The sequence below is a fragment of the Notechis scutatus genome, chromosome 1 (genome assembly GCF_049901735.1).
Source record: "Notechis scutatus isolate UNSWTSFEM ecotype Mainland chromosome 1, rNotScu1.2, whole genome shotgun sequence".
In the NCBI taxonomy this organism is placed as follows: Eukaryota; Metazoa; Chordata; class Lepidosauria; order Squamata; family Elapidae; genus Notechis; species Notechis scutatus.
This window is the reverse complement of record NC_142009.1, coordinates 324,480,518-324,624,696: the sequence shown is the minus strand read 5'-3', so window position 1 is coordinate 324,624,696 and position 144,179 is coordinate 324,480,518. Positions and strand designations below refer to the sequence as shown.

At 42.2% G+C, this 144,179-nt stretch overlaps 4 protein-coding genes across 7 annotated transcripts in view; 2 read left to right on the top strand and 2 right to left on the bottom strand.

Annotated features, from left to right (window-relative positions):
• PLVAP (plasmalemma vesicle associated protein) overlaps positions 1-1,737 on the top strand; it is a 17,799-nt gene extending 16,062 nt beyond the window's left edge. The window contains exon 6 of the mRNA XM_026670979.2: positions 677-1,737. Within this exon, the coding sequence (XP_026526764.2) occupies positions 677-683 (7 nt within the window). The 3' untranslated portion in view covers positions 684-1,737. The remainder of the gene's footprint in view (positions 1-676) is intronic.
• Positions 1,738-17,161: 15,424 nt separating this feature from the next.
• On the bottom strand, positions 17,162-40,636 carry GTPBP3 (GTP binding protein 3, mitochondrial). Its single transcript, XM_026670978.2, has 9 exons — positions 40,418-40,636; positions 37,535-37,761; positions 32,444-32,530; positions 31,699-31,901; positions 30,317-30,389; positions 29,481-29,624; positions 23,735-23,900; positions 19,538-19,828; positions 17,162-17,919 (listed from the first exon to the last, which is right to left on the bottom strand). The coding sequence occupies exons 1-9, from the start codon at positions 40,606-40,608 to the stop codon at positions 17,688-17,690; spliced, it is 1,614 nt and encodes a 537-aa protein (XP_026526763.2). The 5' UTR covers positions 40,609-40,636; the 3' UTR covers positions 17,162-17,687.
• Positions 40,637-48,765: 8,129 nt separating this feature from the next.
• On the top strand, positions 48,766-120,195 carry ANO8 (anoctamin 8). Of its 4 annotated transcripts, XM_087952572.1 has the most exons (19): positions 48,780-49,203; positions 61,527-61,637; positions 73,278-73,410; positions 77,070-77,208; positions 78,909-79,005; positions 83,182-83,298; positions 85,366-85,493; positions 92,912-93,073; positions 93,749-93,901; positions 95,766-95,892; positions 97,872-97,927; positions 99,102-99,176; positions 99,493-99,636; positions 103,740-104,501; positions 105,230-105,421; positions 106,303-106,434; positions 113,156-113,266; positions 115,703-115,988; positions 118,827-120,195. In XM_087952572.1, the coding sequence occupies exons 1-19, from the start codon at positions 49,095-49,097 to the stop codon at positions 118,865-118,867; spliced, it is 3,075 nt and encodes a 1,024-aa protein (XP_087808698.1). In that variant the 5' UTR covers positions 48,780-49,094; the 3' UTR covers positions 118,868-120,195. The 4 variants fall into 4 exon arrangements, with proteins under 4 accessions (XP_026526762.2, XP_026526760.2, XP_087808698.1 ...); XM_026670977.2 differs by lacking the exon at positions 99,493-99,636 and having other exon boundaries at positions 48,766-49,203; XM_087952571.1 differs by lacking the exon at positions 118,827-120,195 and having other exon boundaries at positions 115,703-117,473.
• Positions 120,196-123,943: 3,748 nt separating this feature from the next.
• Positions 123,944-139,817, bottom strand: DDA1 (DET1 and DDB1 associated 1). The gene is made up of 5 exons (XM_087952574.1): positions 139,751-139,817; positions 138,041-138,121; positions 134,416-134,467; positions 125,381-125,442; positions 123,944-125,048 (listed from the first exon to the last, which is right to left on the bottom strand). The coding sequence occupies exons 1-5, from the start codon at positions 139,751-139,753 to the stop codon at positions 124,938-124,940; spliced, it is 309 nt and encodes a 102-aa protein (XP_087808700.1). The 5' UTR covers positions 139,754-139,817; the 3' UTR covers positions 123,944-124,937.
• Positions 139,818-144,179: the final 4,362 nt, after the last annotated feature.

The following is a 144,179-nucleotide window of genomic DNA, read 5'->3' as shown; positions in this document are numbered from 1 at the left end:
TCAGTTAATTTAAGTGGGCTGGAGAGCAGAGTTTGTGCAAATGCAGATTGATTTTGTACCAGAGCGAGTTGCATAAACACTTAGCTCCATTTCTCGGTTGAAATATTTGGTCCCCAACAGCAAAATTTCTGAAACTGACTCTAAGGTTAAAAACCAAACCAAGAACAGGTAGAATAGAATATAATTCTTTATTGGCCAAGTGTGATGGACACACAAGGAATTTGTCTTTGGTGCATATGCTCTCAGTGTACATAAAAGAAAAAATAAAATATATTCAATCAAGAACACGTAGCCAATAAGATTTCAAAGAATTAGCTCATGAGAATTAAAGCCATGTAATGGGATGATACTATAATCTCAGAGGCTTTCAAAAGATTGTTGGAAAAGAGGAAGACATAGAAGGTGGGATCCATTCAAAGTTATTCACCAGGACGGCTGAGCAGGCTGTAAATCACAAGCAGACCATCCCCTCGAGGTATTGAGAAAGGAGAAGCTGTGGAGTGCACTGTGCACACAATGTTTTTGTGTGCTTCCCAAGAACATCCAGTTAGTCACTGTGAAGAACAGGATGTGGGGTTAATATCAACCTTGACATGCGTCCAAATTCTAATGACTGGTCAAGTTATTTTGATAATCCACTTAATTCTTTCCTTGTATTTTGCTTTTCTTATCCCAGGAGCTAAAGGAAACATTGACAAAGACAACTAAGAATTCAAAACAGCTTCTAAGACTGAAGTGTTGAATGGGGACAGGAAAACATTTACCTCTGTGGAAAAGACTTCAAGCAGTAATTGAAGAGAGAAGAAGGCCTGGGAAAGCTTTGGAGTGGATCTCAAGTTAGGATCCTGCCCTCTTCTCTAACATAACTGACATTTAATTCTAGCTCAGTCTTGCACCCTGATGTCTTTTACTGATCCAACATTGATTTCTTTCAGTATCTTTGGGTTCATACAAAAATCTTACTCCTTCATCAGGTTGAGGGTCTATTGATGAAAATTCCACATCACTCCTTCTGTCTCAGGTTTCTTTATTTGTTGAGTTATGGCAAGGATAGAATGTAATCCCTGTGACATCAGCCAGGTGAGATAAGAACGCAATCAGACAATATTTTCAGGGATTTCATGCCGCTCCTACATTCATTCAAAATGAAAGCAAACAGGGTGGAAATTGTAAGTGCACTCTTCACATAAATGAGGAGTTATTGTTCCTGCAGTTTTGTAAGATACTGTGGCATATTTATGTATATAGCTTTATGTAGGCATGCACACATATATTGGAGAAGTTGTGTTTCTCTTGATTATTAGCTGGGATGAAGGTCCCCTATTCATCACTGGCATCTGATTATCCAGTCCACTCTTGTAAGTTGATTACAATTACTGTGTGTCTGATAGCAAAGGTGAAAAGCTCTCCCTCTACATTAAAACTCTGAAGATTTTTTTAAAAAAAACTAAAAGTACCAAGCAAAACAGATTTGTGGTCTATCAGTGATGACAACTCTCTTTCTCAATATGACTTTGTTCTGGGATTTCGGGAGGCACCGTGCTAGCCTGTTTAGAAACAATACCATGGTCTATAGATCTTGGTTTGGTCAGTAAACCCATCTTGCATTTGTTCTACTACAATAACAAATCATTCTGTGGGGATAAAACTGCTATTTATGAAATATATTCCATTCAATGATTTAAGAGGAGTGGCCTATGGAAGGTACACAACTAATAAACATCATATGAAAATCTAGCAGGAGTGGTGCTTGATTTGGATGAGAGCTGCTGTTTTTACTTCTTTTAACACTCCTGGGAAAGTTTAACACTTCTGGGAAAGTTTAATAAAGTTTATTTATGAGAAGGAAAAAGGGTGATTTAACCTTACATTGCTTTGGTCAACTTCCTCATCTCCCACCCACAAAAATCTTTGTGGTGCAGGACAGAGTTTTAGTTTTATGCTGGCAAGCAAAATTTCTCAGAGAGAAAGTCAAAATAGGGCAAGAGTAAGTTACGAAAAATGCAGACTTCCTTTCTAGGCAATTGAGATGCATGGATGGCCTTAGCTCTGATTATGTTGGGAAGCAGAGATGATGAACGCTGCCCTGTGTTGTATTTCTTGAAATAATACAGATGACTATAAACTTGACTTACAACCTTTCATTTAGCAACTGTTTGAAGTTTCAGCAGCACTGAAAAAGTGGTTTACAATGGACCCTCACTCAACTATTGCAGTCACATGATCAAAAGTTGGGTTCTTGACAACTGGCATGTATTTACAGTGGTTGTGTTGCAACATCCTTGGGTTGTGTGATCACCATTTGTGACTTTCCCAGCCATCATCCAACAAGTCAAGTCAAGGGAGGAAACCGGGGGTTGGATTCTACCGGTTCTGTCTGGCTATACAGAACCAGTAGCTCTGAAGAGCAGCAGACACAGAACCGGTTCTGTGTCTGCTGCTGTTTTGGGCCACCCACCCGCACGGGATCTTACCTGTCCTTTATTTCCTGCTTTTTCCACTGCAGCTGCTTTGCGCGGCACAGCTGTGGTTGAAAAAGTAGGAAAAAAGGGCTTTTCCAACCGCTGCGCACCTACACGCAGCGCTGCTCAGCTGTCCGGGCAGTTCAGCAGGTGGTAAATTGCACTTGTGCGACTCGCACACGAAGCAGAGCGACAGAACCGGTAGTTATACCGGTTGGATCCCATCCCTGGAGGAAACCTGATTTGCTTAATCACCATATGATTCATTTAACAGCTGCATTGTTTTGCTTAACAACCATGGCAAAAAAAAAATTTGTAAAATCAGGTGTGACTCACTTAAACAATCGCCTTACTTACTAATACAAATTCTGGTCCCAATTTTGCTCCTCTACTACTTTCTCCACACTCTCTTTCCCTTGCCCCACTCCTGATATTAGGAAGCAAAGTTTTGTTGACTGATGTTAAGACAACATCAAGAGAATGTCTACTGTGGGCGAAGAGGATTAAGTTTGCTTCTGATAAAAATTTGAATCTACGTGCACAGATGAAAGCAGTAGGAGGGAAGGAATAGCAGAATAACAGAGCTGGAAGTAGGAGTACCTAATACCATTCAAGACAAGTGGCTCTTCTTAAAGGCCTCTAGTGAGGGAGCATCCATAACTTCTGAAGGCAAGTCGTTCTCCTATTTTATTATTCTCATTGTTAGGAAATTTCTCTTTAGTTCTGGATTGCTTTTCTCCTTGATTTAATCCATTGTTTCTTGTCTTGCCTTCTGGTACTTTGAAAAATAGGTTGGGCCCCCTCTTCTTTGCGGCAGCCCCTCAAATATTGGAACATTGCTACAAGGTCACCCCTACTCCTTTTTTTCAGTAAACTGTGTCAGGAGAAAAAAAAAGTCTGAATCAGGAGCATAGCTGCACTTAATAGAAATTGAACAGGCAGCACACCACAAAAGTCTCACAACAGGAATCAGAGGTTTATTACAATTTAAAACATAGCAAGCATTAAAGCACTTACATTAGCAATAGCACTTAGACTTATATACCACTTTATAGTGCTTTAACAGCCCTCTCTAAGTGGCTTACAGAGTCAGCCTATTGCCCCCAACAATCTGGGTCCTCCTTTTACCCACCTCGGAAGGACAGGAGGTTGAGTCAACCTTGAGCCTGGTGGGATTTGAACTGCCAAATTGCAGGCAGCTGGCTGCAGCAGAAGTAGCTTGCAGTACTGCACTCTTAACCACTGCGCCACCAAGGTATTAATCACATTGCAATGAGGGTCAATTAAGCAAGCAGTCACAAGAGACAGCTTGGGAACCAATTGGCCCCGATTCATACTTTAGCGTTACCTTATATACCTTCAAACGACATAACTCATAACTTTCCGGACTTTCTGCATTATCTTAGCAACCTATCCTTCAGCTCATCGTCACATTTCAATATTTCTGTTTTCATTCATACCGTTACTACCTAGTTCCCCATTTCCCACAGCCATAGCTCCTCTCATCCTGAATTATAAGGAACTACTATGGGGGCAAAAAGGAACCATGCACCAAAATGCTCATCTCAGCCATCATCATTAATATACTCGTGATGATTACAAATTTTCCCTTTATATTAGCAATAGGCAACTGGTACCAATAATGAACCCAACTCAGCCTTCCAATCCTTATAGTGTTTAAGGGTCTGCGACGTGGGGCACAACAGCAACACTACAGAACTGTGGAATCCCAATATATTTTTCTCACAACTGGACAAACCCAATTCCTGCCACTGTTCTTCATATATTTTAGCCAGGGGTGGGATTCAAATTTCTTAACAACTGGTTCTGTGGGTGTGGCCTAATTTGTGGGTGTGGCTTGGTGGTCATATGGCTGACTGGGCATGGCTTGCTGATTGGGCATGGCTTGGTGGTCATGTGACTGGCTGGGCATGGCTTGTATGTAAATATTGTAAAATATTTATGTAAATATTTAATTTTTTATTAAAAAAAAGAACAACTTTTACCCAAAATCAGGCAAAACAGGCAGGCAGATTGAGTTGCTCACAGAATCACAGACTCACTCAGAGATCTATCTTTCTATAATCTGATACCTGAGTCTGCACTGAAAAATAGAAGCTTCAGTCCTAAGGAAGGTTCAGCTCTGCTTTTAGATTAGCTAGAAAACAAGAAATCCAATGATTTCCTGCTTTCTAGCTAATCTAAATCTCCCGGCACAGCTGATACGTGGAACAGCTGATGATCAGGGTGGAAAAAAAGGAAAAATAGGAACTTAACCAAAAATTAGGCAAAGGCACAAGGCAGGCAAGTTGGATGGTGCGCATGCCAGGTAAGGAGCGAGTGGGTGGGGCGGGGCCAGCCAGCCAGTGCCGCAATTTGCCGGTTCTCTGAACTGTGCAGAATCGTAACAACAGGTTCTATAGAACCGGTCCAACCAGGTAGAATCCCACCCCTGATTTTAGCCTCCAGCCTCCTAATCATCTTTTCTGCACTCTTTCCAGAGTCAAAATGGAAAAGTTGGAGTTAGGATTTTGGAAATAATTTTTCCTAAAGCTTGAGCCTAAGAATTTTGTTTTTTTTTATTCTTTTACCATGAGCCTGAAAGCACAGAACAAGCTAGTGGAACAGGAAGAGGTTAACCGAGGATGGAGGAATGTGAGATGACAATGCCTAGCTGAAGCTAAGCAGAGTCTCTTCATACCTGGCCGGAGAATCATTGGAAACACCATGGTGGTTAGCTAAATAGGGAAGGGGGGGAAATATAGAAGAACGAATTGAAAAGGATGCTGGTTTTGTTTTTGCTACATGACTGCATGCACAAACTGATCAGGAATTGAACTTAATTTGAGTTTTCCTTTTTCAGAGAGACATGCCACCAAGGTCCAGCATTTATAACTCCTGAATCCCCAACAGACTCCCCACCCTTAGCCCTTTTTTTCCTGAATTTCACATCTATGTCTACCTCTCAGCCTGGAGCAGGTGAGGGGGAAAAATCATGGCTGCAATGTGCGGACTCTCAATTTATGTACTCTCATCATTTGGCAGGTGGTGCAGACATAATAGCGGCAATTGTATGATGACCTTAAGCACACATTGTCATTATGACCACAATGTGTTTGTCTGACGGCTATAATGTGGCTTCCTTGGCTTTGATATGATCTCCACTCATTGATTTGACCTCATTCATCGTTGTAGTTTGTCAGCTATGATTTATAGTTAAAACATTATATGCACCTAGTTTGGGTTTAGTTGTTGAATAAACCATGGATAATTAAATCAAAGCTTAGAGTGTTCTGTGAACATAATTAGAGCATTTGTCTGTCAAAATGTGATTTATTTATTGGGTTGAATTTATTTCTTGAATTTATATAGCCACCCATCTGGTGCATATGGCTCTGGGAGGTGTACACAATGAAAACAGAAGGCTAAACCAGTGTTTCTCAACCTTGATAGCTTGAAGACAGATGGACTTCAACTCCCAGTATTCGCCAGTCATGGCATCAATGTTTTTCAGAGTAGTTATATAGTTATATTTTATCTCTCTCTCTCTAAGGCTACATCATATTTTTTTTGTTTCCCTAGTTTATTCTTTTTAATCTCAAAATCCATAAATCACAAATTCATTTTTCTCCCTTCAGTAAAAATCCATCAATGATTTCCAATCACTGATAAATGTAGCTGTGTCTTTCTCTAATTAAACAACTTAATTTTGCATAGTTCTGTCATCTTTACCAACCAATCATTCCACGTGGGTATTTCAGAGTCTTTCTATTTTTGCACATAAAATAGTCTCACAGAAGTAACCATTTGTAAACCTTCCTGGATCTTTTCTAGTTGACTCTCTAATAATCCCAGCAAAAAAGGTTCTGGTTTTGGATGAAAGTTGATCTTTGAAATTTTTTTGTATTTGAACCCAGAAATTTATATCTTTTTACAAGTCCACCAGACATAATAAAATGGCCCTTCATGTTAGCCACATTTCCAGCATAAATTTTAAGTACTTTTATATATTTTAACAATTTTCTTACAATCAAGTTGTTCCACTGATTAATTGTTCTAACAGTCAGGAAATGTCTCCTTAGTTCTAGGTTGCTTCTCTCCCTGATCAGTTTCCACCCATTGCTTCTCGTCCTGCCCTCAGGTGCTTTGGAGAATAGCTTGACTCCCTCTTCTTTGTGGCAGCCCCTGAGATATTGGAACAGTGCTATCATGTCACCTCTAGTCCTCCTTTTCATTAAACTAGACATACCCAAAATCAGCAACTGTTCTTTATATGTTTTAGCCTCCACTCCCGTAATCATCTTTGTTGCTCTTCTCTGCACTCTTTCTAGATGGAACAGTGGGCAAATGATGTTGAGACTCTTTCTATGCTGCGCCCAAAGTTCTTAGCCCATTTTATCATACAGCCTTTCACTTCTCCTTTTTCTGTTTCAAATTTCATTTTAGCAATTAATGTGCTTGTCATTTGTATTGTATAGTTCAACTTCAGCTTCTGTCTTCTGTTGAATTCCAAATGTCCTGTTATTTACTTTAAATTTCCCCCTTAATTGAGGAGATGGAATATTTTAAGGAACATTTAATAAACCACAGACATAAAAATAATACTCCAAATGACGTGCTTGCTACGCGAATCCTTGCAAATTATTGGCGTCTTCTTCCCTCCTCATAGAAAATTCTACTTATAAGGTTTTCCTCTCCTTCCAGGTTTCAGAGAACTGTAAGGTCAGGCTCCTTAGTAATGTTCATTCTGAATAGTCAGACAGGAAAGAAGTTGATGACCTCCATTGTTCTCGCTTTTGGCAGAAATCTGGTGTGGCCACCAGATAAAGAATGCAGTGTCCGTCCCGGTTTCTTCTAGAAGGAAAGGTGCAATTCACAATGATTGATGCCTCCTTTTCAGAGGCCATCAAGTCCGAACAAAGACTAAATACTGGGAAACCTACCGTAGGGCAAAGCCAGAAGCAAGAAAGTTCTGAGTTTAAATTTTCTGTTTCCCACAATGGATGAACGGATGCAAAAGTTGACGGAGTTAGCAGAGACAGCTAAATTGATTGCTTTGGTGAAAGAAAGAAAGAAAAAAACCCACAATTACTTTTGTTACTTGGAAACCACTTCTGGACTTTGTGCTTGAGATGGGGAAAAAATGAAACTTTAATTTTGGGTTTGACTGATTAGATACGTTTGTGGTTATAGAAATGGCTACTTTATACCATTATGTAAAAATAAAAAAAGTTGAGGTTTGATATTATTATCTTATTCTACCACACCAAAGGGAGTCGGAAGTCAATGCCTTTTCCTCCTTCCCCCCCCCCCCCTTTTCCCTACACTTCTCCCATCCTTTCTCCCTCCCATATTTTTCCTATTATTTTCTTTTGTATTATTTTATATCATATTATAAACTAATAAAAAATAAAGTTTCTGTTTCTAGGAGCTTCAGAAACAGAAAACCACACATCCCTGGTTTATCTTATTGGTGCACAGTCTCACTTTGTTACATGCACAATCTTTCAGAAGTCCAATATTAATGGGAAAAGTACTGCAGACACATTACTGAAGTGCAATTGATTCCTTGTCTCTAGGCTCATTTATAGTTCCCCCCGACCCCACTACCGTGCAAACAATGTGCAAACATTTATATTTTGGTACCAAGATTCTTTTTGTTTAGTGTTTCACTGATGCACATGTGACATAAATCAAGGCTGCTTTTGAAAAATGGACAGTGCTGATACAATAATGTACAATAAACATCTGCATTGTGGTTATGTTTGGGTGATATTTTCCTGACCAACCCAGGCATTTCTGCTCCCATAAAACATCACATATGTTTTTTGAACACCTTTGTTCAAAGTTTACCTTTTTTTAACCAAGTTCATTAATGTGTGTGGCTACCAATAGCCTTGTTAGAATCATAGGGGTGGAAGGGACCTTGGAGGTCTTCTAGTCCAATCCCCCCACCCAAACCAGGAGTCCTTATATCATCCTGCACAAATTGTTTTCCTAATCTTCTCTTGAAAGCCTTCAGTGACCCACAACTTCAAGAGGCAAGCTGTTCCATTGCTTAATTGCTCTCACTGTCAAAAAATTCCTCCTTAGTTCCACACTGGATCTCTGACAACTTTCCACCCCTGCCATCTCAGTCAACTCAAAGTGGAGGCTGCCCCGAGAAGAGGGAGAAAATTTCACCCCTCCTCTGGCAGCAGTCATACAATAATTAAAACCAGATCACTACCAGCCACCCAATAACCCATTCCTTGAAGTGGCCCCACATCAAAGGTGGTCTTATGTCATCCTTACAAATTTCTTTCAATCCCTCTTCCTGTTTGGGTGGCTATTGCTACATTTATTGGAAGTTTCACTTTACAGGTTAAAGATATTATGAAAAACAACATAACAGAATAACGGAGTTAGAAAGAGCCATGGAAGTCTTCTAGTCCAGACGTCTCCAACCTTAGCGACTTTAAGACTTGTAGACTTCAACTCCCAGAATTCTAAGAGTTGAAGTCCACAAGTCTTAAAGTTGCCAAGATTGGAGATCCTTGTTCTAGTCCAATCCCTACTCAAGCAGAAGACCCTATACCTGTGATGGCGAACCTATGGCACACGTGCCACAGATGGCACATAGAGCTATTTGTGCCAGCATGCGAGCTGCAAGCAAACTTACCTCACTGGGCATGTGCGCGCCTCACAGCTGATTTTCAGCTGGCTTGAGGCCTTTTTCAGCCTCTGAAAGGGTTGAGGAAGGCTTCTGCAGGCTTTGCAGGCCAAAAACTAGCCCCGTTTCATCACTTCCTGTTTTTCTGAAAATACCGGAAGTGATGAAACGAGGCTATTTTTTGGCCTGCAGAAGCCTGCAGAAGCCTTCCTCAAGCCTTTGGGAGGCCAAAAAAGGCCTCAAACTGGCCAAAAATCAGCTGTGAGGCACAGTGCAGGTAAGGGGGGGCGCTGGATGGGGATTATGCACACATGCGTAGGGGGCGCAAACATTGCCTTCTGGGTGCTGGCACGCGAGTGCAAGCATGCAAGCGCGCACACAAATTTTGGCACAGGAGCCCAAAAAGTTTAGCCACCACTGTCCTATACCTTCCCACACAAGTGGCTGTCCAGTCTCTTCCTAAAAGCCTCCAGTGATGAAGCACCCATAACTTCTGAAGGCAAGCTGTTCCACTGGTTAATTGTTCCCATTGTTAGGAAATTTCTCCTTAGTTCTAGGTTGCTTCTCCCCTTGATTAATTTCCATCTATTGTTTCTAGTCTTGCTTTCTGGTGCTTTGGGAAATAGCTTGACCCCCTCTTCTTTGTGACAGCCACTCAGATGTTGGAACACTGATATCATTGTCACCCCTAGTCCTTCTTTTCATTAAACCAGACATACCCAATTGCTGAAACTGCTCTTCATATGTTTTAGCCTCCAGCTGCCTAATTATCTTTGTTGCTTTTTTCTGTACTCTTTACAGAATCTCAGCATATGTTTTATAATACGGTAACCAAAACTGGATGCAGTATTCTAGGTATGGTCTTATTAAGACTTCATAAAGCGGTACTAATACTTCACATGATCTTGATTCTAACCGTTAACTCAACCTAGGATTGCATTGGCTTTTAACCTTTTCTTTAAACTGTGCTGAATTTCTCCACCATTGTCCTTTGCTGGATGACACCAGCGTTGGGTTCACGTATGGATAGTCTTACAAGAAAAAAAAAAAGAAAGCAGTTCTTGTGTTTTTCCATCTCTGACATCATCCTACACTTGACTTTCCCCCTTGTTTGTCTTTAGCAGCTGACAGCTGCTAAAGAAAGCATGCTGGCCAATTGTTGGCTGAACCTCCAGGACTTGTTATGTTCATAAAACCGTGAAAGAGAGAACATTCCCACCAGATTCTCTCCCCCTACCATGTTTCCTTTTGCATTGTTTGTGACCAAAGATTGTGAAACCAATTGATAGCGCAGGCATCAGTTGAGTAATTAATTAGTTTGCCATTGTGGAAACACACACACCACATTCTTAGTTGTGTCCTGGCAGAGATTTAAGTGATCCTGGAAATCCTTCATTTGTTATTCATCTAACCGCGATGAGCCTTTCCTGTTTGTTTGAACTTCTGTCATCTCTGTATATATGTGGATTCGGTTGTGATATATTGAAATGGAGGTGGTGGGTTTGCTTGGCCCTCCACCTTTTTCCTTTCCAGTGACTCATAAATTGTAGCGATATCTGACTCGCCCTGTGATGTCCCAAGATAAAAATAATGGAATGGAATGGAACAAAAACCAGGATGTATTTAACGAGGCACATGCTCACGCACTCCCCAACAAAATTAAGAAGTGGCTCAGTTATGGCAAATGTCCTTTCGTGCCACTATAAATAATACTTTACAAGTCTCCGTTTCCTCCCCAGAGTTTGCAATGATGGGAAGCGGGAAATGTCTGCTTGGTCTTCATTTCAGAATGCCATCAAATGACCCAAGACAAGGCATACCGGCCTTCATGGAAGCTGCTGCAATCCTAAGCATGGCCCAAGGGATTGTAGGATTGATTCTCAGCTCTATGTGTTCCTTCCCAGAATGGGATGACCCAAGAGTAGCAATAGTAGCATTAAACCAGCCATCAATTACTGTACTAGGGCACAACATGCAAAACTAAAGAAACAAAACAACAGCAAGATCGTTTTACAGATGGCCAAAATAATTGGATGCCGCAGGCAAATATCAGGACATCCATGTTGAATAGAGACAGAAGCCAAAGATCGTCTAATTGGGGAGTGTTGTTGCACAGAATCATTGACATGGATGTCCAATCCTTGAAGAACATTCAGAAGCTCCAACTGATGCAGCGTGTGTGCAATTTTTGGGGTCCCTAGGATTACCCATGTTACACCACTGCTCCGTGAGCTGCACTGGCTGTCAGTCTGTTTCTAGGTATAATTCAAGGTGTTCATTATTATTTTCCATCTGTCTCTAAAGGTAAAGGTTCCCCTCACACATACGTGCTAGTCATTTCGACCTCTAGGGGGCGGTGCTCATCTCCGTTTCAAAGCCGAAGAGCCAGCGCTGTCCGAAGACGTCTCCATGGTCATGTGGCTGGCATGACTAAATGCCGAAGGCCCACTGAACGTTGTTACCTTCCCACCAAAGTGGTCCCTATTTTTCTACTTGCATTTTACATGCTTTCAAACTTCTAGGTTGGCAGAAGCTGGGACAAGTAATGGGAGCTCACTCCGTTATGTGGAGCTAGGGATTCAAACTGCTGAATTGCCGGTCTTTCTGAGCAACAAGCTCAGCGTCTCATCCACTGAGCCACCGCGTCCCTCTACCCCCTCTTTTATTGTTTACTCCTTCAGCTTAACATCCTTTTTTTCCAGCAATAAGCAGATTTCCAAACAAAGCACTGGATTGCAAATGTCTTTGGCGATTCTCCATCATCCAGGTCATGGTTGTCCCAAAGATGCTTTTTCCAAAAGGCAACTGGACTTTGTTTTTCCTTGAAGACTTTTCGCTTCTCATCCAAGAAGCTTCTTCAGTTCTAAAGTCAGAACTGAAGAAGCTTGTTGGATGAGAAGTGAAACACCTTTAAGGAAAAACAAAGTCCAGTTGCCTTTTGGAAATGCACCTTTGGAACACTGGGTTGCAAGTTCCCTATTTTTAGACTTGTTTTTTCTTAATAGTCTTTTTATTAAAAGTTACAACTAAAAAGATAAAAACTAATACAAACAAAAAAAAAAAAGAAGAGAGAAGATGCAGAAATGAAAAAAATAAAAAATTGGAAAAAAAATAAGAGTAAAAAACAAAAAGAAATATATAAAGAAATGACTTCTCCCTTCATCACAGGTATACAATTTTAATAACATTATCACCTTCTCTTAAAAACACAGAAAATGATTTCTTCTCTTCATATCTCATCTTTTATAAATCCTTAAAAACTCATTTCAGTCTTGATCAGCAAAAATCCATTAAGAGTTCCTGAGATAACTGTGTATCTATTTTTATCTTGATCAAATAAACCGTTATATTCTTTTCTGTTCTTGATCTTTTATCACTACAAATAATGTCTGAGAACCTGGTTTTTCATTGCTCTTTGTCCTTTTTCACAAAATTCTTCAAAGCATGAACAAATCTATTTGTAAATCCAATATAGGAAAGTTATCCAGTTTCCTCTTTTGTTTTGCTGTGTGTATATCCCTTTTAATTATTAAGATATTAGCTAATTCCATTTTTAGTACTTGTGGGGGACCCAAGACATTCTTGGAAATAAATATGGAAGTTTTGCAATACGACAGATTCTCATTTGTTTATTTTCCTTGATTAAAACAATATAAAATAATACCAATAAATTCAAGAGAGACAAGCGCACCGAGCAGGCGCCTGAAGATACGTTGCTTCCCTCGGGTATTGTGTGTGAACTATTTCAGGGAAAGTGGAAATGACAAAAACTCCACCAAGAACAGAGGATAGCGCCGGCTCCTTTCTCCTACTGTCATGATCCAGCTGGAGAGAAAGCCAATTCCATCAAGCCATAAGCTAGGATAGAGCCAGTCTTGCTTAATCAAAACATGAAATGCTCATTTCAGAATAAGTCTGTGTCCCACTGTGAAATGTTGGTGTGAGATGGAGCCTTGACCTTTCGATAATAGGAAAAAAAAATACAGGAAAGAGGAATAGAAACCCTTTGCTTTCCTTGCCTGCTTATTCTGAGATGCTAATAATAATGTAAAAGTTCAAATCATCCAAATAGGTTTAAATCAGCATTTCTCGACCTTGGCAATTTTAAGAGGGGTGGATTTCAATTCCCAGCATGCTGGTTACAGAACTCCGGGAGATGAAATCCACTCATCTTAAAATAACCACTGTTAGGCAACACTGCTCGACACTGCAAGGGAATCCTTACAAAAATGATTGCTCTTTTAATAATTTGTTAAAACAGTCGTGTCTTTTGCAAGACTTGCACAGTTGCTCCAGCTGTTCCCAACTCTATGTGCATGCATTTGGGGAAGCTATTTTCTCTTGCCTGCCATTAATATTTTACGCATGTGGTGGTTTGCTCCATTGTTGTGGAATGTTAGAAAGACAGCCAACTTTGTTTTTATTTCTTTATGATCAAAGGATAAAGAGAAGGACTAGACTTATATTTACATTATAAATTAAGCTGCTTTTTGGAGGTTTCCTTCCTCTTCACCTTGAGAAGAAAAGACTAAAATCCTTTTTTGTGCGACAGATCACTCAACAGCCAGTTAAACTGAATGCCCCTCTCCTGCCTATAAGGAGGAGGAGGAGGAGGAGGAGGAGGAGGAGGAGGAGGAGGAGGAGGAGGAGGAGGAGGAGGAGGAGGAGGAGGAGGAGGAGGAGGAGGAGGAGGAGATGTCTTCGGAATTGAATTTTCAAATGGTATAAACTTCTGGAGAGCTGGAAGCAATCGATTCAAACCAGGATGCAAATGAAGCTACTCAGTTACTGGTACCTTCTCCTGAAGGCCACTGAAGCTACTAAAGGAAAGACAGAAGGCCAAGAGGAAAAACTGGTCAGGATCAGGCCTTCTCAAACAGATGATTTAGGCAACATGCAGGTAGTATACTACTTTGCACATTTAGGCTTGTCCTCTCTCATCCCTGGCTTTGCTTTGAATCCAGAATCCCCTCTGAAGGACTTTTCAAACTGTAATCACAAGCAATTTAAAGACTAACGGAATAACAGAACAGGAAGGGGCTTTGGAGGTCATCTAATCTAACCCCCTGCCCAAGCAGGAAAAAAGGTCTGGGTGGTCAAATGGGTTGAAAGCAGAAGTGGGTATTCAGCAGGCTCTGACCAGTTCTGGACAACCGGTAGTGGAAATTTTGAGTAGTTCGGAGAACCGGCAAATCCCACCTCTGACTGGCCCCGCCCCCATCTATTCTCTGCCTCCCGAGACACAGCTGATCGGCTGGGTCTTCTTTTGTTGCCCTGCACAGGAGAAGGGAGCTGGAAAGCAGGTTAATGGGGTGGGGAGGGAATGGGGATTTTACAGTATCCTTCCCCTGCCACACCCACCAACTCACGCCCACCAAGCCATGCTACGCCTACAGAACTGGTAGAAAATTTTTTTTGAATCCCACTACAGCACACACCCCAGCTCCGTTTTTGGGCCTTCCTGGCCTCAGAGGAGCCTCTGAGGGGGCCTTTTTGCTCTCAGAAGGCTCCTCTGGGGCTCAGGAAGGGGAAAAAAATGAAGGGAGGGCTGAGTCCCTCCCTCCATTTTTTGCCTTCTTGGGCCTCATCAAGGGGAATCCCAGCACAGCTGATCGTACTAACAGCTGATTGTCAGAAGGGGAAAAATACCTTAAGGGGCGAGCATCAGGCGGGCAGGGTGAGCGAGCATCAGGTGGGTGGAGCAAGCGAGCCAGCGGTGACCAGACAACCGGGTCGGGGGCGTGGCCAGCCAGAAGTTACTACCGGTTCGGCGACCCACACCAAATCCTTGCTACCAGTTCGCCCGATCCAGTGCCAATTGGCTGAATACCATCACTGGTCTGTAGGTTTCACCAGACTCTCAAAGGGATCTATGGCACAGCAAGGAGGATCTCAACCCTCACACAACATTTGAAAATCTCGCTTGTATCTCTTTGGAGCAAATCTCAACTACTGGAATAGAGTAACAGAGTTGGAAGGGGCCTTAGAGGTCTTCCAGTCCAACCCCCTGCTTAGGCAGGAAACCCTATACCATTTCAGACAAATGGCTGCCCAATCTCTTCTTTAAAACTTCCAGTGTTGGAGCATTCACAACTTTAGGAGGCCAGTTGTTCCACTGATTTAATTGTTCTACCCGTCAGGAAATTCCTCCTTAGTTTTAGGTTGCTTCTCTCCCTTCGTTTTACTTCTTGTCCTGCCTTCAGATGCTTTGGAGATTAGGTAGCCCTCCCCTCTTCTTTGTGGCTTAGACATTGGAATTGCTACCACTGTCAAACTTCTGGCAGCTGGCAGTCAGCAGAAGCAGCCTGCAGTACTGCATTCCAGCCACTGGGCCACCACAGCTCTTAGAATAGTTGATTTATTGACTGTTCAAAGTTACAAGGGCACTGAAAAGAATGACTTTTCACATTTACGACAATTGAAGCATCCCTGCGGTCATGTGATCAAAATTTGGACGCTTGGCAACTGGTATGTAGTTATGATGGTTCACGGTCCTAACGTTATGTGATCACATTTGTGACCTTGTGATAAGTCGAGTCAATGAAGAAGCCATTTGACAACTATAGCAAGAAAGGTCATAAAATGGGGCAAAACTCACTTAACAACTACCTTACTTAGCAATGGAAATTTGAGGCTCGGTTATCATCATAAATTGAGGGCTACCTCTAACAATTGTGACTATGAAACAGGATACCGCCTCATTCAGACTAATAAGCACCCAGCACGAAGCATCTTGTTTTAAGCTAAGACGCTGAGCTTGTCAATCAAAAAGATCGGCAGTTCGAATCCCTAGCACTGCGTAATAGAGTGAACTCCCGTTACTTGTCCCAGCTTCTGCCAACCTAGAAGTTTGAAAGTATGTAAAAATGCTAATAGAAAAATAGGGACCACTTTGGTGGGAAGGTAACAGCGTTCTGTCTGCCTTCGGTGTTTAGTCATGCCAGCCACATGACCATGGAGACGTCTTTGGACAGCGCTGGCTCTTCAGCTTTGTAATGGAGATGAGCACCACGCCCTAGAGGCGCAAACGACTAGCACATATGTGCGAGGGGAACTTTTACCTTAACTCTGGAGGCATGCAGAATTTGTGGATTCCACACAAATCCTGCAGTTCTGCTGTAGGCTCCCCAACCTGGTCAGGGGGGGGGGGGGGGGTTGCATTGAGATCAAAACTCACAAAATCCTTAGCACATCTGGAAGGCACCAGGTTAGGGAAAGCTACTGTAGCGGACACTCAAACTCCACCACTCCCAAGGCTGCCTCTGGAGGGAGATGGCGATCGCTCCCCAGGAAATATCTGCTTCCCAGTTGTCTTTATGATTACAGATGGGCCGAGAGCCGCCTGAGAAGGGAAACTCCAGTCAGCCACTTCCTGAATTGATTTTCCGCTCAGCATCCCGCAGCAGGAAATGTGGCTGTTTTCCCAGTGTGAAACCTCTATGCAGACAGGTCTGCCAGGAAGGAGAGAGAGACTGGGGAGTGTTCGGTGTCCATGCTCTTTCTTTTCCCTAGACCAATCATGCGGGATCCCCAATTTGTAGAATGAAAATAGAACAGAAGAAACAACACTCCACCCAGGCCTTGTTCAAAACCCTTTCACTCCTCTTCCCCCTCTTGGAGCTTCACTGAAGAGGATCTCTGCTAATGTCATTGAATACAACACAACTGGCTGGCTTCATTGATTGTGGTAGTAAATCTTTTTAAAGTCACAATGGCTCTGTGTGTGTGTGTGTGTGTGTGTGTTAGTGGACTATTTCAAGATATGGAAAACAATCAGTAAGGAGACCCCAAGGGTGCTTTTTTTTCAAGAGGCAATTGGACTTTCTGGTTTTTCCTTGAAGACGTTTCGCTTCTCATCCAAGAAACTTCTTCAAGAAGCTTTGGGACAACCATGACCTGGATGACTGAGAATCTCTATACTCAGTAAGGAGGGTGTTTCTAGATTATTATTATTTTTTTGGTGGTCTAGCATCCTGGTTCCTGTAATAGTCACCCAGATTCCCACTCACCCACCCAAAAGTCAAATGCAAGGTCCAAAGACAATAACTTTTCTTTCATCTCTAGCATTTAATATTCATTAGTGCAATGCTTCTGAGTGAGGTTGCTTTTTTGCTACCAAAAGAACTAATAAACTCAACTATTTCCATGAATTTGCCTGATCTCTTTTGTGACTATTTATCCTTCCTTCACATAATTGTTGAGAACTTTAATCCAAATGATATTACATTGTAAAGTTGATGGGAGCCGCTTAGTCACTTGTTTAGTGGGAGAAGCTGATTATTACATTTGGCGGGACCTCTTCAACATGTCTTCTACCCTTCTGCCAAAAATCCTCTCTTTATCACCACCAGTGCAGCTTCTAACCCTCAATCAGTGTTTTTTCAAACTTGACTGGGGAATTCTGGGAATTGAAGTCCCCACGTCTTAAATATGCCAAGTTTGAAACACAGTGCCTTAAATAATCTCCCATGGCAGCCTCTCCCTTAATCTTCCAGGAGCGTTGTAAGTGCAGAACTACCTTCAGCCTCTGGATGGCGCCATGTGCTGACTAGTTCACAGCTGGTGGGTCTCCTTCACTTGCCAATACAAAAATCCTTGAAGATGATTGCCAAGAGCTCTTCGGTGCCCACTTGGCCTGTCAGCCGCCCTAGTTGTCGCCGTGCCAGTCGCAGCTGCTCCGCAGCCAACACCAGGTCCGTAAGCTGGTACTCAGCAAAGGATCTGAGGGCCTCCAAGCACTTCTGCAAGCTGAGCTGGTGACGTGCTTGTGTTGGACTGGGGGAACCAGTACGAGGATCGCCACACCTGCAGAGTGAGAATATTAAGATTTGCAGTTCTTAAATAGATGATTTACTGGCATGTATGAATTATGCTGGGTTGTTACTTGCGTTAATAGGACATGGGCAGCATCTGAGCAACTACAGTTGAGATACACAGAAGAATGTAGGTAGATAGTCTTCAACTTATGACCATAATTGATCCAGAATCACAATCATAAGTCATGGTGGTCATTAAGTAGATCATCATACGACTATACCTGTTTTTGCAACCTTTTTTGTGGGGGTTATTAAGCAAACCTATTTTATTCAACGGGCGTCTTTTTTTCCAGAAACTGGGGATAAACACCAGAAATCAGCAAAAATATTGAAAATCACAGTCATCTAAATATGAACTGGTCGTCAAATCATCCAAAACGCAATCACGTTTCGTTGTGGGGGTGGGCGGTCAGTGAGGCCATCAGAACTTCAGAACTGGGTTGTAAATAGCTCTTTGGGGAGGTCCATCATACCTGCAAATGGTTGCTAAGTGACTGCTTGTTAAGCAAGGCCCACCTGTATGTACACCTAACGTTAAAGATTCTATCTCTAATTTCCAACAGCTTAAATTAAGATATTATCTCAGGTCACATCCACACAGCGTCTTTGGTGTGTTCCTCTCTCATTGTGGAGCTGGCAGGAAATATTGCCCTTTATTCTGTAGCCACCACACAACCCCACTTACTACTGTGTTTCCCTGAAAATAAGATCCTGTCATTCATATATATATATATATCAGATGAGATTCTGCCGAAACGTTGCTACAACTTTAAAAGCACAACTACAATGACGTGGGAAAATACCCGAACAAAGCTGAATGCCATACATGTAAGTACCCGCGAAAACTTAAGAAAACAAATATAAATGTAAATGTAAATGTAAATATAAATATAAATATATATTTGGCCATCAAAAAAGGCACAAGGTCTTATTTTCAGGGGAAGTTGTCCACTGACTCAGCTCACTTGCATGCGTCGCCCCCGGTCTCCTTTTCGCTGTAGGTGGCCTTCAGGAACTTCTTCTGTGGCCAGCAAAGCCGGTAAGGCTTTCCTGAAGGCCTCTGCAGCTGATAACAGAACTCTGGATCGATCCGGAGCTCGGTTATCAACTGCAGAGGCCTTCAGGAAAACGTTGTCAACTGCAGAAGAAGTGGGCCGGTTGGGGTATGCGAGGCCTGGCTGCAACTGTCTGAAGGTAAGTAGTATGGCAGCTCCACCCCCTGCCCCCATCCCCCACCCTAGCTTAATTTTTACCCGTCCACCCTGGAGTGGGTGGGATCTTAATTAGGGCCTATTTTGGGGGGGTAGGGCCTATATTGGGCGCACATGTAAAAATCAAGCTAGGACTTACTTTCAGGGTAGGTCATATTTTCGGGAAAACACAGTATGTACCCCCAACAAGCCTATGCTGCACTGTTCTCTGTACAGCTTTAATCCACAACATTCTAAGGAACATGGTCGGCAGTTCCCTCATCGGATAGTTCATCCACCGCCCAACATCATCCACCGTGTAAAAAGTGCAAGTCATGGAGTTTTTAAATGTATGTTACTTACAATATATACATCCACCCTCAATTCTCCCCACTGTTCCCCCCCCTCTGTTCTCACATGTGTGCCAGCTGTTTCTGCAATGCATTCAGGAAGGCCACAATCCCATCTCCAGTTTTGCAGGACAGCAAGCAGGCAGGGCCTACACCAAGCCGGTCACAGGTCCTCAAGAGATTTGCTTGGTCTTCTTCTCTGAGTAGGTCCATTTTGTTCAGAACCAGAAGGTAGGTCTGCGTCTCATTTAGCTCGTCGGGAGACAGGACATCTACCACGGACATCGTTAAGTGGTCATGCTGTTCAGCTGCAACTTTCCCATCCAGAATGATCAGAACCAGGTCAGCATCGCGGACTCTAAAAGGAAATAATTAAATAATAATAATCAAGTCTTAATTCCCTCCTAAGCTACCTCCTCCAAGAATTGTTAATTTCCTAATTATAATCTTCTCTTCCGAGAGCCATCTTAAGGTTTATTTTAAGAGACATCCCCAATGAAAAGATGCAGAAGCTTTCCCCATAATGCAGCCTTGATTACTACACGTATAAAAACAAGGTGGAAAGGAAAGGAGCTTAAGAAATTCCTCTCTGGATTCCTCCCTTTCCTCTGTTTTGTACATGATGATAGCCAGATGTTCTGTCTGGACCGCATTTATCATGGCTCCAAATTGATGTATTTTTTCTCCTACATCCTTACCCTGCACACTTTCTGCTAGGAAAGCAAACACTACTCACTAACCTTTTGTGGGTGTTTGAGGTCATGTGGTTTTCACTGTATGCTGGGAACTTCTAACTCCACACATCTTAAAGTTGCCAAAGTTGAGAAACATTGGACTAGTTTTTAAAAAAAGATGAATCCAGTGTTTCGTTCTTCTTATTTTTTTTTTAAATGTCTAGCTCAGTGGTCCCCAACCTTTTTTGTACCAGGGACCGGTTTCAAGCAGAAAATTTTTGCAAGGACCGGGAGGAGAGAGAGAAGGAGGGGGCTTTTCCTGTCGCCGCAGCTATTCCGAAGCGCCCGTTTCACCCCACCCCCACCCGCCCGCCCGCCCGCTTCAATCCACAGTGTCCCGTTCTGCCTGCCTGCCTGCCTGCCTTCGTTTCTGGTTGTTTGGGAGCAGCTTGGCTGAGAATAATAACTATTCGCCTCTTTTACTCAGCCGAAGCTGTTCCGATTCAACCATTAACGAAGCAGGCAGGCAGGCAGAACGGAGCACTGGGTTGAACCCAGCGCGGCTGGCGGGCGAACGGGCGGGCGGACGGGGTGGGGGTGGGGAGAAACGGGCACTTCGGAGGCGCTGCGGCGACAGGAAAAGCCCCCACTTCTTTGAAGCAGTTTCTTCCTGGGCTGGTGGAGGAGCGAGAGAGCGACTGAGAGAGCTGACCCAGAGAGAAGGACAGGCTTCGGTTGCTTCCTCCCTCCCCTTCTTTCATTTGTGTCCTTGATCCCGATCCCAGCAGCATTCACGAAGGTGAAGAAAGCCGCCATTTTTTAAAAAAATTCTTTGCGGCCCGGTAGAGAGTGCTCCACGGCCCGGTGCCGGTCCGCGGCCCGGTGGTTGGGGACCCCTGGTCTAGCTTTTCACTGTTAAACTTATTAAAAAAGAAAAACCACCACGGAGAGCAGCAACTAGTGACGGCAAGGAAAGGTGCATTCCTGCCACAGTACAAAGTAGTTACAGGTGGTCCTCAGCTTACGACCACAACTGAGCCCAAAATTTATCTTGTTAAGCAAGACATTTGTTAAGTGAGCTTTGCCCCATTTCACGGCCTTCCTTGCCACAATTGTTAAGTGAATCACTGCAGTTGCTAAGTTAGTAACATGGTTGTTAAATGAATCTGGCTCCCCCGTTGTTTGTCAGAAGGTTGCAAAAGAGGAGCACATGACTCCCAGATACTGTGACCGTCATAAATGTGAACCAGTTGCCAAGCATGTGAAATTTGGTCACCTGATCATAGGGGATGCTGCAAAGGTCGTTACTGTGAAAAATGACCGAAAGTCACTTTTTTCAGTGCTGTTGTAACTTTGAATGGTCACTAAATGAAGTCGAGGACTACTTGTAGTTGTACAGATGGTCCTCCACTTATCACAATTGAGCCCAAAATTTCTGGGGCTAAGCAAGGTGGCTATTAAGCGAGTTTGGCCCCCATTTTACAGCCTTTTTGGTCACAGTTGGTAAGCAAATCATTGCAGTTGTTAAGTGAATCATGTGGTCATTAAGTGGATCTGGCTCCCCCCCCGTCAGTTTGCTTGTCGGAATCCGGCTGTGAAAGTTTCAAATGCTGATCAAAGGACCCCTGGACAGTGCAATTGTCATAAATATGTCAATTTCGTTGTATTTATACTGTGTGTATATGTACAATGACAATAAATAATTCAATTCAATTCACTATATGCCCGACCAAGGAGAGAGATTCAACCTAGAAATAAGGAGAAATTTTCTGACAGTGAGAACAATCAACCGATGGAACAGAAGTTGCCCTCGGAAGTTGTGGAAGCTTCATCACTGGAAGCTTGCAAGAAGAGACTGGACGGCCATCTGTCAGAAATGGTGTAGGGTCTCCTGCTTGGGTGGGTGGGGGGGGTTGGACTAGATGACCTACAAGGTCCCTTCCAACTCTGTTATTCTGTTAAGGTGCCAAGGGCCCAAATTTTGATCCCGTGGCCATGGGGATGCTGCAACAGACATGTGACAACCAGCCATAAGTCAGTTTTTTTTCAGTGCTGTGGTAACTTCAATTGGCACTGAACAAATGGTTGTAAGTTGAGGATTACCTGTAGCAGACATGTTTGCCTGCAATGAAATTAAGTACTGCAGGCAAACTAGACATCATTGCTTTGAATGAACACAGTTAGATACGCTAGTTTTGATGTGTAGCAGGAAAAGACAGGCCGAGGTGGCCTTCCTGGGAGGAGTGGGGGCCCAGGGATGAGTAGAAGATGAAGATGCAGCCCAGCCCTCACGCTTTTTTGGATAGTTCTTCACCTCAGAAACTTGCTTTCTGGATCTAAATCTGTTTCATTGGGGTCCTAGGCCAGGTGTTTGCCTGTGCCTAACCACAGCAGAAGCACACCTGGCTACCTGTTTGTTCAGCTGTGTCCCCGTGAGATTGCCTCCACCTCATACCCAGACCATGAGACAGGAAGATTGTCCATAACGGAACTGCAGTTAAAGCAGGATTTTCCTTCTTACTCTGACGCACTCCAAACGCAGCTTCAAAATGCATTAAAATCTATCGGGCTCTGTCAGGCATTACACAGTGACTGCGGATGGAGGCAGTCGAAGCAGGAAAGGGATGGGTGAGAAGGGCAGCCAATTTCATGCCAGCACAGGTAGTGTTCAGCTTACAACCCCTTGTTTCATGAGGGTGTGATTGACTTAACAGCTGCAGTAATTCACTTAATAACCATGGCAAAAAAAAAAAAGGTTGTAAAATTGGATGCAACTCACTTATTTCTAAGCCTTGCTCAGTGACGGAAATTGTGATCCCAACTGTAGATGTAAGTTGTGGATTACTTGTAAAGTATTTTTTGCTTACTCAAGGATGGATGGATAGCACTCTTCCTCAGGAGAGGGGAAAGGCCACTAAGATAACCACAATTAACCACAATTAATTAGTGAAATATCTAGAGATAATTCAGCTTTGACTTTTCATAGCCACATAGCTGACCGCCATGGGAAACTGGGTGTTCCCACCTTACATTTCCATGTCCTGTATCAGGGGCTTCCAACCTTGGCCACTTTAAGACTTATGGACTTCAATTCCCAGAATTCCTGGCTGAGGAATTCTGGGAGTTGAAGTCCATAAGTCTTAAAGTGGCCAGGGTTGGAGACAAGGGTGGGTTTCTACCGGTTCTGTCCACCTCTGTAGAACCGGTAGCTCTGAAGAGCAGCAGACATAGAACCGGTTCTATGTCTGCTGATGTTTTTGCCCACCCGCCCACCTGGGCTCTTACCTGATCTTTTTTTCCTGATTTTTCAACTTCAGCTGCGAACGAGGCACAGCTGCAGTTAAAAAAACAAGAGGGCTGTTTCAAAGGCTGCTTCTCTGCACACAGCATGTTGATGATGATTTACAGGCCCGCGGCTCTCAGCGTGAAGGGAAGCTTGTAAATCCCAAGCAGGTAGTTAACCCTGTCGTATCCCACCCCTGGTTGGAGACCCCTATCCTATATTGTAATATTTGCTGCATGGTAGAAGGGCGGCTCCCAATGTATAAGCCCCTCCCATTCTGATCCTCCCCTTCCAGAGTTCCTTTCACCTCTGCCGAGCCCGGCTCACTCCTTCCATCTCAACCATGTCTGTGGTCTCTCTCAGGCCTGCCGTGTCGCTCAGCACCACAGGGAAGCCACCAATGTTCAAGGCAGTCTCTACCACATCTCGCGTGGTCCCTGCCACCGGAGAGACTATAGCAGTTGGCTTTTGACCTAGAGGTTGTATCAGTCAAGAAGGGGGAGAACGACAGTGGGTGAATTCACACGATATTCTTCGCTTAGCTTAGTTACAAAATTTAACTCTCTTGCTCGGTTCTTGCAATACAATGAACCATAATCTAATCCAGGGATCTCCAAACTTGACAAGTTTAAGACTTGTGGACTTCAATTCTAGAATTTCTCAGCCAGGAAATTTGGGGAGTTGAAGTCCACATGTCTTAAAGTTGCAACTTTGGAGCTCAATTGTCTGGATATGCCAACATTCTAACACAAGATTTAAAAAGATTCTCTTTAGAGATCCAGTGATGTAGCAGGGACAATGTTGAATCAGATCCAGTGAGATCCAGGTCTAATCCACCCTCATCTACCAAAGCTCATTGGGTGACTATATGCCAGTCACTCTCTCTAAGCCCAACTTCTGTCCCAAGATTGCAATGAAAAAAATTGGAGGAAGGGGCTATGGTACTCCCTTAGACAAACTCCCAAAGAATGGGTATAATTCTAAGGAACAAATACATTCACTTAAACTCAGCATTTTGTCTGAGGCTGCTAGGTCTTAGCTATCTTGGTTAAAGCTACATATACTAATCCAAGCCATAAGTGTAAACTCTTAATTCCCGAAACCCCTGAGGAGACTTTATATGTGATTGTTGGAAATAAATACTATATTATTCTGATTTGTTTTGCAGCATGCTCATTTCCTTCTAGTTAATTTTTTAAAATTTAAAATAACACTGGAGGAAAGATAAGCTGTGAGGGAATATCCACGTATTGGGAATCCCAGCCATTAAGAGTTTCCTGAACCATAAGTGGTTGCCATAACATTAAAAAGGCCAATGTAGTTAAGAGTTTCCCTTAAAGTTAATGGGCAATTTTTTTTCTGAAGGACATCTGAACTGTTATATATGGAAATTTGCCTTATACACCTAAGAATATAAAGAGCAAGATTGAAGCCATGTTTGCTCTCTATCTGACCTGTTAAGAGAGCAGAACAATTATGAAATTTGTTGTTTTGCTAATGTCCTGTCTGGTTGCGAAATAATATGTCCCTGGGGCATCTTGACATCATTGATGATCTCTTGTGTAATCTTTTAAGTAGAGAACAGGAAATCTGAAGATAAATGGTGAAGTGAAGAAAGTTGGGGAACTTCCAGGGACGCATGGGAGGAATTATAGAAAAATACCCATGTCATTCCTATGACAACCTCTATAACTTCTATGTATGGAAAACAGGAAGTGTTATGTAACCATGTAATTATGATAAACCTATATAAGCTGTATTTACTAAAAGGGAAGGTCTCCTCTCTCCCAAAATGGTTTTTGGGGTTAGGAGTCCGGTACTGCAGTATCTTATGTAATAAAGCAGCCTATGGATTATCAGATTATCATAGTCGGTAGTTTTAATTATAGTATATTCTCTCATGAACCCTCCCTAAAACAATTTAAACAAATACAAGCAAACGTTCCTTGACTATTTACAGAATAACAAAAAGCGAATTAAAACAAGTCTCCACAAAAGGGTAAGAAGGAACAACAGGGAAAGGTCTTAACGCACTTTGGGTGAAAATACATTTGCTTTGCATATTATTGGTTTGTTCGTGGTTTGGTAAATATTCTCACAGCATAGTCATGTTGACCTTTAATATTATGCCCAAATGAATCTTCCTCTGATGTGTAGCGGAAAGGATTCATTTGGGCATAATATTAAAAAATATTTTTCCTATCTGACAGCTTGCCTTTACCTGCCTATGATTTTTAATCATTCACTAGACAACCAATGATCCATTGGGTCGTCCTTTGTCAATATTTCTTTATTTAAAGAGATAAACACAGGCAAATGACTTTCAGTTGCCTTCCAGTTTCTCCAATGACATTGCTTGTGGAAAGCAGGCAGAGAGTGTCACCTGACTGTGATAGCATTGTAGTGGCCACAAGTTTGCAAATATAATTGGTCTGAGGATTCTAAAAAATTTAATTCCGTAGACGTAATGGATCTTGGATTTGTACATATTCTTTAAGTTAGCATACTTAAGAAACTCTGATTCAGAAATTGCTGCCCAATGATTCACTGTTTTGGCTAATCGAAGGTTCCAAACAGACAGTAGAGTTTGGGTAATATATACATTGTATTTACCAGTATAGCACACTCCAGGGAACAGGTTTGAGTGCTATGTCCGTTTGCCATTACCATTCCCTTGCAATGTTTACTGATTTGGGACATTTATGCAGTTGAGACATTGTTGAGGGTCCTGTAATTTCTCTTTCTAGCCCAAGATTAAAAGCAGCTCATTTTTTACCTCCATCTAAAAAATCAGTCCAGGTGACAGGCTGCAGTGTTTTTCAATTTTTATCACTGTTAAATGTTTGGATGTCAACTATAAAATTCTCTGGGCTGGAGGACCACCAAGATTTTCACCTGATATTTCTTTTTTATTTCACCAGCCTATCAGCCAGACTATTTTTTGACAGAGGTTTATCTGTCTTGCACAAGACCCTTCTCCTTGTGGCTTGGGCTTTCAGAAGACCTGTAGACCTGTGTTCAGTTGTCAAAGAAAGAGATGAGTACCAATAAAGGAGAATATTATAAAGGAGAACATTTGTAGCCCAGGGATGAAATGAGGCACCCCTGATGCTCCCTGAGCTTAGTTTTTTTTCTTATAGACTAAAAAGTCATAAAAGCCAGTGTATTAAGCAGGATGTACTGTAATGGAAGCAAGAATGGTTTGTAAAAGGAGAAAAGAATGAGAAATACTGTGAACAGTATCAGTGTAAAAATACCTTTAGATTTCCTTTTCTTTTTCTTACTTCATGCTTTAATTATTATTTTTTTGCTTACAATTTCTTATTCTTTTTAATAGTTTTGTGTAACATTGCTAAAGCTATCTTAGGATTGCTCTTTGTTACTCCAAGGACAGTAGTGTTTTTAAAATGGACTTCCTTGTTATTGTTTTATTTCCTTGAATTCTTTCAGAACAAATCGTAGTATTGTTAATAGTCTAACAATATTGTTTTCCTGGGGGAATCTTTTTACATGCTCTATTATTAAACAAAACTAACAGATCGGGAAAAGGACCCTGAACTTTTCACTAGAAGACATATAGTACATACAAAGATACAAATTTGAGTATTTAGAATTACTTGTATTATTGAGAAGGGAAAGGATATTCAAACATAATCTCAGCCTTGATACGCAATTCTGTCAGTGTTACATCAATTAAATAGTGTCATATACTATTTCTGAAAAATTGGATTTTGAATGTTTTTCAATGTCAAAAGGGTGTTATGGGATAATTGAGGCATTAAAATTGATTTTAAAAATGACAATTAGGAAGATTTAGATAGATGTTGTGATTTTTACTTTAGACCATGATACGGATTTTTTTTAAAAATTATGGTTGGTCACATAGACCAGGGCTGTCAAAATCATGTCCCGCGGGCTGGATGCATCATGTGCTGGCTATGGCAACTCATTCAGCATTGTTATAACATTGAGCAGTTGCTGAACAAGTGGTAATTAATAGAGAACTAGCCATTAGTCTAGATCAGAGGTGTTAAACTTTCTGGCCTGGTTTAGTGAAGGGGAAAAAAAGTCCCGATACATCATGTGATGCTGCTGTGATGATGTGAGTTTGATACCCTAGACATAGACAGTCAGATATTTAGACAGTATTTGGCATTTTTATCCACCTGTCAACTCTTTCTGAAGGACCTGGGATAGGCAGCTGTTGTTGTTTAATGGTGTTAAAAGTACTGTTTCAGGATGTAAATTGTTCCAAGTAAAGCTGCCCTTTGCATTGGACCAATGGGGATTTTGTCACGGCCAATGGTGTTCAAATGATGCATCAGTTCAGTGGTGGCTATCCTTTTTGGGCTCCTGTGCCCAAAATTGTGTGCATGCTTGCACGCTCGTGCTCACATGCCAGCACCCAGAAGGCAATGTGTACCCCCCCCCCCCACATGCATGTGCAATCCCCACCCACCCACTGGCCGGTTTGAGGCCTTTTTCGGCCTCCCAGAGGCTTCAGGAAGGCTTCTGCAGGCTTTTCAGGCTGAAAACTAGGCCTGTTTCGTCACTTAATGATAGTCATAGGGTTCAATCAACAATCAAATCATACTAGGAAACAGTCAAGTGGGAGGGGATGGGTGATAAGGAGTGGTGAGAAGATTAACAGTAATAGTAGTGTACACTTTGTAAATAGTTGAACAGTGTTGAGGGAATTATTTGTTTAGCAGAGTGATGGCTTTTGGGGGAAAAACTGTTCTTGTGTCTAGTTATTCTGGTGTGCAGTGCTCTATAACGTCGTTTTGAGGGAAGGAGTTGAAACAGTTTATGTCCGGGATGTGAGGTGTCTGTAAATATTTTCACAGCCCTCTTTTTGACTCGTGCAGTATACAGGTCCTCGACTGAAGGCAGGTGGGTAGTAATTGTTTTTTTTTCCTGCAGTTCTAATTATCCTCTGAAGTCTGTGTCTGTCCTGTTGGGTTGCAGAACCAAACGAAACAGTTATAGAGGTGCAGATGACAGACTCAATAATTCCTCTGTAGAACTGTATCAGCAACTCCTTGGGCAGTTTGAGCTTTCTGAGTTGGCGCAGAAAGAACATTGACAACTATCATTAAGTGTTGTACGTTATGATTCTTGATTCTTAACGAATGTACCTTTTCTTTATGTATACTGAGAGTATTTAAACCAAGACAAATTCCTTCTGTGTCCAATCACACTTGGCCAATAAAGTATTCTATTCTATTCTATTCTATTCTATTCTATTCTATTCTATTCTATTCTATTCTATTCTATTCTATTCTATTATTCGTCTGGTATTTCTGCAAAAAACAGAAAATGATGAAACGGGCCTAGTTTTCGGCCTGAAAAGCCTGCAGAAGCCTTCCTGAAGCCTCTGGGAGGCTGAAAAAGGCCTTAAACTGGCTAAAAATCAACTGTGAGGCGTGCACATGTGCAGTGAGATAAGCTTGCCTGCAGCTCGCATGCCAGTACAAATGGCTCTGCATGCCACCTGTGGCACGCATGCCATAGGTTCACCATCACAGCACTAGTTGTTTGAGAATTGCACCCCATGGTGACTATTACTATTGGTACTTGCTTTCTTTTCTCACAGTCATTCTATTTGCAGGCCTTTGTACTTTGTGATTTTTCTCCAGTTCTTTCTTTTCTCTTCTAGGCACTGCAATGCCCACTAACCAGGTCTTTTTGTCTTGCTAACTCACAACTGTTAAGTCTAGGGTGCTTTGTGGCAGGTACTTGCCTGAGATGTCTTTATTTATTTATTTATTTATTTATTTATTTGTTACTGTTTCAGTTTGTTCTGTTAATGAAATAATGCCAAAATAAAAATTAAAACATGATTGCAGCCTTCAGAGGGCTCATGTGATAACTATTCTTTGTGTTTATGGCCTCAGATTTGTTTTTCGGGGTTTTGAGAAGGTTTCTCTAAAAAGGAGATTGATGAACCTTTCGTCAAAATCCTGAAAGACTCCTGCCCTCCTCTCCCTTGACCACTCTCTGACTACCCATCCACCCATTCCACCATTTCACAAGCCCCCAGTGCTACTCACACAACTGGTTGAGAAGGCTGCTCTTCCCAGCATTAGCAGGTCCTGCAATGACTACATGGACTCCATCCCGCAGCCTCTGCCCACGGCGGCCATCTTGCAAATGCTCCGTCAGTTCCTTCTCCAAGGCCTTGACAGCGTTTTCCACTATGGAAAAAAAAGACCATCGTGGTGGATGCATTGACCGTCCCTTCCTCCATCCCTGGCTTCTTTCCCTCCTTAACACTGCCGTGGAAGACTAGGATCTTGCAAGAAATCCTTTGGTTTCTTTCCTGGAGCTCATGTCTATGGAGATTCTCAATCATCCAGGTCATGGTTGTCCCAAAGATGCTTTTCAAAAATCAACTGGACTTTCTTGCTTTTCTTTTTGTTTTCTTCCCTGAAGATGTTTTGCTGCTTTTCATTCAAGGAGCTTCTTCAGTTCTGGCTGAATGGTGGAGAATTCCATATCCTTCAGCCAGAACTGAAGAAACTTCTTGTATAAGAAGTAAAATGCCTTCAAGGAAAATAAAAAGTTGAGTTGCCTATTGAAAAGCACCTTTGGGATTTCCTGCAGTGTGTTCACCAAAAAGCAGATTGGCCTCAGTGGGTTTCTAACAGTGATTTCCTAAGAAAAAGAAAAGAATAAACACAGGGATGTACAAGTATTGTAGTACATATGTGCAAGGAGTGATTAAAAACAACTCAAGGGTGGCCACAACTGAGTTATTGATACTCTGGTTGCTTTTTATGTGTGTGAAGGTAAACAGATGCAGCTTGGATTGTGCCACTGTGGCTGACATCTTGCCTTTTTTTAACCATACCCAGAGGATTCCCCCCACCCCAGCAGGAGGACCCACCTTGATCAAGGACATCGTCCTCAATATTGTCATCTTCACTGAAGTCGATGTAGGCCTCCAGATGAGCCAAGGTCTGCAGAAGAAAAGGGCTGAGAGCTATTTTCCTTCAGGGGGAAAAGTGGGGGAGGGGGAGGAGGCTGCAGAGAAAGGATGTTTAAATATTTATGGAATATTTGATGACTTTTCCATATAAATGAGTCTATCTAATAAATGAGCCTGATAGAATTAGCCCGTCAGAAAAGGCCCTATTAAAAGGCATAAGGTTTTATGAGCTAATATGACCTCGTACATCAGCCTAGTCACTCAATGCATGAAGTGAGTAGCAGCTCATAGGGCTGGAAGGGACCTTGAAGGTCTTCTAGTCCAACCCTCTGCGCAAGGCAGGAATCATTATATCATCTTGGAAAAATAGTTATCTACTCTTCACTTGAAAACCTCTTATAATGGAGCACTCACAACTATGGGAGGCAAGCTGCTCCACTGATTAATTGTTCGCGCTGTCAGGAAATTCCTCCTTAGTTCTAGGTTGCTTCTCTCCTTGATTAATTTCCACCCATTGCTTCTTGTTCTGCCCTCAGGAGCTTTGGAGAATAGCTTGACTCCCTCTTCTTTGTGTCAGCCCCTGAGATATTGGAACACTCCTCTCATGTCTCTCCCCTAGTCCTTCTTTTCATTAAACTAGACATACCCAATTCCCAGCAACCATCTCTTTAAATGTTATAGCCTCCGGTCCCCTAATCATCTTTGTTGCTCTTCTCTGCATTTGTTTTCATGGTTAAGGCAGGACTTGAATTCAGGCCTCCACTTTCTAGCCTGCTGCTTTAACCACCTGAAGCCAAGATGGCCAAATAAAGGCTATCATACTCTGCCCATGTCATGCAAGCTGACTCACTTGAAAAGTCAATCATGCTTATGATCGTTGCAGCCATCTCTGTGGTCACGAGATCAAAATTCAGATGCTTGGCAACTGCCATGTATTTATGACAGTTGACATATCCCAGGATCCTTAGATCACAATTGAGACCTTCTGACAAGCAAAGCCAATGGAGAAGTCAGATTCATTTAACAACCCGTATTACTAATTTAACAACTGCAGTGGTTCACTTAACAACTATGGCAATGACGGTCGTAAAATGGGGCTAAACTTATTTAACTGTCTTGGTTAGCAATGGAAATTTTGGGCTCAATTGTAGTCTTAAGTCAAGAACCACCTGTATTAATAATTATTTTCATATTTCTATTTTTACTACGTTATAAGCCACCTACCGGCACTTTGAATAGCAATGTGGGGCAGCATACAAATTCAATAAACAAAATAAACTGTGCTGTTCCGGTTTCTAAGACTTCTAAACACACTCTCACACACAGAGACTGTTCCTTGCCTTGGTGAGGGTGTCAGTCCAGCGCTGATAGAGCTGACCCAACTCCCCATCCATCTGACGTAAGGCCTGCCGACGCTGGCCTTCCGTCTCAGCATGAATCAGGTCTCCTAGGCCTTCAGCTGCTGTGAGGTCTAGCTTGCCATTCTGGAAGGCCCGTTTGGTGAATTCTCCAGGTTCAGCAAAGCGCAGCTCTGGAAGTGCCCCTGAAATCAGGAAGAGATTTTCCACAGGGGATACTTTACCTCAGGGGTGTCAAACTCAAGGCCCAGGGAGTGGATCCGGCCTGCAGGGTACTTAGATCTGGCCTGCGGGACCGCCCTGCAAACAGCGAAGGACTGGCCCACGGTGCTTCTGCCAGTGAAAACGCCTGTTTTCGGCTGCCAGGGCCTCCTACAAACCCCCTGCCAGTGAAAATGGAGGCCAGGAGGGCTGCATGCAGAGGGCTGAGGTCCATTTTCACTGGCAGAGGGTTGTAGGAGGCCATGGCAACTGAAAACGGAGCTTGGGAGCCCGTTTTTGCTGGCAGAACACTCGGGTCACCATAGGTACCCCCAACAGGAGTGATGTCAAGCTGGCCATGCCTACCCCGGCCCCCTGAGGTAAAACACAACTCTGATGTGGCCCTCAATGAAATCGAGTTTGACACCCCTGCTTTACCACTTTTCCCCACTAAAGAGATAACCTTCCCTTGCACCCCTAAAAATGGCTGGGAAAGAAGGATTAGCCAAAATATTGAAAGACCCACCCAAAGCATTCAAGACGCCGCTCACCACAGCTGGGCCACCATGCACATGGAACTCAACGCTGTCCTCGCCTGTGAAACTAGCTGGTCCTAAAGAAAAATAGCAAAGTTGGAATTAACTCAATCAATTACAAGGCCCATTCAGTTCCTCGAAGAGAGGCTTCTGCTTCATCCCTTAAGAGAAACTTAGAATCATATAGCTGGAATGGACTTTGGAAGTCTTCTAATCCAACCTTCTGTCAAAGGCAAGAGTCCTTATATCATCCCAGACAAATGGATCTCCAATCTTTTCTTGAAAACCTCCAGCTACGGAGCACCCAAAACTCAGGGAGGCAAGCTGATCCATTCATTAATTGTTCTGTCAGGAAATTCTACCTCATTTCCAGGTTGGATCTCCCTCTGAAGGGCTTCCACCCATTGCTTCTTGTCTTGCTTTCACGTGATATGGAGAATACATCAATATCCTCTTCACTGAGGTATTAGAAGACGGCTATCATGTCATCCTTAAGGCTGCTCTTTGTTAGGCTAAACATACCTAGTTCCCTTAATCGTTCATTGTATGATTTAGCCTCCAGAGCCTTTTATTATCTTTGTTGCTCTTCTCTGCACTCTTTCTAGGGCCTCAGTATCTTTTTTGTATCATGATAAGCATTTCATAAAAGTGTCCATGATGGGTATTCAAAAATAGACTGTCCTCGATCTGCAGGGCTTAAAGTCTGCAACTTTAGACTATCCTGGCTTAAATCATTCAGACAAGAATGATAAATTCAGGTGGATGATGGCACTTTTTAAGCCAGGGATCAAAAACATATCCTCCGGCAATTATTTAACCACATTAGGTAAAAAGATAATTTCACACATCTTGAATTCATCTCTTTCTGATCAGAAAATACTGACTTCTGGGGGTCCCAAAGGTGCTTTTTCAAAAGGCAATTGGACTTTTTCTTTCTACAGAACTGAAGAAGCTTTTTAAATGAAAAGTGAAATGTCTTCAAGGAAAAACAAAGTCCAATTGCCTTTTGAAAAAAGATATCTTTTGGACAATCTTGACCTTGACGACTGAGAATCTCCATAGACACTGACTTCTGATATTGTAAGAGGAGAAAAATGTCTCTCTTTATATTTTCTTCAAACTGGTTTTACCAGCTTAAACTATTTTTCCATTTGTGTTTTCCTTTTCCAAAGATCTTTCCTGGAAAGAAAGAGATTTCCTTTCTTGCTTGTTTTTGGATCCTGTTTTGAGTATAAATTCAGATCAATCTCAAAAATTGCTTTCAAAGGCTTAGGCTAATCAAAGATAATGAGAGAACAGGAATTGAGCAACGGAATATGGAATATGGTACTGTTAGCTGAGGCTGAAGCTGCCATACTTAAAGATGAAGGAGGCACATAAGCAGAGTGGACAAAAAGCCAGGAATCTTGTCTAAAAGATCCCTTTGGGAGACATAAGAAAGAAACAAGTCCTTAAAGGAAACAAAGGAAAATATGTCACTTGAACCAAAGAAAGGCCTAAACACATGGGAATCCCTCCCGCCAAGTCCCATCAATTGCTACCAAATTTGCAAATCAACAAGGCAGGACTAACTGCCAGTCTACAATCTACTGGGTATAAACAGGCAGCAAACCCCACACTCACTACCACTGAGGATGTTATCTAGGCAGGTAATGAAACATCTGCAAGCAAACAACCAAGCTCAGAGAGCACCAAGGACTCTCTTACCATACAACAAAGAGTAGCATTCTTGGAATCCCTGTTTCTTGACCTTACTATTTCAAAGGGCTGACAGATGATCAATATGTTAAGTATTATTTATGTTCTTTTTATGACCTTGTAATCTCTTAATTTGGGTAGAGTCGAGGCAACTGAATGGAGCTGAGCATTTAATGGCTGGATGCCCTTCCTGATGCCTATCCAGAGTTTACAGCAGATATTTTCTTCATGCCCTGCAAGAGAAACATCTGTCACCATCTATGACTGAACTCTCAACCTTCCGAATGGGATGTGAGCATCTTCATCACTAGGCCACCATGCTGCACCAGCCAATACCTTAATTGGACTATAGCAATTAAGGTATTGGTCTACATGCAGCTGCCTTTGAAGACCCTCTGGAAGCTTGCAGTGGTTCAGCATGCCAGGCAGTGATGAACATGTTTAGTTTGATTAATACAACACCTCTACATTTGGAACTGCATTAGCTTCCAGTCAGTTTCTAGGTGCAGTTCAAGACATTAAATTTCCTACTGGCAAAGTCCTACATGGCTTACGATCTGCTTATGCTGTAAATCACCTGCTCTAAGACGAATTTCTCCATCCTGTCAGATTTGGAAGAGAAGACCTGCTATGGTCCTGTCCCCAAGGAGTTCTATCTGCAGAATTGCTTTCAACTGTAGCATTCCTTTGTGGAAAATATCCCTCTCTCTCACTCTCTCTCCCCCTCCCTCCCTCCCTCCCTTTGTGTCATTATGTTTTTTTGTTCATCTGTTATTTTAATCCTTATTTTTGCTGCACATTGCTCAGTCATTTGGAATGGAGCAGCACAGAAATATGAATAGTACAAATAAATAAACACAATAAAAGCTATGCATTCCAAAGGGCACCAATGAAAATGATCACCCAGCAGAATTTAAGTCCTAGACTGAGCTAGGACCAAAAGGAATGCTACTTATTCCTTTATTGTGGCAGGTAATTTGCTCTGTTTTGTAAATTGCTGGGTTCTTGGTGTCCTTTGAGCTTGGGTGGCCTTCTGCAGACATTTCATTACTAAGCTCAATGATATCACCACTCTTCCGTGCTCTGATAATCCAACCTAGTAATGAAATGTCTGCAGAAAAAACCAAGTTCCGAGAACACCAAAAAACTCAACAGTTCACCCCTGAACTATGTAGAGTCTGTACTACTGGAACTTCTACTATCTGTACTTGCTGTTCAGTCTGAGAAACAACCTCCTTTCAGTCTAATTAAATGTGACATCTTTCATGTGGTAGCCTCATGTAGAAGGTCTTTTCTGTGTTTCATGTTTTCCCTCAAGGGGGGATTATTGCATTAACTGGTTGCTTCAGCTGAACTTTATAATAACCATCAATTTTCTTCACAACGATTATGGAACGTGCCTTCTTCCTTCATAGGTTACAAGACCCCATCTGAATGTCTGATTGCTGTAACAATTTAGGGCAAGAATTACAAAAAATACTACCCCAGAGGAAGACAGCTGAGCATAAACAGCAAACAAAAAAGTGCTTATTAGAAATAACAAGGTCCACAAAGCTAATGAGAGCATAATACCACTGCAGAAAGGTGTGGCTCTATAAACAACTTTTCAAATATAAACAGATATGCTGCTATGAAGGATTTTTTGGGGGGAGGGATCAGAATAGAGCTGGAAGAGACCTTGGAGGTCTTCTAGTCCAGCCTCCTGCTCAAGCAGGAGATCCTATACCAAGGGTTTTCAAACTTGGCAAGTTTAAGACTTGTGGGCTTCAACTCCCAGAATTCCTGAGCTAACATGATTGGAGGAGGAATTTTGGGAGTTGAAGTCCACAAGTCTTAAAGCTGTCAAGTTTGAAGACCCCTGTCCTATACCATTTCAGACAAGTGACTGTCCAGTCTCGTCTTAAAAACCAGTGATGAAGTAGCCACAACGTCTGAAGGCAAACTGTTTCATTAGTTCATTGTCTTCACTGTAGGTAACAGTGGTAAGGGCACGTTGCTCACCGGTAGATAGTTTCTCCTCAATTCCAGGTTGCTTCTCTCCTTGATTAATTTCTATCCATTGTTTCTTGTCCTGACCTCTGGTGCTTTGGAAAATAAATTGACCCTTCCTTTGTGGCAACCTCTCAAATACTGGAATACTGCTAGCATGTCCCCCAAGCAGTTAGAACAGAATGATTTATATTTTTAGCATATCCCAGAAGTCACTTTAAAAACGACTCTATTCCATAATAATGGCACTATTCCACCTGAAGCATTTTAAGGAGATGTGAAAAGATGAATATTTAGATCTAAAAAGTCATAGATAGAAGACCTTTACCAGCTTGGAACCTGGTCTTGCCTGTAGAAGATAAGAACTTAATTGCTTATTTAAGACCAGAAAAGGCTCTAAAATTATTCAATTCCTATGTTAATTAAAAGTAATTCAACTTGATGGGCACTAATTTTGGCTTTGCTGTTTATATTTATAGATAAATATGCCTATTTACTTGTAATGATAATTCCCATCTTTACAAAAGGGAATTCAACAAATTGCAGACTCATCTCTTTGCTTAATTAACTGCAAATGTGATGCAATGTCAGACATGTGTGTGTGTTTGAGCGACTGAGAAGTGGAGAGATTGATTGGTACAGGAGAGCCTCCTGGTGGAAAAACAAGCTGGCTTCCAAGAGGATTATTTTTACTATCAACCAACATCTAATCTTCTAATACTTAATAGAAATATATTAATCATTAGTAGATAGTGGATTTTTTTAAATCAACAGAGGGGAAATAATTTCTCTTACCATAATGTAGCTGAAGTAGAATTCCCATATTTCTCATGTATTTATTTCAATACTTGATCTATCTTGAAGGGCTGTTATAGTGCTGAAAGCCTAATCACATTCACTTTTCCTCACTCTGATACCACAGAGCATCAAAGTGAGGCAATCTTGAGCTTCTTTCTCACACTCTGTTTTCTCACATTAAGCTCATGTTTTACTAATAGCTTTCATACACTGTCTTCAAGGGCAACTTTATAGTCCTCTACAATGTGATAGGTCCAGCCTACATTCACTGATTATTTTCAGTTTATAACAAGTTACAGTAACTGCATAACATACAAGTAGTTCTCGAATTATCACAGTTGAACCCAAGATTTCCCTTTGTTTGATCCCTCCAATAAGTATCCATAATCTAATGCTTCCTCATTAGAACTCTGACCCTGCCATTTGGGGGGGGGGGAGGTGCAATTATTTTACATATCCATCTATTTACATATCCATCTATTCAATTGAGAAGGACATTGCCAAGACAATAGAGAATTATGTACCAGAAACTTAAAGCTTTAATGTTGGACGAGAATCAGTACAACAGATATGCTTAGATACTTTAAAATTCTAACCTGGGAACCATAATACAAGGCCTCGGTCCAGGATTTCAGAAGAGCTGGGATCACAGATCCTACGTAAAGTAGCTGTTCTTGGAAGTGGCGGTTCCTTTGTCCCAGTCATGCAGAGCAAGGCTGAACAGCTAGCTGGGCCACTGGTTCGAATCACAGCCACTCCACATTTTCCTTGGCCAGAAGACAAAGCAAAGATGGTGTCCCTCTTTGCAGCCTGGCAATATAACCTGAAAAGCGGGAAGGAAAAAGAAGAGCCAGTTTGGTCTAGTGGTTAAGGCATCAGGCTAGAGAACAAGAGTGTACGAAAATCAGTGCATTTCTTTTGATGATGACAAACGTGTCATCCACGTAGCGGCCCAAAAAGGGGAGATAAATCATGAAGCTACTCCAATACAATGGAACCTCAGGTCGCGACCATAATCTGTTCCAGGACTATGGTCACAACCTGATTTGATCATGACCGGAAGCATGACCGACTGTGCATACACGGACAAAAGTTTGAACAGACTGTGCATGCGCAGAAGGGGAAATTGGCATGGAAAGGGAATCTGCCGCGGTGGAGTTTGTTTGCCACCCGATTTTTGAATCGTGACCCGAACCTTCTTCACATTCCAAAGATAACTATGTCCATTAAAAAATATTTCTTTGGAGGTCTGGGTTTGGTAAGTCATGGCCAGCAGAAAGAGAATCGCGGGAAAGTCCTGCTTCGCCGAAATGCTTCCGATCCAGCTGGATCGGAGGCAGCCCTGTTGGCGAGTAAGATTATTAAGGAGAGGAGATCCGATAGGGGCTTGTGGGGTATCGCAAACCCCTCCTCAGCCAGCTAATACTCCTTTTCCCAAGGGAGCTGGGCAGGTCAGCAATGGCCGACACAAAGAAATTTCTTCTGCAAGCCAGTAAGATTGCAGGAGGAAGTCGGAGAAAGTGAAAGTTTTTGGCTGAACTGGGACAACAAGGAACCTTTAAACACCCTGGAAATTTATATCATTGATCCTCATTGCTCTTATTGGGCGAGAAGTTAAGAGTGAAAGTACGCCTAGACTACATATTATGGGCACTCATCAATTTTGTACAAATAGGGTTGCCCAGTCCACTCCATGGAGCTCTTGAATCTCTTTAAGAACTAGAAAGCTGGCCAACAGAGAAAGTGAAATATGCTCCTGAAACGGTTATAACTTACAGAGGCAACTTTCTCTTCTGTTGGATTCCTGTCTTCTTTGCAATTGTTACAAAGGCCTGACTCTTTTAGAAGAGAAGGCAACGGTAAGGCAGGCAGAATTAGCCTTGATAAGACCACATTTGGAATACTGCATTCGGTTTTGGTCACCACAATGTAAAAAAGATGTTGAGTGCAGAGAAAAGCAACAAAGATGATTGGAGACCTGGAGGCCAAAATATAAGAACAGTTGTAGGAATCAGATATGTCTAGTAGTTTAATGAAAAGACAGACTAGGGGTGACATGACAACAGTGTTCCAATATTTGAGGGGCTGCCACAAAAAAAGAGAGGATCAAAGCACCAGAAGGCCGGACAACAAACAATGGATGGAAACTAATCAAGGAGAGAAGCAATCTAGAACTAAGGAGAAATTTCCAACAGAACAATTAATCAGCAGAACAACATGCCTCCAGAAGTTGTGGAAGTTTTTAAGAAGAGATTGGACAGGATGCAATCTGGTTTGGCCACCGGGACTAGAGGTTTCGTCTTCTGAGCTTTTGGCAGCTCCGGTGGTCTAGAGGTGGAGCTCTTGCCTCACAATCAGAGGCTGTGAGTTCATTCCCAGGTAGAGGCTAATATTTGGAATAGACTCTCCTGCTCTAGCACTAGATCAGTGGTCGCCAACCAGTGGGCCGGGGATCACTGGTGGTCCACGAGAAAATGTTGGTGGTCCCAAAATGCCCCCCAAAGCAATTAACCCAGGCTGCACGGGAACACAAGGCTGTGCCACCCACATGGCCCGTGGGAACACAAGGTTTGTGTCCCTTGCATTGCGAACAACACGAGGTAGTGAGGGGAGGAGGGAAAGGGTGGAGGGGGAGGACTCGCCCCACTTGCCCCACGTGCCTGGCGTGGCCACCGGGCTGCTTTCTGCTTCTTTCTTCTTCTGCTTTTGGCTGCATGCAAGGAAAGCAGCAAAAGTCTTTCTTTCTCTCCCCCAAACTCCACCAGAAATGAGTCTTTGGGACCCTGCAAGGCATCCTGCTCCAAGAGGCTGCACCAGCACGACAAGTCTCACAAAGACTCGTGGAGGTGGAGTTTGGGGGAGAGAAAGAAAGACTTCTGCTGCTTTCCTTGCATGAAGCCAAAAGTCTCTTTCTCTCTCCCCCTGAGAACAGAGCTGGAGACAGTATCCTGTGATCTCAAATAAAGAATGGTCGATCAATAGGAAAACGGGGTGAGGAATTTTCCTGAAGACATTTTTGGGGATTTAAAATTATGAGTTTGGTGGTCCATGAGGTCCAAAAGGTTGGCGACTCCTGGACTAGATGGCCTCCAAGATCCCTTCCAACTCTGTTATTCTATGAAAATTGGGTCTCATGCTGGAGCCCATCCTCAGGGAACTTCTCTCACAGGAGTCCGAAAGCTCGGAAGATGAAACCTCTGGTCCTGGTGACAGAGCCAGATTGGATCTTCCAACATTATTCCAGATACATACATTTCCTTTCATTCGTTAGAAATTGGACAGCCATTTGTCCAGAATGGTATTTGCCCAAAATTATATAGGTATTAGGCTCTCCTACTTGTGTAGGGAGACTAGGAGACCTCCAAGGGCCCTTCCACCTCTGTTATTCTAACCCTGCCCGCAGGGAATTGCACACCAAGAACATTACCTCTTTTCACGTGCCTTTTGAAAGGCGAAACTTCGTATTTAGAGTCACCCACCTGCAGAAGAGCTTGCAAACCCTTCGACTTCTTACAGGCAACAGCCTTCTCTGCAAGAAAAGCCACATCGCTCCCCAGCAGGAATTAGAGCAACATCGTTCCCTTTCCCCCTCGCCAATCGTCCTCCCCGAGTTCCCTCCTGTCCAGCCCTTCTCCCCTATGCAAAATCCCCACGCTTCCTTTGCTACCATGACCTGACGTTCACCTTTGGCTTCAACTGAGGGCAACGTGCCCTTTTGTAACGTGATTGGTCGAGGGGGAAGGAGGGCGGGGCTTCGGAAAGGGCGGGGCGCCACGTCCTCCCTTTTAATAGTATTGTGTTGCGGAGTCGGTAACTCACCGCCTTACGCGTCGTGTACCGATTTCTTTCCGTCCGTTTACATAGGCGATAAACAATACGTATGCAGAGTAATCTTGCATAATTCCATATAATCTTCAGCCTTTTGGGGGTGAGGTTCTTCTTGGGCGGAGTGTGCAGTATTTAAAAATCAATTAGGGAGGCTAGATGATGATCCAATATTAATATTAAATAATATTAAATATTAAAGGAAACCGAGAGGAAGAATTTTTAAGCGAGATCACACGAGGCCGCTGTTGGGAAGAAGGAGATTTTAACACGCACTCTTCGCGTGCTCGGGTGCGGGCTTGTCTTGCAGGGCAGGTAGATCTGAGACCAATTAAACCCCTGTCTGTAGATCGCCTCCCTAGGTGGAAGCGGCATGCACGCATCTCCAAGCTCTGAGATGACGTAGCAGCAGCCCTGGTCTGTGTGGCGGGAAGCTCTTGGAAGGACCCTGGCAGCAAGTGGGTAGCCCTAAAATAGAAGAGTAGAAGCCCAGTATAATTTTTATTGCTGATGTATTTTAAACCTGTTACTACAATACTACGTTTCTACATTTTTGGTTCGTGCAAACCACATTATAACACCCGCTTCCCCGCACTTCTAGTTGTTTGCTACAAGAAAGCGTACATAAACATCGCCCTTCCGCTAAACACCGCCGCCTAAGAAACATAAATTTTATTATCCGAGGTTTCCTCTGCTGCTTGGCGCTGCAGGAGGAGGATGCTTTGAATCTTATATTCCCCCCAGATTAAAACCGCGGAAGTGACCGCTTAGGACGTGGCCGAGAGGGAGACGGGATGACAAGGTTTAAAACTGAAAACCCAAAACGGATTTAATCTAGAATTTGCCAAGAATGTTGCTTAAGTGGGGCCCTGGTTAAAATTATACATTTGCACAAAAAAAAATCCCCACCTGATAAATGCAAAAGTCATAACATCCTGATTTGGGCATGACCTTTCTCCTAGAAACAAACTGGAGAGGCGGGAGGCTGATCATGATTGTATATTAATAGAGAAGTCAGTGTTTGGGTGCTTAAAACAGCTGTCGGCCCTGATTTAATTGTGATGCAATTCACATATGCTTTTTAGGCTAGCCAACTTTGAAATCTGGAGTCGGTATAAGTTAAAGAAAATTAGCTCATCTGACTATCATAGCTATTTTCATCTGCAGACTTATTTTGTTTTGCTTATTTGTTTTATTATGTATTTATTTATGCACTCCCAAGGAATTCAAGCCACACCCCAGCTTTTCCACCTCTCTGTGTTTTATTTTTACAACCACAGCCTCAGGTAGATTAGATCTGAGAAAAAAGTGATTTGCCCCTAATGAATATTTAGGAGCATAAAAATTTCAGCCTTTTCTACTCCAGCACATCTTTTTAAAACTTGCTGGGTCCCCCCCCCCACTTTTGGCTTTTATCCTCCTATATTGTACTATTATGATCTTACCTGTGGATGCATTATTTGTGTGAAAAGGATTGGACTAAGGTTGAGCAGAATTTTTTAGAAACTACAACATCTCTATAAGCAAAGATTCTCAGTAGGTGGCAGCACGTAGCCAACCTTCTCCAATCTTTAAAAACCTAAGCAGAATCAGATCTGTGTAGTGCTTGGATGGGGGACCACAAAGAATCCAAAGTCTACAAGGTTGTTAAGCAAATAAAGACTACAGAAGCTGAATATAAAGGCAAACTGCTTCCATATTGTTGCCAAGAAAGCAGTGTGACTGTAGCCTTAAAATCACCAGGCAACAAGCGTATTATAAGGATGATGTTACATTTTAACCCATTATTTTTTAACCTTGATAACTTTTAAGATATGTGGACATCAACTCCCAGAATTCCCCAACTAGAACCATGGATTTTAGAAGTTGAAGTCCATACATCTTAAAGTTGCCAAGGTTAATAAACCCTGTTTTAACCTAACAAAAAATCTTGTAAGATGGGCCAGTTATTTCCTTATTGCAGAAAAATGGGAGTGGGAAGTTTTATGTCTCACGAGGTTTTATGTTTGAACTGGGTATCCATCTTTAACTTTCCAAATTATTTTGAGAGCAGGGTAAAGCTTGGAATGAAGGGAAAGTCAAGGCAATGGAGATGAAACTGTGACATGAAAATTGAGATAAGAATGTATCTAATTTAGGAAAGTGTAAATCCAGTGTCAGGTACAAATAATTAGAGGCAGCTTTTCTTTATAAATCAAATAGAAACTGCAGCCAAGACCACCACGGTACTGATTATTTGTATACAGCACTGTCACAGGTTCTTTTAAACTACAGGTAGTCCTTGACTTATGTCCACAATTGAGCTCAAAATTTATGTTGCTAAGCAAGACAGTTGAATTCTTCTCCATTTTATGACCTTTCTTACCACAGTTGATAAGTGAATCACTGCAGTTAAGTTAGTAATATAGTTGTTAAATGAATCTGGCTTCCTCACTGACTTTGCTTGTCTACTAGAATAGAATAGAGAATAGAATGGAATGGAATGGAATGGAATTCTTTATTGGCCAAGTGTGATTGGACACACAAGGAATTTGTTTTAGTGCAAATGCTCTCAGTATTCATAAAAAAGAAAAAGAAAAAAAAATAAATTCATCAAGAATCATAGGTATAACACTTAATAGTAGTCAAAGGGTACTAATAAGCAATCAAATCATACTAGGAAATATAACAAGTGATCAAATCAAATCAAATTATACTAGTAAACAGTCAATTTAAAAATCATAAGGATACAAGCAACAATTTTTTTTTGAAAAGGGGGAAAAAACAAAACAACCCCCCCCCCCCCCCCCCCCCCTTTTTTTTTTTTTTTTTTTTTTTTTTTTTTTTTTTTTTAAGTTACATTCATGCAGTCAAGTGGGAGGAGATGAGTGAAAGGAAGGATGAGAAGATGAATAGTAATAGTAATGCAGACTTAGTAAATAGTTTTGACAGTGTTAAGGGAATTAATTATTTGTATAGCAGAGTGATGGCAGTCGGGGGGAAACTGTCCTTGTATCTGGTTGTTCTGGTGTGCAGTGCTCTATAGCTTCATTTTGAGCATAGGAGTTGAAACTGTTTATGTCTGGGATGTGAGGGGCCTGTAAATATTTTCACAGCCCTCTTTTTGACTCGAGCATTATACAGGTCCTCTATTGAAGGCAGGTTGAATTGTTTTTTTCTGCAGTTCTAATTATCCGTTGAAGTCTGTGTCTGTCTTGTTGGGTTGCAGAACCAAACCAGACAGTTACAGAGGTGCAGATGACAGACTCAATAATTACTACAGATAGTCCCTGATTTACAACAGTTCATTTAGTGAACAAAGTTACAATGGCACTGAAAAAAAGTGTCTTTATGACCATTTTTCACACTTAGGACTGTTGCAACAACCCCATGGTCACATGATCAAAATTCATGATTGGCAGCTGGCATGTATTTATGATGGTTGCAATGTCTCAGGGTCATGTGATCATTTTTTGCCAACCTTCTGACAAGCAAAGCCAATAGGGAAGCCAGATTCACTTGATAACCATGTGACTAAACAGTTGCAGTGATTCACTTAACAACTGTGGCAAGAAAGGTAAAAAATGGGGCAAAATCCACATAACTGTCTCACTTACCAACAGAGATGTTGGGCTCAATTGTTGTTGTAAGTCAAGGGCTACCTGTATTCCTTTTGAATCCTACTGCTAGAGAACCATCTATTTGCCTTAGGCTGCTTCAGGCTTCATTCCCATAACCAAACCACCCTCCCTCCCACTCCAAAACCACCACACCCAGCTGCTTCTGTTCAGCTTTTATAGCCATCAGTTACAATGCTGGCTAGGGAGGTCTTAAAGGGACAGGCCCACAGCTGCTCAAATGCTGGTGGTTTTGCAGACAGGTTGCCGTCTCTCAAATACCCTTTATTTTATTAATGCAATGTCATTACCAAAGAAGAAGCTAGATCTTTTACCTCACCATCTATTTTGGTAGCTTTTCTAATCACTTGTGAAGGAGCAGGACTTATGTGTTCTGCTATTGCATGGTTTGTTTAATCACGGTTATCAAATAATCTATGACTGGCCATGCAAAGCCAAAATCAAATGGCATATGTGTCACAGTTTCTGAATCAGGCCTAAATATGGTGGTTCTTGAGAGCATTACTTCAAAAAATGCCCACAATGACTCTTAACAGGAAGATTAGCCTAGTCATGCCCATTATTTAACTATAATGGTGGGTTTTAAAACTTGGCAATGTTAAGATGTTTGGATTTCAATTCCCCAAATCCCCCAGCAACATTTGGGCCATTTTATTGGTTTATGATGAATTAAATGCCCATTATGAAATCTATAATGTTTTGGGATTTCAGGTAAACGTTCTTTGCTGTTTTAAATGTATTTTTGAGAGCTGCCTGGAGATGTTAAAGACATATGTTGCATAAAGATATTTAATAAATAGTGGGGGCCTATAGAACTACCTAATGAATGTGTAACAAAAGTGATGATGGGAACCAGAATTCTCCAACTGGCATCTTTGGAGTAAAGTTTGTAACTAAAATAAGTATGGCTGAAATTTTGTTAGTTTTCCTTCTAATCCTCAAAGATTAGTAATCACTGATTATATAGGTACTCGGAATGGAACAGCTTGCCACAGCCAACTCGCCCTGGCCAACTAAGGATGCAACAAGTTTGGTAATTGTTCTGTACCAAATATCAGCCTTTCTAATGATAGCTTCTTTGTGTGCAAAAGAAAGGCATACACTGTATGTAGGCGGTGGAATTAAATACAAAATATATGTGGTTATAATACTTATTTGTTTCCTAGGGTTTATTCTGCATTTATTGCAGGTAGTACTTGACTTATGAGCACAGTTGTGCCCAAAATTTCTGTTGCTAAGTGAGACATTTGTCAATTGAAAATGGGTAAACCATTTTATGACATTTCTTGCCACAGTTGTTAAGTGAACTACTTCAGTTGTTAAGTGACACAGTTAAGTGAATCTGGCTTCCTCTTGACTTTGCTTGTCAGAAAGTCACAAAAGGTGATCATATGACCCGGGACACTGCAACCGTCATAAATATGAATCGGTTGCCAAACTGAATTTTGATGGGGATGTTGCAGTGGTAATAAGTATAAAAAATAGTCAAAAGTCACTTTTTTCAGTGCTGTTATAACTTTGAATAGTTCAACAACTTTGAACTTTTGTGAGTCGAGGGCTACCTCTACTTTTTCAGTAACTCAAGAAGGTAATCATGAATAATAACAAATATAGGTAGCCCTGCCTTGACTTATGATCACAATTGAGCCCAAAATTTATGTTGCTAAGCGAACAGAATGATACTATCGCATCATAGCAGACCAGTCTTCATTTGGCTCCCCCCTTACCTTCCCCCACGTGTTTTTAAATCACAAACAGATATGTGTTACCTTGACATTTATTAGAGAATATATAGTAGCATAACATGATGCTCTAAGCATCAATGTACTGTAACTCACAAAGTCTCATACAATATATTGTCAAAACCATTTCCATATGGTACAGATAGTCCTTAACTTACAATCATTCAGTGACCAAAGTTACAGTAGCAAGGAAAAAAATGACTTAGGACCTGACCTTGCACTTAAGACCATCATAGCTTCCCTCACGGTCACATGATCAAAATTTGGGGCTTGGTACCACCAAATATTTAGGATGACAAGATAATGTGATCACCATTGCAACCTTCCCCGCCATCTTCCGATAAGCAAAGTCAGTGGGGGAAACTGGATGCACTTAATGACTGCGTGATTCACTTAACAACTGCAGTGATTTTCTTAATAACCATTGCAAAAAAAAGGTCATAAAATCGGGTGCGATTCACTTAGCATCATTTTACTTAGTAACGGAAATTCTGGTCCTGGCATTGGTTGTAAGTCGAGGACTACCTATAAACACTTCTTTGAGTGATTGCCTGACTCCTGATTAACTGCATAGTCATGGTCATTTAGTTTTCTTGGCAGCAATGCAGGTAGTCCTCAACTTACAACAGTTAGTGACAGTTCAGCTACAATGGCACTGAAAAAAAGTGACCTATGACCTTTTTTCACACTTATGACCATTGCAGCATCCCCCTGGTCGCAAGATCAAAATTCAGACCCTTGGCAACTGACTCACATTTATGACAGTTGCAGTGTCCCAGAGTCATGTTGCCACCTCTTGCGACCTTCTGACAAGCAGTGGGGAAGCCAGATTCACTTAACAACCGTGTTACAAACTTAACAACTGCCGTGATGCACTTAACAACTGTGGGAAGAAAGATTGTAAAATGGGGCAAAACTCACTTGACAACGCCAAAAGGTGCTTTTTTTTAAGGTGCTGGACTTTCTTGTTTTTTCTTTCGAAGGCACTTCGCTTCTCATCCAAGAAGCTTCTTCAGCTCTGACAGGATAGTGCGGAATGGGGATGCAGATGACCAGCTGTCTGCAAGGAATATAAATCCCTCCATCCCCCACTATCCTGTCAGAGCTGAAGAAGCTTCTTGGATGAGAAGTGAAACGTCTTCAAAAGAAGAGAAAAAAAGTCCAGTTGCCTCCTGAAAAAGCACCTTTGGGACAACTATGGGGATGACTGAGAATCTCTACAGTTACTTAACAACTTTTGTCTAGCAACATAATTTTTTTTTTGCTCAGTTGTTATCTGTATAGAGTTAGTTTGCTATTGTTTTTCGCAATTTCCTAGACTAGAGATTTTCTGGTGGTCTTCCATCAAACTATTATCTAGGTTCAATTGTGCTTAGCTTTTTTAATATAAGTTTTAGATCAGTTGGATCTTGACACCGTCTACTCTATGAAGTCAAGTTCCATATATCTGTGGCTTTTGAAATTATCTCTACACCAGATGAATTTTCCCATTCTTTCCCAGGAATTAGTGTTGTCTAGTTTCCTATCCACCCAAAAATCAATTTCAAAGTCAGTCAGCCTTTGGTGACTTTACTTCCTTCATATTTAAGGCTATTTTAAAAAAAAAAAATCAGCAAAAGGAATGTTTATCTCTAATTACACCTGTTCTGGAAGGAGTCTAGAAATAACAACTTGACCTTTAGGATGTGAAGTTATTTGAAGTCAAGACAAGGCAGGGAAATAAGGATGGAGGACATGAAATGTAAGGGTTTAGAAGGAACCATGCTAACAGGTGTGGTACAGATTAAATAATTTCCTGAAAGAATAGACCACTCAATCCAGTTTTAATTCTAAACTGGGACTAAAAGGCTTTATACCATCCTCAACCTGTTTTTTTGTGGATCCAGCCACTTTTTCAAAATCTTTTACTGAAAAGCAACAACCCACCACAGAAATAGGAAACTCAAAAAAGCATCTAGTAGATCCCTGAAGTATGTGGAGCATCATTTTTAAAGAGAGAAACCTCCCAATTACCCCCATCATGCAAGCTTCGTGAACTGTAACATGTGGGGTTCGTTCTCACAAGATGTGACGGACACAAATAGAGGGCATTTAACTATGAAAAGTTCAGTATTGTAGCAGGCAAGAGGTCTATTATCAGCTATTTATAGGAAGTGGAACATCCTTATTCAAAGGCAGCCAATCTCTGAACTCCTCAGATATGGGAACAGATTGACAAAATATCTTCTTTGTCGTCATTTGACATTTCATCGCGTTGCTCGCCATCATGGATTTACTGTTTTCATTTTGATTGTGGGCCCTGTCCTAATTTAACCTCCTCTTCCTAAAGGCTGCTTTATTTATTACCGCCATTTGACTGTTCTTTTATTTCAACTCCTGCTAAAACCCCGAAATATCCATTACTAAATACGTTAGTCTGGGAGAAGTGTGTGGACCACGAGGGGTCAAATTCAATGTATAATTAGGAGAAATTATCTCAGATACTGTGTCCGTGTGCAGCGGAGAACACACAGGGAAAGTATTAACAGTTCTGCCAGGGGATCCCAATTCAACCCCAGGCACGCTATTGACAGATGGCGCTCGGGAGTCGCAGGCCAACCAGATTATTAAACGGCTCTTCGCCGTCTCTTCGCTTTCCCCCCCTCCTTTGTCCCTCCGTCTGCACGCTGGCTCGCTCCGAGGCGCTTTGGGGCGCTGGATGCGTTAGGAGGGGCCATCCGGGGCAGGTGCCGCTCACCTGGGCCGAGCAAGGAAGCCCCCTTTCAGGCGTCCGTCGCTCCAGCCCGGCCCTGATGGCGCGCCGGCTGCCTCTTCAGCCCAGCTCCGGTCCTTCGCTCGCCACCCTCCCGTCCTGGCGGCTGTGAGACCAGCCCCGGCTGCTTTCTTGGTTCGGATGAGCCGCCCGCATCCCGACGCCGCACTGCGATGCTGTTTTCCTGGTGCAGCCCTCAACCTTGAGCTCAGGAGCCACGATGCCAGAGACTGGGGCGGCAGGACCGGCGGCGAGCGTCCAGGAGAACAAGCGAGGCGGAGGAGCGATGGATGGGGAGGCGGCCGCGCCACCTGCCACCGGGGTCCTGGGTGAGTAAGCGCTGCCCCCGGGCGGCTGTCCCGGGCCGTGGGATGGCGATGGCGGCGCGGGCGGAGGACCGTGGATAAAGAAGGGTCGCACCGGCGGCTTTTCCGCAGCCGCCCGTAGATGTTGGCAAGCGCGGACTTTGACGAAGTTGAGGAAGACCGGAGGGCGGCTGCATCCCTTTCCCGGGTGGAAACACCGGCTGCGGGGCGCCGGCTGGGAAGGCGCGCCTGTGTGTGTGTGTGTGTGTGCGGGCGTGGAAGGGGCTGCAGTCGCGCCGCCGCCGCCGCCAGTCTATTGTCTCACAAGCGGGCGTGACTCCCCCGACCCGAGAGCCCACCGGCTTCAGTCGACGGATTGGGGTGGGGTGGGGGTGTGAGGCGTCCTCGAAAGCCTGGTCGGGAGTGGCTGGACACGACGCCCGGCCGCGCAGACACGGGCGCCTCGTGGAATTGTAAGGCGAGCGCCCGGACCTGACCCCTCGCGTCTCCTCCGGAGGTCAGCCGGTCTTCGGGGTGCAGGTGGGAGCGGCCCTCTTCCGCCCTTCCAAAATTTCCGTCCCGCCGGCAGAGGCCGAAGGAGACCGGCCCTGCAGGTCCACTGCGGCGGAGGCCATCCGCGCCTTGGCTTTGGATGACGCCGCCATCGGGGGAGGCTGCTTTTCGGCGGGGCCGTGGCGAGAGGACCCTTAAAGGTCGCGAGGCGAGGGAGTCGCAGGGCGCGCGTCGGCTTCTCCCAAACCCGGGCTTTCTAGACGCGCGGGACGTGGGCTGCGGGTGATGGGACTTGTGGTCGAGCGTACCTGGAGGGCGCCGCTGTGGAACGCCAGTGGGAAGGAGCCTGAAATATTTATTTATTGAGCTGGTGCTGAGAAAACCCAGCCACGCGGGGGGAGGAATGAGCAGGACTAGGTTGGGAAGGAGGCCTCTCCCTCCCTGTGTACCTTTTGGAAACCTCTGGGCAGAGTGAGGTTGTCTTTTTTTCCCCCTCGCTCTTTCCCTTTTGGCCCATTTCGGATAGAAAGAGACTTCAAGAGTTTAGCGTGTGTGCGTGCACACAAATGTATGTGAGAATGGGGTGATAATAGAGCACCTAGAGTTCATATACTGCTTGATATTTTAAAATTTCTCCAAAAGACACTAGGCGTTGGACCTGCAGTCCTAGTGATCGGTTATACATGCAACAGGGTTTATGTCCTTGGCCAGTTTATTTATTTATTTATTTATTTAAGCATGTTTTAGATAACAGATATAATTAGGAACATGATTATAAGTACATGAATTGGGTATGAATAAAATGGAATATTAGGACAGGGACGGTAGGCACGTTGGTGCTGTTATGTATACCCCTTACGGACATCTTAGGAATGGGGTTTTGCTTCAGTACAGTTTAGATGCAACTTACACACACACACACACACACTTATACTTGTCTCCCCCCACCCATGTTTTTATATAAGAGTTCTTCCGTGGGGATAAGCGGGATATAAAACTAAGAAATAAAGCAAAAATCATTATTTATTTCACAGGCCTAATCTTTCTTCAAGGTTAGCAGTGGAAAAACTGTGAAGGACCTGGGGCAAATCTGTGGGAAACAGTTTAGGATGTGAATTATCTGTTTGAGATAGGATTCCCAACCCCAACCCCCCAAATATGAATTGAGAATCCCTGGCTTAAAGTATTGGACTTCAGCTCCCACAAACTGCACTCAGTATTGTACTGAACTGAAATCCATAATTAAAGCTAAGCACATGGCTTGGGTTCATAAACTTAAACCATATTTTTAGCCACAATTTATTGCATAAAGCTCACTTGGCTGGTTTCATACAATACATTAAATTATTAAAGACGGTGTGCTAAACCACTAGTAGTTTTAACCTTTATTAGTTGCCTGAGCCACAGTGGATGGATCCTTACAATGTATTAAGCCCTAAGGCAGCTATGGTTGACAAACTGTAATTGTACCTTATGTCTGAAAAACCAAAACCTCACAATTGTGTTATGTTTTAGTGTAATATATATCTAGAATCTACATGTGGCCAAATTACAATAAATTGCTTAAGCATAAGTACATCTGGATATTAGAGAGAAGAAAGTATTTTATCCCTGTCCCATCAGATGAAGAAAATTCTAGTAATACTAAACAGCTGTTTCTGAGGACAGAGCCTCAACGGGAGGTGTATTAGTAGCTTTCTCTTGCCCACCTTATTTTTTTTCTGGTAGTTTTTCACCCCACCGAAGTAACAGGCATGTAGTTAGTTCTATGAGTTAATGAAGGAACTGCAAAACTATTGTCCCTGAATAAAACAGCATAGAATCAAGCAAGGTAAAAAAAAGAAGTATGATCTCTTAGGCAGAGATTTTGAACCTGAAGATGGTAGTTTGAACAAAAAAAGATAAGTTGTGCACTCTTGAAGATTAATTGAATCCTCCAAACCTTTGGATTGATTTGGCCCAGAAATACATCTTATTAATATGTAAATTAATGTCACAAGCTAACTCTATTGGTGCAAATAGGAGAGAGTTCTCATTACCTAGATTCTAGCTATTTAAAAGTAGAAAGTGCTTAATTGGTCAAAAAAAGCGGGCGGCAGTACTGACACACTATGCTGAGCTTGGTTGGTTTTAACCTTGTGTAACGTTTTAGCAGCTTAGTGTTTTGTCAGAATTCTAGCTTTTTGGTTCAGTTTAAATTCAATAAATAGTGTGAATCCTGAAAATGAGTAAACTCAGGACTCAGATTAAGCATGTTATACGAATCCAGCTATGTTCTGGAGACTTTGCATTGAAGTCTGCTGACATACGTGAGAGTACGTGCATGTGCATATATTTTCACTGTAGTGCCAACCTCAGCCCACACTACAGCTATGCCAAGAAGATTTTGGGCACCCACAATGCCCAGCCTGTGTCTTTCATTGCCTGGAGTCAGCACGCACAATCCGCAAAGACAGAACTCCTTTGTCAAATTCCCAATTCCCATTGAGTTGGCTGAGATGGGGGAATAATTTTTTCAATCTTGTATCATTTCATCCTTTTTCCAGAATTTTCCCAACAAGCGGAGGCTGCAGTTCTGAATCCGATTAATTGAAGTTGTGTAACTTCTTAGCATAGCCTAATAGAAAAACTTGAGCAAACTGTTAGTATGGGGAAGAAGGGACGGACACCCTGAAAATTAGGAAAAGATAAATAGGCGTTTCTATTTTATGCTGCAAATCTTTATAGCCTTTCTTTACTCCTTATTTTGTAGCATTATGAGGTAGACTACTCTTGCATAGGGAGGTTCCATGTGGGTTAGATATCCTGAGGAAAAGCTGTAAGGGTAAACACTTCACTTAAATGGATCAAATATGAGGTCCTGCTTTTGGTAACGATTAATTTTTTTCCTCTCCCATCAGTAGTTGGCATTCCAGAATGAAATATAGGATCCATTCTTCACAACTTTAAAAGCAATTCCCTCTAGATATATTGGACAATAATTCCAATTACATATGGGGATGTTGGATTTGTTTTCGAGCACATCTGAAGGGCACCAGATTGGGGAAAATTGGTTTAAAGGATTCCAAAAGGTCTGCCAAGTTAAAATGTATTCAACATACAAAGAACATCTACTCGATCTGTAAACAGGATGTCTTGCATCCTGTTTCCAAAATGACTTGCCAGATGCCTCCAAGAAGCCCGTTGGCAAGACATGAAATTTGCCAAACTTCCCTGTGTTATTTTCCTGCAGGGATCTATTAACTGGGAATAGATTTCCTTTGAACAGGGAGTTGCTGTTATTCTACAAGCATCAGCTTTATCTCCAGCATGTCCCAATTGTATACAGTTGATCAGAAACGAGTTTTGCAGCTTTTGCCCTTCCTTGAAATGGAGTCCATATTGGCAGTAATCAAATATGTGTGTTGGACTCTCAGAAGTGGGCACATGCAAAATGACACATCCCTTAGCATCTTAACTCTAAACTGCATAACAATTTCTGAACCGAAATTGTAAAACAAAGAAGAATTTTGTACAGCATCTGATTGCATGCCGCAAACTGAAGAGAGAGGCACCCTAGAGTTCCCAAGAAGTGTAACTATTTGAAGGAGCACATACATTATTTACAACATACTCTGCCATAAGAAGTGATGATGGTTACTGTATATAAGTAGATAAATCCACATTCATAGTCTAGTTTTCAGTCTTTCTGGACCTGGATTAGGAAGCCTTTTCATCCAATTTATGGGGGGGCTGCTCTAGTATTCATACAAACGGTTAATATCAATTATTTCAAGGTTGCTAAACAGAACCTCCATATTTAGACATTGTATACCTTTGAATAATAAACACTAGGAGTTATGCAAACAATGTGGGGATTGGGTGTAGGGGAAGATGTTGCCCAATACTTTGTTTTTGCTATCTTGGAAGCAAATACAGGTAGTCCTCGACTTACGACTACAGTTGAGTTCCAGATTTCTGTTGCTAAGCAAATCAGTTAAGTAAATTTTGCCCCGTTTTACGACCTTTCTTGCAACTGTTGTTAAGAGAATCACTGCAGTTGTTAAGTAAGTAATATGATAGTTAAATGAATCTGGCTTCCCCACTGACTTTGCTTGTCAGATATTCACAAAAGATTATCGCATGGCCAGGGACACTGCAACCATCATAAATATGCGTCAGTTACCAAGCCTCTGAATTTTGATCACGTGACCATGGGGAGGCTGTAACAGCTGTAAGTGTGAAAAACGGTCATGTCACTTCTTCCAGTGCCGTTGTAAGTTTGAACGGTCACTTAAGTGAACTTTTGTAAGTCGAGGACTACCTGTTGTAGTCAACAATGCTCTCAATAGTAGCTAGGTCAGTGATGGCTAACCTTTTTGGCACCAAGTGCTCAAAGCAGACGCACACATGCACACCCCCAAAATGCAGTGCACCCTCTCCCCGTGCATGCACCCTGCTCCCCGTGGATGCACCCCGCTCCTTGCACATGCACATCAGAGACCCAAAGACCAGCTGGCCAGCAGGAGGTGTGCACGCACATACACAGCAGAGCTGAGCTGGGGCGACGGCTCACGTGCCCAGAGAGAGGGCTCTGCGTGCCACCTCTGGCACACGTGCCATAGGTTCACCATCACAGAGTTAACAGATAACAGATAATCAGAGTTGGAAGTGACCTTGTAGGTCATCTAAGTCCAACCCCTGCCCAAGCAGGAGACCCTACACAATTTCTGACAAATGGCAGTCCAATCTCTTCTTGAAAGTCTCAAGTGATGATGCTCCCACAACTTCTGAGGGCAAGCTGTCCCATTGGTTGATTGTTCTCACTGTCAGAAAGTTTCTCCTTATTTCCAGGTTAAAATCTCTCCTTGTTTAGTTTCCATCCATTATTCCTTATCTGGCCTTTGGGTACTTTAGAAAATAGCTGGACCCCTTCCTCTCTGTGGCAGCCCTTCAAATATTGGAAGACTGCTATCCTGTCTCCCCTGGTCCTTCTCTTCACTAGACTAGCCCTGCCCAGTTCCTGTAACTGTTTTTCATACGTTTTAGTCTCCAGTCCCCTAATCATCCTGGTTGCTCTTCTCTGTACTTTTTCTAGAGTCTCAACATCTTTTTTTATAATGTGGTGATCAAAGCTGAATGCAGTACTCTAGGCCTAGTCTAGTTAGGTGGTACCGTTCCATAATTTGTGGATTCCAGTCAAATTGGGACTACAACTCCCATAATTCCAAATTCATGCTGCTATTCAGAGAATTGTAATCCAACATACTTAAAGAGCAACAGACAACATACTCTGAGAGTGGGGAGAATTGAGTTTAGATTTGTCTTTTGACTTCAGGGACTTGTTCTGATGATAGCTACTGTATAAGACACATTTATTTTAAAGCGTCCATGGACAGAGGCTGTATAACTCTGCATTTGAAATGGTCATGAATACACAGGAGGTGGCGGAAATAGGCTGATGCCTCTCTCATTTTGTTTTAATTAGAGATAGTCCTCGACTTATGACCACAATTGAACCCAACATTTGTGTTGCTAACCAAGACCTATTTTACAACCTTTCTTGTCACAGTTGCTAAGTGAATCGCCACAGTTGTTAAAACGATTGTTAAGTGGGATCTAGCTTCCCCAATGATTTTGTCTGTTCGAATGTCGCAAAAGTTGATCACACAGCCCTGAGGACACTGCTACCGTCATAAAATGCGTATCCGTTGCCAAGTGTCTGAATTTTGATCATGAGGTCACAGGGATGCAACGGTTTGTATTTGTGAAAAATGGCCCTGTCCATTTTTTCAGTGCCGTTGTAACTTTGAACGGTCATTAAACAAAAGGGGGCGTGCGTAAGCGCACCAACGTGCCTACCGTCCCTGTCCTATTGTTTCTTTTCTTTTCTTTTTATTTTTCTTATATGTATCCATGTATTCATAATGATGTTTTTCTACTTATACCTATTATCTTGTAAGCAATTGACAAAAATAAAAAAATAAATAAAATAAAAAAATAAAATAGTCCATAATATTTTTCCAACTTTAGAATGTTGTTTGGCAGACCTGGGTATAAATACAAAAAAAAAAAAAAGGCTGTTAAGTCGAGGACTACCTGTATGGACTTGCTTTGGCTTTTCAGTGTAGCCATTATGGTAACCCTGATATGGCTAATCAGGCATGAAAGGCCAGGCTGGTTGTAGTGGATCAGGTAGTGGAGTAGGAACCACAGTTTGTAGTTTTCTCTTAGTCACAGAAACCCAGGGGTGGGCTGCTGGGGGTTTGCAGGGGTTTGGGAGATCCTCTAGCTAAGATTCTGCGCGGTTTGGAGAACCCTCAAATCCCACTCCTGGCTGGCCCCGCCCACCCCTCCCCTCCCCTCCCCTCCCCAGAGTCCCCACGTGGCCCGTTTTGGATGCAGGTAAGTGCGTGCGGAGGCTCGGGGAAGGTGAAAAACAGGCCTCCCAGAAGTTTGGGAAGGCCGGAAACGGGCCCATTTCTGGCTTCCAGAGAGCCTCCCGAGCCTGGGAGGCCGTTTTCACTCTCCCAGAGACTCAAGGAAAGCCACCGGAGCCCGGGGAGGGCAAAAATGCCCCCGCCCCCGGGCCATGGTACAGGAGGCCGACTAGGCCACACCCACCATGGCCATGCCCACCCAGCAACCAGGCAGAGAACCCTCTGCTAAAAAAAATTGAAACCCACCCCTGCAGAGACCCCTGGACAATTTTTAGCCAGTTGCTCTTTTTCCACTTTACACATCCTGGAAGAAGTTAATAGCAAACCACTTTGCAATTTTGCCAAGAAAACTGCATGGATTTGTCCAAGAAGGCACCAGAAAATTAAAGGATGGGTTTTCTTCCCCCCCAGTTTTAGCCCAACAGCGAAACTTTTATTTCTCAGGAAAAGGACTAGATAAAACTATTGCAAAATAGCAGGGTGTGATTCATACTCCAGGGAACCCTTGGGCCCTTTCTCTCCATTAACTACCTGCTGAAGGAGATGAGTCCTGCTTGTCTTGACATATTTGTTTCCAGATGTGCTAATCTTTGTAGCCCATTGGCTTTGGGCCAGGTTCTGCCTTCGCATCTATTTTCTGCTGCTGCCTGTTCCAGTCTAGCTGGATTTTTTGCCACACAAGCTTCTAGTCCTCATTGCTACGTTTAGCAACAATAAGCTAACATGTCCTGGGCAGAAACATTTCTGAAGATAATGATTAAAGGAGTAATCATTATAGCCAGCTCTTCTCCAAAGGGATCCAGTGGCATGTATAGTTCTTTCTTCCCTGGAGAACTTTCTGACTGGGTTCCCTGTCACAATATGCCAGAGGTGAAATAATGGGAGAATTGGGGGCTGCAGTGCATCCCCATTTTAGGGATGTTGTGATGTTACTGGAAAACTTATTTATTTAAATCAAATTTATATGGTTACCCATCTTACAAAAAGTAACTCTGGGTAGCAAACAGCAAAACAGTAAACATACTTAGATTTTTAGATTTAAATTTTTAAAATTTTTAAGAAACATATTTGTAAAATATCTAAAAAGCTATAGTTCTTTAGAGCCTATCTTCCTTTGGTGTTACAGATACAGAATAACAACTCCCAGAGTTGAAGTCCACAAGTCTTAAAATTGCCAAGGTTGGGGACCACTGATCTAGTCCAACCCCCCCCCCCCCCGACAAGCAGGAGACCCTACACCATTTCTGATAGATGGTAGTCCAGTTTCTTCTTGAAAGCTTCCAGTGGTGAAGCTCCCACAACTTTTGAAGGCAAGCTGTTCCATTAGTTGATTGTTCTCACTGTCAGAAAAGTTCTCCTTACTTCCAGGTTGAATCTCTCCCTGATCAGTTTCCATGCATTATTCCTGGCCTTCAGGTGCTTTAGAAAATTAAATAGCATTTGTTTCAATGGTTAAATGTTTCAATGGTTAAATCAAGACTACGATATGTTCCTCTGTCTGGATTTACATGTCAAGCCCATGGGCTTAGGAAACTACACATGACATTCATGCATGCAAGAAGTTTGTCATTGGACTCTATTCTCTCTAATCTTTTAGCTTTGCAGCCTATGCAAATGTGCCACAATTGGCACGTTTTACTTGTACAGATGGGCAGTTATGGAAATCAAATAAGTAAATAAATTAAATGGTGGCTTTTTGGTTATAGCTAGCCACAAATATTTCTGCACCGGTATGCATGGATCCTGAAGCCACCGCTGCCATCACTTATAGGCCACGTTGCAAATTCTGGGAACTGAAATTTCTTCACATCTCACTAGGGAAGGTTTTGTTTCCCGCACAGTATTTCTGACGCAAGGCAAGCCAAATTCTGGTTTTTGCTCCTGTTGCAAATTTTGGACCTTTAATAGCTTATTAGTGGACAGCAGGCAGAAACTGTAGATCAGTGGACTCGATATATGCTGAGAACAACCAAAACTACTGGGAAATCCATCATTGAGTTGGTTGCCATAGAGATGTCTAGTTTCAACATTCCCACCGCCTCCCCCTCCCCATTTCTCCATCTTTTCAGCGGAGATTTCCCAATAGTAAGTATACGTAAGAAGTATGCGTTCTTGGTGACATCTGGCTGGGTCTATCTTGCAACGGATAAAAGGGATCCTTTTGTGCAAACTGGTGTGTACGTGTGTGCATGTGTGCGTGGTTTATGTGCAAATCAAGATGAACCAGAGAGAGAAAAACAAGAGTCCCTTGAAGAGGTGGGAGCTTGAATGAAGAGGTGCTGGTTTATAGGTCTGATACAACCTTTAGCAAGAATTGACTTGCACTGCAAGAAGAATGCATTAAACAAAGAATAAAGAGCACTTTATTCTTCTTGGTGGTGCAAGAGGAGGTAAATCACTGTTATGTATTATGGATTATTAAATTATTCTGGCTTTTATATGTATTTTCCTAAGAACACCTTTGTCCTTTTTTTGGGAACGGCAGAGCAATGGACTTCCAATTATGATAGACTTCTGGGCCTGCAACTGTAAATAAAGCCCAGCTTGAGGTGGAAAATACTTCCCCTGTTGAATTTTTGCCTGTGTGGCTGTTGAATGTATAGGCACAACACTTTTTTTTGGCAGAGGACAGGATTGGCAGCCCTATGAAGAAGGAGCTAAACTTAACCAGGGCACAGTTTGGGGATATGAAAGAGGAAAGGCAGACTGTGTAATCCATGGGTGTCCAACCTTTTGGCTTGCCTGAGCCACTTTCAGTGAAAAGGGATTGCCATAGGCTGCATATAAACTATATAATATAGCTAATGTATATAAATAACAAATTTTATTTGCTGTTTAATATTTTTCATTATAACATTGTGGGGGCCGCATTATTCTAGCTGTCCAGGGCCACATGTGCAGGTTAGACATGCCTGATCTAAATTGTTTTCCACCAAGGTTCCTGCCCTCTTAACGTCAGGCACTTACTTAGCCTAACTTCTGCACTGAACTGTTTCTGCTCCTATGTCACAAAAGTGCTTATAGATCCTTTCCAGCAAAGGGAGAAACTGAGATTTCCCATCGGAGTCCAACTTCTTCCCTCAAAACATGCCCTAATGCTCAGGTTTCCATGAGGTCACCAATGGCCCCAAGTCCTTGATATGCATTCAGAAAAATAAGCAATGTGATGAATAGAAATGCATTTTTACTGATATGGTTGCATAGGTTTGTCTGAACAACTTATCAGTAGATTTGGATTGTTCATTCAGAATTTAACGTTCTACTGTTTAATGTTGAAGGATTTTCTATCACAGTAAGAACAGAGATTCTGGCTTGTTCATTATCAGTTTTCAATTGTGGCTATGTGGGTATCACAGAGAAGCTGCCTTCTGCAGCCCTGTGTCTTCAGATTTTCTTGCCTGCCGTACCCATGATCCTGACCTGGGATGAGCATTCTTGCAGTAGCAGGACATAATTGTACAGGTAGTCCTTGACTTACAATCATTCGTTTAGTGACTGTTTGAAATTACAACGGCACTGAAAAAAGCGACTTACAAGCGTTTCTCGCACTTATGATCGTTGCAGCATCCTGATGGCTACTTGATCAAAATTTGGATGCTTGGCAACTGACTCATATTTATGACGGTTGCAGTGTCCCAGGGTCACATGATCACCTTTTGCAACCTTCTGACAAGCAGTCAATGGGGAAGCCAGATTCACTCAACAATTGTGTTTCTAACTTAACAATTGCAGTGATTCAGTTAAGAACTGCGGCAAGAAAGTTTGTAAAATAGGGCAAAACTCACTTAACAATTCTCTCGAATAGCAACATAAATTTTGGACCCAATTGTGATCGTAAGTGGAAGACTACCAGTAGCCTAACCTAATGAGAGGGTGGGAAAAGATATTTCATGGGGAAAGGATTTTTCATTGGAAAAAATCTTTTCGCTGTTACTTCCTTTTGCACTGGTTGTTCTGAAACACGGTCTCTGAACATGAAAAGCTCTGATGGCTTTCTAAGGTAGAGAAGGCAATAGATAGCCCTAATATGAGCTCGGCTGGATCAGAGGAGGGGCCTGCTCTTAATCCAGCATCCCACTCCAATCTCTGAATGTGACAGGACCTGCACCTGGAGGAGGAGTCGGTGGGGGAGGTTTGCAGGAGTGGGATTCAAATTTTTTTAGCAAGGGGCTCTCTGCCCTAATGACTGGCTGGATGGGTGTGGCTGGGTGGTCATGTGACTGGGTGGGTGTGGCCAACTCGACCTTGCTTCTTGGCCTTAATTACCTAAAAAAAGATATATACCAAAAAGTTGTGTATTATTTCATGCATTTAATACTTAAATACAAGACTGAGTGAAACCAGGCTTAATAGCAGTGACTGTGAGAGGGGTCTTGGAGTCTTAGTGGAGGTCCTGGTGAGTTACGTGATTCTTATTATTTGGGGATTAATCCCCTTGGAGGCTAGTGGCTATATTATCTGATTTTTTTTCAATGGCTCTCCCTCGCAAGCACTGAGTGGATTGTTTATCTAGCTTGCAACACTTTTACGAGGGGTGAAACGCCCAGAAGTTCAATTAAGCCTATTAAGAGCTTTCCCTTGCTGCTTATCTTCCTGAGGTTCTTGGGGGCCCTCCAAGCCTTGCAGAGTCTTAGCTAGGGGCTCTCGCGAGCCCCCCAGTAGCCCACCCCTGGAGGTTTGACAACCCAGAGCTTCCCCAAAGACAGGCCAGCATTCGGAGATTGTGCAGCCCTAAACTGGATGGGGGAAAGGGGAAGAGGTTCAGGGTAGATGCATCTGAGAATCTCTAATGATATATATCTAGTACAGGAGTGTCAAACTCTATTTCATTGAGAGCCGCAATCAGGGTTGTGTTTGACCTCGGGGGGGGGACAACTGGCGGGCGTGGCCACATCAATGTCACTTGTGTCGGGGGAATCTGTGGTGGCCTGGGCGGGGCGGAATCCATTGTCCTCCCAGGCTCTGTTTTTGTCTGTGATGACCTCCTCCAGCCAGCGAAAACGGACCTGGGAGGACCACATGCGCCGCTCCCAAGCTCCATTTTCACTGGCGGGCACCATGGGCCAGTCCTTTACTGTTTCCAGCATGGCCTCATGGGCCAGATCTAAGCACCTTGTAGGCCAGATCTGGCCTGCGGGCCTTGAGTTTGACAACCCTAAAGTTATAGCTTTAGCTTGGCAAGATTCTGTTCACTAGGTATCAGCAAGTCAAGGGCTGAACTTGATTAGGTTTTGCTGCGTCTTCTCTGGACTTAGGCCTGACATTTCTGCAAATCAGAGGAGAGGCAAGGCGGGTCCCTCACAGGAGAGAAAAGAGAGGGCATCCAAGTTTCTTTTCAATGCATCTCAGCTCAATTAAAAGATGCTGGTTCCAAAAGCACTCAGTGATTCACCATCTGTACTTCTCTCTTCACAGACAAGCTGTTTGGGAAACGTCTGCTGCAGGCTGGGCGTTACATCATGTCCAATAAATCGTGGATGAAAACGGTCCCCACAGAAAACTGCGATGTGCTGATGACTCTGGCAGGTGTGTAGGGTCGGTGTGGTGGTTGCCATTGATTCTCTCCAAATGCAATTAGAGTTGTGCTTTTAATTTTCCCCTCTCTGCCGTTTCCCCCAAATAACTTCTGCAGTTTGACATTCTGAATCAGTCTAGTCTTGATTGCTGAAATACAGTAGCTGGAGGTAATCTTGTAGGATGTGGTGGCTTCCAGGTGTTAGGTCTTCTCAGAATTCACAGTAACCAGATTAGAATTGGATTCAGATGATCAAGGGCAGACCCATTGTTAGAGCTGTGTTGACCTATTGCTTTTATATATTTTTTCCCTGACTGCTGTGCGTTTTATGCTTTTCTTTGTATTTTTTTTAAAAACATGGTTAGTTATCCAGAGCCATGCATTTAGATAAGTCTCATAAACAAATGCACCAAAGTGGTTGCTTTGGGCTTCATAGGTTGAATGGATCCATCCAATTTCAAGTCATTGATAAAACCATACTTTAAAAATCCATAACTTGATGAACCATTCAATGGACAAAGTTTGTGCAATATGGCTGGTTGAAACTTACCCTATTCCTGAGGTAATGATTTATCTAGGGCTCTGTCAGCTGACAAAACTGACACAACTAAACCCCAATTCACCTTGGCCTGACCATCCTTGCTTGCTGTTGCTTCCTCCAAAGTTTACAGCTTTAAAAAAGGTACAATGTGCCTATCTGAGAATAGATATCCCTTATATGGGAGGGAGTGCATCAGCCAAAATACTAATTCAATTTATTCAGTGTATCTCATTACTAGCATTTGTTTTGAATGAAAGTAACAAGGTAGACAAGTGAGACATCAAAACTAAATGATTCAGCAAAAACAAAATAAATAAATATAAATAAATGTTTATCCTTGGATTAACTCCTGGTGACAGCCTCTATGTAATTTTCCCTCCCTTCTTGTGAAGAATGATGGAGATGGCAAACTTTGAACGGGTGAAATTGCTCTGTTTTTAAAACATTTCCCAGGATGAGAACCTGCAAAGGCAGTGCAGATTGACCTAGCCACAAATGCCCAAAGTGACTAAAACCTCAGGAAATTGCCAAATATCACGTTGTGTGTTCTTATGGAAAATATTGCAAGATGTCAGTTGGAACATCAACACCTTTGGAGACTTAGTGTTCACACATGATTTTAGCTCTTTTAAAAACCTATTATTATTAAAAAAATAATTTTCAAGCTATATAGGAAGAAAGTTCCATATGTCATAATGCTGAGAGGCATCACATAACTCGAACCTAACTTGCATTTATGTTACAACGCAGTGATCCACATGCAGATGGAGAATTCTTCCAAAAGAATTTAAGATCAGCTAATGATTTCAGTTAGGATTCAGAGATCAAATTAAAGAAAAATATGTTAAGCCCAGGAATGTTTTGGTCAATCCTAAAATAGAGTTTATACACTTCCCCATACCTTTACTTGTCCCTCCCCAATAATTATTTTTCTACATATTTCTAAATACAAGTGTAGCAAACTTCCTTATATGGAGAATCTTTGACTTGAGACTCTGATTGAGCCCAGAATTATGGTTGTAAGTTGTGCTAGTTGTTAAGGAGGTCACCATGTTACTATGGCCAATTATATGATTTTTTTTTTTGATGATGTTCATGAAGCAAAATCCATTATCCACAATGGGCGTTTTTGACAGAAATCCGAAGTAAACGCCAGTTTCTGACAAAACAAGTAAATTGTGAAGTGACACCACAGACATCCATACATGTGGGCCAGTTGTTGAGCACCCAAAATGCAATCATGTAACCACGATGTGTGTGTGTGTCTGTGTCCCCTTGATAACTTTGAATCTGGGGAAGCCTGGGGAAGTCTGTTGTAACTTTGAACCCTTCCTAAGCAACTAGTTGTAAGTTGAGGCTACTTTTACTAGTGCTTCTAGGTATGTTAGACTACAATTGCCATTGCCTTTGATCAGCATGGCTAGAAAGTGATGGGAGTTATAGTTCAACATATGTGAGTAGCCCAACTTAATCATTAGCATTTGCAAATTGCAGTTTAATTAATTTCCCTATCCTATCTAAAAACTGCATTTCTCAAACACCCAGTTTTTATTTTTCCCATCTGAAACTGGATATTTCAGTTCAGAGGAGACAACTGGGGGGGAATGCCTAACCACAGTTATCTCAGGTCTGTAAACTCATTCCTAAGGGAGGACTAGAACTCCCAGTTACCTGGTTTCTAGGTCAACAGCTTAACCACTATTCCAAAATTGACTTTTAGTTGGGTGATGAATAGAACTAAACCAGTGTGGTTTAGAAACTAATTTAGGGATTACCAATATGTGTGAACCAGACACTTAGATTAATTCAAGGAAGCATGGATAAAACAGACCATGACCTAGCATGACAGGTGAGCTCAGCCAGGGCGTCAGAAGTTGGGGGTTTTTTTGTTTTTATTTTGTTTTGCCTCCTTGTATTAGCAGAAGGAATAAAACTGAATATGTGCTTGAAAGGAGATACCAACACAGGACAAATGCCAAACCGTAATAGAATATGGAGGTGCAGGAAAGGTGGGGGAAGGAACACTTCTGCACTTAAGCTTTTGAATCACTGCCAGTGAGGAGGCATTCACAAACAGATATCACTTGGGAGAAAGAAGCTTGCATCACCCAAGGCATTCAAAAACATAGCTAAAAACTAATGACTAATTGCATTGTGCAGCTCTTCAGCCACCATTGCAAAGGATGATCTGTTATAACATTTAAGGATGATCTGTAGGAGTAATGATTCACCCACAAGTCCAGAGGAACCCCAAAGTTCTCATAACAGATAAATTAATGTCAGGCCCCCAAAACCAAGAAAGACATGTGGTGATTCTTCCAAGCAATTTGGAATCAAATGCAATTGGTTGGCTATCCATGAGGGACTCAGAATCAGAATAGAGCTGGAAGGGACCCTGGAGGTCTTCTGGTCCAACCCTTTTCAAGCAGGAGACATTACAAAATTTGAGACAAGAGGCTGTCCAGTCTCTCCTTAAAAACCTCCAGTGTTGGAGCACCCACAATTAGCCATTCCACTGGTTAATTGTTCCACTGGTTAATTGTTCTCACTGTTAGGAAGTCTCTCCTTAATTCCAGGTTACTTCTTTCCTTGATTAGTTTCCATCCATTGTTTCCGGTCCTGCTTTCCGGTGCTTTGGAAAATAAATTCTCTCCTTGATTAGTTTCCATCCATTGTTTCTTGTCTTGCCTTCTGGTGCTTTGGAAAATAAATTGACCTCCTCTTCTTTGTGGCAACCTCTCAAATATTGGAACACTGCTATCATGTCACCGCTAATCCTCCTTTTCTCTAAACTAGCCATTCCCAATTCCTACAATTGTTCTTCATATGTCTTAGTCTCCAAAGCCTCAACCTCTGTTTTGTAATATGGTGGCCAAAACCGGATACGCTATTCTAAGTATGGTCTTACTAAGGTTTTATAAAGTGGTATTAATTCTCATAGTAATTTTTTTTATTGTTCCACACCTATAGACAGAATTGTGGCAACTAAGTACTCTACTAGCTGCATCTGGCATATACTCTGAGCTATTAGGGAGGGGCTGTCTCCAGTCTCTTTTTCTCATACTAAATATTTGGAATGAGCTGCCTCTTATTCCTCTGGAATGCACTCCTGGGAATGTAGCCTACTTCATCCCGTCACAATCAATGCTCCTATTTGATAGTTTTATTCAGGCAAGGGCTTCATCATCCACTTTGCAAGCTTTGACCTATGTCTTCAACACTGCACGGCCTCCAATCCTTCTAGCAGTTAATTTGCTAATGGGAAAATTGATGCATCTTCCCTGTTTGATATTAATGCATCTTCCCTGTTTGATATTCATGCATATGTATGAACATTAAGGCATCTTGCAGTAGGCATACTGTTTTACATAAGTTTTGCTGCAGATGCATATTTCAGTCACAGCAATAACCTACTGAAAGTCAGTGGTTTGCTAATGTGTCCTTAACTTAAAAACTGATGGCACTTTGGTTTTTCAATCGACAGAATAAAGAATGCAGCACCTAGCAAATAGAGATGCAATTCAACAAATTATGATGGAGGAACACAATATAGTCAGTGAAAAAAGAATAAGGGTGTAATTACACTAGCATTTCCTTCTAGAAATGTGGATATAACATGGGTTAACCCCTAACCTTAATCCTATTTAAGGAAACTACCAAGCAGGCATGAGTCTGTGTGACATTTGTTGTACTCGGTGGCTCGATTCCCATGAGTGAATAAACCACGGAGAGACAAGAAAGGAGCCTCCCCCGATTGCCTACCAGCATTCAGGCATCCCGCGGGTAAAGATAACTCCGCCTGAAAAAATTCCTTTCACAGAGGCAGCCAGCCACCTTGGTCATCCCTGGCTAATACATGCCATACTCTAAATAAATAAATAAATACATACATACATACATACATACATACATACATACATACAAACAAACAAAAGTTGTGTGGGTAGCTCTTGTGTATCTTAGTTGCAAGATTTTAGCTGAAGATCAGGATAAATTCTTGGTCCAAGTAGTTCATTATTGGAATGAATTACCTAGACCTAGAGCAATAGTGATGGATTTGAAGTTCTTCCAATAGAGCTGAATTGCAACTCCCCAGCATTGATAAAGGAGAATATTTGTAGCTGACTGTTGAAATGATTAGATTAGATTACTGGCAGATAAGATAAGATTAGATTAGATTAGATTAATAGAGTTGGAAGACACCTTGTAGGTCATCTAGTCCAACCCGCCACCCAAGCAGGAGACCCTACAGTGCCTACACCATTTCTGTCAGTCCAGTCTCTTTTTGAAAGCCTCCAGTGATGAAGCTCCCACAATTTTCGAAGGCAACTTCTATTGATTGTTCTCACTATCAGAAAATTTCTCCTTAGTTTCAGGTCCTTGATCAGTTTCCAGTGATTATTCCTTCTCTGGCCTTCAGGTGCCTTGGAAAATAGCTTGACTCCCCCTCTCTGTGGCAGCCCCTCAGATACTGGAAAACTGCTATCATGTCTCCCTTGGTCCTTCTCTTCACTAGACTAGCCAGGCCCAGTTCCTGTTAACCGTTCTCCATATGGAATGTGAGGCCCTTGGTGCTCTCTGAGCTTTGTTGTTTTCTTGTAGACCTTTCATTACCCAAACTAGGCAACATCATCAGAGCATTGTTGATTGCATCTAGTTTGGGTAATGAAATGTCTGCAAGAAAATAACCATGCTCAGAGAGCACCAAAGACCTCTCAACTCCCAGCATCTTTCACTTTATCCATGGTAGTGGATTCATCTGGACCTAGAGAGAATTCCTCATTCATTCACTCAGAGAGGATTTCCTATTTATCGACCAAATTTATATGGCCACCCATCTCACACAAAGTGAGTCTGGGCAGCATACACTTGCAATAAAACCAACAATTACAGGTAGTCCTTGACTTATGATCTCAGTTGGGAGCAAAACTGTTGCTGAGCAAAGTGACTGTTAAGTGACTCCTGCCTCATTTTATTTATTTATTTATTTAATTTATATTGCCGCCTATTCGCCCATGGCGACTCGAGGCGGCTTACACAATGTAAAACCATATTTAAAACAAAAAAATAATAAAAAAACAATAAAAACTAACAAAAAGAATCAAATAAATTAATAAAGTACAATAGAACAAAATCTGGGAAAAATAAAATAAAAAATCACCCCCCAACTTCCACCCACCCCCGCCCGACGACAGCAGATCACACTAGCCATTTGATGGCCTCCATCCCTCTCTGGGTTCCCCAGGCCCACTGGCAAAGCCAGGTCTTCAGTGCCTTCCGGAAGAGTTCTAGAGTGGGGGCCATTCTAATCTCTGGGGGAATGATATTCCAGAGAGAGAGAGCCACCACAGAGAAGGCCCTTCTTCTGGGTCCCACCTGGGTCCCACCAGGTGTGTATCCCTCAGGGATGGGACCCGCAGCGTTCCCTGCCACCTCACTCTAATGGGTAAGGTAGATGTGACCGGCAAGAGATGGTCCCTCAGATAACCTGGACCCAAGCCATGAAGGGTGTTAAGCCTGGATTCCCCAACAGGTGTTAAGGAAAACAAACTAAAACAGAACGTGCAGCGAAGTCAGATAGGAAGACAGGTAAATGTGTGAGATAAGTTTTCTAGTTAACACGCAGTAAAAATACAGATACGCTTGTGCTATCAAAAATATAGTTTATTCCATTTAAGAATTATAGCATAGTCAAATAACGGTCCATTAGTCATATATCATTTCAGTCAAGTCTTGTCGGGATACTCTAAAGTCCGTGTTGAATAGCCAATGTCAGTTCACTTACAATAAATCAGTCCAATCTTTATTTTCTCCGTTGAGAAAAATCAACACTCCTTCTTCTCTCCCCTTTCCAGCAAGAACGCAGTCATCAATCCATCAAGTAATTAGGGATCAGTAAGCCAGAGAGAGCGAGCTGGAACTGCCTCGCTTCTTATATAGTGCTTTTACAACCACACCCTTAATTACATTCTTGCTGTTAAAGTTACACACACTTTAACTAACAAACCATGATACCATGTTTATTATTTTTACCCAAACCAGTTAGGGTAAACAATGTTATCCCTAACAAAGGGCTTTAAAGGTGACAACCAGCACCTTGAATTGCACCCGGAAGCAAACCGGCAACCAATGCAGCTCCTGCAGGAGAGGTGACACATGTGCACACTAGGGTCTGCACAAAACCAAGTGGGCCATTGCATTTTGCATCAACTGGAGCTTCCGGATGCTCTTCAAGGGCAGCCCCATGTAGAGCGCATTGCAATAATCAAGACGGGTAGCGACTAAGGCATGAGTGACTGTGAGTAGGGACTGCTGGTCCAGGAAAGGGCATAACTGGTGCACAACCCGCAGTTGCGCAAAGGCCCTCCTGGCCACGACCGCCACCTGCTCTTCTTATGATCTTTTTGCAACAAGCAATTTTAACTGCGGTTGTTAAGTGAATCCTGCATTCGTTAAGTGTATCTGGCTTCCCCTGTTGACTTTGATTGGCAGAAACTTTCTGGCAGGTCGCAAATGGCAATCACACAACTCCAGGATGCTGCAACAGTTGTAAATACATGTCAGTTACCAAGCAACCCAATTTTGATAAGATGACCCTAGGGATGCTGCAATGGTTGTACGTGTGAGGGTTGGTTGTAAATCACTTTTTTCAGTATTGTTCTCACGGTTCCAAGCAATACACCACACAATAGCAAACAGAACTCCAAGGCAAGCAGATTCCTCAAAGAACAGGTTTATTGGATATATCGTATTGGCACAGACTGGTAAAAACAGACTCTAAAGATTCCCATGGTTTTCATCTAATTAAAAGTAAAGTTTCCCCCCCTTTCCCAAATAGTCACATGGTCCAATCAAGGTGCTGTCCAGTTGCTTGGAAACTTCACTCCTCTCTTCAGCCACCTGTGGGAATGTCTTTGGTTCTCAGGGGAAACTATTTTGTTTTGGCTACAAAACCCCAGCTATCTCTATTCCTCCTGCCTATCCCTCAGCACCATTGTGGTAACACTGAAGCCTCAAGATGGCCTCAGTCAGTTGTTCTAACTTTGAACAGTTGCTAAACAAATTCTTGTAAGTTGAGGACTACCCCATAAAACATAAAACTACCCTAAAGCCATTTAAAACAGTTAAATATAAATTAAAAAAACAAGATGACAACATGGAACATGCCATAATATTATACATGATGCAGCCTACGCATAAGCTCTCTGTCGACAGAGATCCTGAAAAAGTCATGTTTTAAGGAATTTCTGGAAGGTTACAATGGTTGGGGCCAGTCTCATGGGAGGGTGGGGTGAGGAGATTGGTGTCCAAAGATTGGGTGACAAAGACTACCATCTACCAAACAGGTTTATACTAAATACCAAATCCAGATACTCCATGTCATGGGTTAACATAGATATCTAAAAACATACATTCATGTAAATGTTGGGCAGATTCCATTTAAAAGCATATGCAATATTCTGATATTTTCACAAATTAACAAAGTACATGTTTTGCCCTAGACAGAAGAATGGTGAAAAGAAGCTGGTATACATATTTGGAATAAAGTCACATAAATTTACAAAGCTGGTATGGATTGAAGGACTAAACTTTGGATTTGCTGGCATGAAAGAAGATCCCTATTCATAATGTAATGGGAAATTCTACATTCTCTGTACCTAGATCATATAAGATGCTCCCTAGAATGTAAGTTATTCACTATAAAATGTGTTCAAACAGTGTGATAGAAAACGCAGCAACAGTGAGTTCACATGACACTACACAAGGCTAAAATGGGTTTTGTAATGTGTGATCTATTGTGCTACAAGACCAGAATTCATTTATTAACATTTGATTGGAACCAAGGCATTATGTTAATCTGTAGTATTAGAATTAGAATTCTTTATTGGCCAAGTGTGATTGGACACACAAGGAATTTGTCTTGGTGCAAATGCTCTCAGTGTACATAAAAGAAAAAATACATTCATCATGAGTCATAAGGTACAACACTTAACAATAGTCATAGGGTACAATAAGCAATCAAATCATACTAGGAAACAGTCAATATAGATCATAAGGATACAAGCGACAAAGTTAGAGTCATACAGTCACAAGTGGGAGGGCATGGGTGATAAGGACTGATGAGAAGATTAACAGTAATAGTAGTGCAGGCTTTGTAAATAGTTGGACAGTGTTGAGGGAAATATTTGTTTAGCCAAGTGATGGCGTTTGGGAAAAAACTGTTCTTGTGTCTAGTTGTTCTGGTGTGCAGTGCTCTATAAGCGTTGTTTTGAGAGATTGTTTATTTGGTCAAAATATGTGAGCGCAGCAATTCTTGTTTCATTATTCTAGTTTAGGATGTTATCTGAATCTGTCCAGAGTGTCAGTATTCATAGATTGCATTGTATAATCTTATTGCTTGATTGGCCCAGAGTGGCCCAGATACCACTGCCTTCTCTTGTAACTTTCCTCTGTTTCCCTGTTTTTCCCCTGTGTTTTTCCCCTAGTTCAGAAAATCCATTAAGTAGAGAAAAATGGAATATCTTTACAATGACTTATGACTGATAGCACTAATTGCTGGCTACTTAAAAGCATATACTCGCTCAGAACATTAATTTATGCTCATTAATGACCTAAATCTTCTTTTTATTCATATTGATAGCTGGCCTTCTCTAAAATAAGCTTGCAGTCATCTCAGCTGTGCTCATAACAAGATCATATGTGGTCCAGCAGTTAAATTAATTGCACTTAAGTACCATCATAGGCACATGACAGTTAGAAACTTCAAGAGAGACAGAAAGACACAAAGTTGTGCAAAAGAATTGGAGTAAGAAGTAATGTACCAGTTTTTCCCCCCTCTTACTCTACATCAGAGCATCAGAAGAGGCTGTGTAGGTTTTAAACAGCAGCAATAGGAGGCAGTAAATGGAATGATTCACGGAAGTTATTTTCACTGTCCTGGGAAAACAATACTTTGTTCTTAATTGGGTTGCACTCACTCAGCATCCCTACATACTTTGGGAATGAGCCTAAAACTATTTTCACTATTGACCTACCAATCTTATTAGATTTATATTCTGGCATTCCTCCCGGAACTCAAGAAAGTCTACGTGCCTAGCTCTCTTTCCAGTTCTTGCTCACAGCGACAGTCCTGTGAGGCAGGTTTTGCTGAGAGACAAGGAAAATATATGGGCAGCTAGAACCTCCTAGGACAGGAATGCTGACGGTGTAAATAATCCGCTGTGACCTTGCACAGAGATGGGAAGCAGAAAGAAGGGCACCCTGCGAGCTGAGGAAAAGGAGGGAGGAAAAGGTGGCATTGAAGGTTATAACAGGGTAACAACCACCATACTGTCAGAAGACAATTAACTGTTCAGTTGTAGTGAGCGATAAAAGATTCTGCACTGGCTGTACTAGGGGACTTTGGCTTAGATGTAGCCAGATGAAAAAGAGGAGATTCTGACATTGAACACTAAGCCACACTTTTGGTGATGTGTATGCTAGAGTTATTCCTGGACAGGGATAGAGTCATCGGGCTGATGCAATACATGGGTCAGTTATGATGTGGGAGATGCTTAATGCATGATGTAAAAACTGCAAGGAATGCAACAAACAACAGCAAGTGAGGTGGCTAGCTGCTATCATAAAATACTGTGTTTTCCTGAAAATAAGACCGGGGTGGGGGCTCCAAAATAAACACCAGGGCTTATTTGTTTGGGGGGGGTGTCTTATTTTTTTTCCACGTAGGGGAAGCCCACTTCTGTTTGCTTGCGGCACAACAGGGCAGGAGGCTGTGCGGTATGCTAGTGGCGCCACCACGAGGCAGTTGAGGGTGGAGCTGTTCCACGTGCCCCGCACTGGCTTACTTCAGGGCCCCTGCAGCCAGTCCATCCATGCCCCAACACTTGCCTCGCCTTGTGGCTGCATCATGGGCACTCCATTGTGGCCACGAGCAAGCAGAAGAAGTGGGCCGGCGGCTATGTGGGTTTCTGCTGAACATGGCTGCTGGTGCTGCCACTGCGAGGCAGTTGTCGGGATGTGGATGGCCTGGCTGTGGGGGCCCTGAGGTAAGATAGTGCGGGCGAATGGAGCAGCTCCACCCCTCCCACCTGCCTTGCCTCACCTCGTGTCAACGGCACTATGAGCAACCAGACGGAATGGAAAGCCGGGCAGCTGCGCAAGCTCTTAAGTAGGGCTTATTTTGGGGAGGTAGGGCATATATTAGGTGCATACATAACAATCATGCTAGGTCTTATTTTCAGGGTAGGTCTTATTTTCGGGGACGCATGGTACCACAGTCTTCGCTGATTGCCATTTTGTTCCTGGGCTAATTGAAATCCCAGGAAGATTTACAGTATATAAGTAAACTCTTTTAGTCAGCAGCATCTGCAAATTTGGATTACCGTGTCCAAACTGGCAAGATGGTAAACAGAATGTCGCAATAAAATCCATCGGCTTGCATTGTAACACTGCCATTTTGCTGTCTTTGGTGCACAAACCCTTGGAAGTGGCTATCCATGGGAGTTATGTTTGATATCAACCAGGAAGAAGGTTCTCTGCATTGTTTTGGAAGTTGTTCAGCATGTATATCATGTTGAGCACTGTTATATTCATCTCTGCATTTGAGAATTTGTGATAGGGCTGCCACATTAATGGATGTCTGTCGATTAGGTTGGTTGTTACTGACATGGAGGCGCCATATCAGTATAACAAATTATGCGAGGGCGTGTGATTGCCACACATATCCCTTTTATTTTCTGTCTCTTGGGAGTGTTAGTCTTACCCAATGTCATACTGAGTATTATTTATGACATGGGACAGACATAACCGGTGCCTCCTAATTATAGCTGAACTCTAATCCCCAGAAGGCCCAGCCAACGTAGCAAATAATCAGGGATCCTGAGAGTAGTATATTTCCAACTCTATCCCAAAGCATTGGAACCATGAATGTGGGTGTTTGGGGTGTGTTTTTATGTTTGGCATGAATACGTGCAGTATGTGAATGAATGAGTGAGTGAGTGAGTGAGTGAGTGAATGAATGAATGCCACTAACTTCCAACTGGAGGAAGATTGCAAATGCAACTAGTCTTCGCATAATTAGAAAGCATGCATTTGTGTTTCATCTTACCAGATACAACTGATGACCACACATTACTATGGTTGTTGAACCACATCCGTTTGGGAATCCCAGAGCTCATCATCCAGATTCGGCACCACAAACACACCCGGGTCTATGCATTCTTTGTCACAGCAACTTATGAAAGGTAAGTCCTCTTGGAGATTGGCAAGAGGAATAGATGGGCAAGTTGGCAAGAGTAGATGGGCAATAAAGACTTAGTGTTTCTCAACCTTTGAGCATGCTAAGTGGAGAATTCTGGGAGTTGAAGTTCAAATATCCTAAAGTTGATAAGGTTGAGAAACGTTGGTCTAAAGATATTGAAAATGGATATATTTTCCAGTATTACATGGTGCAGGCTTATATAGCAACAGCAATAGCACTTAGACTTCCATACCGCTTCACAGTGCTTTTACAATCCTCTCTAAGCGGTTTACAGAGTCAGCATATTGTCTCCAACAATCTGGGTCCTCATTTTACCCACCTCAGAAGGATGGAAGGCTGAGTTAACCTTGAGCCTGGTGAGATTCGAACTGTCAAAATTGCAGGCAGCCAGCAGAAGTAGCCTGCAGTACTGCATTCTAACCACTGTGCCACCATGGCTGTATAGCAGGAGTCTTCAAACTGCAGCTTGCAGGCCGGATATGGCCCTCCAAAGCCATTAATCCAGCCTCTGCGGGACCACAAGGCTGCCCCGTTCACATCGTCCCACCTAACTGCCAGCTCCCACCTGCCTTCTGGAGGCTGAGGAGGCCAAAAACGGGTCACAGAGGCCTCCCTGATCTCCAAAGAGAGAGGGGGAGAGAAAGAGAGAGAGAGAAAGACACAAACACACACACACACACACACACACAAACAAACAAACAAACAGAAGTCCTTCACACACACCCCAAGGCAGCCACATTCCTTCACTAACTTGCTTTCCACCCCCAGGAGCATGACAAATTAAAGTTTAATTTATGTGTATTATTTAATAGACTGCTAAATTAGCCAGGCCCACCCAGTCACATGACCACTTAGCCATGCCCACCCAGTCACATGACCACTTAGCCATGCCCACCCAGTCACATGACCACTTAGCCATGCCCACCCAGCCAGTCCAGGCCCCCCAATAGTCTGACGGACCATGAATTGGCCCTCTGTTTAAAAAGTTTGAGGATCCCTACTCTATAGAATCAGGCTACATATAGTCCTCCACTTATGACCACAGTTGAGCCCAAAATTTCTTTTGCTAAGTGAAACATTCATTAAGTGAATTTTGCCCCATTTTACGATCTTTCTTGCCCCCGTTTGTTAAGTGAATCATTGCAGTTGTTAGGTTAGTAAAATGGTTGTTAAACTGAATCTGGCTCCCCCATTGACTTTTCTTGTCAGAAAGAACCAAAAGGTGATCACATGAGCAACCATCATGAATATGAATCAGTTGCTACGTGCCCAAATTGTGATCACGTGACCATGGGAATGTTGCAATGGTTGTAAGTGTGAAAAATGATTATAAGTCACTTTTTTCAGTGCCGTTGTATCTTTGAATAGTCACTCCACTTGAGCCAGGGTTAACTTCTCTAACACCAACAAATCTCAGTGGTGTCAGGAGACAGTCTCTGTGCTATCACCTTTTAATCTGGAGAGCTTGGAGTTGAACCCAAGAGCTTATGTATTCAAAATGTAAGACTTACAGGAAAGATGGCTGAAAATATATTTCTTCCTGGTCTTTTAATGTAGGACAGTGCCAGGCCCAAACCCAGAGATGACACAGCAAAATCCAATTGAAGTCCACTCTTTACTTCCTTATACCTAATGGACAGAATCTTGCCGAACAAAACTATAAGTAGTCCTCTATTTTAAACCATTCATTTAATTAATATGCAAAATTTTGAATGACACTGAAAAAAGTGACTTATGACCAGTACTCACGCTTACGACTGTAGCAGCATTCCCATGGTCACATGATCAAATTCTGGTTGCTTGGCAACCGGCATGTATTTATGATGATTGCCACATCCCAGGGTCATGTGATCATCATTCATTACCTTCCCAACAAGCAAACTCAATGGGGGAAACCAGATTTGCTTAACAACCACATGATTCACTTAACAAATGCAATGATTCGCTTAAGAATCATGGCAAAAAAAAAGTCATCAAATCGGGTGCGACTCACTTAACTACTGACTTTAACAATGGAAATTCTGGTCTCAATTATGGTTGTAATTCAAGGACTACCTGTATAATCTTCTAATCAAGGGGTGTCAAACTGCATTTCTTCGAGGGCTGAATCCATGGGCCAGCTGGGGGGGGGGGGGAGAGAGACGGGACGGACACCTCCTGCAGCACCCTGCTGGCCAAAATGGGGCACGGGTTGGGGTTAGGGCTCTGCCCCCACACCTGGAGGCTGTCCAGGCTGAAAATGGGCTGCACGGGGGCTGTGCGTGGGGCCCCCATGTCCCGTTTTGACTGCCAGAGGCACAGCGGGCCAGTCCTTTGCTACTTCCAGGCCGGCACCGCTGGCCAGATTTAAGGACCCCACAGGCTGCATCCGGCCCACAGGCCTTGAGTTTGACACTCGTGTTCTAATTCTGAGATATTTTAGTGTTTAGCTGTCTTGAACCTCTTCTCCCCTCTCTATAAGAGGCTCCACAATTTCTCTGAGAAAGCCCAGTGTTGCCAAAACTCTGTTGTAAACACTCTCCCAGGTGCATTTCCATCACAGAAAGATTGTGCAGAATGCAACATACTGTAGGTAATATAATCTGTGACATTCTTGTGGTCTCTTAAAGGTCATCTGCTGAGTCCAGTTTCTCCTTAATCAGAGTAAACATAAAATAGTAAAACTACTTGCCGAGTTACAGAAAGCAGTAGATGGATCTTATCATCTTACTATATTCGACATTTAGTTTTTAGTTTACTTTATTGTCATTGCACCTCGTACAACAAAATCAAACACCATCTTCAGTGCACATCATGACCACGACCATGAAAATAAACACAAACACACATCCTTCACCCCTTCACACATTGAACCGGAATGTTGTAGATCAGTTTTTTTCATTCTAGTATCTTACATATTTGTACTGAAGGGCACCAATTTGCAGACGTATATACACATATAAATCAATACAGGACATATTTACTTATTTATTAAATTTATATGCCACCCGTCTCACTGTCAGGTGCCTCTGGGAAGAGAAAAGCCACATTATTCCAGCAAACATAGAAAACCCAAAACAAGGTAGTTGCTCTTCTGGGTTCGGCGTGCGCATGTGCACCCGGCATCTGGTCTTTATGCCTGTGGGAGCGCTGGAAACTGGAATAGCACTCCCTGGTGCGCATACACGTTAGAAACCAGAAGACTAGGTGGCTGGTGTGCACGTGTGCTCCGGGAAGCTAAGCTTCCTGCTTCTGGCGCTCCCACACACGTGCGTCATGGAGCTGCTCTTTTGGTTTCTGGTGCGCGCATACACGCACGCGCTCCGATTGGTTTGCCACCACTGTTCTAGGCTCTCCAGCCAGCGTAGTGAAGGAAAAAGAATGCTGGGAACTGTAGTTTAACAGCTTGAAATGTAACAAGTTTAGTTTTTTTAATTCTGGATTTTCTTAGGGTCTTTTTCCCCATTGCTAAATTGAAATATTTTTCACCTATCTTTTGGTCAGCAAAAAAACGACTGCCGTGAATTCCAGTACCAGCTAACAATTTTTTTTGCAGACTTCCATTATCGAGATCATCTTTTCTACAAAACAAAAACTGGAGAGATGATAAATCCCAGGGTGAACTTCATTTTCTCACTCTCCTGTTTGCCCTTTTCTCGGCAGTTTGCTCCGGGGGGCGGACGAGATTGGCTTGCGGAAGCCTGTGAAGGCTGAATTTGGGGGTGGCATGCGCAGTTTCTCCTGCGAGGAAGATTACATCTACGAGAACATAGAAAACGAACTCTATTTTTTCACTTCTCAGGTGAGTCCTCTGGGGCAGGGAAGAGGAGAAAATCTCCTAGCAGTGATGATGTTACCTAGTTTGGGTGATGAAACGTTGGCAAGAAAACAAGCGAGCTCAGGGAACACCAAGGAACCCTCATGTCAGCCCTGAGCTACTCCTTTATTAGAAAAACCCCCTTCCCTTCAGTTCTAGTTGCTGTTTGGTAGAAAATCCATTGATTGTTAAGGACCTCTGCAGACGATCCTGCTGGGTAGATTGAAAGAATTGCTAGGTCAGACAAACTCCGGGTTCCACAAACAGTTATTACTTCAGCGCTCTCAGGAAAGGAGGACAGAGACCTCTCCGATCTGTCCCCAAGGAGCTGTTTTTTATTAATAGTTTGCCACTCTGCAGGGAAGCTCTGTAGAGTCCTTATAGCTAATGGCCCTCTGTTTCTCTTTCTACAATGAACTCGGTTAAGACCATCAGTGAGATCCTATCTATTCCACTACCAGTTTGGTGATCGCGTGCGCATGCACACACACCTAACGTGTGCCACCTAACACGCACACACAGCTTTCCACATACTAGCTGAGGCCTTCAGCACCAATCAACTGAGAGGATAAACCAGAGAAAAGCACGGGGGGTGGGCGGAAGGGCCAATCCTGCGTTTTTTCTTTCCTTTCTCCTCTCAGTTGATTGTCAGAGGCTTATTTTACTACCGGTAACATACCACCACTGGTTAAGACCTAGGGCTATGCGTTGCATTCATGTCCCAAAGCTTTGGATGAGGCATCTGAACACCGCCCACAAATTGCAATGTTTATTGAAGGCAAAGAGGGAGGATCATGTTGACAGGATTGTATTCGTTTAGCGTGAAATTAAAAAAAAAATCAGTGGAAACGAAATCAAATGTCATTCAAGGCTAAGAATGCCTCATGGCTAGGCTTGTCATAATCCAGATTTCCGAATCTGGCAGCCTAATTAGCACAATATTTCAATTAGACTAATAGACGAATTCACCTACTTTGCATTCGTTGGATGCATTTTGAATGCAGAGAGCACGCTGACACACCCTCCTCTGGCTCTCCTTTCTTACCCCACAATCTCCATTTTTGAGGGTTTGGTTTCAACAAACTTTCTTCCCTCTGGGATCCCATAGGAGCATCCACTTAGCCACTCCTTTTTTCCCACTTAGGACAGAGATCTCCAAAGTTGGCAACTTTAAGATTGTGGACTTCAACTCCCAGAATACCTGAACCAGCCATGGTAGCTAGGGAATTCTGGGAGCTGAAGTTCACAAGTCTTAAAGTTGCCAACTTCGGAGAGCCCTGGTTCAGGGCTTCCCCTCCTAACTCTTGATCTTTCCCGTGCTGTGTACCAAAACAGGGTTGGTCTGGTTATAGGGCACCCCTATCCATAGCCTCCATACTTACACTCTGCTGCTTACCAGCTTTATCACATCTGCAGAACAGACCTGCACCACACAAAGCCATATTTCCCGCATGGACAGCTTTGTTGAGTGGGGTTATTTCCTCAGTCCTGGAACAATCTGTCCTCTGCCTTTGCTTTGGTTGGTGTTGTGTGTCCCAATTTACAGCGAGTGGAACATTGCGATCCAGTAGGAGAGAATTAATGGCTTTCAAGAGAGCTGTAGAGACACGATCCAGTCATGGACATGACTTTGAATGAGAGGTTGTTAACCCAAACTGTTCATGGCTTTTCCATCCTGCTTTCAGGAACGTCAAAACATCATCAGGTATTGGCTGGAGAACCTGCGGGCCAAGCAGGGTGAAGTGCTGCATAACATCCACTTCCTGGAAGGGCAGCCAATCAGTGAGTTGGGGATGGGGGCCTGCAGATGGGATCTACTCAGTACTGTGCATCTGCCAGTTAAAACCAGAATTGGGTTGGGTTTTTTTACATGTTTCCTTGCCATGCTGAATCTTCTCTGTGCTATGTCTTTTGCATTTGCTCAATGCTCGCAAAGTCTGGTTTTGAAACTGAATATTTATTTACCTATTATTCAAATTTCTATAGCCACCCTTCTCGCATGAATGGCCTTGGGCAACTTACAAACAATTGAAACAAATGTAAAAGCAAACGATAGAACTTTTTAAAAACAAGAGGAAAATAATGTAATAGCATATAAAATAGATACTAAATACATAAAACGTACAGCCCATAGTAGTCCTTTACTTACGACCATTCATTTTGCTGCTGTTCAAAGTTACGTCAGTTCTGAAAAAAGTAATTTATGACCAGTCCTCCCACTTATGGGCAGCATCCCCTTGGTCACATGATCAAAATTTGGTGCTTGGCAACAGGTATTTACAATGGTTGCAGCATCCCGGGGATTATATGATCATCAGCCAGCCTTTAACAAGTCAATGGGGGAAGGCAGATTCACTTAACAACTGCATGATTCATTTAACAACCATTGTGATTTGCTTAATGAACGCAGCAAAAATTGGGTGCAACTCACACACTGACTGCCTCACTTAATGACAGAATGTTTGGGACCAATTGTGGTCATAAAGCAAGGACTACCTATAATCCGTTCATCAAAACAATCAGCACAGCCACTGTTCCCCATGCTTGTTGGTAAAATGTCTTTGAGACTGTGCAAAAAGCCAGAAGGACATATAATGGCTGCATCAAATTAAAATAATAACTAATCTCATAAATCCAGGCATCCTCATGTCTATTAATTCGGATTAGTCTTATCTGTGATTTATTTTAACTGGAGAGTGGTAGGATTGGGGTTAGCAGCTAGAATACTTGGGCCAAACTTGGCCCTTTGAAGGGAAAGTCTCAAATCCTCACCTGTCGATCTTGAAACAAAACTGCTGTAATTGGAATTTTAGCTGAACATATTATCTGAGACAGGAACCACGTCTTCCTCCCTTCCTAAGTAAATTGAATCGTAAATCAAGACCATTTTTAAAAAGAACATTTAATACTCACTTGCCAAATTAGATGCTTTTGCTCCTTACTTTCCCTGCCCCCAATTCCCATGTTCAAGCCATCCCTGAAATTGATCATGCTGGAAAGAATTTTAATCAAGTGAAAATTTAAATAGGGCATAGTGTAGAAATTGCAAATGCAGGAGAATGAAGAAAGTTAACAGAAGAACATTTGTCTTTGCCTTCCTTCACCTCTGGACAGCTAAGGTGTGGTTTAAATATTTAATAGAAATCAAGTAATACAAATTTCCCTGAAATTTGTGGGGTAGAGTAGGGTGAAGTGGGGCTAGATGAGGGGCTGGCTAGCTTAAAGCACCCTTGTCTTAGATGAAGGTGCTATAAAGTCAGAGAAGGTTGTCTTTCAGTGGCTGGAAATTATTATTACAGTACAAGGAGTCCTTGACTTACAGCCATTCGTTTAGCGACTCTTCGAAGTTAGAACAGCACTGGGAAAAAGTGACTTATGACCATCCTTGCACTTATGACCATTGCAGCATCCCCACAGTCATGTGATCAGAATTTGAGTGCTTGGCAACCGGTATGTATTTATGACAGTCTGCAGCATCCTGAGGACATGGACTCGCCATTTGCAACCTTCCCAGCTGGCTTCCAACTACAGCCACATGATTCGCTTAAAAAACTGCAGCGATTCATTTAACAACTGTGGCAGGAAAAAGGTCGTAAAATCGGATGCAACTCGTTTTAACAACTGCCTTGCTTAGCAATGGGAATTCTAATCCCAGTTGTGATAATAAACTGAGGGCTATCTGTATTTGCACATAAGAAAACCAGATAGCACCGAGCAGGAAAACATTACACAGGAATTGTACCTAGTTCAAAAATGGAGATGGAATACATGTGAGGGAGGAATGTGAGGAGGAATAATAAAGATACATTAGTTATTATAAGAGGACCAAGCATTAGGTCCCACACATGTTATTTTAGTCTGTCTTAATCATTGCTGTCAAAAACATCAAGGCACATAAAAAGATGAGAGCTTTGTTCATCCTGACTTTTTTTTCACTGCATTGTACCTTGATCACTATAATAATATATCCTAAATATATATTAGTATGCACTTGAAAGGAAGATGATGTTGAATTTAAAACAGTTACCCTCTAAAAGAGATTAAGAAGAGGGGGGGGGGGACCCTGCTTATCCTTCGAAAAGCCACACAATTAATCCTAACACTGCTATGTTTTAGAAAATCCCTTAAAATGTATCACATACAGCAGACCATGGCGGAAAGCAATTGTTGAGGTAATTCCCCGTTAGGAGAATGAGCGCATACAGGGAGACATACAGAGAGTAGTGTTTGAATAATACACACACAGCACACAGATACACTGTACAGTAAATGTAGGTTTTTACTTCCAGAAAGGTTTAAGCAAAGTTTAAAATAGGCAGTCCAAAGTCATTCACAGGTAAGATCAGTCAGTTTTTAGTCCAGGAATAATCCAATAACAAATTCCAGTGTCAAAAATAGTTCAGTATCAGACTTACATCAAATCCAGGAATATAAGTCAATTAGGAAAAATGGAGGAACGGCAATATTTTCCAACAGAAGGAAACAGAGATACACTCTCTTCTGAGACTCAGACTAAGACAAACCAGGTTTCTGGCTCCATGTTATGGCCGTTTGAGAAACCACACCTAATTACAGTTTTGCATTTTCTTAAAGATACAGTTTTAAAATGTTTATCCTGGTTTATATATTTCTAACCCAAATAGCTGTTAGGTGACTCATATTCCTAACAGCAATTTTATCACCCCATGCTGATTCTGGGCTGTTATTCCTTAGTTCTTGGCGTTTCCTTTTCCAATATAGTAATATATCCATTGTTTTTCGCTGTTTGTCCCCATTTCCTGCTTGTTTTATTGTTCTAATATGTTGCATGATGCCTAGATTGGCTTGTTTAATTGTGGCAGCTTATATAAACTGAACAAACAAAGGAAATTTGGATAAAATCCAGATCATTTGGATATGATCTGTTTGAGGGCCATAACACACATCACATATTTATTATCCTTTCTCTCTTTTTTTTTCTTTGCATTTTGTGTTCAGTTGTTGCTCTTTCATATTGTGGTATTTAAACTTGGATCAAGCTTAAGTTGTACTGATTGTCCTCATGCACCAAATGACTGAGTTTGCCTCTGGGCCTGACTTGAGCATAGTTAGAAAATGAACAGGGTGAGTGGGGTTAATCTCTTGTTTGAAAGGGTTCACACCTGTAAGGCAAACAAAACATAGGCAGAACAGGACAATCCAGAACCCTCTGAAGGCAGGAAGAGGAACTATAGTGAGGAAAAGCCTCAATATTTGCCTTCTAGTAAATCACTGCTATTTTATTAATAGACCAAAACAGAAACACCATTGTAGCTCCTTGACATTAATGCTCATGGAACGTTTTCAACCGTCTGAATGGGCCCAGTGGTGGGATTCAAAGATTTTACCACCGGTTCGGTGGGCGTGGCTTGGTGGGTGCGCTTTGCACGTGTGCACACACTTTGCGTGTGCACACGTGTCAAATACGCACTTTGTGCAGGCACAGAGGTGTTTGCACAGGCACAGAGGCATTCCAACTCACCTCCTACAAGCCTGCACTCTCCCTGTCGCTTCAGCAGCTGCTGTGCGGCACTCTGCTGTGCCACGCAAAGCAGCTGCACTTCAAAAGCAGGAAATAAAGGTGAATATGGGAGCCCGAGCGGGCGGGCAGGCCCAACAGCAGAGCGGTGGTTCAGTCTCCGCTGCTCATCGGCACTAGCGGCTCGGCAGAACCGGGCTGAACTGGTAGAATGCCACCACTGGAATGGGCCTTCCATCTCAAAAGGCTGGCTGGCTCCCTTCTTACTATGGAATGCATTTCCGGATTCAGTCTGTTTTGTGGCCTATTGCTAGCACAGTAGCTCTCTACGCAGGGATGTGATTGACCACGGGAGTGCCAAGGAATGGGGCCCAGTGGGCTACGGTTAGTGTAGAGAGCTAAAAAAAGAGATTTCTGGATTTTTGCTCTGCTCTGTTCTTCTTCCTCCTTTCTTTTCACAGTCCCTGAGCTGGCTGCTCGTGGTATCCTTCAGCAAGTCTTCCCCATCCATGAGCAACGGATTCTGAATCGGCTGATGAAATCGTGGGTACAAGCCATTTGTGAAGCCCAGCCTTTGGGTATGGCCCCTTGACTCACATAGGTCCCTGCCTAGAACATTTATTAGAGTCCTACCTCCACCTATTTTTTTCTCTCCCTACATTCTACTAAAGTAGCTCACGAGATTTGTTTTGCTTTATTAGAGTTGAAAATTAATGTTCTCCCTCCCCACCATTTTAAATCATAAGCTGCCTAAGTGAGTCAGGGCTATTGCTTGCCCAGTACAAAGGCCCTGATTCTCTAACATGATCTGAACCCAACCATTTCTCTGTAAATGGGTAAAGGAACTAAATTTATTTCATGCTGAGTCAGATCAGCATAAGCATTTTACAAAACAGACTTCACTAAGCTCGGAAAACCAGATCTGCTATAATTCAGGCAAACACAAGATGGCAGTAAAGGATTATTTTTTTCTGGGTCTCTTTGCTGCCATCTATTGATTATGCAGACCTTGCAATTCAAATATAGTATAGTGGCAGTATGAGGGACAGCTAGAAGTTGTATATTATTTTCTAAGTGTGTGGAGTTGCCTTCATATTAAATATGAAAAAAGATACTCAATGGAAGTGAAAGAACCTCCGTATGATGGGGGGAAGATTGGAAGTAAATTATTATTGCAAAAGATGAGGAAGAAAGATATATAGAGAAAAAATAGTTTAAAAACATAGTGAAAGTATAAAAATCGGTTGAGGTCAAAAGAGGTAGAGGAAATACAGAGTTTTTTTGGGAAGAGAGAGAATGATTTGAAGTTTTATATGAATCACAGCAATCTAGATCTATCTTGGTAAAATATTTATTTATTTACTTTTTATGGTCACCTATCTCACAAGAAGTGCCTGTGTAGCAGCATACCATAAAGATATAAAACTAATATGTCAAAAAGTAGTCATTAGTAAAAAGTTAATAGTTACTTCTATATTAAATTCATATGTTCACCCAATATATGGAAAATGAAGAATGGATGGAGACGTTTTAAGTGAAAATGCTGGCAGAGAAGTATGTAGTCTCTTGAGAGGAATCTTTGCCTCTGGGAAAAAGTAGTCAGAAAATCTCAGCAGGTGGTAGCATCTCCCTGAACTTGGCTGACCTTGAAAAAAGCGGAGCTGGGTAGTATTTACTGTAGGTGTGGGGCAAACTATGAGGTAGTTCGGGTAATCTAAAAATATTTCAGAAGATGTTAATGGCAAATGATTTCAATATTGCATTCAAGAAAAGAGCCAGGACATTGCCCAGTTGTGAGAATTTAGCTTGACTCCCAGTTAAGCTGTATCATTTGTCTCCTAAGGGTCTCCTTAGCATAGAGGGGCATTAGCAGCCATCACATTCCCATCAATTTTGGCCAGTATTTGTCAACCTTGGCAACTTGGCTGAAATGTTTTAGAGAGTAGAATGGCAGCCAGTGAGGCTACTGTAATGTGGGAGCCACATCCTTCATATAAATGCAGGTAATCCTCAACTTACAACTGTAGTTGAACCCAGAATTATGGTTGTAAGTCATTGCAATCGTTAACTGTTCCCAGACCCTATTTTGCACCATTTTTGTGTCAGTCGTTAAATGAATCCATTTTATACAATGGGAACTTTTTGTGAGAAACCAGCAAACAACTGACAGAAAACAAATAAATCGTAGGCAGTCAAATGATTGGACTACCTGTGATTGCAGTCAATAATATGGTTACTGTAATAATAATATGTTAATAATATCGGTCTTCAATGACAGCCCTATGTAGAATACACTGTAGTAGTCCAGATGGGATATAAATAAGGCTACTTGTACTTCTGAATTTTCTTTCACATTACCTGTCCAGATAAAAAGTGTTTAAGCTGAAAAGTCCCAGGGCATCAGAAACAGGAAAATGAATTGAGGTAGGATTGTTGGGTTGATAACCACTGTATAGACTACCTGACAGCCGAGGAAAAAAGACCATTCTTGTTCCTTGCCCCTTTGTAGGTATTAATGAAGTGTAATTTGCTCTTTGATTGAACAGAGAGATTTCTCTAGTAGCACAGTTTTAGGAAAGAGTAATCTTGCCTTTTCAAGTTTTGTCCTTAACGTTCTCCTGAAACTGTTGCTCTTCTTCTACCAGATGAAATATGTGACTATTTTGGAGTGAAGATTGCCATGTACTTCGCATGGCTGGGCTTTTACACATCAGCCATGGTGTATCCTGCTGTCTTTGGCTCCCTTCTCTACACCTTCACAGAGAATGACCAGGTGAGGCGTTGAAGTGCATTGCAATGGCATGGTAGCCTTCTGGATTTGTTCTACTTCTACCTGAAGAAGCTGAGAATCAGATTTCTGGTAAGCCTAGATATATACAGTATATATTCTTTCTCTTTTTTTCATACTTCATTACTTTTTTCCTTCCTTCTCGACACCTCTAACAATCATAACAATTAAGCTATAGGCTACTTGGCATCTTAGACCCCAATGTCCATTAGAAGCCTCTTAAATATCCTGTGAACCTTGAACTATAGCGTTCAAAATATTAGATATTTTGAAATAGTTCAATATTTCAAATATTGATAGATATATATATATTTGAAATAGTCAGTATTATTAGGGTACAAATCAGTGGTGGGATTCAAATAATTTAACCACCGATTCTCTGCCCTAATGACTGGCTGGGTGGGCATGGGCGTGGTCATGTGACTGGGTGGGCGTGGCCAACTCAATATCACTCCTCATACCCAGCCCTGCCTCCTGGGCACTCTCACTTCCCCAGGCCTTGGGCCTATACGTAACACCTCCAGAAATGAAAGAGTTAACCAGCCCTCAGTTTCTTGCCCCCCATGAAAGGAAAGCATTCTTCTCCTATCACCAAGGAAAGTAAGACCTTGGAGGCTGAGCTTATTAAAAAGCAATACATTGTGTCATTTTTCACCCAAAAAACAGCCGAAAACAGCCTGAAAAACGGGTTGAGGCAGGGCCAGCCAGTGGTGGGATTAGCCAGTTCATCGAACTGGGCATAATTTCAACAACCGGTTCACCCGAACGGACTGAATCCCACCTCTGGTACAAGCCAAATAGCCTACAGTTTGTTATTATTGATAGAGATGAAGAGAAGGGAGGAAAAAAAGTAATGTATGGAAAAAAGAGAACTGCATATACACAGGCCTCCAAGAAATCTGATTCTCATCCTCTTTCGATAGAGTTAGAACAAATTCAGTGGCATCTATTTACAAGGAAGAATTTATATCGAAATATTTACATAGAATTATAATTATATTCTCACCATTGATTGGCCTCAGAATTCAGGGATCATTTTCATGTGTGAATGAAGCTGAGCAGGATGGGACAAATATTTTAACAGAAAAGAGGGGGCGGGTCCCGAAGGTATTTTTTTTCAAAAGGCAACTGGGCTTTGTTTTTCCTTAAATACATTTAGCTTCTCATCCAAGAAGCCTCTTCAGTTCTCAGAAGTTCTGAGAAGTTCTCGAAATTGAAGAAGCTTCTTGGATGAGAAATGAAACAACTTCAAAGAAAAACTAAGTCCAGTTGCCTTTTGAAAAAGCTCCTTTGGGACAACCATGATCTGGATGACTGAGCATCTCCATAGACAGAAAAGGTGGGGGGGGGGGGGCTTAGAAGGCTAGTTGGAAAAGGAAAAGGAAGAAGAGGCAGGATTGACTATGAGAAGAAAAGTTATAGAAGGTTTGACATCTTGAAAGGATGTGGAAGATTATGTGGAAGAGTTTGAAAAACAAAAGCCCTTTAAGAATTTAGTGGGAAAAGGGCAGAGAGAGGAAAAGCCATAGAAAATGCTGATCTGCAAGAGAGGTAGATAGCTGTGGGCCACAAGCAATCCTTAAAACTATTTTTACAGCCCCTGTTACCCTTTGAACATCCAGTTCCTCTCCCTCTGCTATCAATGAGATCCATGCACAAGAAATTGTAAATGGTGAAGTGCCAAATGCTGGAGACAGAGAGAACGGAAAGACTCATTTTGACAGATTTGATGCTGCCTAAAATTGCCATATTCACCTGCCTATGGCAGAATCCAAATGCATGCAGGCAGGTGGTGGGATGGGTGGAACAAGAACTCATCTCTGTGTATATATTTTATTTCTATGCCAGAGTTTCACAACCTTGGCAACTTGGAGATGCAAGTGGTATTCCACTGATGATCACAATTGGGACTGGAATTTCTGTGGCTAAGCAAGATGATCATTAAATGAGTCACACCCAATATTATGATTTTGTGTTTTTGCTGTGGTCCTTAAGCAAATCACTTCGGTCATTTAAGTGAATCACACAGTCATTAGTTGAATCCTGCTGTCCCCATTGCCTTTTCTTGTTGGAAACCAGCTGGGAAGGTAACAAATGGTGATAATGTGATGTTGGATATTCTGCAATCATTATAAATACCTGCTGGTTGCCAAGTGCCCAAAATTTGGTCACATGACCACAGAGATGCTATGACAATTCTGAGTGTGAAGACCACACCTAAGTGTGAGGACCATATATTTTTTTAGCACTGTTGTAACTTCAAATAGTTGTTAAATGAATGGTCATAAGTCAAGACGTCCTGCAGGTGCTTTTTCAGGAGGCAACTGGACTTTCTTGTTTTTTCTTTGAAGATGTTTCACTTCTCATCCAAGAAGCACTACTCAGGTGACCCTGAGGACACAGATAAACTTCCAAGTGCTTCAACGACCCTCTAAAACAGAGGTCTCCAAACTTGGCAACTTTAAGACTTGTGGACTTCAATTCCCAGAATTCTCCAGCCAGCATAGCTAGTTGCCAAGTTTGGGGACCCCTGCTCTAAAAGGATGCAAATGATCAGCTGTCTGTAAGGAATATAAATCCTTCCATTCCCCACTATCCTGTCAGAGCTGAAGAAACTTCTTGGATGAGAAGTGTCTTCAAAAGACAAAAACAAGAGAGTCCAGTTGCCTCCTGGGACAACCATGACCTGGGTGACTGAGAATCTCTATAGTAATAGGTCAGGAGCTATTTGTGTTTAGACTTCAGTTCTCAGAATTCCTCAGCCCATCATGCTGGCTAGGGAATTGTGGGAGTTGAAGTCCATACATTTTCAAGTCCCCAGGGTGAACAAACACTGTTCTATGCACATATAAGCCTACCTACTTTGCCACTTAGATGAACTCTCTAGATTCCTATATAGGCTGCCAATTCCTATACTAACAAAGAAGGAACCAGAACACACATGTTCAATTTACAACGAGTCTTGGCCTGGAGGCTCACCTTATTTCCTGCTTCATGATCATTTAATGCTTCCATTTTGTTCTTGCCAAGAAGCCCCTAATCCTGTTAGGCAAGGAATTGCAAAGGAGAACCTAGAGGAGAATGATGTGTCAGCATTTTCAGCATCATTAGCTTCTAAATGCAAGGAGCCATCTTGTCCCAGGATAGCGCAGAGATCATTAGAAGTTTTGTTTTCCTCTTTCTGTGAAGGGTAATCTGATACTCCCTTTGCTGCTGAGCCATAACTGCCAACATCATCATTGGCCATATAGTCCATGGCTTATGACCACAATTGAGCACCAAAATTTCCATTGTTAAGTGAAACATTTGTTAACTGAGTTTTGCCCCATTTTACGACCTTTCTTGCCACAGTTGTTAAGTGAATCACTGCAGGTGTTAAGATAGTAACATAGTTGTTAAATGAATCTGGCTTCTCCATTGAGGTTGCTTGTCAGAAGGCTGCAAAAGGGGATCATATGACCCCAGGATACTGCAACGGTCATAAATACAAGTCAATTGCAAAGCATCTGAATTTTGATCACATGACCATGGGGATGCTGCTGTGGTCATAAGTGAGAAAAATGGTCATAGGTAAATCAGTGCCGTTGTAATTTCAAACAATCACTAAACTAACTGTTGTAAATTGAGGACTACCTTTACGGTTTCTTTAGAACTGTTTATTGCTGTTATTCATTCCTTTATTGCAGTGGTTCCCAACCTTTTTTTCGCCCCGCACCCCTAAAGAAATTTCATTCGAACCTCGCACCCCCTGAAATAAATAATAAATAAAAATGCCAACATATAGCCAATATCCTATTATTTACCTAGACTTTTCTCGCACCCCCTGGAATATCGTCGCACCCCAGGTTGGGAACCCTGCTTTATTGACTACTCTTCAGAGTTATCTGTGCTAGAGCAGCTCATAATGTTATTTAAAAATCCTAATAGAACTCTGATTATTCCAGAGGTATAAAATTATAATAAATAAATAAGACACTAATGAAAACCACAAATAGAATAAAATACTCTTTTAAAATATCCCAATTAGGATAATTAAAGAAAAACTCTATGGTTGCCTTAAAAACAAGCCAGGGAATTCACACATAACTTTCCAGGAATAAATTTCTAGAAAATTAATGGAAAAGGCCCCATTGGTGCTCACCACCCCAAGACTTTTTATTTATTGATTTTATTTGTGAAACGTATATGCCTGCCAACCTAGCAGTTCGAAAGCATGCAACTGCAAGTAGATTAGGAGTGTCAAACTCACATCGTCATGGCGTCGTTGTGTGACATATCACAACTTTCCCCCCCCCCCTTCGCTAAACCGGGTGTGGGTATGGCCAGCATGTGATGCATCCGGCCCATGGACGGCGAGTTTGACATCCCTGAAGTAGATAAATAGGGAGTCCTTCGGTGGGAAAATACCAGGGATATGAAAGGAGAATTGTAATAGTAATTTATAGGCCGCCCTTCTCACTATCCAAAGGTCCTTTGGATAGGTCCTCTTGCTGAAGGGCCATAGAATTGGGCCTCAGCATAGACATTTGCTACAAATTAGAACAGCGGTGTTAAATTTGTGGCCTATAGGCCATATGAGTCATGCACTGGTCACGCCCACCTCCAGTTTAGCAAAGTGGGGGGGGCAGAAAGTCACGATATGTCATGTGACGTCAACGTGACGCCGTGCATTTGACACCCCTGAACTAGAAGGATGCATTGTGATGTCATGATGAATACATGGTCATATTAAAGGCTCCGGCAGACTTCTCTGGCGCTACACATCAGGGAATGTATGCGTCTGTCATTCAGGGATGTTTGCATAGGCATTCCATTTATATTTGTGCAAATATAAAATTCTGGCTTGGGGCCATTGAAAGAGCAAAGCACAGAACAGGAAGTCGGATCAGCCAATTGGAGTGCAGGACATGCACCCCACGCCACACGCAATTGGGTTAGGGTTAGGGTTATACTTACCCATCAAACCCTTTGCAGTACAAGTTTGCAGTAACACATACAGACAGTTGTGGGCAACTCTAAATCAGCCTGTAGTTGTTGCGTGATATTGCAGGCAAGTATGGAAGTCAATGGCTTGGCCCATGATGTCACAACATACTCTGTGGCCTTTCCTTTTACCCCCAAGAATGCTAATGGGCCTGAGCAACTGATGACAACATTCTGGCAGGTTGAGATGGCCGCAACTAATCCCTAGGTTGGCCCCGTCTTAACCTTTTAAAGGTTAAATCCATTTTTCTTTGGCTCTGGAACTAAATAGGCTAGGAATGTAGAAGGGCTGAAAAGGTCAAAGCCCTGAACTTTTGTGAATCTTTTGATGTCACATTCTTCCAAATGAAGGGTTTTTTTTTTTTGTTTTTTTAAAAAGGAAGAGATACTGATACAAGCATCTCAGTAACTGGATTACTTTCACTTTAGAATCCAATCTGGCTTTCAGCTGTTAAGGTAAAGACTTCTTTCAGTTCTTAACTAGCAGCATCTCTGTGGATAGACAAGGAGGCCAATCAGCCACCTGATAGCTAAGGAATGCACACGTGGTTCAGTTGTGACTCCTTGAGACTCTTTAAGCATGCCATTATGTGGTGTGTATTACAGTAAACTCAAGACTTGTGTCACTTAAGGCAAGATCAGATCTTCCTTCTCCAAATGCAATCATACTTGGCAAACCACCTGAAGCTAGGCAGAAATAGAACAGGGAATGCTTGGAATCAGTTTGAGCTTACTGGACCATATCAAAGTCCCACTTTGTGCTGTTCTAACAGTGGGAAAGCTTTATTTGTCTAGGAAGAAGACAATGCAGAAAAAACAAGTGTCCTTTGTGATTCCTTCCAGGATCTTGTATTCAGATTATCTGCCTGTATTCACTGAGATTCTGCTTACTATCCTGGCTACTCATTTGACATTTTCTCTATAGTTTCTCAGTGTTTAAAAATGAAACCCTAATTCAACCTGTGACTGCTAATGCCATAGGTGAATTAGTTCTTGTATGTTCTGCTTATCCATTCCCTATGGACATATGTACAAAAACCCAGTGCCTTTAAATGATGATCACACATTAAACGAGGATGGATCTAACATCTGTTATAGATAGTCCTCAATATGCAACCATTTGTTTAATGACCATTCGAAGTTACAACAGCACTGAAAAAAATGACTTACAACTAGTCCTTGCTTTTATAACTGTTGCCGCATCCCCACAGTCACGTGATCAAAATTTGGGTGCTTGGCAGCCAGCATGTATGTACGATGGTTTGCAGTGTGACCATCATGTGACAGCTTTTCGCCATCTTCCCAGTTGGCTTCTGACAAGTAAAGTCTCTAAGGGAAGCTGGATTTGTATAACAACCACATGATTCACTTAACAGCTGTAGTGATTTGCTTAACAACTGTAGCAAAGAAGATCATAAAATCGCAACTGGAATTCTGATCCCAATTATTGTAGGTTGAGGACCAATTGTTATCATAACCAATTAAGTAAACAAAAGCTATCTAAGGCTGTGACTTTCCTTCCTGTTGATGAACCTCTGGGAAACATCTGAGCATGATGAAGAATAGGATGCTGGATCAGATGGATGATTTGATCTGTTCAAAAGGGATCTTCTCTCTTGATCAATTATTATCGGTATCCATAGTTAACAATGACCCACCAGCTTCAGAGGCAGTCTACCTTTACTCGGGAAAGCTCCTGTATCCTCCATAGGGCTTCTGATCACCAACCAACCCTAAGGATTTTTCCCATCAGGGAGTGTGTGAAATGTTCCCGTTTTGAAATGTTTCAAGTACAGCATCCTGTTTTGAGTGGAATGGATTGTCTGGAACATTTTGCAAAGATTTCAGGCTCAAAAAAAATGCTGTAAGCCTAACGCATTTACATTTGCAGCCAGAGCAGTCCTATGCTCAAAGCAGCACCGTTCACACTTGAAATGAGACGTCTGAAATTTTGTGCTAGGAATGTTTTGAAATGAAATGTTTGGTGTCCTTCTGCGAAGGTGCAGAGGGAAGGGCTGTTCCCTTCCTGTCTTACCAGATCTATATGGCTGGCTGTTGTGGGAAGGTGAATTTTAAGTTAAACTTCAGGCCAAGATTACTGGTTGTTAATATTACCACGAGGGGTCCTGGGTGCTCTTTGAACTTGATTGTTTTCTTGCAGATGTTTCATTACCCCAACCCAACATCTGCCCAAACATCTACCCAAACTAACATCTAACGTCACCAGTGCTAGACTAGCAACCCTGAACAACCAATATTCTTCTTTATTGGTGACATTCTCATCCCAGGAGAATTGTTGGAGTTGATTTTTCTGATTGATGGATAGTTGGGATAGACAACCTTCTTTAGTAGCTGTTAAAACAGTGGAAATTTCGGTTCTTCTTTGCTCTTCATTAATCATCTCTTCCCTTCCTAATTAGACCAGCCGGGACATTTGCTCTGTCATCTTTGCCATCTTCAATGTTATCTGGTCCACGCTGTTCCTGGAGGAGTGGAAACGCCGAGGAGCCGAGTTTGCATACAAGTGGGGAACTCTGGACACACCAGCAGAGTCCATCGAAGAACCTCGGCCGCAGTTCCGGGTCAGTGGTGTCTGATCTAGCTCAGAAAAGAAGAAAATACAAGTTTAAAAAATAATAATTTGTGCTGCCCATGGCCATGGATAAAATCTAGGCATGTCAGTCAAGATCAAGTGAGGTACTAATACCACTCTATAAAGCCTTAGTAAGACCACACCTTAGAATACTGCATCCAATTTTGCTCACCAAACTATAAAAAAGATGTTGAGACTCTAGAAAAAGTGCAGAGAAGAGCAACAAAGTTGATTAGGGGACCGGAGGCTAAAACATATGAAGAACGGTTACAGGAACTGGGCATGGCAAGTCTAGTGAAGAGAAGGACCAGGAGAGACATGATAGTGGTGTTCCAATATTTGAGGGGCTGCCACAGGGAGGAAGGGGTCCAGCTATTTTCTAAAGGGCCTGTAGGCCAGACAAGGAACAATGGATGGAAACTGATCAAGGAGAGATTCAACCTGGAACTAAGGAGAAACTTTCTGACAGTGAGAACAATCAACCAGTGGAACCGCTTGCCTTCAGAAGTTGTGGGAGCTTCATCACTGGAGGCTTTCAAGGAGAGACTGGACAGCCACCTGTCAGAAATGATGTAGCATCTGCTTGGGTGCGGGGTTGGACTAGATGACCTACAGGGTCCCTTCCAACTCTGTTAATCTGTATCTGTATCTCCTTTCTTTGCAGGGTGTGAAGCGCATCAGCCCAGTAACCAACACGGAAGAGTTCTACTACCCGCCTTGGAAGCGGTTACTCTTCCAGTGTTTGGTGAGCGTGCCCATCTGTATCGTCTGCCTCTCCTTTGTCTTCCTTACCATGCTGGGCTGCTTCGAATTGCAGGTGAGGTGGTTCTGGAGTTGTGGGCAAACAGGGTCCACAATCCAGTCCCGGTGTCTTATTTGTTGTTTCCATCCGATGTCCTGGCTGTTCATAACACAAGTCTGGCCTTTATCTTGCCCCAGCCTAAGATTTAAACAGTGTCATGCTGACCCTTAAGGTCCTGAAAAGAAAAGGGATACTTCAGCTATCTCAGAGCCATGGCATGTAACTTTTATAATGCTTCCTGCACTTTCAGAGAAGACGCATTCATTTTGCCTCTTATTCGGTTTAATTATTCAGTCATTGTTAATCGTCCTGAAGAGGGTGGCCTCATATCTTATGGAGGAGGGTGAAAAATAATGCCATTGGCTGTTCATCAGCTAATCATCATCCTTAGAATATTTTCCCAGCTGCTACTATCAATGAGGATAATGCATTTTATTAGCTAACCAGGGCTCCAACATGAATTTAGATAATATATCACTATTTGGCCACGATATTACATCAGTACTGTACAGCAAGGGCTAAAATACCCCGTGCAATGCAAACTGACAAGAGTAGTATTTAATTTCTCTTAGCTTAACTGTGGCATTTCCCTTGTTTCCCCACTGAGGATGGTGCTGGTCTGGATAGCAACCGTAGTTGGGTACTATATTACTATGCTAACAAATTGATATTTTGAGACAACGAATATCTAAAGTATTAGTCTCAACTTTGGCACCTTTAAGATATGTGGATTGCAACTCTCAGAATTTCTTCCCCAGCAGAGCTGGCTGGGGAATTCTGGGAGATGAAGTCCATGGATCTTCAAGGTGCCAAGGTTGAGAAACACTGCTCGGAAGGATCCCTAAAGGTGCAATTCACACCATTCATTTGCAGTGGTTCAGGTATGGCCTGCACATCTCAGGAAAAGCAGTAAGTAGTGAGCTACGTCTGGGAAGTGAGAGGAGCTGAAGCTAGGAGCTGGACCCATTCTTTGGAACAGTCCCTGCTGACATTCGACTTGCCTCCATCCTGCTGTCATTTAGGAAAACATTTAAGCTAAGCAAAGTTGTAGAGCATTTCTAGATTGAGCTGATACCATCTGAATTAATTAGGTTACTACTGGTAAATTGAGTGACAGGATTGATCTGGTGGATATATATTAGTAACCGATGTTATTGATTGATATTGATTAACTTATATTATTACTTTATTGCAGATGTTATTTTTATACAGTTTACTGGCAATATTTTAAATGTGTTTTGTTCACCAGCTAGGAGTCTTGATTGAAATAGTGAAATGTAAATTGGATGGATGGATGGATGGACGGACGGACAGACAGACAGACAGACAGACAGACAGACAGACAATAGGGATAATCCTTGAATTATGACAACTGAGACCAGATTTTATGTTGTTAAGCAAGTCAGTTGTTAAATAAGTCTCACTCAATTTTATCACCGTTTTTGCAATGGTGGTTGTGAATCCCTGCAGTTGTTAAGTGAATCAGATGATCAGTTAAATGAATCCAATGGTCCCCATTGACTTTGCTTGTTTGAAGCTAGCTGAGGAGGTCATAAATAGGGATCGCAGGGCCCTGGGATGCTGTAATCATGATAAATACATGCTGGTTGCCAAGCACTTGAATGTTGATCACGTGACCATGGGGTTCCTACGATGGTTGTAAATTGAGGACTGTCTGTAGACAGCTTTGTTGATAGTCAAACTAGGTTGGTTTTTTTTTTTTTTTTTAGAAAATGCTTAAATTCATAGAACAGAAATAACTGAGCAATAGGAATTGGTAGAAACAAGGAACCCTCTGCCTTTATGAAAAGCCATTTGTATTGATCAGTTGTGATGTAATCCTGGTTCTCCAATCTGTTTCTTTCTCCACCTCCATCAGGAATTTGTGCTGAGCATCAAGGAGCTGCCACGCCTTGTTCGCTTCTTGCCCAAAATCATGCTGGCCGTCATTGTCACCCTCTGTGATGAAATCTACAGAAAAATTGCCTACTGGCTAAATGATATGGGTAAATATCCAGATTGCACACCTTCTGATCCGAAGAAAACTAAGCTAAATGGAACCTTAAATGGATCCGAGGAAACGTTTTGATTGTGTCCAACTCAAGAGATGCGCAGAAACTGGGAATTTCCAGAAGCAGCCCAGATCAATATTTCTTAACCTGGCAACTTTAAGATGTATGAACTTCAACTCACAGAATTCCCCCCAGCAAGCATGCTGGTTGTGGAATTCTGGGAGTTGAAGACCACACATCTTAAAATTGCTAAGGTTGGGGAACACTGGTCTAGATGCTATGCAACTTTCCTCCCTAAATCAGGGAAAGGCCCACAAGAGAAAGAAGAGCAGAGAAGGGAGACAATGCAGCTAGTCTCCAGCTGGATGCTGTGAACCCCTGAGCATACTAGAAGTTCTTACCCAAAATCTAATATTGGAGCAACCTCAATAAATAAAATAAAAAGTATTGCATGCTATAAAAATAAAAGTATTGCATGCTAGTACTCTCTCTCTCTCTCTCCCTCCCTCTGTCCGTCCCTCTCTATCTTTCCCTCTCTCCCCCTCTCCCTGCCTCTCTCTCTCATATTATAGATTGCCCTCACCTTATGACAATTGAGCCCAAAATTTATGTTGCTGTTAAGTGAGTTTGCCTCATTTTACGACCTTTATTGTCACAGTTGTTCACTGCAGTTAAATTAGTCAAACTTGGCTTGTCAGAAAAGGTGACCACATGACTTTGGGAGACTGTGAGTGTCACAAGTAAAAGTCAGTTGCCAAGGGTCTGAATTTTGATCACATGATGTGAGGATTCTACAACGGCCATAAGTGTGAAAATTGGCCCTAAGTCACTTTTTTCAATGCAATTGTAACTTCGAATGGTGACTAAATGAACTGTTGCAAGTCAAGGACTACCTGTATTTTATATATATATATATATATTGTTTTGGGGGAAAACTGCTCTCACTGTAGCCAAACACTCTTTGGTTTTAGGGCAGAGGTCTCCCAACTTGGCAACTTTAAGACTTGTGGACTTCAACTCCCAGAATTTGGCCCCTGTTTTAGGGGTACAGCAGAAGGAATGATTTTCAGCAGTTTGATTGTTGTACCAAACTTACAACAGCTGATGAAGATAATCATCAAATGCTTTGAAATGTTTCTTGGGGGTGGGTGGAGGGGAAGTGGAGTTTTTGTTTTTGGCTTGGTAGAGCTCACGTTCTTTGGTGGAATGGTGAGACCTCAGTTATGAAAGATAGGAAAGCATTGCCGCAGATGCCTGAAGGCTAAGCTGGAAACGAGCCTTACTTTATGCCTTTCTCCTGAGCTTCTCACAGGCACTTGCCTGATGTAAGATATGGTACTAAATGACTTCACTTGGATCTGATCTGGCAAGTCTGACCATATCTGTCAAGTGTCCCTACTGTGCCATCATGAAATGCCAAGTGTTAGAGAATCAGACTTTAAGACGCCATTGCTTAGACAGCAGATACTGGCTCATCTCAAATTCTCAGCCATAAGATGGCTACTACTTAGAGAATATTTTCCAGGAATAGCAAGAGCAAGAGCACTTACTATATACTGCTTTATAGAGCTTTCCAGCCCTCTCTACACGGTTTGCAGAGTCAGCCTATTTCCCCCAACAATCTGGGTCCTCATTTTACCCACCTTGGAAAGATGGAAGGCTGAGTCAACCTTGAGCCTGGTGGGATTCGAACTGCCAAATTGCAGGCAGACAACAGTGAGCAGAAATGGCCTGTAGTACAGCACTCTAACCACTGCGCCACCGAATGCCTGTAAATTGTTGACATAGGGCTGTTCCAAAGAGGTTTATGTGTTTGCTCATTAAATTTGTCGGCTGTCAGTCTTACCACAGTGAACTCTGCTTAGGTTCACTGCTGCCCTTGAGAAGTCAGCTTATTCTGGTCCTAGAAAAGACCCATCAAACTGCCACGTTTTACCTTCTCACCTCCTCCTCCTCGTTCCTTTTCCTTGCAGAAAATTATCGCTTGCAGAGTGCCTACGAAAAACACCTCATCATCAAAATGGTCTTGGTAAGTTGAGCCTTTTGGCTTTTTGAAACTGTTCTGTTCCAGTTTTAAAAGTAGGACACAGTCTCAAAAATCCAGTAGGATGAGTTTCTCCAGATAGGGGCCTGTTACTTTTGATGGCTTTGGTTTTCTTTGGTGAACCTTGGTAAGAAAGTCCCTCAGTTAGCAAGATTACAGGTAGTCTTCAACTTACAACTGGTTGCTTAGGAATCATTTGAAGTTCCGATGGACTTATCTTGAAGATACTTATGACCCAGACTTGAAGTTCTGATGATCAGCCTTCTTTAGGGTCACATATCCAGACTTCAGGCGCTTGGCAAATGGTCATGTTATCTGGCAGTTTGCAGCATATTTTACAAAAAATGGCCCTGTTTTTGGCAAAACTAGGCCATCCAAACAACAAGGGCTAACTTCATGACCACTGTATTTGTTTAATGGCCACCTTGTTCACTTAAGGACTTCTGCCAAAAAGTTCATAAAATCATGTGACCAACTCACTTTACAGCCGTCACGTTGTAGCTCCATTACGGTCATGATTCAAGGACTCCCTGTAATGCTGCTATTTAATACTGCTAATTATATTTATCCACCAAAATTTAATGGTGATGGGGTGTGCAAAAAATGTACTCTCTCTCTTCCTTTATCTGGACTGTTTAGTCTCAATGAAGATTCATCTCATTTTGATTTTAGCGGACTATTTTTGTTCAATAATTCAGTAACAGCCCCTTGGTAAATTGCCCAAAACTAGAGATAAACAATGAGACAGTCTTAATCCTGTCCCAGAGTTGCTTTTGCAACAGGTAACTGGACTTTCTGGTTTTTCTTTGAAGACGTTTTGCTTCTCATCCAAGAAACTTCTTCAGCTCTGAGTGGATGGTGGGGAATGGAAGGATTTATAGTCCTTGCAAACAGCTGGTCATTTGCATTCTTTTTTGACCAGCTGTCTGAAAGGAGTATAAATCCTTCCATTCCCCACCATCCACTCAGAGCTGAAGAAGCTTCTTGGATGAGAAGCAAAACATCTTCAAAGAAAAACCAGAAAGTCCAGTTGCCTCTTGAAAAAGCACCTTTGGGACAACCGTGAACTGGACGACTGGGAATCTCCATAGATATTTAGTCTTAATCTTGTTTCATCAACTGTCTCTTCTTATGGCTTGTTTCTCTCTTCTCCAAACAGTTTCAGTTTGTAAATTCATACCTAAGTCTTTTCTACATTGGATTCTACCTCAAAGACATGGACCGCCTCAAGGAGGTATGGCATTCTTGAATATGGGAGGCAACAGCCAAGGGAAAATGGGAAAGGGGTAAATTGCACTGGGCTCCATTACAACCAGAAACAGTGTTGGTCCAGGTAAATGTGCCATTTTTATCAGGATACGTTTAGAACCAAAAATGTCCCCCGGCTATTCAAAAAAGTTGCACCCCAAGAAAGCCAAGGACTATCAGCTACTTTTAATACATTCTTAACATGGTTTTCTTTCTTCCTTTCTTTTATGGGTTCTTTTAAGTTTTCATGGTTTTTTCTCTCTCTCTGTTTGTCTCTGTCTTGTCCGTATTGCCCTCCACAGCTCCTGCTCATCTTTTCTCTCTTCCAAAGCCTTGTGCGTCAGCTTAAAGACGCGGTCCTTCCCTCCATCACTCTCCAACTCCACCTCTATCTCATCTCCTTTAAGGGTTTGCTGATTTTTTCCTGGCATCTGGGCATCTCCAAAGTAGGATCCTGATGATGGAAGGAGTATGGAAGGGTGGGGTGGGGGTGAGGAGGAATAAGCAGGCTGCAGAACCTCAGCTTTAATCCCATTTATTTGGCCCGATGCATTTTAAGAAGACTTGCTTTCCCATGACCAAAAAAGGGAGAAGTTTGCTCTTACAACTCTGACCAAGTTTTACTTAGGATTGATCAAAAATGATGAAACCGGCACGGGGGCTGAAAAGTCTTTCAGAATGGAAAGCAAAAAAAAAAGGAGTTTTGAAAGGAATTGGGTGCTCACGAGACCCCTGCCTTCAATTCTGTCAGAGTTTTTGCAACCCATCTGACCAGCACACAAGTAAAATAATTCTGCAGGATTCATTTACATAAGAAAATTTCCTTATATACAGTACCATACAGCAGAAGTCAGCATACCAATCTAGGGACACAGAAGCAATATTCACAGAAGCAAGTCATGATAAAGTAGAGAGATACAGAGGCCTAGAAACCTAGATTTATAGAGGCCTAGATTACAGAGGACAAACCAACTCTTATATACAATTCAGCAAGTCAAACCACACCCAGTCTTTTATGGCCCCATACAAACAAATACTATGTTTCCGTTTCCAAGCAGCCCCCATTGGCTGACCTGTTGCCATGTCTAATTCAGACAGTCGCCATTGGCAGTCGCTGTTGCCATGCGTAATCCAAACAGTCCCATTGGCTGACCTATTGCCATGTCTAATCGAACAGTCTCCAATTGGCTGACCTGTTGCCATGTCTATTCCAGTTCATGAACTGGACTGACAAACTACACAAACTACAAAGTACACTGCCAAATTCCTTCAAGAAACTGATTTTGGACAAGATGGCATGGTTGTCCTTTGCATAGAAATAGGTTACTGGGGAAAAAAATGGGGTTTGGTTCAAAGAGTTGCACCTCTAGAGTAGCCTTTCGTCTTCAATCCAAAGTGCTGCTTCATCCTAAGACTTAAAACAGCCCTTAGAAGTGAAATCACATATAGCAAACTACAGTCTTATGATCACTTTCTGGTAGCAGAAACTTAGTTTATTTCCAAACAATCAGAATTAAGATCAAGATTACAGGTATAATAATACATTTTGGAAAGAAAAATAGTTCCTAAATTCGCACACACCTGAATACTTACTGTTAGATTAATTTTGACTTTCTAAGGACAGGCTAGTTTCAACTAAATTTTTATTCTACGACTTAGTGCAGACTTATAGGAGCTTAGCCTTAGACTATTGTACCTTTCTCATAAAATTGCTTATACTTCTTTCTTAATGGTAAACTTTATAACTTAATTTTTCTCTCCAAATGATGCCCGGTGATGATGACGATAGATTTGTATCAGCAAACAACCTCAGCTAGAAAATTAGATGTAAGGAAACTAGAGAAATAACATCAGCATGTGGTTTTAATCTGTTTAAATGGTTACTTTTTAAGAAGCAAGTAAAGTTAGTTTCTAAATAATTTATAAAAGTTTGCCTACTTCTCACAATTGCATTTTTTTAAACTTTTTTTTGCTTTTGAAGCTTAGAATCATAGGATGGAAGGGCTGGAGGGGTCATATGATAACTGACTCCAAAGTTTCTCGATTTTGACAACTTTAAGATGTGTAGACTTCAATTCCCAGAATCCCTCAGCTAACATGTTGCTAAGATTGAGAAACATGGACCTTGCCCAATCACTACATCAACCCCAAGACCATCCATCCTTGTTTGTTCCATTGTTGACCAGTTTTTACCATTAGGAAAAATCTTGCCAATGTCCACCCAATTATATGACCCTTTTTGTCTGGCAGTTGTTAAGTGTATCTGTGGTATTATGCGAACCCATTGTTTGCTGTGGGGCATTTTTGCTGAAAACTGGAAATGAACTTCAGTTTTCAGCAAAAATGTTGTAAACTGTGGTCACATAACTGCAGAACACTGAAAGTGGTCCTAAACATGAACTGGTGTCCAAGTGTCCAAAATACAGTCACGTGACTGTGAAAGAAGCCTGGCCATCAAAACCAGGTTGTAAGTACTTTTGGGGGATTGGTTGTAAGTTCAAATGGTCGCTAGTTCATAAGTCAAAATGTAAAATGTATCTATAGAAACCCCTGTTACAAAGAAAACTTTCTTACAACTGACAAGGGTGTAATATAACAAGGAGGGAGAAATTCCCAACCATGTTCCTGGACTCCACATGTTCTTCAAAGCAATTCATAAAAATTGGTGAGTTGTCACAGCTTTGTTAGATGTGAGCTCATTTAGTCAGGCAAAAGAGAAGGTGAAAGTTAAGCTAAGGTAGTAGAGAGTAAATTATGTACCGGTGGTTGGGGACCCCTGATGTAAAGAATGAAGGGCAACCTCATTGTTTTTGTCTTCTGGTACTTTATGATTCATCATAGCCATCACAACAATCATTTTGTGAGTGTATCCACAACATCCTCTCAAAATTTGAAATACGTCCTCTAGAACAAAAAGTTTTAGAGGCTCTTGCTCTCTACATCAGGGTCCCCAACCACGGGCCCTGGACCGGTACCGGTCCGTGGATCATTTTCTACTGGGCCGCCGGTTTGCTGGGCGCTGCCATCTTGTTTCGACGGAAAGTGCTTCCGGGTGAGCTTTTCCGGTTGGAAAGCGGTGTTTGGGTCCTGAAGGAATCCTCGCGCCTTAGTTTCATCGAGAAGGGGGGGCGGCTTCGAGCGAAGAGCCGCCCGATGGCGGAGGAGATTAAGAAAGCACAAAAGCACAAAAAAAAGGTACAAAGGAGGAGTTGAAGGTGGCGGGGAGAAGTGGGAACGGCTGGCTGGCCGGTCGTTCGCTCACCTTGCCTTGTCATGCGTGCTGATGCCGGTACCGGGCTGTGGATCATTTTGTGATGCCGGTGCCGGGCCGTGGCACAAAAAGGTTGGGGGCCACTGCTCTACATGATACTCTTTGCCAATTTGCAATGTAGCTGAGGATTGAGGTTCCCCTTAAAATAGTATGTCTAGGATAGCCTGATGTTCGACTCCAGAGTTGAGTAGCTGATTCTACTAAGGAACAACTGACTAAGAATGACAGGCAGGGAGCACTTTTTCCCACTTCATTGGCCAAAATAGATGCTTCAGTGTGTCCAGCTGATTGACCATCTCACAACTCCCCCAAGATATGAGGAATAGAGGGAATATTGTGAGCAAAAGGAAGAGCAGCTACCAAGACAACAGTCAGATAAACAAAAGCTGAATCCAGGGTAAAACTGAAAAATCATCTCAGACAAGACCCTCCCTAGTTCTCATGAAGATGAAGTGTTACTACCACTTTGTAATGCCTTGGTAAGACCACACTTGGAATACTGCGTCTAGCTTTGGTTGTAACAATGTAAAAAAGATGTTGAGACTCTTAGAAAGAGTGCAGAGAAGAACAACGAAGATGATTAGAGGACTGGAGGCTGAAACATAAAAAGAATAGTCGCTGAAATTGGGTAAGTCTAGTTTAATTAAAAGAAGGACTAGGGGTGACATAGCAACCTTCCAAAATCTAAGAGGGTGCCCCAAAGAAAAGGGGGTCAACCTATTCTCCAAAGCACCTGGGGGGGCAAGACAAGAAGTAATGGATGGAAACTAATCAAAGAAAGAACCAACCTAGAACTAAGCAGTAATTTCCTCACAGAACAATTCATCAATGGCATAAATTGCCTCCAGAAGTTGCGAATGCTTCAATACTGGAGGTTTTCAAGAAGAGATTGGACATCCATTGGTCTGAAATGGTATAGGGCTTCCTGCCTGAGCAGGAGGATTGCACTAGAACAGGGGTCTCCAACCTTGGCAACTTTAAGACTTGTGGACTTCAACTCCCAGAATTCTGGGAGTTGAAGTCCACAAGTCTTAAAGTTGCCAAGGTTGGAGATCCCTGAACTAGAAGACCACCATGATCCCATCCAATTCTGTTATTCTGTTACACAAAGGGAGGGAAGGAAGGAGGCGCCAAGTGCATTCAGACTTGTAAGACTCTTGATACCATAACCTCATGATAAAAAAGTAGTAATGATCTGCATGACTTTTGCTTCCTAGTCTTGCCTGTGCCAAAGGACTAATACCTGGATGCTTTACTCTTCCCTCCTGCCTCTTTCAGATGCTGGCTACACTCCTCATTACCCGCCAGTTCTTGCAGAATATCAAGGAAGTCTCTCAGCCCCACTTATACAGCAAGTTCAAGCGTGGTGACTTCAGTATGCAAAACCTTCGGGAGGTGACCCACACCTTCTTCCGCCTGCTGACCCAGAAGTACACCTTCACCCCTTCGTGCGGCACCAACCCTCGGCATCCCAGGTATGGGGACTCGCCGGTGGGCCACAGGCCAAAGGTCCATGAGGCCCCAGAGGGGGCCGTCAAGGGGGAGAAGAAATGCCTCAATGGAGGGTGCGGCGTGCCTGAAGAAGAGGACGAGGAGAAGAAGGAATCGGACTCAGAAGACGAGAGCATCATTGACTGTGGGCTGAAGCTGAAAAAAGTGAGCTTTATTGAAAAGGCTGACCGCAAAACGGGGGATCCCAGTCTAGAGGACATGAGTTTCTTGGAAGAAGGTAGCCCCACCATGGTGGAGAAAGGGATGGACCCCTCCTCTGTCTTTGAGCTGTGCGAGGATGACGATGAGAGCGATGAAGCCTCAGAGAGCCCGTCTAAGGCCCTTCCGGATGTTAAGGAGCCAGCTGTTACCATGCGGACTCGAAGGCCGCGGGTGGGCAAGAACCTCACAGAAGGCGAGGAAGAAGAAGAGGAGGATGGTTCTGGGAATCGAAGACAGGCCCGGTCCTCCTGGATCGATCCACCAGAGGAGAACTACACCACGCAGCTTGCCCAAGCCGAAGTGGAGAGCTGCATGAAAAAATATGAGGTAAGACCAGATGTGTTGCTCCTCTGACTAAGCAAGCAGGCTATTCGTGTGATTATTGATTAATTAAGTCTGTTTAATTAATTGGCATTTGGACCTTTCTTTTAAAAAAAAGCTATCCCCTGCAAAAGATGGTGAGTTTTGAAAGTTAGTCATGTTCAGAGTATTGCAGCGTAAATTCAGCGGCAGAAAAGTAAACACAGATGGCTGAAATTTCATTTAACTTCTTTATAAGCACAAGTAAAATTTTACAATACCAGTTGTAGATTTCTTCAACATGGAGCAAACTCAAACGGAAACAGACATGTTACAAGCAACTCAACTCCAGCAGACAAACAAGCAAGTTAGTTTATCTTTCAATAGACAGACTCAGAGTTTAACATAGCTTCGGTGCTGCAGCCCTTAATATAGAGCCACACCTAGGCTACTTCTAGTTGCAGTTTCCAAACAGTCCTCATTGGCTGACTTAGTTGCTATGCCTATTCATTGGCTGACCTTGTTACCATGCTCTGTTCCAGTTCATGAATATACTCTTGACAAGTGTGTTTTCTATCTTTGGAACTTCTTCCCTGCAAAAGAAAAAAATGCGGCTTCAGACACCCAGTGCTAAACTTTGGAATAAAATAAGTTTAGAAAAGAACAAATGAATGAAGTGCTGCATGGGCTTTGTAGTTCTCTCTTGCACATGCACACACAAGACATCCCAACATTTTGATCCTCTCCCAACCTAGGACACTTTTCAAGATTACCAGGAGATGTTCATCCAATTTGGCTACGTGGTCCTTTTCTCGTCGGCCTTTCCCTTGGCTGCAACGTGTGCCCTCATCAACAATATCATTGAAATCCGGAGCGATGCCTTCAAGTTGTGCACGGGACTCCAACGGCCCTTCGGGCAGCGGGTGGAAAGCATTGGAGAGTGGCAGGTAAGCCTGGCTTTTCCATCTGGCTGCAATTGACCAGTGGAAGGGCTTGCCTTCGGGGGGGGCTCCATCACTGGAGGTCTTTTAAGAAAAAATTGGACAGTCCTTTGGAATAGCAATAGCAATAGCACTTAGACTTATATACTTTTTTACATTTTCTTAATAAATAAATAGCAATAGCACTTAGACTTATATACCGCTTTATAGTGCTTTCCAGCCCTCTCTAAGCGGTTTTACAGAGTCAGCCTATTGCCCCCAACAATCTGGGTCCTCATTTTACCCATCTCGGAAGGAGGGAAGGCTGAGTCAACCTTGAGCCTGGTGAGATTCGAACTGCTAAATTGCAGGCAGCAGAACTAGCCTGCAGTACTGCACTCTAACCACTGCACTACCATGGCTCATGGTATAAGTTTTCCTGCTTTCATTGAGGGCCGCATCAGGGTTGAGTTTGACCTTGGGGGGCCGGGGTGGGCATGGCCAGCTCTACATCACTTGTGTTGGGGGCACCTCTGGTGACCCCAGTGCTCCGCCAGAGAAAACAGGCTCCCGAGCTCCATTTTCGGCTGCAACAGCCTCCTGTAACCGTCTGCCAGCGAAAACAGAGCTCGGGAGGGCCGCGTGCAGCTCTCCCAAGCTCCCTTTTTGCTGGCAGAGGCACCGCGGGCCAGTCCTTTGCTGTTTCCGAGATGGCCCCATGGGCCAGATCTAAGCATCCCACAGGCCGGCTCCGAGTCCCGGACCGTGAGTTTGACACCCCCGCTGTACATTATACAGTTTTATTTTCCAAGTTGCTAAAAAAGAGACTGATTTTTCTCAAGTCAGTCCCTGAAAGTGCTTCATTTTTTTTTTATTTAAAAAAAGGCCTTTTCCCTCCCCCTCTGCAGAAAGTGATGGAGGCCATGGGCGTCCTGGCCATTGTGGTGAACTGTTACCTGATTGGCCAGTGTGGGCAGCTGCAGCGTCTTTTTCCATGGCTGAGTCCTGAAGGTGCTATAATCTCTGTGGTGGTGCTAGAGGTAAGAGTGTGATCAGCATCTTCTTCTTTTCCTCTGTAGGTAGTCCTTGACTTACATCCATTCGTTTAGCGACCGTTTGAAGTTACAACAGCAGCACTGAAAAAAAGTGTCTTATGACTGTTTTTCACACCATCGCATCCACGGCCACATAATCCAAATTCAGACGCTTGGCAACTGACTCATATTTATGACGGTTGCAGTGTCTCCCAGGGTCATGTGATCACCTCTTGCGACCTTCTGACAAGCAGAGTCATTTAGGAAGCTAGACTTGCTTAACAACCATGTGACTAACTTAACAACTGAAGAGATTCACTTAGTTTTGGCAAGAGAGATCAAAAAATGAGGCAAAACTCACTTAACAGTTGTCTCGTTTAGCAATGGAAATTTTGGGCTCAATTGTGGTCGTAAGTCGAAAACTTCCTGTATTATTTCTTTGGTGGACTTGCCGACCTCTTTTTTTTCTGTATATTTCATATTTCTCCAAGTACTGAGAAAGAACAGAGGACAATTAGAAGTGCTGATACTTAGATCGTGATTACGGTGCAGGGTTTTTGTTTTACTGTTTTTTAATTATTGTTTTATTTATTGGTACTTTATTATGGTTGTGATAAGCCTCTCAGAGTTGTGTAAGATGGGCAGCCATATAACTTTTTAAAATATGTTGCTGGATTAAAGGCAGAAATAACGGTTGCACTCATTTTATTCGTCTTAACACTCAACATTATACACTCCAGACTTCAATAATACATGCAACAAAAATTGTTACATAAAAATGCTGGATTCAGAATTGGGAAGAACACTCAGGAAGTGCATTCTTGAGAAATAAGAGACAACTTACTTAATGACAACATTGCTATCAGGCTTAAAACCGAGAATGATACATGGCAGGCAGTTCTTCCAAGCTGAGTTCTTTATTGTTTCATACCCATAGACAAAATAAATCTTGCCAGTCTGAGGACTCCACTATCTGCATCTACAATATGCTCTGTGAACCACAGATACTCTTCGACTTATGACCACAATTGGACCCAACATTTATGTTGCTAAATGAGACGTTGGTTAAATGAGTTTCCCCCCATTTTATGACCTTTCTTGCCACAGTTGCTAAGTGCATCACTGCAGTTGTTGAGTTATGAACACGGTTGTTAAATGAATCCGGCTTTCCCATTGGCTTTGCATGTCAGAAGGTCATCATTTGACTCCGGGACATTGCAATCATTATAAATAGGAATCGGTTGCAAAGCGTCTGAATTTTGATCGGGTGACCATGGGGATAAGAGTGAAAAGGGTCATAAGTCACTTTTTTAAAATGCCATTGTAACTTTGAAAGGTCACTAAATGAACTGCTGTAAGTTGAGGGCTGCCCGTATTAGGGAGGGGCTGTCTTCATCCTCTTTCTCTCACACAATAATACTGCCTCTTACTCCTCTGAAGTGTAACCCCCTCCCTCCTGGGAATCCACCCTTCTTGCTACCGTCCATTGCGAGTGCCCCAGAGACGGTCCCGTCCCCTGGCCTGGGAAATGAGCCAGCTCTTAGGAGAAAACTTGGAAAGTGGGAATTGAATGTACCTTTGGGAATATTTTGGTCACATCATGCAAAGGCAAGTCATTGGCAAAGATCCTGCTGTCTGGAAACATTGAAGGCAATGGAAAAAAGCCAAGAGAAGATGCAAGATTAAATACCATAATTGGTGACTCATCTCACAAGACCTCAGTCTAATGACTACTGAACAGCCCTGGTGAAGTGACATCTGTTACATCATGAGGAGTTAGAAGCAACTGAACAACAATCTGTTTCCTGTCACAGATCTACACATTATGTCCAGGTCTGAGTTTAGCAGTCTCGCTTTGAGTTAGTAGTATAAGGTCTCAAGTAATAACACTGAAAAATTGAAAGATACTAGACATTAATTCAGTGTCAAGAGTTCTTGCAGACCTTGCAGGTTTGAGACCTTGCACAATTTCAGCCCATTTTTTAAATTACAAATATAATTTTTCATTGAAGCAATTTACAGGGGGGTGGGGTGTACTGTAGATCAGGGGTCTCCAACCTTGGCAACTTTAAGACTTGTGGACTTTAACTCCCAGAATTCCTCAGCCAGCAAAGCTTGCCAAGGTTGGAGACCCCTGCTGTAGACACTATCTGGTTACCGGTGTAACAGAGGCCGTGGCGCCTGCAGGTAATGTCCGATGACCTTTTGTCATAAGGGCCCAGAGATGGTATTCAGCCAGTTCCGACCGGTTCTGACGTACTGGTAGCGGAAATTTGGACCACTTCGGAGAACCGGCAAATACCACCTCTGGCTGGCCCCACCCATCCACCCCTGCTCTATCCCGTTCTTTATTCCATTGTTGTTGTTTTTTGTTGTTTTTTTGTAAAAGTTTTATTGATTTAACAACAAATAAAAACACATAAAACATAAAACATAACATAAGAACATCATCATTCTTCATAAATTTACAGACAGTGTATCGGTTGGTTTACCACTCCTTTTTGTGCATCCATTTCATAGTCATCATAATAATTATGTTACATAATAACTCATATTATCAATCAACAATTATATATCCTAATATCATTATTAAACAATCATTTGACTATAATTTTACTAATTCATACTTAAGCGAGATAACTATAATTTAGTTAATTTATTTTATAACAAGTCGTAAAATCATACCAAATCTATCTTAATAAAATATTCTAAAAATATTATCAAAACCAAAAAATATATATATATTCATTATTTCCTAGATTTCTAAATATTCTATTATTATATTGTTTTATCTAACCATTGATAAAAAAGATCCCAAACTTCATAAAATTGTTTATCTTCTTGTTCTCTAATTTCAAATGTCAATCTACTCATTTCAGCACATTCCAGTATTTTCTTAATAATTTCTTCCTCTAATGGTATTTTCTCACTCTTCCAATTTTTAGCAAATACAATCCTAGCCGCTGTTAACACATTTACAATCAAATACTTTAAGTTTTTATTAAATGTATCAGGTAAGATTCCCAATAGAAAAATCTCTGGTTTCAAATCTATATGTTTTTTTGTCATTTCTTCCAACCATATGCGAATTCTAGTCCAGTATTTCCTGGCCTCCTCACAAGTCCACCACATATGGTAATATGAGCCAGGGATCTGATGACATTTCCAGCACTTTTCAGATTTGTTCTTGAACATTCTTGCTATTCTTGTCGGGGGAAAATGCCACCTGTAAAACATCTTATACAAATTTTCTTTATATGCTACTGACATTGTCATTTTATAATTTTGAGACCACAATTTTTGCCATTTCTCTAAATCAATCCCATATCCAAAGTTCTTCCCCCAAACAATCATTGTTTCTTTGACTTGTTCTTCCTCTAATTTAATTTCCAACAAATAACTACCGTATTTGCTGGCGTATAAGATGACTTTTTTGCCCTGAAAAACATGCCTCCAATTGGGGGGGTCGTCTTATATGCTGGGTCGTCTTATACGCCGGCAAATAGTAATTGGGAAGCGCTGCTGCCATTGCAAAGCGCCGCCGCGGCTCTTCCTTTTTGCCTTTCCCTTCCCGAGGCAACGCGGGACTGGAGCAGCGATGGAGCCGCGCCAGCGGTAACAACTCCTGACAGCCCCAGCCGGATACCTCAGCGGAGCCCGGGCGGTGCGAGCCTCGTTTCCTTGGGAGCTGGGAGAAGGCTGGCTGCTCCTTTCGGCTTCACGGGATTCGTTTCCACGGTGCACAAAAGTGCCTCAAAAAAAAAAAAAAGTGCAAAAGTGGAAGGCGTGCGGAAGAGGGGCGAGTATATAACAAACTATATTTTGAGTGGAAATGTTGGGGGTCGTCTTATATGCCGGGTCGTCTTATACGCCGGCATATACGGTATATAGTTTTTTAATCACTTTTTCATCAGAACCTGTCAAAATCCTATCTAGATCAGTCAATTTATCATAAAATCCTTCTGTTTTAGAATCTTTAAGATACCTTGAGTGTATTTGCACATATGAAAACCAATTCATCTTTATATCTTGTTCTTCTAGCTTTTTCATCGTTTTAAGTTCACCCTTTTCATCCAGTATTTCCCCATATCTAACTGTTTGTTCCTTCTTATAAATTATGGGATAGGAAAAAGCTTCGATAGTTGATAACCAAACTGGTATTTTCAAATAACATTGTTTCTTAATTTTCTCCCAATTCAACCATAACGATTCCCGTATATAGTACCTTCTGAAATAACCCTGCGATTTAGTTCCCTTATACCATAAAAAGGCATGCCAACCCAATAATAAGTCATGTCCTTCCAATGCCAGTAATCTAGACTTTCTTAACGTTATCCATTCTTTAACCCACATTAAATTTGCAGCTTGATAATACAACTCCCAATTAGGAAGGCCAAATCCTCCTCTAGTTCTAGCATCCTGTTAAAATTTTAGTTTTATTCTCGCTTTCTTACCTTGCCATATATACTTCAACACAATTTTATTTAATTCATCAAAGTAGTCTTTACCAAGCCTAATTGGTATTGTTTGAAACAAATATAAAATTCTGGGTAAAATATTCATTTTGATTGTTGAAATTCTACCTATCAAAGATAATTGTAGGTTTTCCCATTTTTTCAAGTCAGATGCTATCTGCTGTTTAAGTTTAATATAGTTATTCTCTTTCAGTGTAGTACATCTTGACATCAAAAATATCCCCAAGTATTTAACTTTATTCAGTAACTTGAATTTTCAGTAGGTCTGCCAACTCTTCTCTTTGCCTTAATAACATATTTTTGTCAGAATCTTTGTTTTGTCTTTATTTATTTTTCAAGCCAGCCATCTCACCATACGTCTCTATCTTTTCCAGTAATTTTAAAGCTGTCTCTAGAGGGTCTTCCAGAATAAAGACCAAATCGTCCGCAAAGGCTTGCAATTTAAATTCCTCCTTTTTAACTTTCATTCCTTTTATATTTGTATCCTCTCTAATATTTCTATTTAGTACTTCCAAAGTCAATACAAATAACAAAGGGGATAGTGGACATCCTTGTCTTGTGCCTTTTTTAAATATTGATAGAGTCTGTAAATTCTCCGTCTATCATCACTTTTGCTGTTTGCTTATAGTATATAGCTTTTATTGCTTGAATAAATTTTCTAGCAAAACCCATCTGTTCCAATAATAATAACATAAATCTCCAATTCACCCTTCTTGCTACCGTCCATTGCGAGTGCCCCAGAGACAGTCCTGTCCCCTGGCCTGGGAAATGAGCCAGCTCTTAGGAGAAAACTTGGAAAGTGGGAATTGAATGTACCTTTGGGAATATTTTGGTCACATCATGCAAAGGCAAGTCATTGGCAAAGATCCTGATGTCTGGAAACATTGAAGGCAATGGAAAAAAGCCAAGAGAAGATGCAAGATTAAATACCATAATTGGTGACTCATCTCACAAGACCTCAGTCTAATGACTACTGAACAGCCCTGGTGAAGTGACATCTGTTACATCATGAGGAGTTAGAAGCAACTGAACAACAATCTGTTTCCTGTCACAGATCTACACATTATGCCCAGGTCTGAGTTTAGCAGTCTCGCTTTGAGTTAGTAGTATAAGGTCTCAAGTAATAACACTGAAAAATTGAAAGATACTAGACATTAATTCAGTGTCAAGAGTTCTTGCAGACCTTGCAGGTTTGAGACCTTGCACAATTTCAGCCCATTTTTTAAATTACAAATATAATTTTTCATTGAAGCAATTTGCGGGTGGGGCGGGGTGTACTGTAGATCAGGGGTCTCCAACCTTGGCAACTTTAAGACTTGTGGACTTTAACTCCCAGAATTCCTCAGCCAGCAAAGCTTGCCAAGGTTGGAGACCCCTGCTGTAGACACTATCTGGTTACCGGTGTAACAGAGGCCGTGGCGCCTGCAGGTAATGTCCGATGACCTTTTGTCATAAGGGCCCAGAGATGGTATTCAGCCGGTTCCGACCGGTTCTGACGTACTGGTAGCGGAAATTTTGACCACTTCGGAGAACCGGCAAATACCACCTCTGGCTGGCCCCACCCATCCACCCCTGCTCTATCCCGTTCTTTATTCCATTGTTGTTTTAGCTCAGCTAATTCGCAGGGCAGAACAGATTGCCGCGCCTCAGCTGAGCTAAAAACCAGCAGCATGCAAATTGGAATCCCACTGCTGTAAGGGCCGATGCATTTTTGTTATACCCTGTAGCTCATTTTGCTTATATAAGTTTCCATAGATACAAATGAGATTAAAAGTTTTTTTTAAAAAAACTCTTACGATGGAACCCAAATGTTGATTTTAGTTTGATAACTACCTTAAAAAAACATTTCTTCTGATAGCACCTGGTTGTTGATGTTCCGCATTGTTGTGTGTGTGAACACAACTTGCTTTCTGCTCCTTTCTGTCCACTCCACTGATAATCAGCTCCAGAGGAAGGCAAAACTCCTTTACTGAGATTGGATGTAATAGCAGAATTTTGCAAGTCCAATATAGGTATCATACTGTACATCTCTCCCTTCCTTATACTCCTGTGAATGAAGGAAATGTCTGAGCCTCTTCTAAATACGATCTGTTTGCGCTGAACTTCCTATACATATTTGCGTATAAACCAATCCTCACATTTTTAACCAAAATACCATGAAAAATATACCAACTGTTGATGAGCCAATGATAAAGATGAAAACATACATACATACTTTTACTCTTTACAGCCTGACTTTCTTCTCTCCACAGCATTTTGCCCTTTTGCTCAAATATATCATCCAAGTCGCAATTCCTGATATCCCGGCCTGGGTTGCAGAAGAGATGGCTAAACTGGAATACCAGAGGCGGGAAGCCTTTAAGGTGAGTCTCACAAGAGAGATTGCACAACGTGGAGCTCTCTCTCTCTCTCTTTTTTTTTTTTTTGGAATATAGGTAGTCCTCCGTAAGATGGTTTTAGTCTGGGTTGTCCATTTGGTTTAAGGTTTTTTTTTAAGCTGGTTTGTTACGGTTTTTCAAGTGCAGGTGGTCCTCGATCTACAACCACAGTTGAGTCCAAAATTCCTGTTCCTAAGTGAGGCAATTGTTAAGTGGCTTTTGCCCCATTTTATGAGCTTTCTCGCCCGAGTTCTTACGTGAAACACTGCAGTTGTTGGGAGTTAGTAACACGGTTTGTTCAATGAATCCGGCTTCTCCATTGACTTTGCATGGCAGTAGGTGACAAAAGGTAATGTTATGAGACTCTGGGACATGGCAACCGTCCTAAATATGAATCAGTTGCCAAGTGTCTTGAGTTTTGATCATGTGACCATGGGGATGCCGCAACGGTTGTAAGGGTGAAAAACGATCATAAAATGAACTGTCACTAAATGAACTGTTGTAAATCAAGGATTACCTGTACACTAGTCTGAGTCCATTAGAGTTGGGCAGCTAATAAATTCAAAGAAATAAATAACAATAAAAAGCTAGATTCTTGGAAAGGAATCTAGATTTATTGAAAGGGGGAAAATGGTTATTTTAAAAAAAAATTCCTGGAAACTGGAAATGTATACTTAGGCAGTGGTGGGATTCAAATTTTTTTTTTACTACCGATTCTTTGAGCGTGGCTTGGTGGGCATGGGTGTCTTGGTGGGAGTGGCAGGGGAAGGATACTGTAAAATCTCCATTCCCTCCCCACTCCTGGGGAAGGATACTGTAAAATCCTCCCCACCCCACTAACCTGCTTCCCAGCTCTGTTTTCCTATGCAGGGCAACAAAAGAAGACCCAGCCGATCAGCTGGGACTCAATGGGAGGCAGAGAATAGATGGGGGTGGGGCCAGTCAGAGGTGGCATTTGCCGGTTCTCCAAACTACTCAAAAAATTTCACTAGCGGTTCCCCAGAACTGCTCAGAACCTGCTGAATACCACCTCTGTACTTAGGCCCCTGTTGGCCAGTGAGTAGCTACGATCCTTTTGATCGTCTTTTAAACTGACTCAATCCAAAAGGATATCACCTCCCAGTTGTCACAAATGAAAAGAATCTCTTCCTGCCCTGCAGTATTTTGCACTCCCCAATAATTCCATTTACTTATTTGCAAATTACCCATCATTACATTTGATTTAAGAATGTGACCTTTAAGGTCAATTCAAGCAGTAAAGTATGGAGCGTAATGGCAACTTATAGGATAACGCGTGCTAATTTCAGAGCTTGTGTCCCTGCCCCACCAGACCACCTTTTGGAATGATAGTTTAATGAAAGTAGTCCTTGATTTACAACTGTTCATTTAGTGAATACCTGAAGTTATAACGGCACTGAAAAAATAACTTATGACCATTTTTCACACTTAATGACTGTTTGTAGTATCCCCATGGTCATGTGATCAAAATTCAGACGCTTGGCAACTGACTCATATTTATGACAGTTACAGTGTCTCAGGGTTATGTAATAACTTTTTGTGGCCTTCGACAAGCAAAGTCAATGGGGAAGCCAGTTTCACTTAACGACCGTGTTACTAATTTAACAAGTGCAGTGATCGCCACAACTGTGGCAAGAAAGGTCATAAAATGGGGCAAAACTCATTTACAGACTTACAGATTAATCAGAGTTGGAAGGGACCTTATAGATCATCTAGTCCAACCCCCCGCCCAAGCGGGAGACCCTACACCATTTCTGATAAATGGCAGTCCAATCTCTTTGTAAGATTGGACTCGTTTAACAACTGGCTCGCTTAGCAAACAGAAATTTTGGTCTCAATTGTGATAATAAGTCGAGGACTACCTGTAGTGTGTGGACTTACGACCACAACCGAGCCCAAAATTTCTTGGTTAAGCTTTGGTTAATTTTGCCCCATTTTACAACTTTTCTTTGGCACAGTTGCTAAGTGAATCCCTGCACTTGTTAAGTTAGTAACCCGGTTGTTAAGTGAATCTGGCTCCCCCATTGACTTTGCTTGTCGAAAGGTTGCCAAAGGGGAATCACGTGACCCTGGGACACTGCAACCGTCATATATGTGAGTCAGTTGTCAAGCATCCGAATCTTGATCATGTGACCAGGGGAAATGCGACACTGGTTGTAATTGCAAAAAATGGTCAGCCTTTTTCAGTGCCATCGTAACTTTGAACGGTCACTAAACCAACTGTTGTACGTCAAGGATGGCCTGTCTTAAAAAAACAAAGGGGATAATAAAAGAGGCCTGTGCCCCTGCTTTTACCCTGTGTGTGAAAAAGGACAGAAACTCTTCAGGGGAGAAAAGAAGGGGAAGTGGTGGGAGGCTGCAAGAAGTGAGACGATTAATTCTTGTGCCACTATTCCTCCCCAGAAGCATGAACGACAGGCCCAGCACCACTTCCAACAACAACAGCGTCGTAAACGGGAGGAAGAGGAGCGTCAGCGCCACGCCGAATATCACGCCCGGAAAGAACGTGAGAGCAGCCGGGAGGAAGGCAAGGCTAATAGTGGTGGGCAGGATCCTGGACACGAGAAGAGCCAGCCCAAAGGGAAGGGTTCAGGAGGGTCGAGCCACGGATCCGAGAAACCCAAACGGCCCAGCTCCCTCCTGGCCACCAACAACGTCATGAAGCTCAAGCAGATCATCCCTCTACAGGGCAAGTTTTTATCAGGGAGCACGGGGGCAGCTGGCACCGGGACGGCCCGCTTACCCCAGTCCCCCACTAGTACTGATAACAAACTACCTGGGTTCCTTAGTTTCAAGTTCCTTAAGTCCCCAGAGACAAAACGGGAAGCCAACACCGAGAAGGTGCAGTCACCCACTAAGCCTTTCAACCCCAGCAAACTGTTCAACTTCACCAAATCCGAAGGGGGCAATGGGGCATCGTCCCCTCCGCGGCCCGGCCCTTCGGCAGATGCAGGCGAAAAGCCTTTGGCCAGCAGATCCCATCTCAACGGGTTGGCAGATGAGGAGGTGTCTGAGGACCTGGAGATACGAACAGTGGTGGAGGAGGAGGAGGAGGGGCCGAGCCACAAACTCTAACCAAGATGTTAGGGTGGGTGAGAGCTGGGAAGAGGGAGGAAGAGGAAGGCGCGGGTTGCTAGTTGGTTCCTCAAGCAGAACTGGGGCAGCCTCTGAGTCGAGTTGGGAGAGGTCTGCTGGGTCTTTCGGCCCTTTTCCAAGCAATTTCAGGGCAACCCTTGCGGAGATTTACACTGGGGGAAAAGAAAGTTGAAGATGGTTCCAGGGAGGTTTTGATGGCTTTGACCAGGAGGCTCAGTTCTGATATTGATGGTTATTGATCTAAGTCAGATTTTAAACCGAGAATTCCCAAGAATAAGGAAAGCAAAGGAATTGCAAGTGAGAAGTGAAGGATATGAAGCAGAGGGTAGAGGGGACTTCCACTAACCTTTAACAGGTTATTTTACATATCTTTCTCCTTATTTTACCAGAGCTTGGGCCAGGAAAGCATCCTAGATTTTCTAAATGTTAAACCCACATTCAGAATTTCCAGATGCTTCTCTGTCTTTAACCCGGATGGACAAGACTGCAAAAAAGTGGGTGCAATGTTTTGTTTGAGAAGTCACAACCTTTAACCTTTAATGACCTTTAAGTCATTAATCTTCATTGGAGTGTTTTTACTTTCCCTCCAAGAGCCCTTTCAGGTATTAGATAGAATTTCAGCCATAGCTAGTGTAGTCTTTCCCTGGATGTAAATATATTTTGAAGAGAGACACAAATACTAGAATCTGATGGGAGGAAGCTTTGCATTACTTCCCCCTCCTTCCATTTAAATCGTAGATGATCCCCACGCAGTCCATTTCTGCTTGAAGAACAGCCTCATGTGGCAGCAAAGCACAGGATTTTGAGGAGGCTGGAAGGGGAGGGGGAAGGTTGGAACCATTGTCCATGCATGATTGACAGCTCTTGCACTAAAACTGAACAAAAAAAAAACCACGGTGACTTTCATGTTTCCGAGACAAAAGCTACAGCAGTCAATCAAAAAGAAAGAAAGAAAGAAAAAGAGTTGGGGCAAGTAGCATTAAGCGTTCTCGGAACAAAGATCTACCACCTATTTTCTTTCTACAAACTTAGTAATAAAGAAAACAAGAAATAAAGGGATGAGGGGATAAAAACCTAATTTGGAAGGCACTATTATTAATGATTATTAATTTTTTTGCAATAAGGACCTTGACCTGTGACAGGCTGTGCCAAGGAAATTTTTCTCAATTTGCCGCTTAATCGGGAAAGCAGATATAGGTAGTCCTCAACTTACAATCACCATTGGGATCGGAGTGTCCATCACTAAGTGATATGGTCATAAAGGGAGTCACGCCCTATTTTTATCACCTTTTGCCATGGTCATCAAGGAAATCGCTCAACTGTTAAACTAATCTGGCGTGTTTCCCCCACCACCACACCACCCTATTAACTTTGCTTGTTGGTAATCCTCTGGGAAGATCACTATGGTGATCTCATAAATCTTGTGGGACACAGCAACTGTCTTGTAAGTACATGCTTCTTGCCAAACGCACAAATGACTATGAGGCTGCTACAACAGCCCTAAGTGCAATGGCTGGTCACAAGTCACTTCTTTCAGTGCCATCATAATTTTGAACAGTCGTTAAACGAATGGTCCTAAGTCAAGGATTACCTATAAATTGAGCTTAATAGATTAATGACTTCATTGAGAAATCCATGCAGTTGGTCTTGCCAGAATGTGGAAGAGTTCTCTGCTGCCTCTGTTGCTGCCTTCTGAAATACTTCTTTCAGATTCCGTGTCCATCCTGCACACCAGGGATTTCCTGGTCATTTCTTTACCAATATTAACCCTATTAACCAGTTCAGACCTGCTTGGCTTTTTAAATATGTAGGTGCACCCACTTGCTGAGTTGAGAGGGAAGAGTTTGAGCTAAAAGATAGAAAATCCAGAATGAACGTCGAAATAAATAGGAGAGAGGGAGAAGGGAATTTTCTCATTAATCTGCCTCAAGTAGATAATAGCTATAATCATCACCTTCAGGAACGTTCTAACACTTTGGAAATGGGGTGGGTAGAATTTTTTCTTTTTCTTTTAATCAGGTAGCATGTCTTTGCCCTGCGGCCTAAATTCCTCACAACTGGTCTGGATAGGAAGGGTGAGGGGAAATCCTCCTTTTATCTGGCAGCCGTTTTTAAGATGCAAATCAGTGTCAAAAAAACTTGTGTCTTTTTTTGGTTTCTTTAAAAAAAAAAAAAGCAATTGAACCCCCAGCCAAAAAAATAGCAGCATCCCTTGATTTCCAGGCTTTGTAGAATCTCTGAACGTAGTTTTGTTAAGCAGGAGGGCTGTTGCAGAGAGCAGGCATGGCCTCTGCTCCCCCCCCAATATCTCACCCGACTTAAGTGAGCTGGAAGTGGCCAACTTAGCAACACAGATCTACGGAGGCAGCATCTGGAGCTTTTGTCGGCTTCCCCAAATTAAAGGAAAACTGCTTTGTCTTTTCTTTACTAGTCCAAAGGAGCCGGTCGCTTTGCAGGACAGAAAAGAAGTGACTCTAAAGGAAGGGATTTCTCTTGTCTTCTATACACAACCCCGTCCTTCTCCGGAGCAATTTGCCATCGCCGCAATACATCACTGACTGCTAATACATTTGCTCCTCACAAGCCATTGTAGTGATAAGGTTGGAGAGGGATTTCCAACAGGTGCTGGCCACCTTTCTGGCCTGCTCCCCCCAAAAAAGCCCTTAGAGGATTTTCAACTACTAAACCCTCCAAGGAGGAAAAAAAACAAAAAACAAAAAAAACAACCCCAATAAGTGAGCTCTGATGTCTCTCCTCCGAATCACTCCTTTGCCTGATGGTGAAGCCAAGTGCTGGCCTAGCTGTATTTTCACCCACGCCAGAATGCCAAAAAAAGGGGACTGACCTGCATGGCTTTGATGCTCAAAGCTTTCTCTCTCTCTTTTTTTTTTTGCGGTGGCATCACTTTCAAGCTGTTTCGCAAGAGCAATAACACAACGCTAGCAGCTACCAAGTCCATTGCTGGATGCCAGCTCCATTTGATGGGCGCCAAGGAAATAACCAGGAGAGAAAGACTGGTATGCTGGCTTGAACTCGTCTGGGACACGTGTGGGTTTTTCACCACGGCTTTTCTGTCTTCTATCAAGTTGGCAGAAGAGAACCCCACTCGCAGCTCTTAGCTGTGACACCAAGGATTATTCTCTCCTCTTGGTGGACCTGCCTGCGTTTCATTCCCTAGCTAAAGTGAACCACTTTCATTCTGCTGAAGGGTTGGAGTACTAGAGGTCACCTGACTAATCAATCCATTCTCCTTCTGCTTCTTCTTCACTGCCTAAGCACGGAATGCGTTTCTCCCAGCGACCCAGCCAGCGTTCATTCATATTTGCCATGTCCAGCCAACCAAAGCTTAGCAAAATGGGGGGGCAGTTCACAGAAAGGCATGATTTGAATGCACCATGAACCCTCCCAAGCCAGATGGGATTTGAGGTGGGCAGGAAGGCCCCCTTCTCCTCCTCTCGTGCCCTTCCGATTCTGCAGCACCCTAGGCCCAACTCAGATATCGATCTCAGAGTACCTACCTAAAAGCACCGGTCTCTTTAATGTCTTACTCTTCTTGAGCAATTCACTGTACCAGAGGGGATTTTTTTATAAAAAAAAAAAACGGGAGGAAAGCAAAGGGGACTATTTTTATTTATTGATTTGATTTGCTGCATTCTAATTTATTTCTGTGACTTGAAGACAAGAAGGGTGGGAGAATCTCAAATTTCTTTTTGAGTTATTTTTGTAAATTTGGCAGAAATGCAATAAAATTATATTTCAACAAAAGGAATAAAATTTGGGTCAGGGCGGGGCAGACACCAGCAGCTTCTTCAGCATTTATTTATACAAGGCCCTCACCAATAACTTTTTGCTACACTCACAGGATACATTATAAGGAGATTTAATTTATATGTCACCCATCTCATCACCCAAGCGACTCTGGGCGGTTAATCTGAAACCTATCGAATTTGATTTAGTCAGCATATCCCTATATATTAATATATAAATTGTGACTTTACAAGGGCCACTCACTTGGCTGGTCCACAGAAAAGGCTGTGTCAAACTCAAGCCGTGTTACCGCCTACTGCAGTGCATAAAAGCAGCCGCTGCCTTAAAGTTCTACTTTTTAAGGCAATTAGTGAGGCTTCAAGACGGCTTTAAAAATAAGTTTCCTGAAGTTTCATTTGATTATGTGCATACAGCGAGTATGAGAATGTGTATACATGTGAATCAGAGGTGTAGATATGCATGTGCCTTCGAGTCAGTCTTGACTCCTAGTGATGGCTTGGAGCAGCCTTGTCAAGGTTTTTCAGAAGTGGTTTGCCATTTCCTCCTTTTTTAAGACTGAAAGAGTGATGGGCCCAAGATCTCCCTGTTCGCTTTGTGCCTAAGGTGGCACGACACAAGATTCTCCCGTTTTTTAGCCACTGCACCAAACTTCTTTTAGAAATATAACCATGTGTTAATTGTGTTGCTGGAGTTACACTTTGCAACTGCTTAAAATAACGTTTGGTGACCCTGATCCAGCTAAAAGCAGTCTGGCTTAGTCTCTTGGGCCAAGCAAGAGATCTTTTTAGGGCACATTTTGAACTTTGAGAATATGGCACATGTTCCCACAAAATCTCTTTGGGGGAAGAGGCTGCCCACTCACAGAATGGTTGACATGAGGGATGTGAGTCCTTCATGCAACCTTTTCTGCTGGAGGTGGTACTCTGCTAGGCAACAAGCCTATTGCTCACTTCCTTAACTAAAGGGTTTCCTAAAAAATTGTCCGATGACCCATGGAATTTTATGGGTTCTATGAAAGGCGTTGAGGTGAACACGGACAATCCTAGAGTTAACTCCATGGATCATTATGTTAAAATACAGCCAGATTCTAGGTCTCAACTGCAACAATTCTTGGCAGCCACTAATTTTTGCTATAGTCTACTGGTTATCTGTGTTTGCAGCCCTAATTCAGCTGTCCTATCTTAGGTATCAGAGATTTGTCAGATCTTGGGAACTACAGAAATCTACTCACTGTTTTGATTATATTCTATCAAACTCAAAGACTTATAGCAACCACAGACAAATCTTCCAGAATGATCTTCCCTAAAACTGACCCTTCGTGTCTTTATTCATTCATTTGGGTTCACTTTATGCAAAAAAAAACCCCACCATTCATATTTAACAGACACTGGGTTTAGCTGACCCCTCTTTCCTTCTATTAATTGACACAGCTATAGCAACCTGGGTTTGTGCATTTTGTTGAGTCAAAACCAAACCACTCGTATTATGGTTTATAGATTGGAAGCTAAAAGAATTTCACAGAGTGAAATTAATGCACAACCAAACAAGAAAGCAAAGTCATGAGCTGCCTGCCACCCCAAATCTGATGTTCTCGCTCTGTAATTTGAAACTAGGATCCTGTTGACTTTGCACTATGTAATCTTACAGCTATGAATTGGGCAGGCCATGGTTCCAGTTCCACAATCACATATTGCCGTTGCTGACAAACAAAGTTGAATGTGTTGATGGTATACTACAAAAGCACTTTTTTTCAAGCCACATAAAGTCCTCATATATATATAAAATTCCAATCAAATTAAGTAAAAAGATTAGTTTTACTTTTACATTTAGAACTTAGAAATCAACAGAGTACATTCTTCAAGTGGGGCAGAATCCACTAAAACCAAATTATGTTTCCTAAATTACAAAGTATTGCACATGCATAATTTGAAATGCATCAATACAGCTTGCAGAATTCATCAAAACACACCATCATCTGACTTGGTGCACGGTGTGAACTAGACCCATTGGGGATTTTCTCCCCCCCCCCCATCTGTATTAAAGATGATGCTAGTTTATTACTTGGCAATGAAAACATTTGGATACTGCTTTTCACTGTAAAAACCTAGCAGCGATTACAACTATCACAAAAAAGGTAAAAAACATCCATTAAAAGAATTAGGGAGTTTCAGCTATTGAGAAAGGGTAACATAAAAAGGATGCACTTTTAAATCGAGATAAAATATACCAGAGTTGGGCTCTTTGAGTGCAATTTATTTGATTTTTTAATCCCACCTTTATTTTATAAAGTGGCTAACATGCATAATGCGCCTTCCTTCTATTTTCCCACAACAACCCTGTGAGGTGAGTTGATCTGAGAGTGAGTGACAGGCCCAAAGCCACCCAGCTCCATGCCTAAGGTGGGACTAGAACTCACAGCTTCCCAACACCTTAACCTCTACTACAGGAAGCTGCATCAATAAAAGATATTCCACAGGACTCACGCTAACTCAAGAGACTAACCACATCCATACCATCCTGTGACAGCTTGTGTTGGGTGGGGAGCTATGGCCCTTTTATGACTTGTGGACTTCAATTCCCAGAATTCCTGAGCCAGGGCTGGCTTAGGAATTCTGGGAGTTGAAGTCCACAAGTCATAAAAGGGCCATAGTTCCCCACCTCTGGCTTATGTGAATAAACCATTATATCTAATTCACCTAATCCACACATCCTTCATACATACATTCTTCACTCCTTTTTTTTTTTTTTTTACAACTATCCCTAAACTAAGTCAATCTGCTTTGATGCCCAGACATGACATTGATTCAAAAAGACTAAGGGTGAGGTCACACAGCTTGCTTACTGAGCCAAAGGATATTGGCCAAGTATCACTTCTGTAACCAGCATACCAGTTACTAAAACAGCCAGTCCACTATTTTATTTGCCTGAGAAATCAGAAATAGTTTTCATTTGTTAGTTAGGTTCTCAATTGACTTAAGGACAGGTGACCATAGTGAGAGGCTGCCAATCAGAAGATATGACTGTAGCCCAACTGACAATTATTTAGAATAAGGCAGCTCATGTCACCTTGGCTTAAAATGTTAAAACACTTCAAAATTAAGCACTTCACTGCACAAAAGTGGGGTAGGCAACCTTTCTGCTTTCAAATCTATGTTCCTTCTGGATAAACTGTTGTGGGCCATGTAACAGGATGAATGGTTGGGTCCAGAGCTTTTTTTTTTTTTTTAAAGTGGGGACTAAAAGTGCGCAGAATTATTTATAAGGTTAAAATGTTTTGATTGTAAAGATATCCCAACCTTAGAATGAGTATTCTGCCTTGTACCAATCCTACCAAGAGCCTTCCAACTCCAAATCAGATTTAGGATCAATTTCAAAATCAAGGCAATGACCTTGAAACGTTTTGCAAACATCTGACAGACACACGTTCTCTGACAGACACACGTTCTCTCTTTTCAAGCAGCAGACTGCAAGAAAGGACGCTGACCCCTTACCAGGGATCTGGTTTCTTGCACGAGGGGTTTGCAACTAATCTCGGGAACTGCAGGCAGCTCTAGAAGGCCATGTTGCTGGCCCTTGGCCTAGAGAAGGGGGGTCCAACCTTGGCAACTTTAAGACTTGTGGACTTCAACTCCCAGAATTCCTCAGCCAGCAAAGCTGGCTGAGGAATTCTGGGAGTTGAAGTCCACAAGTCTTAAAGTTGCCAAGGTTGGACACCCTGGCCTAGAGTTTCCAACAAGAGTGGTTTTTTGTGTTTTTTTTTAAACAAGAACTCGTCGAAAGTGGTGAGAAATATCCCGCTTTATTCTACTTGAAAAGTTGCACAGAACTGGTCCGTTCCAAAGAGTGGTACCAAAGAGATGCCGGGAAGCCCAAGTGGGTTTTTGTTTGCTATCTACGACCCGATGTGCTAATGAGTTTCCCAGGGTGACGGGGAGCCAGAGGGTGGGGAGGAGGAGACAGGACAAAGAAGGTAACATGATAACACAACGTTTGCCAGCAAAATGGGTACAATCTCCACTAGAGATCATCAGCTGAAGAGAGACCACCACAAACAACCTGACCCCCCCCCCCACCTCCCACGGCTGCTGGAATATAGAAAATGGTATATGCAGGCAGGAATATGCCTGGAGAAGGATGGGTAAGAAATAAGCATTCCGACCCCAGCCCCCCACCTTACGAGTTCCTCCTGTTATCGAAACAATGGTAAGTCATGACACACCAGCAGTTGTACAGTAATTGTGAGGTGGAAATTCTTGATAATACGGACAGAGGAGACAATGCGGCAGGGGGTGCCATCAGCATGAACTGAGCTCCTTCTTCAGAAAGCAGCTCCTTTCTCCAAAAAAAAAAGAAAAAAAAGAAAAAGAAAAAAGGGGGGGTAGCCACAAAAGTGGAATTTTTTTTTCATTTTTTTTTAAAAAAAGCACTGATCACAGATTAAACATCATTACTTTCTGATTGGCTCTGAACTTGAGAGAGTGCAAGAGCGCGCACGCATAAATAATAAAAAAAAAAATGGAAAAAGAAACCTCCCTCCCCGACCCCCAAAAATAAATACATTGGCTTCTACTAAGTCAGAAGTGGTAAAGGCTGCACGACGGAGGGGCAGGAGGAAGAGACGGGGAAGGCAGAGGGCTGACGGAAGTGTGCGTGAGTGTGTATGTACATGTGCGTGCCTGTGTACACACTGAAAGACACACAGAAAAATAAAATAAAAAATAAAACCCACACAGGAAGCGCCTGTAAATTTTAACACAGAAGACTGGAGAGAATTTTAAGTGTCCTCATTCATATCTTGGCTGTCTGTCCGGGCAATTTTGCGAGGTGGGGCAGAGTTTTCACCTTCTATTTCCACTTGCTCAGGATCTCTTTTCTTTGCTGCATTCTAACAGGAGTGGGGGGAAAAAGACAAGAAAAATTAGATTGGCTTGACTCCCTCTCACTTCAAGCCTCCCAATCTTTTCTCAGAGTTTTTGAAATTGGATTCTCTCCCAAAGCAAACATCAGATATCAATTTTGCTTCCAGTAGACTTCTGATAGTGAAAACAAGCAAGCAAAACACGGTAGGCTAGAAGTTGCTTGTTAATTATCCCAAATGAGATTTCACTAGAGATAGGGATCTATAAGTCGTTTTAAATCCGCTATCCTCCCTGTACAGTTTCTAACATGCATACACACTGAATGGTACTTGACAACAATTTTCACAAAAACCCCTACCTTTTTGTCCCACTGCTGATGTAGGTAACGCAAGAGTATATTTGTCTTTTCTGTGACAATTACTGTGGAAGAAAGACAAGAAAAAAATGATCAGTACAGAATGAAACAAATCCACAAGAAAGCATTGCAGGGTTCTGGACTCCACTGACGGTAGTATTATGGGGGGGCAGAGGTTGCTTGCTTGGAGCTTAAACCAACCACAGAGAAAACTCAGCAGGGGAACTCCACATCTCACATGTAGAAAGGCACAGGTTCGATCCCTGGAGATCATCTCTCCATCCCCCAAAAAGCAAGAAAATTATTTCCACAGGATCTTATGGAACTTGTAGCAATCAGGGAAGGTGCAATTCTGACTACAGAACAACCGGTTCCATCAGAAGTAGAGGCGCCGTTAGCCTTATTCAAGACCAAATAATGAAAATACAGGTAATCCTCAACTTACACCCATTCATTTAGTGACCGATATTACAATGGCACTGAAAAAAGTGATTTAATGAAAAAAAGTGATTTAATGAAAAAAGTGATTAATGATCAGTCCTTGCACCTAATAATCATTGCGGCATCCCCACAGTCACTTGATCAGAATTCAAGCACCTAACAACTGGCAATGCAGTTATGATGGTTGCAGCGTCCTGTGGTCACGTGATCAGCATTTATAATCTTCCCAGGTGGCTTTGGACTACCTGTAATAAAACCACTCTTCTATCAGGAAGAGTAGCCCCCTCCACTAGACACTCTTAGGATAAGGCATGGAAATTCCACTCTAATTCTTACATTTCTCTTCCCGCTCTTCTCATCTTTTGTATTAGGTCTATTAAATATTGCAGACTTTTGTCTTTTCATAGCTTTACGGCATGTAAAAAGTCAGCATTTTTCTGTCCACATAAATCAGCAGCAGCATATAATCCTTGTTACAGTGGTTAAGGGTTTGGCCTAGAAATCAGGAGTTTGGTCCTTCCCTAAGCATGGGCGATTTGGGCCAGTCATTCTTTCAGCCCAACCCACCTGCAGAAAGAAAGAAAGAAAGAAAGAAAGAAAGAAAGAAAGAGAAGAGAAGGAAGGAAGAGAGAAGAGAAGGAAGAGAAGAAGGAAGGAAGGAAGGAAGGAAGGAAGGAAGGAAGGAAGGAAAGAAAGAAAGAAAGAAAGAAAGAAGGAAGAAAGAAAAGAAAAGAAAGAAAAAAAAGAAAGAAAGAAAAAGAAAGAAAAGAAAGAAAGAAAGAGGAAGGAAAAGAAGGAAGGAAGGAAAAGAAGGAAGGAAGGAAGGAAGGAAGGAAGGAAAAGAGGAAGGAAGGAAGGAAGAAGGAAGGAAGAAAAAGAAAGGAAGGAAGAAAGAAAAAGAAAGAAAGAAAGAAAGAAAGAAAAAGAAAGAAGGAAGAAGGAAGAAGGAAGAAGGAAGGAAAAGGAAGGAAGGAAGGAAGGAAGGAAGGAAGGAAGGAAGGAAGGAAAGAAAGAAAAAGAAAAGAAAAGAAGGAAGGAAGGAAGGAAGGAAGGAAGAAGGGGGGAAGGGAGGGAGGGAGGAAAGGAGCAGCACTTCATACATTCCCTTGAGTTTTACAAAAAAATAGCAATAGCAAAATAGCCGTTAGACTTATATACTGCTTCACAGGTCTTTCCAGCCCACTCTAAGCGGTTTACAGAGCCAGCCTATTGCCCCCAACAATCTGGGTCCTCATTTTACCCACCTCGGAACGATGGAAGGCTGAGTCAACCTTGAGTCCAGTAAGATTCGAACTGTCAAATTGCTGGTAGCCGGCAGTCAGCAGAAGTAGCCCGCAGTACTGCTCTCTAACCACTGTGCCACCATGGCTCTTAGGCAAAATATAAATCTCTGAATTTAAATCAAAGCTCCTTCTCTCTAGTCCCACTGGTTGTTTATCAACCAGATGTCTTGGCAAGAAGTCCATAGACAAAGGCATACAATAACATACCTTGCCTATTGTTTGTCCCCAACACCTGGCCTATCACAACCCTGTGCATTTGCACCTCATGTGGGGAGGAGGGAAAGCTTCAAAACAATTCAGGCAAGGATGTTGACACTACCACTCGATATTCAAGGCAGCTGAGAATCAGATGACCAAGAATCCCGACCTGCTGCCTGCCACGTTCTCCCATGGACCACAGCTGTCTTCTCTCACTTGTAGCTCTCTTTGTTGCCGATATATATAAAAACTGACCAATCCGAGACTTCCGGTTTGTCGGCTCGCGAGCGGCAGGGATTTGCGAAGCTGCGCGATCCCTGCCGCGCTAGCCGTTTTGGGGCTCCGACCCAGCCGGGTGCGGAGCTAGGCTGCCTGCAGGGGCAGCTGAAGGTAGGGGATCCGGAGAAGGGTTTGGGGGTGCTGCAGACTCCCTCCTGGCCGGCAGAACTCCCTTTTCCCAGGACGGTGCAGCGGCGGTCTGTAATGGCCGCCACAAAGAAGCTGGCAGCCGGGTAAGAATGCGCAGGAGGAAGTGGAGAAAGTGATTGAGAGGAGAAAGTTTTTCTTGGCTCCTAGGACTCTAAGACATATCTAATAAAATTCCTGAAAAGTATGACTTTCTGAATAATACCTGCCAGAAGAGGAAAAAAGCGGCTGTTTGAAGGTGCTGAAAGGATAGCTTTCCCTCTTTTCCTACGGAATAAATAACTGGATATTAAGAAACCTATTTCTTTTAGGTGAAAATTGGTTTTAAGCGATGAGTGGGAAGAGAGAGGATTAAAAGAAAACATTTGTATGCTAAGACTTTGTTGGAGCAGATGCCTTAAGGATTTGAAGACTAGAATATATTGCAATAAGATTTTAAACAGATTTGGACTTTCTTTCTCTTGGATTGATATTACCCCAGAAGGAGAAAGTGAGAACTCTGCCTTGGTTTGGACTGACTGATAACTTTGGGACTGTTTTATTTTTTTATTTTCTTTTGAATATTCTGGTTGTTGTAAGAAGAAAGAAGGGGAAGAGAAAAGAAAAGATTTATAATGGCTCTTTCTGTTGAGGAACTAAGAAAAGAATATGAACAAGCAAAAAAAATGGTAAAGATGGTGTGGAAGAAGTTTTCCTTTTCTTAGAAATGGCGCTTATTAATTATCAACAAACATTACAACAGATGAAGACAGCAGAGGAACAAGAAAGAAAGAAAGGAGCCATCTTTAATGAATCTCAGAACTTGATCCAGAAAGAAGGAAGAGAGAAAGAAAAGAAAAGAAGAGAAAAGAAGAAAATTAAAGGACTTAAGGACTTAAGATCTAAAAAAACATTTAAGAAAGGGAAAAATAAGGTGCAAAACCAATATGATGATAGTAAACAAAAGGGAAAAGGAATACGACAGAGAAGGGAAGCTGGCAAGGCAGAGGCTAGAAGAAGGGGGTAGAAAGGTTTGTTGGGAGAAGAAAGAAAGGGAAAAGGTGGAGAAAAGCTACAATGTTTTGAAATTAAATGAAAAAAAGAAATTTTTTTGGATAATGGATAAAGTATAATTTTTTTTAAAAAAAAAGATTTTGCAAGGTACATAAGATGAGATGGTAGTATTGTAATGATTTAAGAGTTGATAAGAGATTAAAATGTTAAAATGTTTAAAAATGATTGGCTTTAAAACCTAATAATAGGGAGGTTTAGAATATTGTTTTAATTAAAGAGTTTAATAAGACTATGGTATTGATGTTATTATAAAATTTTTATTATAGTATCTTTTTTTAATATTTGGATTTATTGTCTAATTATCTACTTAATTATGTTGGATGTATTAGTTAGATAGAATGTACCAAGCAAAACCGGATTGGGTATTAGATATTATTTTAAAGATTAATTTGATTAACTTAGGGGGAGATAGAAAGGCATCATACTCTGATTAATGATTTCAGGAGAAACTTTTTTTTTTTTTTATAAGGAATGAGACAAAGGGATGATAAAAATGGACAAAAGATATAAATATAATGATTCAAATTAAGATGATTAATTAAGATAGAAGTAAGAAGTGTGAAATATGTGGGGAAGTTAATATAGAAGGCTTAGAATGGTAAATAAAATAAGTAATGATATGTAAGATGAGCATGAATATAAGTGAAGTCCATGAAGAGAGAGACACCTGGGTCCAAGTTACTTTCCAAAAGATTTTTTTATGTTTTGTGTGTTGTGTGTATATGTCTTTTTGGGGGAGAATTAGTTAAAAATTGTAGAAATATAGATTGAGAATAATGGTAACTAAGTCAGAAAGAAACAGATGAAATAATAATAATGATATTGAATAAGAGTAAAGAGAAGTAAAGAGAAATTGAATAAGAGGTTTTGGTATGTTGTATGGAAATGGTTTAAAACAGAATTATAATTTATCTGACTTGTTAAATTGACAATGAAAAAGGTTTAAACATGTAATGAATAATGACAATTTGTGTGTTTTAAAAATTAATAAAACTTGTTTTAAAAAAAAAAAAAACTGACCAATCCAAGCTAATTCTGAGATTGTATCCTATATATTTGAAACGACTTCAAGATTGAAATGCTCTGATTATATAGGACTTAGAACTGTTCATTTAGTGACCGTCCAAAATTGCAATGGCACTGAAAAAAGTGTCTTATGACCATCACAGCATACCCATGGTCACATGATCAAAATTTGGGCAGTGGGCAACGGACATGCATTTACAACAGTTTGCAGTGTGACAGGATCATGCAATGACCACCTGCGGCCTTTCCGGCAGGCTTCTGACAAGCAAAGTCAATGGGGAGAAGCTGGATTCACATAATGACCAAGTGATTCACACAACAAGTGTGGCAAAGCAGATCCTAAAAATCAGGTGTGACTCACTTAACAACCGCCCTGCATAGCAATAGAAATTCTGGTCCCAATTGAGGTCGTTAAGTTGCGGACTCCCTGTGAAGTATTTTGCCTATCTCTTGTCGTTCCCCTTGTACAGACAGTCCTCCACTTACGACCACAACAGAGTCCAAACGTTCTGTTGCTAAGTGAAACATTTGTTAAATGAGCTTTCGTGCCACTGTTGTTAAGTGGATCACTGCAGTTGATAAATTAATAACATGGTGGTTAAGTGAAAATTGGTTTCCCCGTTGACTTTGCTTCTCAGAAGGTTGAAAAAGGGAATCACACGATTCCTGAACACTGCAACCATCATAAAATACCTCAGTTGCCAAGCACCTGAATTTCGATCATGTGACCATGAGGATGCTGCAATGGTTGTGGGAAAAAAACAGTCATCAGTCACTTTTTTTCAGTGATGTTGTCGAGGATTACCTCAGTGGTGGCTAACCTTTGTTGGCTCCCCTGCTGATAATTGTGCACGCGCTCTCACATGCCAGCACCTAGAAGACAATGCGTGCTGGCGCCCCCACGCTCCCTGCGCACGCCCGCGTGACCCCCCCACGCGACACACATCTCTGCACATGCGCGTGAGATTCCCCCTGCACGTCGCGTGTCTCTGTGCATGTGCACACATCCCCCGCGCACCCCTGCCCCCGCGCACGCTCACCAGATACCCAACTATCAGCTGCCAGGTGGCGGCAGCGCACACGCATGCACAGTGGGGCCCTCCCGGGTGAGCTCGTGTGCTGGCAGAAGTGGCTCTGTGTGCTGCTTCCAGCATGCATGCCATAGGTTCGCTAACACGGGACCACCTGTATTCCCCCTCAGAGTCCAGCTATTAGGATGATAGGATGAGAATGCTATTCTCAACAGTCCTCTTCTGTGTTGTAGATGCAGCCTGTTCCCTGGTTTGCTCGAGAATAAGTTTCAAAACAGGGCAGGAGAAGAGTTAAGGGTAGGGACGGCATAATGCTCCGTCCAAATACAACCCAAGACTTGCAATGGCACGTTTACGATTATGGCTTCAAAACAGTTCTTCCTGCCTCCACTGCATAAAGCAATTGCCTGGCAGAAATTGAAAAATAGGCCTTCACGGTCAAATTGGAACTGGAAGCTGGCCAAGGTTTCTAAGGCAATTTGAGGATAAAAAAGCACTACGATCCTTAATATTGTATTTGCTGCATGGCTTGTGGAAATGTCCAGATCGTTCTCTTATCCAAATAAGGCCTTTGTGGAGTCATACAGAGATAGCCTTGAAGCAAGGACATGGCAGCTATTAGAAAAATATAAGCTTACTCGAAAAGACAGGTGAGAAAGAAATTCAAGATTGGCTCACTCGCTCTCTTGGGCATAAGAGGGAAGGAAGGAGAAACACCAGTAAGCTTTTGTGTCTTTATGTGCGAATCGGTCTTGACTCCTGGTGACCGCCTAGATAAAGCCCTTGAGTTTTCTTGGCAAGAAGAAGAAGAAGAGTTTTCTTCAGAAGAGGTTTGCCATTGTCTGCTTCTTTGGGCTGAGAGAGATGACTGGGCCAAAGTCACCCAGCTGGTTTGTGCCTAACGACTAGAACTCACAATCTATCGGTTTCTAGCTTGGTGCACTAACCACTACTAGACCAAGGGTCTTCAAACTTGACAGTGTTAAGACCTGTGGACTTCAACTCCCAGAATTCCTCCTCCAGTCATGTTAGCTCAGGAATTCTGGGAGTTGAAGTCCACACGTCTTAAAAGTTGCCAAGGTTGGAGACCCCTGCACTAGACCAACCTAGCTCTTCTGTTATTCAATCTGTAACTGACAGTGAACAATCAACTGAAATCGAAATTATCCACTACTCTTGGTCCACCCGCTTTTCTATTATTATAGCCTATATATCAACGCAGTTGAGACACATACAAACCAGTATTTCTCGTGGTGTCTATGTCCTTCAAAGTCTACTTTGAAGAGCTGACAGATGTTTTCAGGTGATGTCTCACCCTATAGACAAAAGCCTCAAAAAATATAATCTGTGCCTGAGTTTCAAGATGCAGGAAGTACCCGTCGCAATACAGCAACAAGTGTGGCAAAGAGTCATAACCAAACCCCCGGTCCATGGACCAGCACTGGACTGCAGCATGCCAGAAACCAGGCAGCGGAAACAAGCCAAGCCCTATCCACAGGATGCAGAGAGCAGCTAGTTATGGATGGCCCATGCCTGAACCAAATCACAAAAGGGTTTTAGATACCTCAATCTTTGTATCTTGCAAATGCAGACTAAAAATGCACTTGTGCTGGGCAGAATTGCTGCAGAAGAGTGGGGGAGTAAGAGAAAGAGGTATGCTGCGGATCCCATATTTTAAGTGTTTTAACTTATTGCAACCTGCTGCAAAATCTTTTCAGTTGGGCAAGCTGTAAAAACTGGGCTATAATTATGTATCAAATCAGGGATGGCACTTGACATACAATTGGGGAGGGGGTGGCAGGTGGACAACACATGGATGCTTGGGAAAACCAATGGGGTGCACCAACCCAGGTGTGCTCATCCTGTAAAATCACTCCAAAATGCCTGCAGGTTTTATTTTGGATAATTGAAGTTGATCCTAAATGTTTCAGCAGAACTTCTCATAGTGGGATAGAACGTGCAGATTTGAAGCAAAAAAAACTTTTTTTTTTTTTCATTTCATTTCCTGCACATCCCTAATCCAGATGAACCAGATCAAAAAAGGGTTACAAGGATGATCAGAGGATTAGAAATTAACTTTCATGAAAGGAGATTGAAGGAAATTGTTATGTTTCGCCTTCGGAAAGAAATGGAAAAGGTAAATGAGAAGGTGTCACACAGAATGGATCGGTTTTCTATCACCCCAAAGGGGAAGACAAGGAAGTCAAGGAATTGTGGGTGTAAATCACTGAAATGTTTTTAGGAAATACTTTCTACAAATAAGACTTTACCAACTACTAAACCAATTATTATCAGAACTGCTGAGTGTTTCTTAGGCTCAGCAGCCATTTGTTTTGCTTTCATTTGAATGACAGTACTGGACTTGATGAGGATGGCTAAAATGACCACGCCCAAACTGGTGAATTTTTATTTTTATTTTTTTTGCTGTGAGAAAGTTCGTCCTGGTGGACATCCATCTTGATATTTTGGCAGCTTTCAATACCATCAATGAAAGAATATTTTGTTGGAGCAGCTCTAGGGAGGTAGGATTAGAAAACTGAGTAAGAGGACGTTGGTGTTTTAAAACACAAGGCACGAAGATCAATTAAACACAACCATGCAAGACTTAATTTCATGACAAATGGGATGCAGGACCCCTAGGGTCCATCTTGCTCATCACGTTATTAAACATCTATACTAGCCAAGAGCTGCATCCAGCCCCCATGTTGAGTCACAACGTTAAATAAAAATCAACTGATTTCTGCATTCTAAAATACAATGTAATATTTTAAAACTGACAGTGCACTCATTTATTTATTTTTTGATAGGGTCCTCTTGCTGCAGTCCTTTGACAATACCCCAGCCTAAGTGACGTAGCTTGAAAACACTGGATTAATTTATATGAAGACTAGATAACCCATGACCAGTTGGGTCATCCTTTCAGAGATATTTCCTTACTTAAACAGAAAAACAGAATGGTCAAGGACAAAAAAGCAGCAGGAGCAGGAAGGATTAGCATCCAGGAGGCTTAATGTAGCTGACCAACTTCAATGGACAATCAATGGTGGACTGATCTACCCAGCCTCCAGAGGCCCTGCGGGGGGCGGGGGGGGCTGCACCATGGTGGTACAGCGGTTATATTTGCTGTATTGCAGGCTGACTGCCCATGGTCTGGAGTTAAACTCCCCATTTTATGTATTTCCGATCTTTTACAGCCATGACTGAAAGTTTTTCCATTGCACATATTTAGCTTATGATATCCAAATTCATAAAAAATCATAATAGTTTTTCTAGCAAAGAAATAGTAAAAGAAAGCTTCCATACACAATCTAAAACTATCTCATAGTGCTAAATAATAGACTAATGAACTATATCTCTGTTTTACCTTAATTATGAGCTTGAAGGAAGAATCTACTCTTTCAGTGAAGTTCTACATTAAAAACTGAAGTTTTGATCTGACTCCATATAAAAAGGTACACCACAAGTCACTTACATTTTTAACTGCTGGCAAATATAAAACACACAAATTTCCTTTATACATATACAGCAATTATTTCCCATGGACGATGGGCAGGAATAACAAAAGCAGGCAGGGACTTACTCTGTTCTGATGGATATTCCCGTGTCGGAAGGTAAACTGAAGGTCTTCTGTTCTGTAAATAATTTTTTTTTCAAAAATAAAAGAGTTATGCTGTGTGTAAGACACAGTTCAGTCCTCATATTGTTAAGCATTCAAACTGAAATTGTAATTGAATATTTCTTACAAAATAAGAAAAAGATAACTTTCCAAACAGATCATTAGCCATCAAGTCCTAATGGAAGCTGACTTAATGCTTATTATTTGCTGGCATTCTCCAAAGGATGCAGAATCTGTCAGGTCCCTGTTAGATTCAGAATAGTATTCCTTCACTCCCAAATAAGTACAGGCATTTAATGCATTTGTAAGATATATATCCCACTTCTCATACAAGTGAGCAAAGACAAAATATATACCACTCTTCTCCCTATCCCTACAGTAACTCTGTACAGCAGACTAGGTTAAGAAAATGAATGGCTCAGTTACTTAGTAAGCTTCCATTACGAATAATGAATAAAAATCTGGGTTCTCTCTGTTTCTAATCCAATATTTTAATCGCCACCACAGTCTCGCAACAGCATTGGACAACCATGGAAGTTAAACAGACTCTGCTTCTGGATCACTGATGGCAAACCTATGACTTATGTATCAAAGGTGACATTGTTTTGGATGACACCTCAAAATGCACTAAACACCCGACAGCCATTCTCAAAAGCAGGCCCCATTCTCAAGCGATTTTCGAAGGTTGCACAAGAAGAGGTTGTGCTCTCTTGTGGCTTTCCAAGTGGCTCCAGAAGTCGGGCCATGCTCTCGTGCTGCCTCCAAAAATTACGTGAGATTGGAGTGTGCTTTCGCACAATTTTCAGAGGCTGCACAGGCCACGGAAGAAGATTTTCAAAAGCCGCTTCAAGAACAATCTGGAGTTGAGTAGGCTGAAAACAAAGGGGACACCATCTGAGGGTAAGTAAGGCACTTCCTGGGAACCACACACAACAGGACAGTATTTTTTTGTTAAATGAAAATGCAGAGAATGATTTCTCCTTTGTTCAGGGCAGGAGGTAACACACCAGCAGAGTCGAGTTAGGCATTTTCAGAATTTTTGACATACCGACCCCCAAAAGTCTGCTATCACTGTTCTAGACCAGGGGGCTCCAACCGTGGCCACTTTAAGACTTGTGGACTTCAACTCCCAGAATTCCTCAGCCAGTACTGGCTGAGGAATTCTGGGAGTTGAAGTCCACAAGTCTTAAAGTGGCCAAGATTGGAGACCCCTGGTCTAGACAGTTAAAGGTAAGACTTGGCCTGACTCTTGAAAGGCATTCATCCGTTTTGTTACATATACAGGTGGTTCTCCACTTACAACCATTCCTTTAGTGACTGTTTGAAGTTACCACAGCACTGAAAGAAGCAAGTTATGACTCTTTTTCACACTTAACGACCATTGCAGCATCCCCACGGTCATGTGATCCAAATTCAGACCCTTGGCAACTGGCATGTACTTATGACCGTTGCCCTGTCCCGGTGTCACGAGATCCCCTTTTGTAACCTTCTGACAAGCAAAGTCAACGGGGAAGCCAGATTCACTTAGCAACCGTGTAACGTAATGACTGCATGTTTCATTTAACAACTGTGGCAAGAAAAGTCGTAACATGAGGCAAAACTCACTTAACAAATGCCTTGCTTAGCAACGGAAATTTGGGGCTTATTCTAGTCGTACTTTGAAGACTACCTTATTTTCTTTCTCACATTCTTCTTTTTTTAAACCAGTCTAAAGCAGATTGTTTGACAGCGACAACTTGCTTAAAACATTTAACAGTATCTTTCTACTGGAAAGTGTTCTGACCTATTGTAGCAATAGCACTTATATATCGCTTCACAGTGCTTTTACAGCCCTCTCTACAGAGTCAGCATATTTCCCCCTACAATCTGGGTCTCCACTTTACTGACTCGGAAAGATGGAAGGCTGAGTCAACCTTGAGCCTGTATCTGGATGGAAAATTCCAGATTGATAGAAATTTTAGATTTTAGTCTGTGTCAAGTAGTTTTCTTCTGCTATTCCCAATTCTACCTTTGATCAATTCCATTAAAAGTTCTACTTCCATTCACCTATTTCCTAAAGGTATGTAATACTCTTTAGCTCAAGGGTCTTCAAACTTGGCAAGTTTTAAGACTTGTGAACTTCAACTCCCAGAACTCCTGAGCTAACATGACTGGAGAAGGAATTCTGGGAGTTGAAGTCCACAAGTCTTAAAGAGGTCAAGTTTGAAGACCTCCGCTTTAGCTAATGGTTTCCTCTATTCAGTCGTTTCTGACTCTAGGGGGCGGTGCTCATCCGTTTCTTAGCAGAGGGAACCAATGTTGCCTGAAGACATTTCCATGGTCATGTGGCCAGCATGACTATAGGACCCACACAGAATGCTGTTGCCTTCCCACCGAAGTGGGACCTATTTATCTACTTGCATTTGCATGCTTTCAAAATGCTAGATGGGCAGGAGCTGGGGCAAGTAATGGTTGCTCACTCTGTCACCATGATGTTTGGGTCTCAAATCCAGGCTGTCAATTGCTGAGCCATTGCATTCACTTTGAAACACTTTTTACCCAGTTCTGTTACAAGTAGTCTTCATTTAGCGACCACAATTGGGACCGGCAACTCGGTCATTAAGCAAAGTGGTCGCTAAATAACCACCGCAACCATGCACATTTTCTCAGCTTTCCTTTGCTGCTTTATAGACCTGCAAAGGCCAAAAATGGGAGGGTTGATCACAAAGTTACTTTTTCATCTCCACTGTAACTATGAACAACTGCTAAATAAGGCAGTGGCTAAACAAGGACTGGATGTAATCGATTACTTACATTTTGTTTTGGGAGGTGTTTTTTTTAATGTATTGCAATACGAGACTGTTATAGATTCAGAATTTACAAATATATATAATTTATATAAACATATGGAAAGAAAAAGGAGCCAATATCAAAAAGACTACAGCTATGACAGTTTAATAAGTTAATCTTTTAAAAAAGAAATCACGGAATTCTCTCTTATTGCAACAGCCTATCATAGTTACCCCTTGGAAAATGTGGGCTTTTTAAACAAAGTATTTACAAAAAGAAACAAAAGGTAACCAGCTATTATTAATATACCTTTCTTCACTTTCCTGTAACACATGTAGAATTTGATCTGTGAAATTAAATCTTTCAGAGATTTTTCTGCTATCAGCATATACTAGAAACTCTACTCAAGAAAAGAATTAGCCAGAATACATTAAGAAAACTAATGCAGGGTTTAAACATGAGCATGGATAATTAAGCCTCTGAGACTGATGCGTATTTATTGACCATTTGTGTTGTCCTCAATTGCCATTATCTGATTTTTATTATCTTGTTTATTTGTATTGAGCTTTTTTAACCCTATGTTGACCACTCAGAGTCACTATTGCAAGATAGTCATATTAATCAATTAAATATATAAATAATCCTTGATCTGCATGAAACGTTCAGCCCTCTGAGAATCCAAAAAATGGCCAAATTTTGGAATCAATTTTTGTTTTTTTGCAACAAAGGGATTAAGCCCTTACAGCACTGCTATAAAACTTTTGGCCAACTATGAATGTCATTCTCATGAATTTACAACCAAAGAGACAAAGATACTTACCGATGCTTTGCATACAGAATCTGCATGGAATCGGCTGAAGTTGCTTTTGTTATAAACTGGCAATCCTTTCAGAAAGTCAGCCTAAAAAAAAAAAAAAGAAATCCCAATCACAGGCACATAGACTAAATCTCAGGATCTAAAGTAATGCTCCTCTGACACCAGATGGGCCACACCAAATTTTTAGTAGCCAGCAGTGGGTATTTCCCTTTCAAAAAAAGGCACTTTATCTTTTAGCAGTTAACTTTCACAATCTGATTTTTTCAACCTCCCATCTTTATAACACTCCCTAAATAAATCTGACCATATAGGACAAACAAGCCACCTGTTTCATAGGTAACTCTTTTAACTTGCATGGACCCCACTTCATGGTGCCCCAATCTCTCTCCACCATAAGAACAGACAAAGGGAAAAGGGCATACATGGAACATTAATCAAAGCCAGGACCAGCAACCTGTGTCATATTTTTAAAACCTGAGGCTCAAAATGAATCCTCTACCTGAGCTTCCTAACTGAATAATGTGCCTTACATTGTTTGAATAGAGTCTAGACTGACAGCCAATAGACTGAGATGCTCCTGAACTGAGCAAGGTTGGATGCCATGGCCTAAATGCCCCTCCCAGTTTTGGGACTGAATTAAGTACAGGTAGCCCTCTACTGACATTCATTCATTTAATGACAGTTTAAAGTTACGACACTGAAAAAAATGCCTTATGACTGTTTTTCACGCTTATGACCATTGCAGCATCCTCATGATCCCATGATCACAATTCAGACACTTGGCAACTGACCCGTCTTTATGACAGTTTGCCGTGTCCCGGGGTCATGTGATCACCTTTGGCGCCCTTCTGACCCGCGAAGCCAATGGGAAAGCCAGATTCACTTAGCGACTGCATTACTAACTTAACAACCGGGGCACGAAAGGTCGCAGAAATGGAGCAAAACTCACTGAGCAAATGTTTTGCTCAACAGCGGACATGTTGGGCTCAATTGAGGTCATAAGCCAAGGACTACCTATACAGTATACCCTAGCAGAGGGTACCAAACCTCCATCCTAGGCACAAGCTCCCCCTCCCCATAGACACCCCAAAAAAGGCTTATCCGGGCAATATTCAAGCCAAGCAAGATCTCTGGATCTTTCCTGATCCAAAGTTGAAATCTAAGCCCGATCCCATTTCCCCATTTTTTGTTCCCCCGACCCTCCTGGCAACCCCCCCAGCCCCCTCCCTCAGAATCGTCCCATGCCCGCCTGCCTGCCTGCCGCCTAATCCGCACCCCGAGGCCCTTCTTCGTTTAACCCCTCCAACGTCCATTTACGGATGGAGGTCACCAAAGGCAGAGCGGAACTCCCACAGATACTCCTCTAAGGCCGCCCCACCAAGGTGGGGTCCCGGCCAAGCCCCGCACCCCAAATCCCTCCCGCCGCCCCTCCCCTCCCCGATAAAGGCCCTCCTCCCTGAAAAACCTTCTCAGCGCAGGCCGGGGGTCTCGCTGCCCTCCCTCCCTGCCCGAGAGCCCCGGGCCGGGCCAGCCCCGGCATCACCCCGCTCCTGTCCAGCCCCCGGCACTCATTGCGCCCGGTTGAAGCCCACCACCCGGCACGCCCCCTCCCCTGGGGAGCCCTGCTTCCTCCCCCTCCTCCCTGAAGGGGAGGGGACACAAAGCCGGTGGAGGGGGACGCTTCCATATCCAGGGCTGGGAGTGCCCACCTACCATTTTCCCCCCACCAGGCACCTCCTCACCAACTTCTCATCTTCCTCCTCCTCCTCCTCCTCTTTCTGGGTTCCCTGCTCGGCGACGCCCATGACGAAGGCCATTGGGCCGCCGATGGCGGAAACGGAGTCCCCATTGGTTCCTATAGACGTCGCTCTGGAAGAAATGCCTCTCCCCCCTCTCTCCCGTGAGCTACGGAAGGGGAAAGGGAGAAAAGACGGAAGGAAAACCGCGGTTGAGCCGGGCTTCCTCCGTGGCTTCATGGGAAATGTAGTACGTTCGGGAAAGGGAATCGTGGGTCTCTTTTTTTTCATAAACCCAACATTTCCCCCCACGTCTTATCAGGGACCTTGTTTGAGATGCATGGGAGTTGTAGTTCAATGTATTTGAAATATACGTTTGGGCAAAACTGGAGGCGCCTTTCACCGCCTTTTCATGCTCGTAAATTTCTAGTGGCGTTTTCCGATGACTGTTGAAATATATGATATTGATATCTGACTCTACTGATAACAGGTTGTGGAGGGCTTGGTAATGGCCAAGATGATTTAAAAGAGGACTAGAAACACGTGTAGAACTCTAGTTTACTAATGGCTATGAATTCTAATAGCTGTGTTGTAAAGGACTTTCAGAGTCAGGCAATGATAGGTAAAATACCGTCTTTTCTGGAAAATTGGGAAAGGACTCCAGTCTGTCTGCTTAGACTGCATAAGTGCAGGATGCATCTTGTAACAAATAAGTTATTTACTTATATTGATATACAGTACATAGTCTATTCTCACTCAGGTCTTTGGGGAGGAAGACTGGCCATCTTTTTACCTTGAAACTTGGTTGATTTATGTAACCCTGAAAGTAATATAGATATGCAGGCGTTTCTAGATAACAGCAGGTAGCCGATTTTGACTATTAGAAAACTAGGCAAGGATGAATCTGGTTAGCACTGAGGAAAGGAAAAGGAAGCTGTGCCCTTTAAGGAAAAAGGCAAAGTTCTTTCCTTTTGTGGATTTAAATTTCCCGGCTGGGAGATTTTACTGCAAAATCATTTGGTCAGCTGCATTGGAAGCCAGAATCAGTTTATTAATAGGAAGGCAAATAAGAATAAACCCTACAGCGTTCCTGAGATTAATAAGTGAGTAGGAAAACCTCTTTCTTATACACTTCAGGTTCTTTGATTTGTAGGTGTGAATCTTTGAAGTCTTTGATTTGTGTTCGAGTTCCTGTTTCTTGAGATTGGGATCTCTTCCTGGGATCTTGGTAGGAGTAATTGTTTTGTTGTCCAAACTCTGTTTTTCCGTGATCCTTTGTAGCTATCAGTTTGCACCTGGTTGCAATATACTGACTTTCCTGTTATGCTGTTTGCGTTTCACAAGTTTTTTGTAGCTTGCTATCTATTTGATTTCTATGGGAAAGGATCCTAGTTAATGTGTGTCCCATGCAAAGGTGGGGGCTAATGGAGCTGTCCCTGCTTGCGTTTTCATCTCTCCTTTCTTTTAGGGGAATTTTCCTTCCCCTTCTAATGTTTTAAGATTTCTTTTCTTTTCCTAGAAGAGAGGGGAATCGTAACTTCCAACAGCATTTTGATCACCACCAGAAATCTCAGAACCATAGATTAGATTAGGAACCCCCAAAAAGCAGGTACAGGCAGTCCTCAACTTATTGAGCCCCAAATTTCTGTTGCTGAGACGGTTGTTAAATGAGTTTTGCCCCATTTCATGACATTTTTTGACAGCAGTTTATTGAACCACGGCAGTTATTAAGTTAGTAAGAGCCGTGGTGGTGCAGTGGTTAGAATGTAATATTGCAGGCTAATTCTGCTGAGTTTGAATCTCACCGGCTCTAGATTGACTCAGCCTTCCATTCTCCCGAGGACCTAGATTGTTGGGGGCAATATGCTGACTCGGTAAACTGCTTAGAGGGCTGTAAAGCACTACGAAGAAGTACATAAGTCTAAGAGCTATTGCTAGTGCTATTGCTGGAAGAAATATCCTTCTGGGTTCAGTTCCAAGTGGGAAAAAAGACACTGGATTCATGGAGGTTGCTTGGAAAGGTTTATTGATGAACAAGATCACATGCCTTGGAGATCCTGGGTGAAGAAAAAAAGGGAAGAGATGCTGAGAGTCCCTGGGTTTTATACCCTCTCTGGCTTTGAACTTCCTGAGGCACAGGAAGAGTATTCTGATTGGTTGCTGTCAGAGGTCATAGCTAGCTTTTTAGGTTGTCTGTGTGCTAAGTTTGGTTGAAACTTGCTGGGTGATGCAATGAAGGGCAATGAAATGGCTCTGCCTGAAGGAGGTAGGTCTTTGTTATGTAAAATAGACTGGCCCAGGTCTTAATGGCCCATTAACAAAGGTGGGGGAGGGCTGAGTTTCTGCCTTTTTGAGTTTCTACTTCTCTTTTAGGGGAAATATTCTGCCTTTTTAATATTTCCTAGAATATTTTATTCTTCTAGGAGAGGGGTCGGAGCTAACTTCCTACACTAGTAACGGTTGTTAAATGAATCTGGCCTCCCCATTGATTTTACTTTTCAGAAGGTTGCAGAAAATGATCAAATGACACCAAGGACACTGCAACAGTCATAAATATAAGCCAATTGCCAAATGTCTGAATTTTGATCATGTGACTCTGGCAATTTACAAATGGGCCTCTGAAAAATGGTCTTAAGTCACTTTTCCAGTTACGGTAATGTGCTTCACAGCAGGTATTTTTTCAGAACACCCATGCTCTATTACATATACTCCTTGACTGATTATCACAATTGACCATAAAACATCCGTTGCTAAGCAAGACAAATGTTAAGTGAATTTTGCCCCATTTTACGACCTTTCTTGCCACAGTTGTTAAGTGAATCACTGTAGTTATATTAGTAACATGGTCAATCAGGCTTCTATTTCAAGTTGTTGGCTTTCGCCCCAACACCTTATAGACTTTTTTATTGACTATATGCCTAATATATTCTTTAATGAATATATGCCTAAAGTCAATGTTCTCAATGACAATCTATCCCTAACTTGGTCTTTCAGGTCTTCCAATATTGCCCCCTTTGTCACTGTAACTGAGTCCATTTCTCTTCCTGCTGATCAATCTCTTCTTTCATTCCACTTTTCCTAGTATTAAGAGTCTTCTCCAGAGAGTTGAGTCTTCAATAATACTATATTTATAGTTCAGGGTTGAACATGGTTGAACTGGGAATCCTTGGTGCTCTCTGAGGTGGATATTTTCTTGCAGATGTCTCATTATCCAGCTAGGCAACACCTTCAGTGATAGAAAGGAGTGGGGTTTGCTGCTCTCTGTTCATATATAGTGAGTGTGTTGGTCAGAATGTTGTTTTCTTCATGGTAGTTCCTCAATTACACTGTTGTTTACTGATCGTTGTGTGAGCAAGGGATATTGGGGTATTGTTTATTGCTTGATTGTTGGTCTAGTATTAATCCTGATGGTAATTTTGTTGTAAACTACTCTGGATGTTTTTACAAAAAGATAAGAGATAAGTTATGATTGTAAGAGCTCCCCTGGGAAGAACAGCAGTGTAAAACATAACACCATCAGTAAGACCACACCTAGAGTACTGCATCCAGTTTTGTTCACCACATTACAAAAGAGATGTTGAGACACTAGAAAAAGTACAGAGAAGAGCAACCAGGATGATTAGGGGACTGGAGACTAAAACCTATGAAGAACAGGAACTGGGCCTGGCTAGTCTAGAGAAGGACCAGGGGAGACATGATAGCAGTCTTCCAATATTTGAGGGGCTGCCACAGAGAGGAAGGAGTCAAGCTATTTTCTAAAGCGCCTGTAGGCCAGACAAGGAATAATGGATGGAAACTGAACAAGGAGATATTTAACCTGGAAATAAGGAGAAACTTTCTGACAGTGAGAACAATCAACCCATGGAACACCTTGCCCTCGGAAGTTGTGGGAGCACCATCACTTGAGACTTTCAAGAAGAGATTGGACTGCCATCTGTCAGAAATGGTGTGGGTCTCCTGCTTGGGCGGGGAGTTGGACTAGATGTCCTACCAGGTTCCTTCCAACTCTGATTATCTGTTATCTGTTACCATCAAATGAGGAAAGCATCTGCTATGTAAGGAAGACAGTTACATCTCAACTGTAATTGCCTCTCAAAATTGCTTATTATTTTTAAATGGATCACTTTGACTATTTTTACAAAAAAACAACTATGTAAATGGAAAAAATAAATCTAACAAAACTAAATGGAGGCTGCACTTTCTCCCTTTTAAACAAAACTAGGTCCAACTCCATTTCTCTTTGCCTAATCCACTCAGACCCAAATTGATCTTTCCTGTCCCCTGTAATCCCACCAAACAATAAAAGCTTGCTCACAAGTATCCCCCAAGGACAGCCTTAATAAGGGAATTGCAACCTATGTAGTAAGGCGAGAAATTCCTTAACATTCTGTCCTCACTCAGCCTGA

Coding starts and splice junctions, on each gene's coding strand:
- ANO8 (XM_087952571.1), top strand. CDS start 49,095: ATGCCAGAGACTGGGGCGGCAGGACCGGCGGCGAGCGTCCAGGAGAAC. Junction 49,204..61,526: donor ACCTGCCACCGGGGTCCTGG/GTGAGTAAGCGC, acceptor CTCTCTTCACAG/ACAAGCTGTTTGGGAAACGT. Junction 73,411..77,069: donor GTCACAGCAACTTATGAAAG/GTAAGTCCTCTT, acceptor TTTTCTCGGCAG/TTTGCTCCGGGGGGCGGACG.
- GTPBP3 (XM_026670978.2), bottom strand. CDS start 40,608: ATGGTAGCAAAGGAAGCGTGGGGATTTTGCATAGGGGAGAAGGGCTGG. Junction 31,902..32,443: donor CGGCGTCTTGAATGCTTTGG/GTGGGTCTTTCA, acceptor TCCTGATTTCAG/GGGCACTTCCAGAGCTGCGC. Junction 29,625..30,316: donor GGACGATGTCCTTGATCAAG/GTGGGTCCTCCT, acceptor TTTTTTCCATAG/TGGAAAACGCTGTCAAGGCC.
- DDA1 (XM_087952574.1), bottom strand. Junction 125,443..134,415: donor GGAATATCCATCAGAACAGA/GTAAGTCCCTGC, acceptor TTTCTTCCACAG/TAATTGTCACAGAAAAGACA. Junction 125,049..125,380: donor ATCAGCAGTGGGACAAAAAG/GTAGGGGTTTTT, acceptor CACTCCTGTTAG/AATGCAGCAAAGAAAAGAGA.